At 45.6% G+C, this 143,413-nt stretch overlaps 5 protein-coding genes across 14 annotated transcripts in view; 4 read left to right on the top strand and 1 right to left on the bottom strand.

Annotated features, from left to right (window-relative positions):
* The window catches only part of si:ch73-211e3.1 (trithorax group protein osa), a 68,286-nt gene extending 22,674 nt beyond the window's left edge, over positions 1-45,612 (top strand). The window contains exons 2-5 of the mRNA XM_036547545.1: positions 16,500-18,152; positions 41,872-41,988; positions 42,372-42,444; positions 43,211-45,612. Coding sequence (XP_036403438.1) covers positions 16,500-18,152; positions 41,872-41,988; positions 42,372-42,444; positions 43,211-44,259 — 2,892 coding nt within the window. The 3' untranslated portion in view covers positions 44,260-45,612. The remainder of the gene's footprint in view (positions 1-16,499; positions 18,153-41,871; positions 41,989-42,371; positions 42,445-43,210) is intronic.
* A 3,522-nt stretch (positions 45,613-49,134) lies between these two features.
* On the top strand, positions 49,135-71,593 carry mtm1 (myotubularin 1). Of its 2 annotated transcripts, XM_036547553.1 has the most exons (15): positions 49,136-49,204; positions 51,125-51,217; positions 56,253-56,325; positions 58,041-58,135; positions 60,149-60,259; positions 60,537-60,638; positions 61,481-61,564; positions 63,681-63,830; positions 64,338-64,526; positions 65,030-65,215; positions 65,695-65,898; positions 66,392-66,484; positions 67,411-67,524; positions 68,350-68,526; positions 69,920-71,593. In XM_036547553.1, the coding sequence occupies exons 3-15, from the start codon at positions 56,274-56,276 to the stop codon at positions 70,091-70,093; spliced, it is 1,731 nt and encodes a 576-aa protein (XP_036403446.1). In that variant the 5' UTR covers positions 49,136-49,204; positions 51,125-51,217; positions 56,253-56,273; the 3' UTR covers positions 70,094-71,593. The 2 variants fall into 2 exon arrangements, with proteins under 2 accessions (XP_036403447.1, XP_036403446.1); XM_036547554.1 differs by lacking the exon at positions 51,125-51,217 and having other exon boundaries at positions 49,135-49,204.
* A 1,488-nt stretch (positions 71,594-73,081) lies between these two features.
* On the top strand, positions 73,082-93,327 carry mtmr1a (myotubularin related protein 1a). 7 transcript variants are annotated; one of them, XM_036547546.1, is made up of 18 exons: positions 73,082-73,476; positions 74,881-74,986; positions 75,840-75,863; positions 76,943-76,966; positions 79,185-79,250; positions 82,485-82,560; positions 83,822-83,916; positions 84,336-84,443; positions 85,581-85,682; positions 85,816-85,899; positions 86,494-86,643; positions 86,787-86,975; positions 87,863-88,048; positions 89,335-89,541; positions 90,068-90,160; positions 90,254-90,367; positions 90,572-90,748; positions 91,316-93,327. In XM_036547546.1, exons 1-18 carry the CDS (start codon positions 73,340-73,342, stop codon positions 91,481-91,483), a joined length of 2,106 nt encoding a protein of 701 aa, XP_036403439.1. In that variant the 5' UTR covers positions 73,082-73,339; the 3' UTR covers positions 91,484-93,327. The 7 variants fall into 7 exon arrangements, with proteins under 7 accessions (XP_036403439.1, XP_036403440.1, XP_036403442.1 ...); XM_036547547.1 differs by lacking the exon at positions 76,943-76,966; XM_036547549.1 differs by lacking the exon at positions 79,185-79,250.
* Positions 93,328-93,857: 530 nt separating this feature from the next.
* cd99l2 (CD99 molecule-like 2) lies at positions 93,858-117,008 on the bottom strand. Of its 3 annotated transcripts, none has more exons than XM_036547556.1 (11): positions 116,711-117,008; positions 109,674-109,733; positions 109,486-109,530; positions 109,280-109,384; positions 107,888-107,995; positions 103,853-103,930; positions 101,911-101,982; positions 101,450-101,491; positions 100,812-100,931; positions 99,253-99,318; positions 93,858-97,591 (listed from the first exon to the last, which is right to left on the bottom strand). In XM_036547556.1, the coding sequence occupies exons 1-11, from the start codon at positions 116,766-116,768 to the stop codon at positions 97,530-97,532; spliced, it is 816 nt and encodes a 271-aa protein (XP_036403449.1). In that variant the 5' UTR covers positions 116,769-117,008; the 3' UTR covers positions 93,858-97,529. The 3 variants fall into 3 exon arrangements, with proteins under 3 accessions (XP_036403449.1, XP_036403451.1, XP_036403452.1); XM_036547558.1 differs by having other exon boundaries at positions 100,812-100,928; XM_036547559.1 differs by lacking the exon at positions 107,888-107,995 and having other exon boundaries at positions 116,711-117,006.
* Positions 117,009-127,372: 10,364 nt separating this feature from the next.
* On the top strand, positions 127,373-134,196 carry hmgb3a (high mobility group box 3a). Its single transcript, XM_036547561.1, has 5 exons — positions 127,373-127,461; positions 129,996-130,239; positions 131,065-131,201; positions 131,336-131,510; positions 132,994-134,196. Exons 2-5 carry the CDS (start codon positions 130,090-130,092, stop codon positions 133,144-133,146), a joined length of 615 nt encoding a protein of 204 aa, XP_036403454.1. The 5' UTR covers positions 127,373-127,461; positions 129,996-130,089; the 3' UTR covers positions 133,147-134,196.
* The last annotated feature ends 9,217 nt before the right edge of the window (positions 134,197-143,413 follow it).

The following is a 143,413-nucleotide window of genomic DNA, read 5'->3' as shown; positions in this document are numbered from 1 at the left end:
TGGGGTCCTGGCCGGGTTGCCAGCACCAAGGGACCAAAACGAGGGGGTGGAGCTGGTGCCCGTGGGTGTGGCTAAGGCTGTGGGGGCGTGATTGGTTTAACTTGTGAGAGATACAAACAAACACCTGTCACTGTTCTAGACGGACTATAGCCTCAAGACACATCACGGCATCAATGTGAACTGTCATCTGTGGAGTTGTGCAAAATCTCATTGTCATGTTGTTTTATGTCATTGTCATGTTGCTTTTATGTTATGGTTTGGGTTAGCTTTCCCACACCATCGCCCAGGGTGTCCAGAGTGTAAACCCCCCCCCAAAAAAAAAGAGAGAGCACCTCTATGGCAGGCCATCCGGTCCAGGCACAGTCCCTCTGCTCTTGAGGGAGGCGGTGTCCCTGTGTCTGGGACAGCAGGAGGAGAGGAGAGGAAAGGAGAGGAAAGGAGAGGAAAGGAGAGGAGAGGAGAGGAGAGGAGAGGAGAGGAGAGGGCTGGGAGGAGCCGCCGCGAAAAAGAGCAGGGGAAGAACAGGCGGGACAGCTGCTCTCTCCACTCTCCGCGGCCTTCAGGCTGCAGGTGGGAGGCAGACAAAAGGGACTCGCTTCAGCTGTCTTGTCTTTTCTCCTCCCCCTTTAGGTGCTCAGCGGTGTCCCCCCCCCCCAATACCCCCCCCCCTCCCCCCAGCTGCAAGTTCATTTACGTTTCAGCCCCATGTGCCTTTTCTCAGAGATGGAAAGAGAGCTAGAGAGAGTGAGGGGGTAAGGCGGGGGCACGCCTGTGTGTGTGTGTGAGAGAGTGTGCACAAGTGTGAGTGTGTTGGAGCGTGTCCGGTGTTTGTGTGTGTGTGTGTGTGTTTGTGTATGTGTCTGTCTGTGCTTGAGTGTGTGTGTTTAAGGGAAGTACAGATATGGGCGAGTGCATCTGGTCTGCCTGCATTACAGTGCTTTTCAGTGAGCTGTTTGCAGGAGACGTGTGGACAGCTCCTGAGCATACACCAGCCCTGGAAGAGATAGCGGTGTCTGCCTGTGGACCGCTCGGCTTTGACCCCTGTGCCACCAGACAGCTCCCCTGTGTCCCATCAAAAAAAAGAGCAGTAGTCAAAACAGGAGGCGGAGTGAAAGGAGGGGTTACACGCGTACGAGTGCACTGATGTCAGTTCTGCTCCGCTATCATATTGGCAGCCTCCTTGATCTGATTAAGTAGGCTTTTACCCCAGGCTGGCCTAGGGCAGTGCACCCAGCCCAAGAGTCCAGGCCGAGTCCCACCTGGAAGTTAATCCTGCAGGGAGCGGGTCACTTTCGTAACCTCGCTTAAGCTGCAGCATCCTCTTTGCGGCCGCGCCAGCACCCGCCCAGGAATAGAAGTGGAGCATCTGGGCGGCTTCCCCCAACGTCAGACTGCCCTTTTAGGAAAGAGGTCACATGACTCTACGCTTTACACTCGACCACGTGGTGGCAGAGTCACAGCATCACGGTGCGGTGCAGTGGTAAAGGAACAGTTCCTGCAAACCAGAGGTTGCCAGTTCAAATCCGAAACGGGGGCACCACCGTCAGGCCCCCTTGAGCAAAGTGCTTGAGTGCGCCTCAGTAGATAGCCAGTTGCGTGAGGGGGCGATAATGTCAGCTATGACAGTCGCCCTGGATACAGGCATCTGCTAAGCAAAACACGGCGTTAATAGAGATGCGTTGTGCTCCGAGCCGCATTCCCTGCCGCTCATGGAATCCCGCGAGATAAGGCCGGGTGGTAACGTCTGAGTCACACGCGGCTCCTTCCCCCTGACAGATCTGTTTGTGTTTCTGCAGGCCACAGATGACACTGTGTACAGTCTCCCCATCCCCTGTGACCCATGCCATTTCCACAGGACTCAATTGGTTACTTATGGAGGGATTTTACCGGAGGCAGGGCAGGGGTGGGGGAAGTTTTGCTGTGGAATTATGGGATGTCCTCGACCTGCAGCGGTGATGAGAGGGTCCTCTGTTCTCTCAGTGTTTGTCTGGTTGGGGAGGGGCGGGGTTTGGCGGGGGGGAGGACAATGGCCGTTTAACGTCAGAAAACTTCCTCAAATCTGAACTCGCCCCGGCTCCAGAAAGCCACAACAATGTGCTCATTCATGTCGGATGGTTATTAAAGTTGTAATTCATACGTAATTATCGCTGCTTCCTGAGGTATTGCTTTACGTCTGGTGCTCTTTCAGTGTTGTATTCTTCCGAAGCGGCACTTATCCCGTAAGGTGCCGATGAGTCCAATCAATCTGTCGCACAAAGCATTTCAGATAAGAACGTCTGCTTGGGGGGGGTGACATTAGCAGTGAACAAAGGTTTATTTAAGCCTTTGTTGAACATGAGGAGTAGCGAGGTGTAGCGGGAGGGGCGAAGCGAGGAACTGCTGTTATGGGCTGGCGACTGTGTTTACGTGCGTGTTTGTGTGTCTTCGCGCGTGTGTTTCTCAATGACAAGCGGAGCTGTCTCCAGCGGTCCTGGCCGCTCCAGAAGGTAGCAGTTAATCTCCCAGGCTCTGGGGCCTCCTATCAGCTAATCTGTGACATGGCTGTCTCTATGGGGGAGGGGGGTGCGGGTGGCTGAGGTGCGCCTTTAAAAACTCATTTATTTTATTACAGTAACAATGGGGCTGCTGTGGCAGAGTAATCTCCCATTAAGCCATTACTGTGTGGAGGAGGAGAGCTGCAGTGGGGCTCCTTCCTTCCTGTGTCTTCAAGGCCCCTCGGCCTCCCCCAGGAAGCAGATTACTGCTCAACAGCTGGGCGCACACTTATACACACACACACTTATACATACACTCATACACACTGGATTACACACACACACGCACTTATATATATATATACTAATACGCACTCACACACACTCACAGACACGCATAAACACACACTTATACATACACTCATAAACATACTTACACACACACAAACACATACTTATACATACTCACACACACTTATACACACATACGACCACACACTCACTCACATGCTCACTCACTCGCACGCACACACATATGTATATATACACACACAGTTGTATACACACAGACACTATAATACACACTCTTGCACACACACGCACACACAGCTGTCCACTGTCCTGTGAGCGCCGAGCTCGGTGCAGCCTGGCCGTTGCTGTGGAGAGGTTGCTGGTTCCACTCCCGTCTCATTCGCTCATTAACCTTGTTCAGCTCACAGCTGTGGAGAGGCGGAGCCCGCATCACCTCTTGCCGCTTTTGAAGCGCAGAAAATGAGGCCTCATCCCCCAGCAGAAGCGGGCAGAGCGAGAACACCGCATGCGCTTGAGTCCACGAGGAATGGGCAGTTAGTCACAAACCAACGGCACGGCGACCGCCGCCGCTTTGAAGGCCCCAGTGGCCCAGTGCAGTCATCCCCAGCGTGTCATCGGCGAGGGCGTCGGCGTGTCGCGGGAGGAATGTGAGGCGTGACACGAGTGTGCGGGGTTGCACCATGATTCATCCGCGGCCTGTGTGTTGACCGCCAAATAAGGCGTGCTTGTGGAGGAGCGTCAGCATCGCTGATTTGCTCAACGAGTTTGGAAATCTGAGCCCAGAGAATGCGAGCTATCAGTGCGTCCAGCCGTGGCGTTTACATAATTGTCTGATGAAGTTACAGATGGATTTTGCCTACCCCCCAAAACACTGGTCTTGGATCAGTCTCCCCCTTTTTCACGTAATATATGTAATGAGGTTTAGGGTTTGGTAAACTGATCCCAGATCAGCTGAGAATGCACATAGCACACAGGGCACTGCCAGAGGCTTGTTACGTCCAGTCGCATGTTTTCTGGGAGTAAAGTTTGTTCAAAGCAAGGTGTCCTTTAATCCCAGCATCCTCTGGGCTAGAGCTGCCAGCAGTTGCGCCAGCAGGGGTGAGAGAGGGGTGAGTGTGAACCCAAAGGGATTCTGGGTCGGAGCCAGGCGTGGTGGCACGGGCGGCTTTGACGGTGCCCTCATTGTCCCACACGCGCGTGGCCCGCAGGGAAAGCAGCTCGCCCTGAACAGTACAACAGTCCCAGCTCTTCCGACCGCTGCCGCCCCCACCCTGTTAGTCTTCTCTGTCCCTCCTCCTCCCTCACTCCCTCCCTCCCTCACTCCCTCCTTTCATAATGGCTGGCTTTCTTCATTCAGTCCTTTATTTCCATTGATTCCCTTTTTGCAGCTGACAAGTGTGAAATGAATACAGCGTCTTTTCTCTCTCTCTCTCTCTCTCTCTCTCTTTCTCTCTCTCTGCTTCCCTCCCCCCTGCTCCCCCCTCCCCCTATCTCTCTCCCTCCCTCTCGCTCTCTGACTCTGCTTGCTCCAGTCAGGTTAAAAAAAATCCAGGTTTTCCTGGAGATCCTATCTGTGGAGATAAATCTCTCAAAGCCCATTCACATCTTGCCGATAAGCCCGCCTTTCTTCTGTGCCCTATGTGAACGCGAGTGAGAAAGAGGCCTTTCAGCCCCTCCCCCCCCACCCCCGGGTTGGATTGGATGTTCAGGTGGAGCCTGCAGCCTGGAGCTCCGCCCCCCTCCTGTGCTGGAGTCATAGACCGGGAGCTGGGAGGTGGGTCTCTGGCTCAGAAGGTCACAGGGTCAGCAGCACTGCCTCGGCCATGCGGAACGACCAGCAGAGAAAGCAGAGGTGGGCTGACCAAGAATAAAAGCCCCGGAGACCATGGGTTCCTCCGATTACCTTTATCCAGTTCCCGACCCCTACATTGTACATTCTCTCCAATGACTATCACAAATCTGAAAGTAAATATCAAAAATAGAGAGGCACAAACATGGAGTGGGTGATGAAGAGTTATTGATATAACTGTTGGCACAAAGCTAACAACTGCTTGTGTAGCTCTGAAACCAAACAGAACCACAGACCAAGCTTGTACCGAAAAGCACCCATTGTGTTTGATACGCTCAGGTGATCGACTGCTTTAGGCCAATGCAAAACTCTGTCAATGTTCACTCTTTGCAATTCAAATGTGGGTCCTTCCTCTTTTTGAAACTGACTTGACTGCCTTTTGAGCACATTTAGTTTTTTTTTTTGCTCTCCAGCAAATGTGATTTTCTGATATTCTGGCAAATGTCGGCAACCAGGCGAATCTAATTGGTCGTTTGTTTGATTGTGGAGTATGCTGTTGATTCCTTCCCTCGTTACTTGGGTGCGATTGCCCATTTTCTCTGGAGGCCTTCAGTTTTAGTAGAAGAACCTGGCACTGCTCTACCCTTACGCCATATCACTACCCACAATGCCCTTCTGATGCAGCCAGAAGGGCAGCAGGGCAGCAGGTCGGTCCAGGAAGGGGCTGTTAAATCAACCCGAGTCCCTGTAGCCTCTTTGTTTTGTGTGCGCGTGGCTGCACGTGTCCTGTACGTTTCAGTGCCTTAGTCATTATTTATTCATTTTTGTTATGAAAGCAAATGCCAATGTTAAAACCAGCAGATGCAGCTGGTGGTCAAGCAGACTAAAGAAAATAAATCAACTCGTAGCGTAGTATGCAACAAGGGATAAACAATGCAATTAACTCACAGACCCGTGAATGACTATTTCCATACCACTGTCCTGTGTTTCTGCTTTCCCTTTTACTTTCTCTCTCTCTCTCTCTCTCTCTCTCTCTGTCTGCCCCCTCTGTCTCTCTCTCTCCCTCTCTCTAATCAAATCACATTAGGTTTTATTGGCATGACAAGTTAAAATAAATATTGCCAAAGCAGTTACAGAACACACGACATGTGAAGCATAATGTTATTATTCAGATAATTATCCTATAATTGAAACCCCCAGTTCCTACTCCCCCCAAACACCCCCCCCCCCCCCCCCACACACACACACACACCCACACACACACACACACACACACACACACACACACACACACACACACACACACACACACACACACACACAGCCTTTGTAACTCTCGCTCTTCAGTTGCGGATCCCATTGTTTTTCCATTGTGTTTCCCCCGCTTCATTTTCATATGAACCTGTTTTGTACATGAATGTTTTTGCCACGATCCCCCTCCTCCAACATCTCCACATCCTCCTTTCACCCCCCCTTTCCTTCCTCTTTCTGCAAGCTCATTGACATTCTTTGAACACAGTGCTGAAAGATGCAGACCTCCCGGCTCTCTGCACTGTGTGTGAGTGTGGGTCGGCCTGGGCATGTGTGTGTGTGTGTGTGTGTGTGCGTGTGTGTGTGCGTGTGTGTGTGCGTGTGTGTGTGTGTGTGTGTGTGTGTGTGTGTGTGTGTATGTGTTTCTTTGTGTTCGTGTGTGTCTGTGTGTGTGAGTATCATGGCCAACTGCTCTGCGTGTGCACTCGTATAACTAACAGGTAATAAACACTGGGTCATTGCCTCTCAATGCTGTGAAAGTGGAGTGGTTTCCCTGTCTTTGGCTCACTGGTTAGTTAAGAACTAAAAACAGTTTGCACACAGCCCGCTTTGGTGATATAGCTGACCATAGCTGACCATGCTGGTACTCATATCCTATCAGCATTAATGCCATGAAGAGCATCCAGACCTTTCCCTATGTTAAACCATTCTGAACATGGCTGCTTGCCGTAACACTCTTCAGAGCTATAACAAATGTGAATGTTTGTGTCCGTGCGCGTGTTTGTGTGTGTGTGAGTGTTTACAGGGCATCCCCTAAACGGAACCCTCCTTCCTGTCTGCACTAGCTGTGTCATAGAATTTACAGAAATACGAGCGGCGAATGAGAAGCCGAAGACACCCCCGGACGCGAGGACTTGCCAGATGGTTTAGATAGCCAGTGTGGAAGAAGCGCTGACTCAGAGCGAAAGTCTCCACCGTAACCAGCCGTGGCGGCTCTACCTGTGAAAGGCGGCCTCCGCTCCGACGTCTTCCGGCTGCGCGGTAAACAAGAGGCAGGAGGGAGGCGCGGGGGGGGGGAGTGAGCTGGAGGAGCCCTGTTTTCACAGAAGGTCACACGGGGTTAGGGGAGAAGAGATTAAAATCGACAGTGCTGTTTGTTTGGAGAGCGGTTCGCCGTGCTGCACTGAGACCAGGTGCTTCTGCCCTAATCCCGCCTGAGTCATGCTTCTGCGCAGCACAGGAATAGCTCAGCGCGTTGCGACAGCGTGATGTGTCACCATCGGCCCCGGCGCTTATTCACGTTCAGAGCTGAGGTACCCTGGCGTCACTGCACTCCCAGCCTGCTCCTGTGAAGAGCTGGCTGGAAGACAGAAACGACCGGACACACCCAAAACCCACTCACACGACTCCCCACAACACCCCCCCCCCTCCAAAACCACCGCCAGCTGCGCCCTCATGGCTCAAAGTCACGGCAATTCAGAGATCATTCTGTCATAGGCCTCCTTAATGTATGAGTGTGGATCAAAACAGTCATTTTCGTATACAGTGCACTCATCTGTGGTGTAGAGAGGAGGCTAAAAAGCCTTCTAGAACCTTCCTGGAGGAGATTAGTGGCGAGGACGGAGGGGAAGCCGACCTTTCAGTCTCTCTCTCTCTCTCTCTGTCACTGTCTTACCAGCAGCAGTGGGAGGAAGGAGCAGGAATGAGCTCACAGCCCTGTTTATCCAAATATCATGATTGCGTGGCTGGTTGTGTGTTTTCTCTGCTGATTATGGCCATGTATCGCTGTAATCTTTGCAATTTCATGACGCAGGTCTGCTGAATCTAATGACGTCCCCCCGCTGTTTTTTTTTTCGGCTTTAACAGAGAGGGAAGTCAATTGGAAGGGCTTTTTTCTCCCCCTGCACAGTTCTTGCTTTTATGAACTTTTCAAAAGATGACCCTAAACATGCTTATCAAAAGGACACAACCTCACACTGACGGTCCCTAACGGCAACATCTGAGATGTGCAGGACCAGTTTTCTGTGTGCTTTTTTCCCATTGACTCATCAGGGCTGTACTTCACATTGAGGAAGTTCATTGTGGGAAGTTTGTACCGGCCAGTGTGAGGTCATCGCTGGAGGTTGTGCAGCACCTTGTGCAGTTGCCGGGAACCGAGACTGTGGTTGCCCTGGTAGCTGCCTCTTCTCCCACCCTGCCATGCTATGCTGTAACCATGGCACACTGCAGGCTTGGGATGTGCCTCAGGCCCGCATTAGCATCGCTCCTTGTGCCCTCTGCCAGCTCTACAGGGTATGAGGTCAGCCTGGCTCTTGCTCCCATAAGGCCCTGAGCCATGGGCCCTGTTTGGTTTTACTTCACATTACATTAGCTTAGCAGATGCTATTGTCTGTACTTGCTTTACATAGTTTACAATTTTTACTTGTTCATTTATACAGGTGAATATATACTGAAGCAAGTGGGGTTAAGTACCTTGCCCAAGGGTGCAACTGCCATGCCCTACTCGGGAATCCAACCAACAACCTCTGGAATACAAACTCTGCTCCTTACTGCTATATCACACTGCTGCCAATGGCTTTGCCCAAAAAGCAGGATCAAACTCTGTTCCCAGTGGCTCCCGCGCTCCCTCTGGAATGACCTCAACCAGAGAAACTCAAGCCTCAGAACCTACACTCCAGCAAGCAGTATCTAAGTCAGGCCCTGGTAGATCAGATAAGGGTCCTGACTTCAAAATCATATAGTTGCAGTGGTTTGCTTCTCGCAGTGATTTTTTTCCCCTGTTGTGCTTATATAGGCCTATGCTTGAGGAAGGGCCAGATTGTTTTTCCTGTATTTAATTGTATTGGCTGTTTTGGGAAAACTATACAACATTATACTTCAAACTTGTACACGCCTGCGTTCTGCTATGTAACAGAAGCATTCGGTATGACTGGGAGAAAGACACTTGGAATATTTGAATTGCTTCCAAGCCGAGGTTGTCCTTGATCCCCGATCTCCAAGTTACGGCCACTGGACGTGTCACAGTTGCACCGGTAAGCATGAATCCAGGAGATAGCTCAACAAAATCCCCCCCCCTGTTTCATAAGCCCGATTAGAACAGCCCAGCTCCCGCCGAGCCCAAGCAAATCTCCCTAAGCAGGTTGTGACATAATGGCCGCCCTCTGACGCTGCACTGCGTTTATAGCCACTGTGCCTGCGACGCGGTGACCGGCGTGCCTGTGTTACTTCCAGTTCCTCCACCCCACTGTCCTGTGTCCACAAGGCCTGTGCGTGGGGTATGAACACGATGGCGTTTTTTTACATTTACGTTTGTCTTAGTGTTTTTGTTTGTTAGCTCCACCCATGCAGGCCTCTCGCCAGGCTAAACTGAGAAATTCCTCGTGGTAACAGAGGTGACAGAGGTGCATTGGTTATTTCTCTGAGTGTGCGCCGCTGAAGCGGATTATAGCAGTGCTATGTGGGCACTGCCACAGCGCATTAGTGTCTTAATCGGCATTACTCCCGGATCTCTGTGTGTCAGCGCTGAGTACGGGGGGACAGGCCCAGCAGTTAATTGGCCTGCCCCTCACCGGGTCTCAGTGTGCTGGAAACAAGGCCGAACCATGCTGTCTGTGGTAGCGCGCCGTCTTTAGGTTTGCCGTGATTGGTGATCGCTGGCCGCAGAGTGGATTTGGCCCCAGCCAATCAGGTGCCGCCTTGAGCCTCAGAGAGGTCTTCCTGTGGCCAGATGTGTTTTTCTTTTTAGCCCCGTTCTGTCTGTCATCTGCCAATGCCCTCCTCCCGCTTGTGGTGACGCCGTGCCGGACTGTGTGCCACGCCCTGAGCCACCCGGCCAACAGCATCTGAGAGGGCAGCTAGCACAGCAGGAGGAATTAGAGATGAGAAGTGGCCTTCCTAATCTCCTTTATCCCGTCTGAGTCTGAGCCCACCTGTCAGGGCACCTCTGGATGAGGGATGGCCTCCCCTCAGCAATAAGACATTCAAATATTCAAATGCGCCCCCCCCCCAGCACACACAGCCCCCTGGTACACACATACACACACACCCAACACTGTCTGAAACCCCAGCTATCTCTGTTTAAATAATGACTTCCTGAGGAGAGATGTGCTTTCACTGGCACTTTTTGGGAAGGGAAATAAATGGAATGGATGGAGTGGGGGTGATTTCAGGCACCATTCTCTGCTTTGAGTCCCATACACAGACACTGAGGAAGGAGTGCAGGACACCAGGGTTTGGATCTGCTTTTTTCCATGTATGAATGCTTGTCTGAAGATAGCAAATTGTTTGAGAGGTCATACCCTCCACTTCCTTCATAGACTCGGGGGGGGGGGATTCTCCTTGGCCCTTGCCCCAGACTGTCCCCCGCTCCTCACTTTGCGGTCTGGCCTGGTCACGCAGCCCTCGCTTCGGCACAAGCAGACGCAGGGAACCAGGAGGAGTGCGCGGAAGCCTTGCCGCAGAGGAGACCCGGCCCCGTCGCCGCTGGAGCCCATCGATGGAGCAGCCGCGAGAACGCTCGCCCCAAGGCGCGCTTTGCAATGCAGCAGTTGTGAGACTTATTTTTGCTTCTGGTGTCTCCTGGGAGAGGCATAAATATAGGCCTAGCTTAAAGCCCCGCCCCTCACCCCCCCGTTTCTCCGGTGTCTGTGCTGCAGTGTGCCGTCATCGATCAGGCTCCTGTTTTTCCTTTCACAGCCAGGACATCTATTCACCTCCCTGCTGGTGGGGGTGGGGAATCTGCCCCCCCCCCCCGAGATCAGCTGATGCACTAAGGCCAGCCCACTTTCTAGGAAGTCCTCATCCCCACACAGTGATACCCAATCAGACTGTCCTAGTAGCACTATGTATGTGTGTGAGTAAATGCACATATATGTAGAGGTTCATTTTCAGCTGGTGAAGGCAGTAATGCAAATAAGCGCCAGTATGGGGCTTGCGCAGACTGCTCTGACATGTCGCTGCACAGAGATTTTGCTCTGTTGTGTCAGCCGTCGTTGATTTATTTGCATATGGGGATGGCAGTGACATAACGGCGGCAGTGGTAATTAAACGAATAACAATGGGAACAGTAATGATGATTGACAGCCTGCCACCCTACGCTCTCGCCCTGCGGGAGAGAGAGGGGAGATAGGCTGTCCTGATAGTGATAGCTCAGTGTCGCACGTGGCTATGTGTAAGGTTGTGAGGGACCCTTGGCGAGCTTCCTGAATACACTTAGCAGCTGGGGACGAGAGGGCTAGGTTACAGGGGTGTCCCCCCCCGGTGGGTTGGTGTCTCTCCCCGCTGAATGTCACTCTGGGAGATGTGAGCTCCGTCGCGGCTGCTCTTTGAGGTTTCAGAAGGCAGGTTGACAGTGAGTGTGGAAGGACTCGAGTATTGATTGCTTTTGTCTCAAGCCATTGCTCAAGATGTGTGACGGCAGAAGGAGATTTCAGATCGACTCTCTCTGCGGCGTTGCCTTGTCTGCTTCTTTGGAGGAGAGGCTATGGCCAGGCCTCTCTCTGCCTCTTCTCAGATGGAGGACACCTCTGTCCTTAGATCACTGCATCACCCTGCTGTCTTAATGCCAGATCACTGCATCGGAGCTGTGCGGAATTTGATTATCACTGTCTGGGGAGCCTGGAGTTGGAGAGGTGCCGCCGTCAGCCTCCAACAGTGCCATCCCCAGGAGAGCGCCTAGGCCTGTTCCACCAGAAAATAAAACCCAGGGAATGTGTTTAGTTGGCCGCTCAAGTCCTGCTTGTTTTGTGTAGTATGCCTGACTGAGTAGGAACTTACCCTGGGGTTTGTTCTCAAGTGCTTCTTTCAAGAAAACATGGAATTGATGGCCAGTTTCAGCCAGCTATGGGTGTTAAATTTTAACAGCAGGGTCAGCTGCTGATCATGTTGCAGTGGACATCCTTGAATGCCCTTCAGGGAGCTCTCAATGGTGAAGTGTGGCAGGGCACTCGTGCTCATTCCAATCACATTCCAGTCACCTGCTCCTCACAGCCGTTTCGTGACTCCTCTAAGCGAGCTGCTCTGAATTTAGTGTGGGCAGTAATTTAATGTCAGCCTTTCATATCAACCCCTTGTATCTAAGCCTGTATGTCGTTACCTAAATCTGGAGGGGGCAGGGCAGATGGAGCGAGCACAGTAGGTGGGATAGGTGAACCACGTCTCCACTGTCCCCGCCCCCTGCGGGCGTCACTTTCGGCAGCCGCGACCGGAATCCCCCTTGCACTGCAGTATGGGAATAATTAGCATGAGTACAATCAAAGCATCAAATCTCCTGCTGAGGCTGCCAGGGTGTGTGCACGCCTGTGTGTGTGTGTGTGTGTGTGTGTGTGTGTGTGTGTGTGTGTGTGTGTGTGTGAGCGTGTGAAAGCATGACAGCACGTGCACACCTATGTGTATGTGTGTGTGTGTGTGTGTGTGTGTGTGTGTGTGTGTGTGTGTGTGTGTGTGTGTGTGCGCGCGCGCACAGATCTTGTTTAATTCCCACTGTCTCAGTGCTCAGCCTGTGAACGTAAAAACTCATTAATAGGAAGTCTTCCACCTCAGCTCCCCCAAGACCTTTATACTTAAGTACTAACCGTTACAGCTGGTTTATCTATCAGTTGTTCCTGCTGCCTCTCACAGGTGTTGGCTGGGTTCTTAGCATAAATTTACTCAGCCACCATAAGTTAAGCCTACCATTCACTAAACCCCCCCGTCAACATAAAGACCCAGGAGGCCTGTCTTCTGGAGTCTGTCATGGAGAGAGGAACACCTGACCAGAGCTCAGATTTTTTTCAGTGATTTTAGTTTTCTCTTTTGCCGAAAAGGTGCTACTTAGATGAATGACACACTATGTTATTGGAAAATTGTATGTTCTTTGTTTGTGCTGTATAGATTAAGAATAAGATACCCTCTAACTGCTAAGTGAAGAATAAGAATGAGTGCTTATAATAATAATAGCAAACACGAATAATTTTTATTCGTGTTGATAATAGTATTCGGTGAGTGAGAATTTCTATAAATAAACCACTGCATGCCAGAAAATATTTACCATAGGCCTAACTTTTGACTAATTCAGAGTAGTAACTTAAAGATGAAGAATGCCGTGAAGTGCTCTATCAGTCTATGTGCTCACACGTTGGGAAATATGTTCCTGATGCAGCGGCATTTGGTCCCAGAGTTTCCCACCTAACTTCTGAAGCCCAGGTCCCCCTCTTTCCCCCAATCAATTCTCGCGTACGGATTTCTCCTGTTTCCATCAACACCTTATTAACACTCCTCCTCCTGTAGGAATCATCCAGCACAGTCCAACAGCTATAATTGCTGCAGGCCAGAGTGCTCGTGTAGGCTGCACCTCAGCTAGTCTCACCACACTTACAGTAAGATTACGGTATTTATTAATAAGAAAAATGTGTAATATTTTCAGGTTGTCATTAATAGCATTAATAGTAAAACCAAAAACAATAATACAAATAATAATGATTGTTATTACTGTAATTATGCCTGCAATTATGATACCAATAATTATTTCATATGATTATGATTGACATATATTATATATGATGTGATATTATTAATTGTTAATAATAATATGTCATATCAAAAAATATCAGTAATAATAATGGTAGTGGAGGTTATAATAATGGTAATGATATGCAGTGGATGCATGCTATGCTAAATTAAAGGAGTGCATAGGAGAGCCGCGCTGGCTGCTGTTGGTAGCGGTGACAGATGGTAATGCCAGTCATAACGCAGCAAATCGGATTGGTGCAGTATGAAAGACATCCCTCCGACGCCTCTCTGAGGGAGCGCGCCAGGCAATCGATTGCGCATATCGACGTGTTTACTCACCGCCAAATTGGCGTGCATTAGTGTGCGTAGGGTGTGTGTGTGTGTGTGTGTGTGTGTGTGGAGGGGGGCACTGCAAAGAGGACTGACTGGGAGAAAAACACGCGCCAAGAGACACAGACACACTCTCTCACGCACAGGCACACAGTGACTATGCTGCACTGTGGAAGACTGGCAAACTGCAGGGCAGACAGACAGGCTGGCAGAGCAGGGGAAGGTGTGTCGAGGGAGCCCTATTGTTCCAGACGGAGGGTTGGAGCAGAGGGGGGGTGGGGGGGGGGGGGGGGGGGGTGGGAGAGGGAAAGAGAGAGAGAGAGAGAGAGAGAGGGGGAGAGAGAGAGAGAGAGAGAGAGAGGGGGAGAGAGGAGAGAGAGAGAGGGGGAGAGAGGAGAGAGAGAGAGAGGGGGAGAGAGAGAGAGGGGGAGAGAGAGAGATAGATTAGGATGTTGACTGTGGCGTCCGTGCTCTTCTCGCCCTGGGCCGGGAGGGTGTGTGCCTGGATCGAAGCTGACAGCCCTCGCTGGTTTTTTAACCATTAAAAAGGCCAGTAGGGCCGCTGCTGTCTGATTTACATAGTGCATAGCACTGTACAACCCCATAAGCACCTGGGCTGTGATGTACAACAATGACCAGTTTCACGGCTGCCAGCGTTTGTTTGCTGTGGTGGACAGCTCCGTGTGAGATTAAGAATTGAATTGGGCACAAAGAAAAGAGGCTCAGCGGGTCCTGTTTTAACCTTTAGACGAGTCTTAGCTGCGATTTAGAGTGGATCCACTCTGACCCAAGACCTGTGTGTTTTGTAACATTTGATATAGCACACACACAGACGCACAGACAGACACACACACACACACACACACACACCCTCTCTGGTGTTTTAGTACAGTGCCTTACAGTACACACACACACACATACACACACATACTGTTCAGTCACAGAGTTCAGCTGCAGATACTCTTTGTACATTTAGCAGTCTTGCAGGTCACACACTACTTAAAACAGCGAGAGGAGGAGAGTGGGAGAAAGGGAGTCAGAGGGAGAGACAGAGGGGGAGAGACAGGGGGAGAGAGAGGCAGGCCAGCACATTTTTACAGCAGGAATGTTATTGTAAATTATTCATGCCATCAAGTATGCATTCCGTAAGGGTTTTTTTTTTTTTTTGAGTCTAAGCAGAGTGGATTGTGAAGAATTTTCAGCGGCTTTAAAATTGCTCAGAGTTCCAAACTTCCAAACACCTCCCCCCTCCCCCCGCCCCCCTTTGTCTGTCCCTCACTTCTGAGTCTGTTATGATACTGAGGGAAATGTCTGAGTTCTGCTGTCTGCGCGTGTGTGTGTGTGTGTGTGTGTGCGTGTATGTGTATGTGGTGGGGAGGATATGTGTCATCATGTGCATATATGGTCAGACTACATAATTCTCCCTAGGTTTTTCTAAAGGGAGATACAAGGTATGCTTAGAGATGTGAAACTGAACGCCGGTTCTGAAAGGCAGTCGGGCGTCAGTGGTGGCTTCCATGGGGACACACGAACAAACAGCACTGGGATTACAGTATTAGAGTGGCAGAATGTTCTCACCATGGCGGAGAGGATTCCATCATGAGAAATGTGACATAACTGTGCGTGTGTATGTATGTATGTATGTATGTATGTATGTGTGTGTGTGTGTGTGTGTGTGTGTGTGTGTGTGTGTGTGTGTGTGTGTGTGTTTGTGTGTGTGTGTGAGTGGGGCATTGACATACTACCTACTGCATTTCTCCCCTATACTGCCTCCATTTGTCCTGAGATCACTTATCTAAATTAACATAAATAGGGGATTAGTGCTTATTAGGGTTTGAGAGAATGTCCGGTTAAGAGTCCTAGAGCAGATAATCCCTGGTGATGCTCTATCGGTTGTGTCATTACAGTGAGGGTCCTCCATGTCCTGAAATTCCAAGTAGGACAGCACGTTTTCCCCCAGAGGCAAAATATTATTGGTGCCAGCTGCAATTTTTTTATGGATGGTGCATCACTTGATATGCCACTTGTTTATGTCAATGGTGAAAATCCAAGCTTCTCTGTGAACCCTTCCTGGATTATGACCTTTGAGATTCAGCTGTAGTAACATTTTTCATCTCTGTTTCACTGTTAAACTGAGCATTTCAGCTGTGCAGCGTTATATAAAAATCAGTTTATGGTATTTATTATTCTTGATTTGGTACTATTTAGAGATTAGGCCCACAGATGTGCTCCCAAGGCTGGCCGCCCTTTTCAACTTCTTCTCATCTTTTTGTTCTTTGCTTTTTGGCAATGTTGGGTTTATGGGAACAGCTGTCGTGTGAGCCACGTGTAGCTTCCTTTGAGAGACAGGTCTTGGTCCATGTCAAAGCGATCCTACAGTTCTCTAATGGACACTGAATATCACTGGCTTGACTTCTGGTTCTGTGGAGGGGTTTTCTGTCAGAAATCCAAGCTGTACTGGAAGTGCATATATGGCTATATGCGCTGGATGGCGATATCCAGAACAGATCGTAAATGTAATGTCACGTGGAACGGAGTAATACAAACAAGCTGGTGAGTGATCCCACTTCTGGCACCAGTGCGCAGGGCGTGTGGAGAGGACTAGAGCTGAATGCAGAAACCAGGCCATTCACGGGGCCCTGAGATCTCAATAGACCAGTGGTGCATTGCGAGGACCTGCTCAAACCGTTCTGCCACGTCCGCACACACACAAGCCGCAGCAGAAGCATTAGGGTTTGAGACAAAGTTACTAGCGTGGCATGCTTGTCCAAAGCAGGAGATATCATGTGTCGTGATTGTCTCAAATTGCTTTAGCTGTCAGGGGGATGGCATTAACACTGTGTTTCTCCCCGCAGCTGCCTGGATCGGTGAAGAGGAAGCTGGCTTCGGCCGAGAACTCGGGAGAGGTGAACGGCGTCTCCGACGGCCCCATGATCCAGGGAAACGGCAAGCGCCTCTGTCTGGAGGACGTCACTCTGGCCATGGGGCCCGGCTTCCAGCACCCGCCCTACTCCTCGGGGCCGGGGGTGGGAGGCCACGGGGGCGTTCTGGAGGGCAACGGTCTGAATAACAACGGCCTGGGGTCCCCGTATGCCATGCCCCCCAAAGCAAGCCCTGGCTCAGCCACAGGAGGTGGAGGAGGACCCCCACATGGGGGCATGATGCCCTCATTCAACCCCAATGGGAACAGCTCTGCTCCATCGGTGGAGCAGGAGCTGCAGGACATCCTGGACGAGCTTACCAAGAACCCCGACCCGTCCCTCTCTGAGCTGGACATTGAGAAGATCCTCGGGAACAAGGGTGACGAGCAGACAGGCGGTGGGGGCGGGTTCATGCACCCAGAGGGCAGTGGCACGCCGAAGCGCTCCCCGCAGAGGCCATCCCACCTGGAGAGCCACCTCACCCGCTCCCCAGGCTTCACACAGGCCCCAGCCGCCGGCTCCCCTCAGGTAGGCCCCAGTCCAGTGGGAGCCCCCTACTCTGCACCCCACCCTGCCAAACCCGTGCCGTCCCCCCTCTCGGCCTCCCCCCTGTCCTCCTCCGCCCAGAGCCAGAACCAGGCCCGCTCCCCTATGCTGTCGGCGGCACTGTCCAACCGGGCCGGCTCCACCTGGCACGAGGTGTCCCGGGCCCAGCAGCTGCAGCAGATGGCGTCCAACAGCAAGCACCTGTCCTCTGGCGCAGCCCCACCCCCGCCCGGGGCCTCCCCGTGGGCCGGCCCCTCCCCGCCGTACCGGCCCAATGAGAAGCTGCCCAGCTCTTCCCCCCATCAGCAGCCCTTCAGCCCCGCTGGCAGCATCCAGAGCCCCCAGAGCTCGCTCATCTCCAGCATGGCCCCCGCTCCGTCCGCTGGCCCATCCCCACCCTACCGCCCGGAAAAGCTGGCCAGCCCCGCCCTGGCCCAGCCCCCCTTCAGCCCCCAGAGCACCCTGCTGCCTAGCAACGCCCCTACGGGTGGAGGAGGCGGTGGCAGCGCAGGGGGTGGCGGCACCGGCCAGAGCTCCCAGGCCAGCTTCCTTCCCAGCATGCCGCCCGCATCGGGGACCACGCGGCCCTCGCCCCCTTACAGGACGGACAAGCACTCCAGCCCCACAGTCCAGCAGCAGCAACCGCCACAGCAGCTGAATGGGTCGGGCAACATGGCCAGCCAGCTGTTCAAGGCCATGACTTCCAGCCAGCCCAGCAGCCTCAAGCTCCTCATGCAGCAGCAGCAGCAAGGACAGCCGACTGCGCAGTCGCAGCCGCCGGCGCAGCTGCCCCCCGCCCCTCATCAGGGCCAGGACCCCTACTCCTTCAATAACACCAAGCCCCTGCGGCACTTCGACCCCGAGCCACCCACTCAGAAACTGGGCCCCCTGGCCCCGCCGGGGCAGGGCTCCCTGAGTCACTACCCGGGGCCAAGCATGCAGCCGGCGCCCCCTGTTAGCAGCACGGCACACACGCAGCTCCTCCAGCAGCGCATGCAGAGGAACCTCCAACCGGGCGGGATGGCGCCCCACAGCCGAGCGGTGAGTACTGATAGACACCTGTCAATCAACCTGCCTCATCTGGAACCTCCCGTATGTAAACAGGACCGGACATGGCAACCCTCGTCACCGTCCAAACCTCCTTCTGCTTGTGGTTGCCAGATGGGGCAGAAATTGAGTGACATTTCCTCAATCTTTGTGGTCCGCCATGTTTTTTTGTGCGCCTTTTTCTGAATTGTTGTGGCCTGTTTGAGCACCTCAAAAGGGCCCCTGCGTTCTTATGCCATGAAAGCAGAGGCGCAGTTTTGTCACATTGTCCTTGAGAAAGGAGCTCTGTGGCAGAGCTGCATTTTGGACCAAATCCCAACGGCGGACGAAAGCCAACAAGAGAGGGCATTCTGGGTTCCTCCAGTATTCTCTTACTCTGTTCTTGGCTGGCGCTGGTGTTAGTGGGAACTTTGTAGTAGTCCCTGAGTGAAAGAGTGTGAGAAAGAGTGAGAGATGGAGGGGAGAGGGGAGGCAGGGGGAGGGGGAAAGCAAGGAGTGCACGCTGCAGGTCTTTAGGAAAGGGGAGTCGGGGGTTGGGAAGGTGGAGGTCAGAGAGTGTGGGGGCAGGGTCACTGTGGATGGAGATGAGAACACACTCACTCACACATGCAGACACACACACACACACACACACAAACACAGACAAGAACACCATTAGCAGCACTTCATAACATACATGCATGACCACATAGCTTAAAGCAGACCCTGTCATAAACATAGTGAAAAGAAATATGTATAAGCTTGTATAGTTATATGAAATATTAAAAAAACTGAGTGTATTAAACCAGGGGCAGCAATTATGATCATGGTGATAACAATGGAAAAAGCTATCTTTAGGGGACTTCTTTTCAACTGTTTGTTCACATTGCAAAAAGTAAAGCCAACATAACTATAGGAAAAGATCATCAAAATCCCCCAAGTTAAAATAACCCACTGAATATTATCTCCTTTTTTTGTGCAAGGCTTCTCTCCCTGTCTTCTCCCCCCCACCCCCCCACCCCCCCACCCCCGAGTGTGACTGACCTCACGGACATGGTTGTCATGGAGACGCCCTCCCCAAAACAATTGTGCAAGACACTGCAGTGCCAAAGTGCTCTCCTGACCCCAGGACACAGTTTGCTTATGTCCTCGCCAGTCACTCATTAAGGATAACACCAATCACAGTCACTCATTAATGACAACAGTGATGAGCATTAGCCTGGACCCTCGCCAGGAACCTGAGCTGTCAGCCTGCATGCTTTGTTCCTTTAAGAGGGAAAGTCTGTGTGTTTGTGAGCACTTACAAAAGAGGTGTGTGTGTGTGTGTGTGTGTATGTGTATGTGTGTAAGTATGTGATTGTTTGTATGTGTCCGTACATGTGTGTGTAATAGTGGGTCAGGATTTTCAGCTCCTGGGGGGGGGGGTGGTTGTGTGGGTTCAAATCCCAGGTGTAGAGGCTCTATTATACTGCTTTGCCCTGGAGCTGAGGTGTAACATTGAGACATTGAGAAGCCAAGCTTCCTGCTGCGGTTTGAGAAGCTGTGGTCGTAATGCCCCGTGGAATGATAGAAGTCCCAGCATGGAGCTGGACCAGGGAGGCCCGGTTCAGAGCCGCACGTGGGGACCCAGTTCAGAGCTTCGTGAGGGGGCCCAGTGCAAAAGCAGTGCTGGGGTAGAGGCCCTCTGTGGAGCTGTGTTGGGGGGCCTGGGAGCAGGTCTCTACACTGTCGCTCACTCAGTGCTCCAGAAGGGCCTCTTAATGAAAGTATAGGGAGCTACTGAGAATTCCTGAGAGAGGGGTTTTACAAGAGTGTGTGTTGCAGGGCTGGAGGGGCCTGAAGCATTCCAATTAATGGAGGAATTCTCATTTTCCACCTCCACCCTCCACCATACTACCCCCTACCCCCCACCCCCAACCCACTCCTGCCGCAAACCAAAAGTACGTCTTTATGTGTTGTTTGGTAATGCCCAATTTAAAATACTTTTATACTTTCATTCGCTGTGTATACTTTTTATTTGTGTATGTGAGAGAGAGAGGGAGAGAGAGAGAGAGAGAGAGGGAGTGAGAGAGAGGCAGAGAGAGAGAGAGAGAGAGAGGGAGAGAGAGAGACAGAGTGAGGGTTTGGTTTCAAAGCACCGCGGCAGCGTTCCCTCCTGTCGGTGCGTTTGAAGGCAGGGACCACCCCTTTCAGCCAGCAGCTCTCTTTCATCAGCCCAATAAAGGATAATGAATTTGGGTGGGGGGTTGGGGGGTGGTTGGTTTGGCCTCTTGGCAGTAGTGACTGAAGGCTAAAGGGGCCCCTCAGTTTACACCCTCCCCACCTCACTCTCCATCATCCCTCCATCTCCCTCTCTTCCCCTCCTCCCCCCGCCCCTGGAGTCTACCGATTCCCTCCCCCATCTAACAGAGAGGTGGGGCTCTGCTGAACTTACAAGTTTCTTTGCCTTTCGGTTATTTCAGATGGGACCTACCTCCTCCATTTGTGTGTAACAGTGGCTGCATGTTTTTTTTTTACGTCAGTCAGTGTGTGTCTGCACATATGCACCACTTTACTTGCGTGTATGCAAATTCCGGGATTGCTACACAGAAGCGTTTTGTCTCCAATGGCCTACAAAAGCAAACATCGCCAGGTTGAGGGGTTTGTGTTGGAGAGAAAGCAATAAGGTTGGTAGGCCTCAATCCTGATTTGAAGTAAACAGGAAGCGATTCGCCCCCGAGTGACTAAAAGAAGCCCTTCAAGTAGCGCATTTGCATGCGTTTGAACGCCGAAGCTTCACGGTTGGAGAGCGGCAAAAAGGGGAAACCAAGTTTTTTTAACGTTTCACTTCTTTCTTTCTTTCTCCTGCAATAAATAGCAGAGTCATTGTGGTTCACCCTTTGACCCGTGTTCACGCTCATCCGGGGGGCCTCCTGCCTCTCTTGCAGAAATGGCAAACTGGCAGAAGCTTGGTGAAAACCAGACTCTGCATTAGAGGAATATGTTGTAGAGTGTGCACCAGAGAGGGCGCACACTCTGCCCTCGAGACACCAGAGAGAGTGAGAAAGCCGGTCCGTTATTAACTTAGCCATTTTTGGTAATATGATGTTTTAGATTTGGATTATTGTTCTGAATTTTACAAAGGCGCTGTGGTTACACTGTTGCTTACAGCACCTTGCCAACCTGGCAGACAATTACAAACATCGGGCTTGTCTCTAAAGGCTGGTGGAGCCTTTTGGATTTTGAAACCGAGAAAACTAATTTCGCTTCAGAGGAAAGCCACAACCTCCCGTTTTCGCATAACGGAAGGAGCGCTCATCGTTCTGTGGAAGCAATCCTCAGTGAAAGCGTGAGCAGGGCAAGCAAAGCAAAGTCAGTAAACAGGAGTGTTGTGTGTGTGTGTTTTTCTTGTTTGAGCTCCGTTATCTGGTTCTGCCTTCCTGGCAGCAGTCTGTCTTCGTTGATGGTTTGACACAGAGCGGGAATCCCCCCCTCTCGAGTGGAAATGCCTTTTCGTTTGCCCACGCAAGGCCGTCTGGTTCCTCACACGCTCTGACTCTGCTTGTTTTCTGTGTGCTCCAGCCTCTCTCTCTCTCTCTCTCTCTCTCTCTCTCTCTCTCTCTCCCTCTCCCTCTCTCCCTCTCTCCCTCTCTCTCTCTGTCTCTGTCTCTCTGTCTCTCACGCTGGTATTCACCAGTGGTGCTTCTGCAGTTGTCTGTGCCCCAGAGCATAACGACCTGCTCCTCCCGTGTGTTAGATTGGGATCTTGTGCCAGCGGAGGGCGAAGTTCCGACATAGAGGTTTTGCAAATACCATCGCTCCTGAGTTCAGGTCAAGGGCCTGCCGCTTACGCTTACTCTCACTTTCCCACTCTTAACTCTCTCAGTGCTTTCATATGTTCCCTTGCTCTCTCACTCTCACTCTCCCCCTGTCTCTCAGTGCTTTCATGTGTTCCCTTGCTCTCTCACTCTCACTCCCTCCTCCCTCTCTCTTTCTCTCCTCTTTCTTGTTGTGACGAGTCAGTGTGTTTCCTCCAAGCTGAGAAGGAGGGGTGGTAATGGTGGCCATGTTTGGAGGGGGTGAGGTACAGTCAGGAGGTTGTGCAGCTGTGAAAAGAGGAGCACACACACACTCACAAACATACATGCCCCCACTGTCTCTGTTACACACACACACACACACACACACACACACACACACACACACACAATCTCTCTCTTTCTGTAACAAACATGGACACACAAACACACTCTCTCTCTGTTACATAGACTCTCTCTCTCTCTCTCTCTCTCTCTCTCTCTCTCTCTCTCTCCCTTTCTTTCTTTCTTTCTTTCTGTTACACAGACATACACACACACACACGGGTGCGCACGCGCGCACACACACACACACACACACACACACACACACACACACACACACACACTCACTCTCTCTCTTTCTCTTTCTGTTACACAGACATAGACACAAACACATACCAGCACACAGGCATGCACACTTGAGCATACTCTAACACATACACAGAAAGTAAAGCGTGCTTGGCTCCTGCTTGCCTTGCAGGGAGACACAGGCTCACCTCTGTGTGGGAGTTTTACAACCCTGGTGAAGTCCACGGGCCCTTGGCTTGTGCACCACTGGAGGAACGTGTCAGCAAGGCGGAGTATTTTGAGAGTTGTCGTGGCGACAGCCATGTGTTTTTCTGTGTACACAGCATATGCGAGTCAGCATGTATGCGGCTGGGAGCGGGGGGTGAAGTTTAACTTTCCAGGCCATCCTATTGGGGGGCATTCAAGGGTGGCTGCAGCGCCAACCCCAGGGGGCGAACACGCACACACACACCACACACGCAACACGCTGTCGAGTCTCTGACTCTGTCTCCCCACATACATCCTCCCTCTATCTCTCTCCCTCTCCGTCTCTGTCTGCTGCTCTGTCCTTCCTCCAAGGCTGAAAGGAGGGAATGGGAAAAAAGGGGGGGGGGTTTGAATCTGCTGCAACACCCCCCCATTGTGACTTGCAGCCAGAATCCTTCACAGTGGGGAGTGCAGGAGTAACCTTGTTTCCATTTCGTCCTCAGCTGAACCACTTCTGATTTTAACATTTTACATTTCCCCCTAAGTGGGTCAGCCTTCCCCGATATATCTGTACACGCGTGTGTCCACGTCAGTGTGTGTGATTGTGTACGTGTTCTTCTATGGTCCTGTGCACGTGTGCATGTGTTTATGGTCCCTGTTTTGGGGCATCATGCCATGCAGAATTCCACCCCAGGTCTACTGGTCTTTGCAGAGTGTGGATTGGCTGAAATGGCTGCTCTGAAACAGGGTGAGCCAATCAGATGACTTCAGACTGGGTGAAATCTTCCCAGCTCAACACCCTTAAACACAGCCTAGGAGTTCAGGTGCAATTTTTTTAGAATGGACCCATGTACACTGTGATTTTAAGGCAGTGTTTGTATCCTTTCAATTTCTGAATTGATTCTTTCAGAATCAGTTATTGCAGTGCAAGTCGGTTTACCTTGACTCATTAGATTTAGGGTTAGGGTTAGGGTTAGGGTTAGGGGAGTTAGCGTTAGGCTTATAACTTGTGAAGTAAACACATGGTTTTAGTCCGAGCTGTGAATCAGGGCCCTAAGGTGCGGTACTGAGGGAAAGACAGCACTCATAGCCAGGAGCCTCATGCCTGCCTGCTTTACACTGCACCCCATCACAGAGCACATTAAGAGCAGCACCCTGTTCAGCGTGCCCCAGGGGACAAGCAAGACGAGATGAGCAAGCAAGATACTGCAGCACCACTCCTAACATGGCTTCCAATCCACAGGCTGCCTGCCGAGGTTTGTTCGTGATAGCTGCAAATTTCTCATCGTGGCTTGATTTAGGATTGTGTAAAGTGATATTCCAGGACGGGCCTGTGGGTTGGTCTGCATAGCTACAGGTGGCATCCCTACCCTAGTTGGGTACAACTCAGCATGCAGGAGAATTCTGCCCAACATGGGTGATCTTTGAGCAGGCAAAAGCCGCATAGTAACAGTAAATATATAATGTGGAACAGGAATGGCATTGACCGTAACGGAACGCGGTTTTGTTTGTTCTGTGAAGCCCAGAGCAAACCGTGTGGAGCGGGATGACCTGCCGGTGACCATCTCCGGCATTGCGGTGGTCGGTCCCGGTGGGAACTCTGGTTCCAATCCGGCGCCGCCCCCCCCGGGTCGCCTTCCCCTCCAGCCCCCGTCCTCTCCGCTGGAGAGTGCTGCCCTCCTGCAGGTCACCCGTAAACCTGCAGCCAGACGGACCGCCCCCGCCCGGCAGGCTCGGAAAAGTTCGCCTCCGCTCGGTCTGGCGGGGGGCGGGGGGGACACGTGGAAAATCAGGATGCGCTCCTGCCAAGGGCCCGGGAGCACAGTGAGCCCCTTTGAGTGCGATAAACGGACCGGTTGTTAGGGAGTTCCCCTGAGGGACGCATCGGAGGGGAGGCGCGGGGGTAGTCTGGAGCCTCCTGCGGGCCTCCCGGTCTCTCTGTCTGGGTCTGACGCGCGGCCGGTCGTGTGGAGGGCTCTTGTGCTGGGAGGAGGTGCAGCTCTCAGCGCGTTCCCCCTCCTCTGTGATACTGTGCCTGTTTGAAGTGTCGGCAGCAGGCTTCTGCCGAGCTCCACACTGTCATATGGGGACAGAGAACAGAGCTGAGGGCGAAGCAGCTGGGTGTGTGTGTGTGTGAGTGTGTGTGTTCTTACAGAGCTGATTCTTTCGGTCTGTGAGGTGGGGAACAGAGTTCAGGGTGGTGTATGTGTGGGGGGAATGCTGAGTTCAGTGTATACAGTATAGAGCAGTGTTCAGGCTAGTGTTGAGTCCTGTATGTGTGTGGGAGTATTGTGTTTGGTATATGAGGTGTGGAGCAGTGTTCAATGTGGAATTGTTTATTTGTGTGTGAATATTGTAATATGTAAGGTGCAGGGCAGTGTTAAGGGTGGAGTAGTGTATGTCTGTGGGAATTATGTGTCTACTGTGTGAGGTGGACAGCGGTGTTCAGGGTGGAGTATGTGTTGCTCAGGACAGGAGAGGAGCCCGTGTCAGCAGCTTTCTTTAGCTCCCTGAGCTTTTATTTGCAGAGGAAGAGAGAAGGGGGCGGGGCAGGGGGGTGGGATGGGGGGGGGGGGGGGTACTGGTGCAGGCAGATTCTTAACACAAATCCCGCCAGCGTTTTCATAAGGAGGGTGAGACGACTACTGCACTACTTCCTGTGGGAACTGGAACCCTACAAACACACATTGATACACAAATATCGACAGATATGCGTACGTCTATAACGTAGTACACACATTGCCATAGACCACGCGCAGACACACATGCGCGCGCACACACGCTCCTGAGGGACGTGTGTAGTTTTGTTTCTGAAAGTCCTCAATCATTGCTGTCGAGCCAACAGCACAATAGATTACATATACCTGCACCGAGAATTCACTGACCACCATTGACTGGATCCTCCTCCCTCTTTCATTTCTGTCCTTTTGTCTCTCTCTCTCTCTCTCTCTCTCTCTCTCTCTCTCTCTCTCTCTCTCTCTCTCTCTCTCTCTCTCTCTCTCTCTCTCTCTCTCTCTCTCTCTCTCTCTCCCTTTCTTTCCTCTGCCTCTGCTCCTTTGTCCTTTCTTTCTCTCTTGAACTCCAGGCTCCCTGATTACTGAAGGCAGCTCATATTTAATTCTGTCACTTTATTTCTCAGCCTTTGCAGAGGAAGAGAGGGAAGGGGAGGGGGACTGGGAGAGAGGGAAATGGAGAGAGAGGGAGAGAAAGGGGGGGCAGTGGAGAGACAGAGACAGAAAGGAGGCAGACAGACTCAGACAGGCAGTCTTGGCGACGGAATTCTGGGAGCAGCGGACGGGGGGGGGGGGTACACACACACACACACACACACACACACACAGGCTGTGTGTCAGACACACACATAGGCACACAAACAACACACCCTCACACACACACATACAGTCTCTATAATAGACACACAAGTAGGTAGTCACGAACAAACACACTCGCACGTACTGACCGACTGATATGAAAAGACAGCCACACTAACTTACACAAAGAGACACACACACAATCCCACTAGCTCTGATCACGTATTGGAATTAGGAGTTAGAGGTCACTGGCTTTGTTCCAGGGATGAGGGCAAAAAAATAAAAACATGATTTTTTTTTGACGGCAATAGGAGTCGCATAGCAAACATTACTTGGATTTCCTGTGGTCGAGGGAGGCTTTCCAAATGAGAGAAAAAGAAAACAAAAAAACAAAACAAAAGCCCTGGTCTCCCTGCCGGTCCAATCCCTCACTGACCTGCTTATGTAACTTGCTATCCTGAAGAGAGAGGGGAACAGCAGCAAGTTGGTAATGCTGAAATATTTGGCCACACCCTTCAATTTTATCACTCCTACTTATGTTGTGTGAAAATTGTCATATTTGGTCTAAATTGTATGCTTTGCTGTGTAATTACAGTTCATATGTGCTTGGTATCTGTGGCAAACAAAGAAATACTACGATGCATTAAGTCATCTCTCAGTTTCGGAAGAGCGTGCCTTTTCAAGCATGAAATACCAAAAGTGCTACTGTGGAAAAGCAAGAGGCGAGGTTCATGGTATTTGTTAACATATTCGATTACTTCTGCCTAACATTGCAAAATGAAGGCATGGCAAGGAAGCATGGTGTTTACCACCTTGGGAAAGAGGTGAGAAATTAAACCAAAAAGAGGACAATGACTAGAAGAGAGTAGAAAAGCTCATTTAAATTTCTCATGATTAGTTATGTACAGGATGCTGACACTTACTTGTGAAGCAGACAACACCTGTGAACCACTTTTTTTTGGCTCATGTGAGGGGAAACAATGCATATTGTAATGTTTTCAGTAATTATACCATTTGCAAAAAATCATATCTTTATTAATACAGTTCTGAGTATTTTAGCCTCCAGTTACAGTATGATGAATACAGTTCTTTTTGCAAGCCATTTGATTTTATCGCCTCGTTCATAACTATCACTGGATCAATATTTTACTCCTCATTCTGTGGCTTGTAAGTGTTCAATAAATATTCAGTCAGTTATTAAATTGTTTATGTAGTACCATGGATTTATGATGATATTAATGTAGCAGTATCCTTTGTCTTTGAGTAAATTGACACAGCTATAAATAGTTCAACATTGATTTTTTTTGTGCTATTTGATGGGATCTCTTTCTTTACTTTGCATTTGAGTTATCTCAGCATATGGTATATGGAGGTTCAACTGTTGAAGCTGTTTTACAAATGATATGCCTTCACATATGTGAGACTTTAATTTGCTGAACAGTCTTTTTAAACCAAAGTCATCACATCACCCCAAACATTAAAAAACATAAAACTTGTCATAGAAATGCTCTCAGAAATGTTCAGTACTCATACTGACAAAAGCTGCCTGATCTCACTGATTATAGTTTTTGAAGTAATTGCATTCAAATAAATGCGCTCAACCATGCTCCTTTATAGGGCAAAAAAATGACAGTTTTCTTGGAAGGCAACCTCACCAACGTGGAACCCAGAGCACGGGAACTACGCAACACCATCTGATTGGCTCAAACTGATAATTCTACTGTTTATGTGACCTATAATTGGCTCAAACCCTCTTAAGATTCTGTTGTGTATGTGATGTTTGGTGTTGGTCTCTGCTCTTTAAATCCTTATACGTGATTGCAGACACAGCACGCAGGGGTTTGTCGTAGACTCAGGGTGGCGGGCGCCGCGAGTGTCCTTGGCAAGCGCAGGTCCATCCATTACGTTTGCAGCCGCTGCCCCCGCGCCGCCCCCACCGCCATTTGTCCCGCTCCGAGTTGCTCCCCCACAGCGGCCCGCCATCCTCCCCGGAGCCTGCCCCCACCCCTTCACGCAGAAACGGCTCCCCAGTGCTGAATTGGACCTTTCCCTGGCGAAGGTGGTTAATATACCCACACAGGTTTGCTTTTACACTCCTTCCAATGCATTCACCATGACAGACGCAGAAGGCAATTTGTTGTCTTTTGTCAGCTTGCTTCTGAAGCCCTGAAGCCCGGGGGGGGGGGGGGGGGGGGGTAGCTGTCTTGCTCTCCTCAGGGCAGTCTTCCCATCCTCGATACAGGAAGAAGACAGAGAGCAACCTGCAGAGTGCCATACCGAATAGGGAAGTGTTGTCTTAAGCAAATAGATAATGATATTGATCGTGCAAAAGCTGCAGTGAAGTTGCCCCACCTGGGACTTGTACCCGCAGTGCAATCCGATCAGCAGCCCGGGGTCTTGGCCGCTGTGTACTTATTTGCCCGAGCAGCTAAGGTCTCCCTCGCACAAGCTCCCCCAGCAGAGTGTTTGTTTTGGTGGGGGCGCCAACCGCAGGTTGTTCCTGGCACAGCCAAACTGGAGGCAGGGAAGCACTGTGGTGCTGAGAGGCTTCGGACAGGACACAGCACTTCTGTCTGCGCTGCAGTGCTGGGCAGAGTCACAAAGAAAGGGGGTGATAATTTGGCATTTTGCTGATTGGAGCAGTGGAAGTCCTTTTTTTAACGGCAGCTTTTGGCTGTCTGAGAGTCTAGCTCGCGAGGGTCAAGTTTCAGTTATTGGCACAGTTACGCAAGTAAAAGGCCTCAAGCGGGCTTAAATACTGTTTCTATAAAATCAGGTTAGACGCAGGTGCGTGTGTGCGTGCGTGTGTATGAGCATGCTTGTGTGCGTGTTCATGTGTGTTTGTCTGTTTTGGGGCATAGATTTGGAGACCTGGTATCACCACACCTACACACACAGACACACATATACGTACAAACAGTGACACACACGCACACGCACAAGCTTACACAGGCACTTACATGCTTGTCACTTTAAAAAGCTACAAGCATGTAAACACTCATGCAAAATATTTCGGAACAGAGCAGTTCTGACAGGAAGGGCTAAGGATCCATCGAGGCAGAACTCAGCGTTTTAAAAGAGGGAAAACAAGGAAAAATACGTGGAAAACAAACTAGTTTCAACAGCTCCTTAAAGACTAGCCATAACAATGTGGTTTTGTGTTTGGAAGTCATTTGTCTGACAGCGCTGGGCGTGTGCGTGTCAGTGGAGCCCTGCGATTGGCTGGATGTGATGCAAGAGGGTGTTGACTTCTCCCGTCAGTAAGCTAGCAGTGCGGTGTGAAGGTTAGTGCACCGGACCCTTGGGTAAAGAGCGGGGCTGGGCGCTGCTCCTGTGTACTTGGGCAACACACAATGTGTTCACTGCACCAGTTAAGAGAAGTGAACTGACTAAGTGTCTCGTACGTAAATCTGCAAGGCAAATTTGATGTGTCATAGTATGTGTTTGCGTTCACATTGCACTCGAAGTCACTCTGCAATGCATACAGCAAACAGGCTGGCAGCACCTGGCGTGTAACAGCAGCTGTTTGCGTTGGTTTGATCTTTTTTCTCTGTCTGAATAAAGATAACACGGAGCATTCGTCATATTTTCTCTGAAGTCTCGTCTGAATGATGAGTCTCTCACTTTTGGGAAAAAAAAAGCAATTATCAGGTCTGAGAGAGGCCATCAACAAATAATGACAGAAAAATACTAGGAATAATTACTTTTAACGTCTTTGTGAGTGACATCAGGACAGTCATTACAGATGTCTCTATTTTGGTAGTTTTTGTACGCAGTTTCTAGTTGGTAATTATCAACGCTAAAGGGTTGGGAGTATCGCCTTGAAAGCAGAATAATAAAAATGGATTAACGCACGGCGTGGATGTTTAATCGCTACGTATCCTTGCTTTACCCTCATGATCCACAGAAGTGACACGTATGACAGAGGGTGAGGAAAACACCAAATCGGTTTCATAAAGGACGACATGTGCCGGGGGGGGGGGTCTCAAACGGACAGCCAGCGTTTGCCTGTAAACAACATTACGTGATTAGACGGTGGAATGTAAACATATTGTTTGTTCCGAGGAATCCGCGGCATTAACCTAATTCAGCCAGGATTACCATGTGTTGCCGGGGGGCATATGGGAGTGAGGTAGCCACGGCAGAAGCGATGGAGGAGCGCAGCAGAGAGGGGATTAGGACCTGACGTTTCGGCTTCGGCCTAGGGGCAGATGATAGCCTTTTTAAGTGGAGGCCTTTCAATTTCCTCCCTTTCCGTGAGTGTAATTTCTGCGTCTAGGCCAGTTAAGCAGAGGCACTGTGCTTCAGACATTACTTCAGACATGCTTCAGAAAATGAAGGCTTTGTGCATCGAAATAATAGATAGATCTCTGAATTTGGCAAGACAGTCATCAAGTTCTACCGTGCTCCTTAGAAGTGATTAAAAAAAGCAATCAAAAGTGGTTTAAATTTATTTTTATCAATGGTAAATGTATTTATCATGGTTTGTTTTGTTCACAGATAGCGGTTATAATATCCTGGCATTGCAAACCCCATGTCTTTTTGTGGATATATCCAGTTCCTTATGTCCTCTGGGTGTCCCACTGCATCGTGTGTAAGACACATCGCTGTCACAATATGCCACTCACAGTGACGTGTGTTTTAATAGGGTTGTTCTGTGCACAACGGGTGGTCGACCTTACTTCAGGGAAACATAGACGATATCGAGGTGTCTCTCAATCACCAGCAACAGAACAGCTTGACTGCATGCAGGTTGGTGTAAAAGACTGAACCAGGTCTGTGACTGTGGCTCTGGGACTGCCTTAGGTTTAATACGTTGGATCAGCATCCAGGGCCTAGCCTGGTCCTCCAGGTGAAGCCGCAGGGGAGTAAACTCGGGGTTCCATTCCTTGACGCTCAACCTGGCGGGGGTCAGGTGGCATCGAGAGTGAGGGTGGGGCCTGGATGAATAATGAAAGAAGGGAGCCTCTTTGGATGCTTGCGTGGCGGAGACTCTGGGGGAGGGAGGGTGTCGCCACTCAGATGGATCTCGGCTCAGCCCAACTCTCTGTACTCCCCCGCTCTGTGGCCAGGAAGTGCTGGAGCTTTGCTCCACGGCAACCATTCCAGAGGATACTTTGAAGGGGGAGGGACAGAGGGATGTGGTTGGGGCGGGGGGTGGGGGGGAGAGTGTCAGGTTTAGAGCATCTCTGCTTGATTTCTCAGACCCCCTGGGCCCTCCGAGAAGGTGTTCACGGTAATGGGGTTTCTTATTCCTTCCCTCTCTCCTTCTCTCTCCCCGTTTTTCTCTCTCTCTCTCTCTCTCTCTCTCTCTCTCTCTCTCTCTCTCTCTCAGTGACCTCTGTCTAAATTGAGGATGAATAATTAATACAGCCCAGCCTTTCTCTAATGGTTTTCGCACAATGAGAGCAGTGTTTGGGAGCGGGCACTTGTATACTCACGCGTGCATCCACATTCCTCCTCTCTGCCGGGACCCTTTCCCTCGCCACCCTGGCCACAGCTCAGGCGCTGACGAGAACAGCATTCTTCCCCTCGCTCTCATCAGTGCAACCGTGATCACCATTACCGCCATTATTATTGCCATTGACAGTCCCGCTATTCATTTTAACGCTATACTTGTTGTAAATGGTTAGGAACCTTGTAGTTGTGATGGTGAGCCACAATAGTTGACGGAGAGAGCAGAGTAGGAATGTATAGCTGCAATGTCATGCCGGAAGCCTCTGTGGGAATAATTCTGACAGGAGACAGAGGAGGAAGTGGGCGGGTGCCCACTCAAAGTGCAGAGGTGTTTTTATTTTTAATCTGAGCTCCTGGGGAAGCCTCTTTTTCAGCAGGGGACTTTTGTTCCACACCAAGTCCAAGATCGACAAATTTGTGCCAGTGGCTTCCTGTGCGGATTGTAATCTCTTTCTCGCACCTGCGGCAGGACTCCGGGCAGTGACCCTCGTTCCCACTCGAGAGGGGGAAATGCCTGGGCCTAACAGCCCTTTAGATAAACAAGCAGGAGAGGAGGAATGCAGCTCATCTCCCCTCTCACACAGATCCATACCGGACACAGCTCTCAGGCTGCTCCCGGGCAGCCAAGGTACAGCCCGGATTTGATCTCGCATTGCCAGGGTTTTTGGGATGCCCCCATGCTTAAGTGGCAGTACTCAAACAAGTCAGAAACACTGGGGTTTGAACCCACAACCAACTGGGGTTGGAGTATTCTAAATCACTGAAGCTTTTTCAGGATTAAAATGGACATGCATCTCAGGCACGTTAGAAAGAGAAAATCTAATTCAATAAGGTTAACTTAATGCATGTTGTGTATTTCAACTGTCAATAACAGTCTGGAGTTAAATTGTATTCATATGCGTTAAATGTATTTTCTCTGGTCCAGTTCCCTTAATGCTTTTGTAATTTAGCTGAATAAACCTTGGAGTTGTTTCATTGTAGAGGCACACTGTAGCCCACTGAACCATACCTCCACCCCCCCCCCCCTCCCTCCACGCAACAAGAATGTTCTTTGAATATTCAGTGGCTCCCTTGACACTGTGAGAATGCAAACATCCTTTGTGTTGATGAATATGTGCGAAGACAGAGTGTGTGTGTGAGCGCGTGCATTTGTGCATGTGTGTGTGCGTGTCTGCATGAACGTGCGTGCATGTGTGTGTGTGTGTGTGTGTGTGTGGGTGAGAGAGAGAGAGAGAGCGAGAGAGGGAGAGAGAGAAGGGAGGCAGCTGGGGTGGGGGGTGAATATCTGCCTTTTGGTGTTTTCTGAATTGTATAATTGGATCAGTTTTAAAGTGGAGCTTTTTTTCCTCTCTTCTTTCTCTCTCTCTCTCCCTCCCTAGAGGAGTTCACCAAGCAACAAAGAAAGAGGTTCTTTCTCCCCTTTGAAACAACAGCTGTTGACAATGGTAGAGAGAGAGGGAGGGAGGGAGAGAGAGAGAGAGAGAGAGAGAATAGCAGTGCCAGCAATTTCTGTCTCTACCTTTTCTCCTCTGTGTCCTTCTGTCACCTTCCTCTCTATTACTGCCCCTCTCTCTCCATCTTTACCCCCTCCCAACACACACGCATGTCTGCCTCCATTGGCCATTAGAGAGTGCCCTACCCAAACATACCTAAACCGCTATGAGATACCAAAACCTCTGAAGAGTTTGAGAAAATTTCCAACAATTCAAACATTAAACCATTACATAAAGGCAGACAAAATAAACGCATGCTTGCGTTTGTGTCTTTGGTTATATAGTAGAAGGCAGCTTGAGCCCATGGCGCATAAAAAGCCTTGAAAGTCAAAAACAAGCATTCATCAACTGGGTCATGTGACCTGTCCAAAGCGGTGAGATGGGTGAGCGTGTGAAGCTGTGAGGCATCACAGCAGTAATCGACCATTGATTTTGGCCTTTGTATCCGTACTCGGGTAGCCAGGTAAACAGGTAGCCAGTTACTGAGGTACTCAGGTACTCAGCAGTTGTTGTTAACATACCAAATGATCAGTTAACGTGGGCAAACCGTTAAAGTGAACCCTTTTGACACCCTTGGTGACAGGTGTTTATCGAGGTGCGTGCTCCACAATGCTTAAACGCTCCTTGGCGGAAAACGCAGACGGCTGTTAGCATGCCTGTGAGATGTACGGCGTGGCGACGTTGCCGTGACGAGGCCCGGGGGGGGGGGGCGGGCATCACATCTCTCACGCCAAGAGCGGTCCCACGCCGTTGGAAGCTGGACATGCTTTCTTTTGTCAGAGCGGAGAGGCTGAGCTCGTCCCAAGTGACCTTGCCCAAAGGAAGAGCAGGGAGAGAGAGGAGGGAGGGGAGTGGGAGGGGAGTGGGGGGGGGGGGGGGGGGGGGGGGTTCACAGATGGCAGGAGATATCAGTCCGGGGTGATATGGAAGACACTGCTTAGGAAGAGCAGAAACACATTAACCTCTGCTCTCGTGGAAACAACTGCCCTGCACTTTATTGGGGGGGGCAAATGAGAAAAATCTGTCAGATAAGCACAGGCGTAGACAGAGAGATGGCGGGGGTTGGGTGGTGGATATCCACACGCCATCGCCAGAATAATCATTTTGTTCCATTCGGTCTCATTGAGAGCTGCAATCAGCTCTAATTAAAATGACCCGCGTAGCGGGGCCTTATCCGAGAGAACGCCGCTTGCTCCATATCGGTGACGTGACCGGGCTCGCCGGCACGATCAACATCTGAATTCCATTGGATAGGATGCAAACACACGCAGCCAGAACTACACCAAGCCACCAACACCCACCAATCTCCCATTACCCCTGGTCAGAGCAAAGCTCGTGCTGGACATGAGGATTAGCAGTCCTGACAATTGGAGCATATTGTGACAATCACTGTAATTTTTCAGAATAGTCCTACTGCTGGCAGACCATGCAGAGTAGTAAAAGTTTTACCATAATCCTGTTGTGTTTGTAAAGGAGAAGAGCAGGATGGAAAGCCCAGAGGTGGAGTGCAGAGATGTGTAGCAAGGCCCCGGCACTCACTTGCTGAGAGTGCAGACGAAAGGTGATAATCTGAGAATGATCTGAGATCGGCTGCTGAGGCTCCTTCCTGCGGCTCGGTCGCCTCTCAGGGACTGCCCAGTCTCACCAACCTGCAGCACGCCTGTGCCAAGACATTCTTTTCATCAGCGGTGAGCTGAAACCAAGCGCTGTGTGTGCATGTGTATGTGTGTGTGTGTACCTGTGGGGGTATTTTTGTATTAGTGTGTGTGTGTGTGTGTGTGTGTGTGTGTGTGTCTGGCCCGCAGTGGAAGAGTGCAATGGATTAGGGGTGGGGGTGCATATGCCAGTAACAGTGCGGGAATTCAGAGCGGTGTTTCAAAGGATCCCAGGATAGTTTACAGGCTTCAAAGAGGCGAGGGCTGGAGGGAAGAGGCAGGCGAGGGCTGGAGGGAAGAGGCAGGCGAGGGAGCCTCTGCCTCCCCTCCTTTGCACTGCACTGTCGGGAGCCAGCCGGACTGCAAGCACTCTGCTCTTACCTCCTTATTTCCCTGTATTGCAATGCAAGTCTGTCTCTCTACCTGTCTGTCTCTGTCAAACTTCATCTTTCTCTGTCTACCTTTGATTGTCTCTGTAAAACTGTATGTCTTTCTCTGTCTGTCTTTGTCTGTTAAACTGTATATCTGTCCCTCTCTGTCCATCTGTCAATGTCCACCTACAGTATCTGTCTCCCTGTCTGTTTGTCCCGGGTCTTTTGCCTGAGCCAGTGTGGCTGGGACTCTGAAGGAGAGTGGGGGGGCCGCTGTGATGTCACCTCGCCAGGAGCCATGGTTACAGTTGCCCCGTTGCCGAGTGGCTACCAGTGTCCCGGGCACTGCCATCCGGTCAGGGCTGGAGTGGTGGAGCGGCTCCAGTCCCTGCACGGCCCAGCACCCGTCCACTGCTCTGGAAATAGGTCAGGCGTCACATACATTATCGTCCCCCACCCCCCTAACCAAGCCCCCCCCCCCCCCCCCCCCCGCGCCCCACGTCGTGCCCCCTGCTGGCGCCAAAGTGGTCGCCTCATCGCACAGACATCACCGCTGAACTCGTCTGCGTCACATCAGGTGGAGCCACCCCATCCAGGACGAGAACGATGGATGCCCCCCCAAATCTCAGAACGTCACTGTGGCATCACAGGCAATCCACTGCAAGCACTATACGTTGGCTGCGTGCTTAGTTACTTCAGAAGAATTGTGCTTGTCAAGCTCTTCTACCCTGATGGATAATGTAGCCTTTTTCACATCACTCCACAACAATTTTGCCCTACTACAAAACGTGCACATAAAGTTACAGAATACAGCTCGAGACAACTGTCCTTAAAGAATAAAAGGACTAGACCTTACTTTGCTCTTGTGAGCTGTGCTTGGAATGTGCATGTGTGCAGCGCTACGGCAGGAATGGAAATGGGACAGCGGCGATCAGATGCTAATGCTCTGCCACTTCCCTGGATCCACTCCAGCTCTCCGAAACCTGTTTGCAGAGCACCCCCTTCTGTGTCCCAGTTTTTTTTCCCTGGCGCTGAGCTCGAAGCAAGGTCACACAGAGTAACATAGCAAAAACGCCGAGCTGTACTCACCAACTGGGCTGCCGTTTGGGCCCCTGTCCTAGCATGCCCCTCCCGCTCTCCCTCTCTCTCTATCGCTCTCCTCCCCTCTCTCTCTCTCTCTCTCTATCGCTCTCCTCCCCTCTCACTCTCTCTCTCTAGCTCCATCTCTCCCTCTCTCTCTCTCTCTCTCTCTCTCTCTCTCTCTCTCTGTAGTTGCAGTTTCCCATGGCAATTAAACTTCCAAGCTGGTGAAAGGAGTTGACTATATATAAGCCGTTCCTGTTTACGGAAATGCTGTGAGGACAGTGCAGTGAGACCACAGGCGCCTCAGCCCTCATTACTGGAACACCAATGAGGGGCCCCATCAGCATCTATGCGAAACAGCACAGATGGAGAAAAAAATAATAATTGCAGACCCTAACATTGACCGGGCCAAACAGTTTACTATGGGGTCTCCGACCTATCAGAGGTCCTGTTCCTTGAATGCCAGTGCGGGTCACCGTTTTCGTTACGACTTTGCACCGTAATTGTTTTGGATAGGAAGTCAAATGACTGGTTGGCCTGCTAATTGTCCAATACTTGATGTAAAAGCTGCACTTGTCAGGCCCTTGTGGCCACAGATGCATTTTCTGGTGATTTACCCACCTGATGCAGTGAGGGAGGGTTAGCCCGCCATGTGTGGAGGAAAGTCAGCATTTCACCTGTACCAGCTTCTGCCTGTGGGCAATTATCCTCCCATCACTGGTTTTATCACCACTTCCCAGGCCTTGCCTTGAGTGACCCCATGCAGGCTGGTAATAAGTGAGAGGTACGGTGTTTTCGTTGGTCATAGCGTGAGACCTGCGGCTGAAGAATGGTCGCTTTGCCCTTTTTACAAGTGAACCAGTCTTGAAAGTCACGTGTCCCTAATGATGGTAATTATCGCAAGGCCACCGTTGAGCACGACAAACAGCTGAATCACGCTGCGGAAAAGGTTGTAAATGTAACTGTGTGGGCAAGGTGTGTCTGTGGTGGGCTTGCAACAAGCGCACTTTGTGTGGCTCTTGAAAACACCAATTGCAAGTCACAAATATAAAGCTACACTTCCTTATAAAAAGGGGTGCCCTGGTGGAAGATAGTATTCAGTGCACGCGTCTGTCTTCAAAATCCATAAAACGCCCTTTAATTTTTAAGAAACTGAAAAACAGACGCAGCCGTTTGTAATCCTGATCACCTACTCCGTAGCCGAAATCCATTCGCAACAAAGGCAGACGCCCAGTGGCAAAAGCACAACAGAAGCTTGGCGTAACACGAAGCGGTCGCGGCAGCGGCTATCTCCCGGGAGCAGGATTGACGCGGACAGACATCGACTTGCGTTCGTGCGCGTGTTACCACTTCTCATTAAATCCCGGCGTCGGAGGGAATGGAAAATGAGGGAAGGAGCGCACGTACGCACCAGAAAGCAAATTAGCGACGGCTACCCTTCGTAATGAGGAGTTCGCACTGAGATCATTATTTGTGTCTCCGTAGCACACCTCAGATTCCAAAAATGTATCAAGAATAAATCATTTATAGACGTATAGTTAAAAAATATAAACAATGCCCTTTGCACCTGAGTGATCATCGCGTGCGCGGGAAAGTTCAGCACAACAGTATTGTGTGTGTGTGTGTGTGTGTGGAAAGTGCCCCGGCAGTCATGAGATGGAAAGACTTCTGTTGAAGCGAGACGGCATGTTGTGAGAGGTTTGAAGTGGTTACTCATTTATGAAAGTGGCACTCTTTATTGTTGAATGTTTACAGTAGCTAAACAGACAAGTGCGCAGTAACGTTCTCTCTGGGGAACCTTTCGGAAAGGGGTATTTTCGTTTTCTTGGTTTGTGCTTGGTGGACTGCAGAATTTTGAGTTTTTGAGTTTGTTTGAACGTACGCCAAAATACAGCCTGAATATAATAAAATATAGCCAACACATCGCTAAAACCTTCACAAACAACCGGTTTTTGCGTTTCATTTCACGCATTCATATCAAGTTAGAGGGAGAACCCCTCGTACCGAGAGCCAGACCTATAAAAGCTTACAAATTCTTGTAAGATTAGAACATGCACAGCCTCACGGGGAAGACATGCGTGCGTTACTTGAAAAGGAGGGAACAATACCAAGTATTCGCTGTGCTGCCGTGAGAAGGTAGCGGGGCGTGTAGTTTAGCTGGCTTTCGAAAGGGGAAAAAAGGAAAAGCTGCTTCATCAACAGATCTGGCGCTGCTGCTTACTTTGGCACGTCATTGAGCTCACTGCAATGTATGTCCTCTGATCAGGGAGGTCCTTGGAAGCTGGGAACACTTCAATGGAATGTCCAAGCATTCTGCACTCACACAATTTGAAATACACCAAGAGATACGCTTACATGTTCGTGGTCATTTTTATTAGGCTACGATGCGCGTTCTTTCCATTGTCTCCCGTCTGCGCTTGTGTGAAAATAGGAGGAGACGGGGATTCTAATGGAACAACACCTAGTTTAATTTGGAGGCTTGTGTACTGAAGGGAGGGTGACAGGCTGTCCGTGCGTGACAGGAGCAGACGCTGGAATTCACCCACGTCGAATAGATAAGCGCTGCTCTTGCCGCTGGCCGCACACGATGCGTGCCTTCCCACTCCCCGTACAAATGAGAACGCATTGCGCGAGCTGGCGAACGGAAGAGGGGGTCCAGGGGCGCCATCTAACGATAATGATGGGAAATTACACTCCAGGGCTCGAAGAAGAAAAGGGTGTCGCGCTAAAAACAAAGCCTGCATTTAGCGTTAACAGTAGCCAATTGTACGGATGATGAAGCAGTCCTGGTGCTTTTCCATGCTTAGTAAGACATATCTGGGAACCGGATTAGGCAGGCTTTGTGAAATACACGCGTTGTATAAATGGGTGTGGGTTTGACAAGATGCCAATCGTCTCAGTGTACTGATGGAAACAGCGTAGGGGGAGTAGGCAAAAAATTGTAAGACGCCCAAATCTGGAGGAAACTAGCCACTGATTCTATCTTTCTGTCTGTCCACTTTCAACTCTAACTTGATGCGGGGGTGAGGGCAGCGGTGATAATTAATGTAAGATTAACATTTTAAGGTTTAAACAGGAGAATGGGAGCCAACTTTCTCAATACAGCTTAATTGAATGGCACCGCAGGCTAGTCTAATGGAGCAGATACTCAGCTGTGGCTGCAGCACAGCGTGCGATATTCATGGAGATAATTTTACCTTTCATACTGGGCTCTTGAGCGCCGACTGTATATGTATGACTGGTGCTTTATAGCCTCCAAACGCCTTGTCTGGTGAGCACTAGCGGTGGAGTCTGTCTTGATTGATCGTAACGTTTGGTTAAAGCAGAGAGAAATTAAAAAAGAAAGAACGATCTTGCTTAAGAAGAGGCTAGTCGAGATTAATATGTCCATTTTTGCCTGTGGAGAGGGAGGGCCCGAATTATCTCTTAATTTCAACGGTGCACCTCTTTGGCAATGTAGACCTGCAGGTCCAGGAAATTTACCTCCGGCTTCGGTCCAACTTTGAGACGTAATACAAAGTCTGTATTCACAGAGTAAGACTATATTTTTCAATGTAAACACTATGTACTATCATTAGTACACACAACATAATAAATGTAATAAATAATACAGACTTATCCAAATTTCATGAATGCATGAATTAAAGGTTATTCCTTTATGAAGACAATACGGCGCATTGAAGGATGGCAGGACAGGCTATTTGTCGTGAATGTTGATTTATTATGTATTTAATGTGATTTCCTTTAATATGTAATGTAGCGGGTGTATTACAATGTAACACAGACAGAGGCTCCAAGATTCCAGCTAAACAATTTCAGTGTGCAGTATGTAAGGGGAATTCCATGTCCCCCAGCCGTGTTCTCTTTCCTACCTCCTACTTTATACTCGGCACGATTCTTTTGTATTGTTGTTTTAGTGACCCCGTTCGGGAGAGATTTATGATCGGAAGAAAAGCTTCCAATGTCGGATGTTGCAGTGACAACAGCCCGCGGGCACAACATCAGAACAATTAGTCATATTATTATGAAGCTCCGCGCCGCTTCACCAGACAACCACCCGCGTGCCCACGCGGACACGCAAAGCTAAGGAGGACGGCGCGCTTTTGCGTGCCGTAGGTTTTGTACGTGAGACATGCATCCTTGTGTCAAAAACGGAGAGACCGTACATCCAGGGCGCAGTAGTGTCATGTGGTGTCATATCGTGGAGAGTGCCTGGGGTCAGGCATAGCGGTGGGAGGCAACAATATGAGCGGTGTGTTGGATCCCAAATGAACTCATATCTCCATGTGCTTTCTGCCATTATTTCTCATGCTGCGTGAAAGATGGATGCTATAGTATGGTGTGCACTGAAATGGCGGAAAGAGCCAGTCTTACACAGCAGACAGGTTTAAGCTCAGAATACACAAACACACACCCTCCCGCCTCTCCAGTGCTTTTCCAATTCTGCCAGGCCAGGGAGAGGATCAATAGCCATTACCAACACTAGTGCTGACAAGTCATTCATTTCCACTGCAGTGAGCAGCAATACTCCCAGTGGGATGTCATTCTGTGGCCATGGCCATTCGCGCATAATGACACCCAGTACATACGGAAATTTGTGTAAGAGCATCAAGGCTTGTGGACAGCTAAGGGTTCAAAACTCCATCGAAAATCCAGGATTTGTAGTGGACGCGAGTATGTCATCATGCTCAAATCAGCATTCTCATGTGCATAACGCAAAAAAATATGTATATTGATTGCCAAGGCAGAAGACCATCGATCAGAGCAGGTCTAATCTATGTTTCATGTAAAAGCCTTGAAAAATTCCTCAGAGCCCTCTATCCTCCACCTTTTTTCATTTGAGAAATAGTTTTTTTTTTCCATTTTACCTTTTATTTTTAGCTTGCAGTTGTATAACCAGGCTAGGTGACCCATGAATTATGTACCCGCAGTGAGACAACAACGGTTTGTAAGCAGAAGAGGATTGTGGGGGTTCAGGAAGAGGGAGGAAGTATTCTCCATGTGAGAATGCCTGATGGAGCAGCCTCCCCGGAGCCAACACAAACAAATGCTAGCGGCTCTGGGAACCTGCCCGGCACAGTTATTTACAGCCTGCTCTCGGGGAAGGAAGCCTGGCTGGGTCACAAAGGGCAAAGGCATTTTGTTTTGGTCCACTCTGAGATTTGGGGAATTCAGCTCGAACTGATTCACCTTACCAGAAGTGTTGACTCGAGCTTGCTCGAGGTCCTTGGGTGCTTCATTCAGCAGTGCTCAATCTTTGAAGTTTCTGGTTCTTGCCATCAAAACTGGGCTTTAACACTAAAATGTAATTGCTCCTGTCACAATCCTGTTTTTTTATTAACATTTCCTGTGTTTTGGCCATATTCTGCCACCATGTCTTTCTATTAGGGCTATTCCGATTCCTTTTGGTCATCATTCTTTATCGTTCTGTCCTATTATCTCCAGTAACATGGAGCAATCTATTATACTCTGTCAGGATTTATGTATATTTATTGTCATTGCAGCCACTTCTCTGAACAGTGCTGTCGAAGTTCTCTGCCAGGATGCAGTTTTAGTGATCAATGTATTGGCAGCAGTGTGTGAGGACTGCTCTTGTGCCCTTGGGCAAGGTGCTTAACCTGAATTGACTTAGTAAATATCCGGCTGTATAAATAGATAACATGTAAAAATTGTAAGTCCCTGGATAAGAGCGTCTGTTGAGTGACTGTAATGTAATGTATTGGTTTGTTAATGGACCTGCCCATCAATTGTTCAGAGCGGTGATACATTGCTCTTTACTGATCCCTTCTGACCTGTCTCTGTTTGCCTCAGGATCAGAGTCCCGGGATGGTGCCGCGACTCCAGGATCCCTCCACTGTGCCCCGCCCCGCCCAGGGCAACAGCTACAACCTGCTGAAGAACCAGCTGATCAGGAAACAGCTCCTACAGGTCAGTCGGGCACTGGCTGTCTGTGTGTGAGCCTGGCGATCAGCCAGTATGGTCACCTCTGTAATCTGTTCTCTTTCTGAAAAGTTTGCCTTTGTCAATGTCCTCACATTGAATGATAATGCATGACAATGTGTGTGTGTGTGTGTGTGTGTGCGAGTGTGTGTGTGTGTGTGTGTGTGTGTGTGTGTGTGTGTGTGTGTGTCTGTGTGTGCGCATGCGAACCCGTGTGTGTGTGTTGTATGTCTCATTGTTGATTCAAATAAAGCAGTCAAACGTGTGTGCGCAGCAGTGTGGCCTAGTTAGCCCTGCAGTGAGTGACAGCGCGGGTGAGTGAGTGCGACTGTGACGAGCAACAGCGTGACACTTGTCTGCGCATCTTGCAGGAGAAGCAGAGGCAGATGGAGCAAATGAACGGTGGCCAGATGTCGGACTGCCAGCAGGTGGCGCCATTCCAAGGTGAGAGCGGCGCAGGGCTCTGCATAGTGGTGGCAGGGATGAGAGGAGGGCTCAGCGACCCACACACAAAATAGCATCTGCACATTTTCCATGTAGTTCCTGATGAATAATGACTGTGGACCTCGACTTATCAGAGACATCTGTACAGGCGTGGCTGAATACTGATCCAAATGGCAGAGGTCCGAGCCTGTAAAGGAAATGGTTTCAAAGGATGTGTGTTAGGTGTTTACACTAAAACTGTGTGAACGATGCAAAAATTATAGATCCAAGCCGGACACTGGTATGTTTCTGCTGACTGAGGAAGGAACTGGCTTGGAATACATCCTCCAGAGATAATATTCTGTGTATAATATGATTCAGCCTTTCCGTTGCAGACAACTTACCTGCTCAGTTTAGGGAACTCCATACCTGAGATTTCTTTGTGTTGTGAAAATACTGTACTCTCTTGTCATAACACAATCATCTGTTATGCTGAATTTCACATTCAGAGTAACGCTGAAGCTCTGTAACATGTTGTGAGCACCAAGTGAAAATGTTTCTGAGTGAGTCAGCTTCGAATGGGAGCCAGTTCAAATGGACAGAGCAGTGTCCCTGTGCCCCTCCCTCTGTCTGAAACAGCTGCTTGTTTCTCTGTTTTTGTAGCGTCTCAGATCTCCGATTCCCGTAAGCAAACCACAGTCCTTTCATCTGTAGCCTGGAATTACCCCTCAGAGGCCTCTGACGCACTCAGTCATGACGCCGTGTTTGTCTGTCTCCTCTGCTGTAGGTGTGGGCCGGCCGGTCCCCCCAGAGTGCGGCTACCCCATGGGGAACCCCCCAGCCAGCCCAGCCATGATGTCCCACACACCCATGCTGTCCAACCGAATGGGCATGCCCCCGGGGCCCCTGAACCAGGCCGTGCGCGCCTCCGGGGCCTTCATGGGCAACGCGGGCCCCAAGCAGGCCCTTTACCACCCGCCTCAGCAGTTCGGGATGCCACTGCAGCCGGGGCAGGGGATGATGGGAATGGGCACACCACCCCGGCAGCCCACCCACCACGGCCAGACACCAGCACGGTCGGGGATGCCAGGGCCATCGTTCGGAGGCGGGCCCCTGCAGCCCCAGCACCTCAGACACGCCCTCCACCAGGGCTCCGCACTCCCGCGCATGCCATTCAACCCCCAGCAGCCGTCACAACCGCAGTCGCAGCTGTGGCAGCAGCAGCAGCAGCAGCAGCAGGGCCTCCCACGCATGGGCTGCGACAGCCACATGGACCCAGCACTCCACCAGCACGCTTTCCCGGGCCGCGGCGCGGGCGGAGGACCTCCTCCATTCTCCCAGCAGCCCCTCCGCTCTGGCATGCCCGGAAATTTCACACCCCACCAGACTGGCGCCCCGCCCCCTAACCAGGTGGCCCCCAACTTGCCCGGCAGACACATGCAGAAGCTGCCGCCCGGGCACCCCCTCCCCCCCATGGCCCAGCAGGCCCTGCGGCCGCGGGGGCCTCTGTCTGCCATGGCTGGGATGAAGCCGGTCCCCCTCGGCATGGTGCCCCCAGCCCACGGGATCGCCCCACCCAGCTACCACTCCTCCTCCGGCAAGCACATGCCGGGGTTGGGCTACGGCAACGGCAACAGTAACGGCAACCCCGGACACAAACTGCCTGCATACGACTTCAGCCAGCACCAGAGCAACGGGGGCATGCCAGGAGGGCCAGGTGGGGGCGGTGGAGGTGGGCCCGGTGAGGTGGACTTCATAGACACGCTGGTGAACTCCAACGAGGACTGGCTCAACAACCTCACCATGATCGACGAGTACCTGGAACAGAACTCGTAGTGAGAGGGGGGGAGACCCCCTGTGGACTGCCTGTTTGTTTGGGGCCCCGGGTGGGGCGGGGCTTGGTGGGGTTTCCAGGGGCGGGGCCCTGTTACTGGAATGCTCAGAGCCATACATGACTGGATCTCGTGTGAATAAAGTTAGGAGCGATGCACTGCAGTCCCCGCCCTCCCTCCACCAGCCAGTCCCTGCCAAGAAATGACATCACACACAGAAACACATGGAAGTGCACCAGCTGGAACTCCAGGAGCTGTCGTCTCACCTCAAGAAGCCATCGAGATGAACTTCCTCATTTCTGCGTTTTTTTATTTTATTTGATTTTTTTGCAATGTGTTTTGCAAAGGCAGGGATTGCAGAGCCATAAACCTGGTCTGTGTCAGTGACGCCATGAGGAAGCACCACAAGTCCCAGAAGTCCTTGCCCATAAGTGAGTGCTTTCTGTTCAGCCATTACATCAGGTACAGTGCAGACACTGTGATCAGCAGTGGTGAGATCCATGTACGTGTCCACCTCTGATGCAATTGGCAGGCAACACTGATTCCCATGGCTGCCTTTGTTTCACAGCAGATCAGATGAAATCACCCAAGGCAGTCTAATTAATCACGCTGGGCGGACCTGACGTGCTTCTCTCTACAGAGTATTGCACAGACGTCTTTCCAAACATCTTTGAGAGTCAAGGGCAGCCATAACAGTATGAAATCAATTCACTTTAATTTTCTTGCATCCATTTAATGAATTCATTAAAGCTAAATATCCTGTATACAGATATACAACCATCCCCAAAAATAAATGTGTGGAGTATGGGTATCTGTAGATAAAACATGGTATGGAAAAAAAAATTAGTTTAATAACTTTCTTCTATAGAGGAAGCAGCCATAAACGCTACTGTATCTGCTTGCTCTGTGATTTTACCATTGTCAGTCAGTTACAAACTCTTCATTCTAAAAAGATCCAAATTACAAACTACTCTGCTTTCTGTTTCTCCACCAGTACAAAATTTGAAAACTGGGAGCAGGTGAAAAAGCATCAGCATGCATTTCTCACTTGACCCAAGGACACAGTAAACCACAATTCTGATTGGACAGCTACCCAGACGCCCTTGCAAATAATGCACACTTGACTCTGAATGGGCCAGAGTTGCCATTATGATGCCTATGAGCCAATCATATCTGGGAAACAGAAGCGACTTATACATGCAGAGAAAAGCTGTTACCCTGTAATGGTGTCACTTTTCACTGATTGCATAAAGGAAAGGGAGGGAAAAGGATGGCTGCTTCTATGGTAACGGCAGTCGGAGGTCTCTGTTTTGTTTTTACTTTGTTTTCATTGTGAATTGAGGGAAGTTAATCTACAAGGGGCTTGTACATAGTAAACTATTTTGTAAATTATGTTTTCTCAATCTATGACATATTAAAAGAAGTACACATATTTATACTTCTTTTTGTGCAAATGAATTCAGAAGATTTCTTTTGTAAATAGAAATGAAAATGGAAAAACAACAAAAAAATAGTGATGTAAAAAAACATTGATATTATAGCTTACAATGAAATCTGTTTTACAATAGGAGAATCCTTTATTTTAATTTGTTTTGAATATGCAGACAATACAGTTAGTTTTTTCAGTAATACTGTGTATTACAATGTTGAAATATTTGTTATGTTTTTGACATAACACCGCTCCTGGTACTCTGGTCTGCTCCAGGGTTCTGGATTGTGATGGATTGGATTTCGAGGGTGCAGGTTTCACACAGAACCCTAGCCACTCTGCGCCCCTCCTCCACTCTCTCTCTCTCTCTCTCTCTCTGTTAGTTCTCCAAACATATTAGTACAGTTAGAGAACATGGGTCAGCTGGGTTACCCTATCGCAGTGTCTAATGTCCTTTTTATCACTCCAGCTCCACCCACACCACTGTCTGGGTCTTTCATACAAACCAGCAAGTCAAAACACACACACACCACACCCATGCAGCGAAGTGAATGGTCAAGAAGTTTAGCAGACCTGGATGCTACCTGTCTCTTAAGAACTGAAGACACCCCAAAGGGCACCTTAAATGGGGAAGATGGTCTGAAGGCTGTCTGCATTTTACAGAATGACCAAGAGCACCTGGATGATAGATGCAGACAGTGCAGGATCACTGCCTATTGTGGCTGAGCGTGTAGCAGCAATGGATGGCCTCTAGGGGGTGTGGTAGCTAACAGGGGACAGCAATGAAACGGGGGCTTTAATGGGTTTCAGCTTGGCATGCAGAACAAAACGTGTTGATATTGGTAGAGCCCTTCGCACACTGCGTCCATTGTGTTAACATTGTTAACTGTCAGTCAAAAATAATAATAAAAACCTGCGTTCTGTGTTGCATCTGGCATACAGTGTCTATAATTGTTGTACAAAACTGCACAGACAGTTCTCAGATCGATGCAATCCGAATCTCAGACACATGGGCAACAGTAATGCTTTGGATGCAGTGCGCCAGAGCGCTGTTTGCAGGAGAAGTTGCTGGCAGTTCTGGGAGGGGGGACGGGACGGGGACTGCCGTGCCAATTTCCCACAATCCTTTTGTGCAGTTCACCCGAGCTCTGGGTGTCCTCATCTCTTTGGGTTCTGTAAACCGAGGAGATCACTATAAGCCATTACAGTTTGTGAATATCTGTGATTTATTTTTATTTTTGTCTTGATATTTTTTAGATTTAAAAAATAAAACTGTATAAATGGAAAGAAAATGTCTGTGTCTCATTTTTGGGGTCGATCGCCATAGTCCTGTCCGGTTTCCATGCTCTCTTACCCCCTTAAAGCAAAGGCCTGGTCATATGAAACAATGCTTCTGCTGCAGCTTCCTCTCTGTTCACTCTATTCATCGCATAAACACACACATTTGTACCTCCTAGTGATCGCATACCCCCTGCTGTTAATTTTCATAACTGCACTACACAAATCATTTCTCCTCCTTGATCCTTTGGCGGCTTGGGTGGCTTACACAGCACATGTTAGACAAATGACTCATTTTTAAAGCAAGGAGTTTAAAGTTTAAAGTTTTTTTCTGTCTAAATAAATTCAGGTTAGATACTGTAATGTCTCGTAGTTTAAAGGTGTATGATTCTGTAGTCAGGTGCCCAGTGCTTTTCCACTGCTGCCAAATACATCTGCACCAACAGAGTGATTGTCTAACTTCGGTTAACACCTAATATCCCTCCCACACATCTACCTAAGAGAGAAATTGTGTGTGTACGCGTACAATTACATTTATTGGTGGATCTGCAGCGGAAGAGTGCTGAATGGACGCAAACACCGCCAGGTTGTAACCCCTTCCCCTCCTGCTGATGGCTGCGGCCATCTATGGGATACTGTAACCCATACTTTAGACTTCCATTTATATATGTTTTGATATTTTGGTTCTTTGAGCTTTAACTTCCTGTTTAAGCAGACAGATGTTATTGGTGTACAGGAAGTATTATCGGTTTTGTCCCCAGGGGCAGACAGACATGACTGCTCACTTGCTGAATCGCTGTACCACTGAAGTTAAATAAATATAGCCGATGATAAAAATAGTATACAGGAGTCACATGGAAATTGGAGCTTAGAAACACTCTCCACATTAAATCTTTTGATTTTTTCTTCTGGGGGCTGTAGGCTTAGACCATTATTGAGCCATTGTTGAACCCCCTCCACCACCCCCTTAAACACAATCCAAGCATACAGGTAGGGTACAGTATGTCCTCTCCTGTAAAGAAGAAAGCTGGCTGTGATGTATGTACCTGTATGAGTGTGATGCGTCTACCTGAAGTGCTACCTGAAGACCAGCTCCGCCTACTTCATGGAGTCAGTCATCATGTAACTTGATACTCTTTTCTTCTTAACAGTATCATGATTCAGATCTGTGTGCGCGTTCCCTATCCCCGTTCTGGTACCCTACTTGATTACTCTTTCCAGTGCAGCATGACTTACCACCATTCCTACCACCTAAGCATTATTCGAAGCACGTCTGCCATGTCAGTGGGGTTCCGTGCAAACGTACTGTGTTCTAGAAATTGTTGCAGTCAACGTGGCTATTGTGTCAATAAGAGCTCTGCGACACATAATTTTGTTTCAGAGGTCTGGAGTGAATGCACTGAACCCAAATGGCTGACCAAAACCCACCTGCAGTGTTTGTTTTCTTTAAAAAAGGTCATTTGAAACTCAGCAGTGCATTGAACTGACCGCTCAAACCACTCTCGTGGATGTAACCTGAATACACCAGGATCACTGCATACACAGGATCATCACCACAGACTCACCCAACAGCAAATATATGACTGTAAAAATGAATTAAAGGCATCTCAAACTGTGGGAGCAAGATTTATTTTAATTATTTAATTATTTTATTTAATTTTGATTTGCAAAATGGAGGAACTGGAGTTTCAAAACTGATTTATTTATTTATGACACAAATTATGCACAAAGATTTGATTTTTTTGTGGTTATACCTACTAATAAGTTTGAGGCATTTATCGGTGAGAATTAAAGAACAATGAACTGAACATTTAAGTATTTATTTGTGAAGTGGCTACATCTTAAAGTAGTTCAATGCTGCATATTCCATTCGTGGTTATACCGTTCTTTCAGTTTTATGATAGGCTACTAGAAAGCTCAACAGCATTTAAAAATTTGTGAATTGTTTTTTAGAAAGCTATCACCACATGTGTCTTGACACTTGACAAATGGTGAAAACAAATGGTGCGATATAAATGAATAATCCTGAAAGACAGTAGCATAATAATAATAATAATAAATCAGCAGCAGTAGTAAAGTCGGTTTTAAATAAAAAAATACAATTCCCAAGAACACTTGTAGGACAGGACATTATCCAATCCGCGTGATGGAGCCTGTCACATGACTTTGAGTCTGCTCTCCCAACACCCGTGCAAAACACACGAAGAAAATCAGGAACAGAAGATTGAATCGCAGTTTCTAGGTGAGTACTGCAAGGAAATTTGCGGGTTATTACCTATCACGAATGCATCTTTAGTCCTCAAGACCGGCGACTGGCGGAAGTTGTTTTCCATCGGTAAAAGAGGCACATGAAAATTATGGATCACTGTTTCGGGCCTGAAATATTTCCTGGTCCTCATTGCTTGCCTTAATGAGTGAGTGCGACTGGACGGGATGCGATGAAGTTGTAAACTAAACTTATTTTTGCATATTTTTGCTAGCTTTGTTGTTAGCTACCGAGGTTATTCATAGTTCTGTTAGAATTTCTTAAACTAAAGTAATAGTTATAATTATCTTTTTATGTATAGACCTGTATATGTTTTTCCCCATTTCCACTAAGTTAATACCATCTTGCTAGCTAACTAGTTAGCTGGCTACCAAGAGCGGATAGCTCGCAATTTTCGATACAGTGTGGGGTATTTCACACACCCGATTTAGCACTGATCTGTCAGTAAAGCGCACATTAAAACAGGGAGACTGGGCAAAACTGTGATGCAGCCTGACTTTTTTAAATCAGTACTCTGTTAGCGAAACAACTCAGAAAGGGAGACCCTCCGTCCACCTTCCAAAACAGATATAAATAAGTAGTCCGAAGTACCTGCTATGTAGTTGGGTAGCCATGCAAGCAAAGGTCGTTATGGAAAGTACCCAGCTGCTTGCCAAAAGCCAGCCAACCGTCTTCTTCAGACGCTGTGGACGTCCAATGATGTTTTTAAAAAGCATTTTCGGTGTAATAAATGTAACCACCTATGACTTGGTGGAATTTCTTCCCTCAGATTACAGTTTCCAATCCAAAAATTTAATAATTTAACCACCAGTTTACTAATTCTAACCCTCGGTTTACCAAATTAGTCAAATCAGACGTCCTATTAACAAATAGTACGACCGATTTAAGCAGCTGAGAGCCAAAAACAGTGAAACGAGGGTATTTTAGGTGTTGTTATTGCGTGTTATGTTGTGTCAGGCCAGGATGGTCAAATGTGCACAGGGAAAAGTTCTACAAGCTCAAACTGAGCAGACGCAAACCAGCGTGACTGCGCAACGTTCTTATAGGGAGTTGTGAGCTCTGACTTCTGACTCTCAGTTATTATGACATTTATTTTCATTTTCTGCTCTGTCCGAGGCTAGGATACTCTGATTTCCATCTGTTGAAATGTTACACTTGGTTGACTAATTTAAATTCAACTGTTGGGTAGTGGCGAGGTTCCAATGCATCACCAACTCATAAACTCAAATTCAGAATTGCGCCCCAAAACAAATATGCTCTCCAAGGAAGACGTTGTAAGTTGCTTACAAATCGGGTAATAATAGTGATGATTTGATGCTGCTCTTATCTCAAATACTTTTCCTAACCAGTGCTTTGTTGAGCTTTCAGTTTTTTCATGAACAGCAAACCTGTGGTCGGATATGGCCGACAAGTTTTAGACACATTTTCACTAGTGTGCACATTTCAGGTTTGGAACCTAACTCTCGTCATATAGAATGGACTTGCACAGTGCCGCATATGCGGTGATACTGCTTGATTTCTGCGTGATGGAGATGGCTTTATTTGCCTGTGATATGCATGCTGAAACAATAACATTGATATATATATTCACGTCACACCCAAGCTAGGTATGCGATTTTTAACATGTAGTACTGGTTTTACACATAACCAAGGACATAACCACATTTACAGATAACCAAAGCAAGAAATAGCTCTGTCTCTCCGTGCAGCGTTACGTGTTAGTGCCTGGCCGTGATGGTAAACCTGCCGATGTTTTACGTTTATGTTGAGACACGCTGTGCTTTTGATAGGGGAGCGTACACTGAAGAGTTACTGCATCATTTTTGAGCTTTCGATTGTGCTAAATATAGTTAAACTGGTGTCTCGAAACTTGAACTGTCTTTTTTTTCCACTCAGTGTGATCACCCGCTGACCTGATCGACCGGAAACCCCCACCAGTTCTTTTTTAGGCCCTGTTTGTGGTTACAGCTTACGTAGAGCACGCAGAAGGTATGAATCTAACGGTAGCTCCTCGTCCATCCACTGCTGTCAGTTATGTCCAGTAAGTGAAGCGCTAATGTAGCCTGCAGCTGCTGTCGGTGCTTGGCCTCTGTGCAGTAGTCTCTCTATGTCCGTCAGTCTCGTGTCATATGTTAAATAGACTTCAGTTCTGAAGGATGTAGCTGAAATTTGTTGAGCATATATCGTCAGAGTTTATTGGGGTATATCTTCATGATGACGTCTCGCAAAATCTTAGGAACGTTTGATTATGAAAACCCGACAAAAAAGCTACTGAGAACCTAGCGATAATGTTGCAGGAGTACATAGTCATTCCATCATTCCATCGTTAATTAGAGCTTGCACTGTAAACAGTATAATGCGTGGATGCAAGGAAAGCAATCAAAACAACCTTATGGACACTTTATTTTAGCACAAGATGTTAAAATTTAATTTAATTAAATTTTAATTTGTTTCAGTCGTAGCTACCACATAACAGAGCAGAACTGAGAACGACCAAGAAGCATGATAATTTGATAATTGAATCAAGCGAGCTATCTGTTTTAAGAAAGCTAACAATAGATATATTTGTCATCTGTATGAATAGAATGACCCTTTCTAATCAAAACCTGAGGTAGTTGTATTAAGTTATTTTCTTTGGTTTTCCCTGTTAATACTCTTTGCTGGTTCTTATATTTGGCCACTGCTTTTTAGGATTACGTTAACTACCAGCTCCCTCTGTCTGGAATATAGCGCATAGTGTTTTGATGCACTTTACATTTCTAAACTCATTGCAGTTCTCGTTGCATTTCTCTTTTTGAGCCCAAAAATAAGACCTAACATGGAACATGCACATGTGCTTGCACTTACACACTTGCGCGCACACACACACACACACACACACACACACACACACACACTTTTTAGCATCCACATAAATTCTGGTAACCTATAGAGCATTTGGCTCTGTTCTCATGCCAGGGGCCTGTGTAAAACCTTTATCTGTTTGTCGCCTGCCTTCAGCCAGCTGGGCTGTGGACGATCGTTTCAGTTCTCTCATTCGGTTTTTATGTTTACCGCTCAAAGTGTGTCTCCATGGAGATGCTGAACATTTGTTTTGTTTCCTCAATAACCTACATTCTCAGGTTTGTAGAAGGGAAATATTGAACAAAGAAAAGCATTTTTTGCAAAGGTATCAACCTGCTTCTCCAAAAAATGCTTACTTTGGTGGAGGTATAGTAGAAGAGCATTTTTCTCTTCTGTATCTGTATTTACAGATGCTTCTGTAGCATCTGTAAATATTCAGCCATTTCCAAAAAAACCTGCAGAAAACTGTCAGTGAAATTAAAAGGAACTGTGCAATTGTCATATTGTCATATGACTCTCAAAGTTGCATGCTTGTGTGTGTCTACAGGGAGATGAATACATTTTCTCAGAAGTGCGTTTGTTTTGGCTTGATTAGCCAGTTACAGTATGTATAAATATAGGTCATCCGGCCAAGAACAAATTCTGTGTCCAAGTATTGATGTTTATACGTGTTGTCCATCAATTTAAATTTATTGTAATAACAGACCAATGCATGTTTCCAGGACCTATCATTAATTACCTTTGGTCACAGAGAAGTCTAAATGTTGCAACATCGTACAGCCTACTGTATGTCAGCTGACATAAACTATTGTCCTTGATTAGGTAGCTAAGGTAAAGCTAAGTGAATGATTTCCATCCACAACCTGAGAGATTGTGGTGTACTCAGCTAAATTAGCAAACAGTCTTTGCTTTGATTGCAGATAATAACACCCATGTCTGTAAAGTGAAGTGCTCCTTTAACTCATTGTTTGCTTTTATTAATACAAATTTATTCAATTATTTTTTTAGTTATTCTGCAGTGGTATGGCCATGCATTAACTTCACTGTCCATTTCATTTCTGTGTAGTGTTTTGTCCTGTGTGTGTACTGTTCACTTTAAGACAGTATAAAATCAACTGTCCTTTTAAAAGGAGTTAACTGTGTCTGGGTGCCTAATGTTCCCCTTTATGTGGATTGGCAGTTTACTAAGAATTTTTCATCAACCTGTTTATTGTTGTATCTTGAAACAAGTGCAAAGGCTTTGTGATAGGAAATGAATGGATCACAACCTTTTCTTTATAATTTATGGCCAGTCTGTTGAAAGGTAAGTAAAGACAAAGTTGATTGAGAAATTAATCCTTTGTAGCCTAAATCCAGTGAACTTTGATGCACTCATCTGAAGAGTGACAGGTACGCCACATACAACAATAAACCTGCACCCATCCAGAGAGTGACACCGGTTCGGGCTGCTGCTGGGCACACCTGCTGCACAGACCTCAGCAGAGCGTGCACACTTCCTGTACATGTCCAGCTGAAATGCAGGAAACAGGAAGTGACTTCCACTGCTTTGTTATGTTAGCCAGTTCACCTGAGAAGGTACAGGTAATCGGGTCAGAGTGAGTGATGCTTGGCTACTTTCCAGTAAAGTGCATTTGCAGAGCTGGAAGGGACTTTTGTCAGACATGTCCGGTCAGGGTCATATTGCTCGGAGGGACTTTCTGTGTGGCGTCCGGCGCAGGTTTTCTCTTTGTGTTGAGGAAACACACTGCATGTGTGCCACTGTCTCCGTTGGGCAGCTTGTGGAGCTTGATAAAGGGTGGAGAAATACAAGGCCCAATAGATGAAGTCGTGGTCACAATTATCTTCCTTGATTCTCTGCTGGCCTTTCAGATGCAGTTGCAGTTAAAATGCTATTTCTATCTCTGCTCGTGGCCCACTTCCTCTAAAGTAGGACTTAATTTAAAATGTACTGTGTGCACCTACGCGGTGCTGATATTATACGTGCTAAAGAACGTGCTACTGGTATTGCAGGAAAGATGGTCATAATCAAAACCTGGTTTTGCTTTAAGATATCTTAGGTTATGCAGTGAGCCTACATTTTTTCCATTTCACAGTGCATCATAGTCAGTTGTTACCACAACCAGTCCAAGCTCTCAGTTTGATATGTAGGTCTGAAATTTTATCACGCAAAAGACTTTTTTGTATGCTTGTGTGTGTCTGTACAGGGAGATGAAGACATTTTCTCAGAAGTACATTTGTTTTGGCTTGATTAGCCAGTTGCAGTATGTATAAATATAGGTCATTGGAGTAATGAACAAAATTTCTGGCAGAAAGCAGGGAAACCCCCCCCCCCCCCCATCACCCCTCTTCCTTACTAAATATAGTGTCCCTCAGTGAAGCCTGCATACTGGGATGATACTGTTTGCTGTGGAAGAGTAAATGACTACATTTCCCATCCTCCTCTCTAGCTCTGCTCCTTCGGCAGCGTCTGTAGGAAGCACACACAGTGCTGCGGCCTTAGATCCAACCCTTCAGAAAATGGCTCCGGTCAGAGTAGAAGTGGGACATTCACTCCCTATGTATTATTTACCACCCTCCTGCGAACAGCGAAGTGCTGACGGACGCAGGGGGCCAATGCAGGCCATGTACGTAGCACAGAATGGACCTCGGACAAAAGCTGGACACACAGGAAAATAAAAAATGCCATTGTGTGTTGTGTTAGCGTTGCGAGGCTCAACCTGGAAGGTGTACTAGTTTCATTTGGCCCCAGTCTAGTCATCATTCTTTTTACTGCGGTTGTAAATTAATGGGGCTTTTTTCCTATGTGGAGAGGTCAAATCTCTAACTATGAATAAGTGATGAAACTACATTGAGATACAAGAGACATTTTTGACCATTGTGTCGTGGTGCTGAAAGCTGCCATACAGGGGCACTGAAAGAATTGTCTCTGTCCGCCATTGTGGTTTCTTATTGATTTCTAGTCCTGCTGCCACACACAGGACCTCCCAGTCTGTTGGAGAGGGTTGCCTTCAGGTGGAGGGGGAGGTCTCTTTGAAGCATAGATATAGAATTACCAGATCAGACATAGTATTGAAAACTAAGATCAAATGCCTTCAAACTGGGTGGCTATGCTGGATCTGAGTCATCTGCTGAATCTGTGGCGGCAGCTGCTTTTATGTCACTGAGGCCTTCGGAACATCAGGTTTCTTCTGTGCATCTGTTACAGATGGTATATTGGGACAGGACTTTGAAACCAGGGAACGCAGTCTCTGATCTAGTAATTCTGTATCTGAGCCTACATGGCTGTTTCCTGTGAGCAGGCTCATTTAGTTGCGGAACGGTTATTTAGTTTAGTTTCCACCATTTCACCAGAAATCTCTCCCCTTTTCTGAAAAGTAAGTGTGTTTGTGGAGGAGATTTCCCAGTCTCGCCATCTGTGCAGGCAGCATTTTGTCAGGGCAGTGCACTGGCTTCTCCGTATCTAAGCTGAGTCACAGAGAAGGCCTCACTCTGGTCACTGATGCTCTGTATCCTGGGGCCTTTTACAAAAAGGGCGTGCACTCTAGCTCTCTCTCTCCCCCTCCATTTATCCTTTCCCTCAGATTCACATCCTGTGTAAATCCATTGCTAATGCCTGCAAACAGACGCAGGTCTTTCTCCACTGTCTTGTCCTCCCTGGGGGAGCCATCAGCCGTCATGAAAGTCCAGGACCAAACCATTACCCACAAGCCCCTGCTCAGTCCTGCCCTGTAGCCACTCAGCTGCAGCTTGCTGTGCGCTCCCCTCCACATTCCGGTTCACCGACCTTTTAGCTGTGAGCAGGAAAATCGCCCAGGGATGGTCAATCTGGATATGGGCAGCATGCTGTTAGACAAGCTGAATAGAAACTGGTTCTCTCTCTGCCTATCTTATCTCTTCCTCCCTCCCCCCCTCTCTCTCCCTCCCTCCCTCCCTCCATCTCTGTCTCTAAACAGAGGTGTAAAGGTGTATTTACTCAGTCCCACACTCCTGTTGTTAGCCCTGAGTGACTTTCTGTTTGCTGTCATAACTGACAGGCCAGTCGCACCAGTTTCAGGTTGCGACTGAACTGCTGTTGTGTGTCTTGACGGAGCTGGGCTGTGTATGGGGTTGTGTGCGATCGAGGCTGGCCATTCTTCCGTGGGTCCGTGTTAATCGCCTCTTTGCTCTCTCGTGTCGGCAGGCGTCCAGGGAGAGCCTGAAGATGGACCCGCTCGCAGAAGTGCCTTTGCTGCCCGGCGAGGAGAGAGTGACAGGTGAGCCGTCAGCGCCGTCATTGCCGCCATCATCGCTGTCATCACTCTTTACGCTCTATTAGAGGCGGGCAGGGAAGAACGGTCAAGGACGGCCTGCGAGGCGATGCAGCGCGCTCTCCCCCAAAAGGCAGCTCATTACAAAGTGCGGAGTATTTGCGTGGCCGCCGGTCCATCTGTCTGTGTTTGCATACATCCGTCCGTACAAGTTCGCAAAAGCCAATACAGGATTCGTAATAAGGGATGCTTGAGGTAAAATGATCTAGGATCAGAAACACTCCGCTGGTCCTTTTGTGGTCAAACAAATGTTTAAAATGAAGCTTGTTGTGTAGTGAAAATCGTGCTGTTCTGTAAGTGTTATTTCTGTGAAGGTGGTCAGGTTTTGTTAGTTTTGCACCCCTCACAATTTGCCCCCAGGATGCAATAGTTGATGTCCAGTGAGAATAAAAAAACCCATGAAAATCCAAAGATGGGAAAAACTGAAAACTGAAAAAAACTGAAAAAATCATCCGTCCAGGTTTGGGACAAATCTGTGTTTACGTTTGTTGGGATTTTTTTTATTCCTTTTCATATCACTCTTTTTAAAGATGTATTGCTGTGGAGCTTGGAGAATCACTCCAAAATGCCAGACCAACAGAAATACCAATAGAGACCATGCGTTTCAATGTATTTGAAAACACATATGAAAAACAACACATGAATCCCGCATGAATGAAGTGCACAGACTAGGAATTGTCTTTCCACTTGAGTTTGGTAGTGCTTCATTTTCTTTGAGTACCATTAAGCTAACATAACTGTTGCAGCGTAAATAAACATAACATATAAAATAAAAGGTCTGAGAATTTACTGCACGCTCCCCTGTTGGGGCTCCTGTCAGACGCTAATTTTAGAAAGTGGCTTTGCTGTAGAGTTGCATTGCCTCGCCCCAGCGCATTTCCCACTCTGTCTCTCTCAGGAGCGTCCGCCAGCTGTAATCAAAGTGCAGAAGATGGCAGAGAAACAGAGGACAGAAGGGGAACTCTTTTTGTTCCGCATCGTCTCTTTCACAGAGAGAGTAGTGAAAGCACATACTCATCACGCTAGCTCCAACTCACTGCCCAGCCCCCACTCCCAGCCCGCTGCTGTGAATTATCAACATGTGTAGGGACAAATGGATACTTTAGCCTGTGTATTGTCTGCGAGAGAGTTGATTTTATGTAGTGTCTGTGAAAGACATTTTGGTGCATGAAAGTATCTGTGAAAGATTATTCCATGTATGTGGTGTCTGAAGGATTGGGGTGTTTGTGTTGTCTGTGAAAGTATCTTCAGTATGTGTGATTTCTCAAGGAAGGTGCAGGGTGTTTCTTGTCTGAGGAAGTTCTTTTTTTAGAATGTCCAACTTGTGTGGTTTCTGTTGCGGACATCACAGTTTGCACTGTTCCTGTGAAGGATATTCAACTTGTGTAGAGTCTTTGAAGGATGTCCAGCTTATGTAGTGTGGGGTAAGGGCATCTCAGTTTGCACTGTACCTATGAAGGAATTTCAGCCCTTCATAGGAAGGAATTTAGTGTCTGTTAAGCACACTAGGATGTTCCAGCTTGTGCAGTGTTTATGAAGGAGATCTCAGTTTGTGCTGCTCCTGTGAAGGGTGCTCATTGTGTATGAGATCTGTGGATGGAGGGGTGAGAAGGTATGTTCACTGCATGTTGACCTCAGTATCCTGCTTTGTGTCTCTGCAGACAAAGACCTCATCTACATGTGTCCTTTCAGCGGAGCAGTGAAAGGCAAAGTTTTCATCACCAACTACAGACTCTTCTTCAAGAGCACGGACGTGGTAAGGCCCTGTGGGCGGAGCCGGTCGCCAAAAGCAGGGAGAGGAGGTGTTTTACGAGGAAGCAGGGGGAGTTTTTCTGAGTCGACTTGGCTTGCAGTGGTGGCGCGTGTGGTGAGCTGATCAAAACTGTGACACTCCCAGTAATTACAAAAGAGAAAAAAGCTGGGGTTTATGATAGCTTTTCAGCTTTTCTGTCGAAATGGCTGTTTGATCCACCCAGAACTCAGCCTGCTATTTCAGCAGTCACTTATTGTGCAGTGTCAACAGTGTGGCTGGCAAGGGGTCTCTAATGAATTTAATCTGGACTGTGAGAGATTAAGGTCCTCAGGGTAGCATTACAATCCCTCCCAGCCCCCTTGGCAGCACTGAGCTTTGGTCAGTGCTGAGAAAGTGAGTGCTTTACTTTACTACTGGGCACTGATCCATTGTTGCTGTCTCGTGGTAGGAAATGTGACCTGTGGGCCCATGGCACAGCTTTTACATGTTATCCATTTATACACCTGGGTATTTACTGAGGCAATTGTGCCACCGAGGCAAAAGTACCCTGCCCAAGGGTACAGAAGCAGTGCCTCACTCGGGAATCAAACCAGCAACCTTCTGGTTATGAGCCCTGCTCGTTACCACTATGCTGCATTGCGACTCCTGTGTCACATTACTGGGTGTAAGAGTGGTGTTGTGTGGACTCCTGGACCGAAGTTGGATTGATTGGAACATCATCAAAGTTTGCACTGAAGAGTATGAATACACTTGGCAAAGGCTGACTCCTGTACACACTTCCATCTTGCAAATCCAGGAAAGTTTACTGAGAGTGAAATTTATGTCTCATTACCTTCATCAGGCATTCCTGCTTTAAGAACAGAGGCAGCTATTTGTTATCGAAACGCAGGCCCACAGCCTGTGCAAAAGGCTCTGACCATTTCTCACTGGCTGTTGTCGGGAGAGAGAACACCTGAGGCCGTAATCGGGTTTCTTCGGCGAATTGTTCTCCTGACACGAGAAAACACGTTCCTCTGGCAGCACTGTGGAGAGGCAGGCGAGGGGGAGGGGGGTGGCGAGGCTGGGGGGTGGGGGTGCAGATACCCGAAATCCACCCATCAGAACCTTTTCATCTCCTTCCTGGCGCCATCTGGGCTGGCAGGAACCCACGGGCACCTCGGCGGCAGTCTCGGGTTCGTTTGAGCGTCGCTCAGCCCGTTGCCATGGCAGCGCCGGGACCCCAGACGGGGGGAAAAGTGTGCTCGTGGACGTAGGGGCTCGAGGGAGTAAACCATCTCAAAAGGGCCTCGAGTGAAGTTCGGTGCCCTCGAGACGGTGTTTGTGCAAGTGTGTGAAATCGTGATTTACAGCGAGCTCTTTGTCTCGCAGAGGCCTTTTTAAAGTGCGCGTGCACTCTGATGAACACAGCCCACAGTGTGCTGTCGGGCCCCAGTGCGCTGTGCCAGGGACAAAGTCTGCTAAAAGGGATTGCTGCCGTGCTCTGGAGGAGGCACTGCTCCATATGGGTTATTAAAAACTGAAGGCACTTTCCTGCAGGAAACACAGATTTCCAACGACAGAATGTAGAGAGCGGTTATAGTCAGGAACTCTTTTGGCAGAGCAACATCAAGGACCCCATAATTAAAACAGTGTCCAAACAGTAACAGTGTCCAAACAAGACAGGTTGTGGACATCTCGTTATTGATGGGGCCTGCGAAGTATAGAAGGTTAAAATTGCAGACATTTCAGGCAGCGCTGACTTTCCTTCACCAGTCTTTATAGTGCCTGCAAGTGACACTGTAAGTGCTCTGGCCAGTTCAGCCCTAATGGAGTCACAGCAAAGACTTTATAATTGTGATGGCTAAATCAATGGCCCTGTGTCTGAGTGCACTTCAGTTAAGGAGACATATTTGTTACTTAGACTTAGTCCTGCTAATTGGTGCTGAACATACCCATGTAGGGCATGGTTTCCACTATACACCACGTATATTGCTGTAAATATATGTGTGTATAACGTAATACTTTTTTTTGTTGGAGGACCCTGCTGTTACCCTTGATGTCCCCCTGGGGGCTGTCAGTCGAGTGGAGAAAATGGGCGGGGCCACCAGTCGGGGGGAGAACTCCTACGGACTCGACATCACCTGCAAGGTGAGCGTGTTGCTGTGCTGTTCAGTTTGGGGTGGGGAGAGTTCATTCCGTTGTGGGAGCGGGTTGAGGGACAGGAGTTATTGAAAGGTTTGACATCAAAAATAACACAGGCAGAAATAAACAGTTTCAGTCTCCCCCTCTGTGCGGTGCAGATGTTATTGACAAGCTGTGTGTGTGTGTGTGTGTGTGTGTGTGTGTGTGTGTGTGTGTGTGTGTGTGTGTGTGTGCACGTGTGTGTGTGCGCGCGCGCGTGTGTGTGTTTGTGTGTTTCTTACAGGACATGAGGAACCTGCGGTTCGCACTGAAGCAGGAGGGCCACAGCAGGAGGGACATTTTCGAGATTCTCTTCCGATACGCCTTCCCTCTCTCACACGCCATGGTGAGCTGAGCTCTCCGCAGAGAGAAACACTACATCTACACCACTAAAACTGCATCCCCATCGGTACACCCCCATTACAACGTCTCCATCACTACATCCTCTTCCCTACATCTGTATGACTACATCTGCATAAGTACATCTCCACCATAACAACCTCATCACTGCATCTGTATGACTACATCTCCATGACTACATCCTCATCACTGCATCTGTATGACTGCATCTCCATGACTACATCCTCATCACTACATCTGTATGACTGCATCCTAATCACTGTATCTCCATGACTATATCCTTATCACTGAATCTTCATTACTACATACTCATCCATTAGATCCATGTGTTCTCTGTCCATTTTACCAGACAGCATCTGTGACTCCTGGTGTAAACCGGAATGTAAATGTTGCTGGTGTCCTCCAGCTACAAAATTGCGGCTTTGTCCTTGATCCTCGGTCAGAGCCCCGCCTTCCCTCTGCGGAATGTCAGATGGGTCATGGCTCAGCGCTGATTGGGCTGCGAGTTGACAGCTGCTGACCTGGCTCATGAATATTTAATCACCCCCCTCAGCTCGTACCTGTGCATTAAGGGATTGATTTGCATGTCCTCAGATTTAATCTGCATGCATTTAGATATTTAGCACAATGGGCATATTGTGGGATGCCCCCCCACAGGCACACACCAAATCCACTATATTGGTGTAGTCACTTTTCTGACCTTTGCACCTGATCCTGGATCTGAATGAAAATTGTACACTTAAATGGGTGGGGGTTAGTGTTGTTAATGAGCAAGTGATCTCAGATCACTGTGTGGCTGGTTGATGTGACTCCTCTTACTGTCTGCAGCCTCTGTTTGCCTTCCTGAGCCAGGAGAAATTTGAGGAGAATGGCTGGAGTGTCTACAGCCCCATGCAGGAGTTCAGGCGGCAGGTAAGAGACCGAGGGCAGAAAGAAGAGCAGCTTCTGCACTTCAGCCGCGCTTAACAGGATTAATACACCGTATGCCCGCCAGCATTATTGCTGTGGTGAGAATTACAGTCCAGTTAAAGGCCACCTAGAGCAGTTTTCCTGTATGTCATTTAACGCACTGATGTCTACAAAGTATGAATAAAAAGAATGCACTTTATATCAAGGAATGAAACACACATCAGGTAAACAACCTTTATAAATGAACTTTCTAAATGCGTGTCTAAATGTGTTCAGTAAGACATTTTTCCTGGGTTTGGATAAACCCTGAGTGCATTTCAAGTAGAAACCTTATATAAGCATTTCTATGTTTCTTGCGGCATTGATTACTGGTAAATCGGTCTGCAGGTTTAATGAAATAAAATCAAACAATCCAGTAAGATTTATCTTTCTTTTTAACGCGTAAAACGGAGTGCTTTTTCTCAGATGTACCCTGGTGGGTGGGAATAAAGAGATAAAGCAGAAAGAAGGATAAACTGTAAAGACTGAAACTATAAAGACTCCAGATTGAGGAATTCCAAACACTTGCGGCGTTTATTCTAAAGCTCAGTACACACGTTACAATTCTTGAAAATCACAAGTGGGTGTACTAGGAATGGTTTGCTGTGGTTCCGCCGAAAAACACTCAAGAGCTCAGAGAAAAATCACTGTTTTTTTGTGCTGACACATTGTCATCAAGTGCTTATTTTTCATTGGGTGCTGGCATCTCTCACTGCTCATGAAAACCAACACAAGTACTTGTTATCCCCTCATGGCTCATAATGTGCTTAAAAGATCAATTATCATCGCTAGTAGGAACTCACAAACTATATGATTTAAATGTGACTGAGGTGCAAGTTCAGCATACACCAAAATGTGACAACTAAGAGACTATTAGTAATTTATTAATAAACTCACAAGGGCAACTAAAAGACCTAAATTGAAGGTAACACCACAATGTGTGTACAGTAAGCAGTAACATGTAGGTATAAATGTCTTCCTCTGGCAGCTGCCATTGCTGATTAACTAATTCCTTTAAGATACTCTGTCTGTGCATTGTGGAGTTTTGTAAGTGTTAAAAAGCCAAACAAACCCAGAAGTCTGCTATTTTGGCTAATATTAGCTTAATCTTCCTGTAAACTGGAATTCTTGTAATGTTCTATTATTGTTTGTTACGTAAAGTTATCATCATACTTTTTCACACCGTAATATTTAAGTCTGAGACAAAAATTTGTCTTGAGACTTTTTTCTTTGCTCTGAGCAGAATAAGGAGAGCAGGTGTAGGAGGCTCAGGATCACGACAGATTGATAAACCTGTTAATGACTGAAGCGTAAGTAGATTTTAAGGGGGTTTAAGTTGCCCTCACTTCTCGAGGCAGTGAGGGGAGAACAGAGTATATCCTGTTCTGTGTGTGTGTGTATGCATTTACCCAATCTGCTTTATCCAATCGGCTTGGCTTGCCATCCCGGCAGAGTCGGTCGGTCTGGACCTCCTTAGGCGCGCCGTTACGCTTCGCTGATAAATGGAAATGCAAATTTGTTCCTTTTATACTCTCAGTCCCCCACATCGCATCTTTCTCTACCCAGCCAGCCTCTTCTTCCTCCTCTTCATCTCTTAATCTCCCTCCTCTCATCCACCTTTTTACCATAATATCAGCAGAGGCTCTACCTGATTTTCGTTTGACACGGGCATGTCACACCAAACTGAAACATGTTCAAGCATTTATGGAACGCATTACATAACATTACAGATGACCTTATCCAGAGTGACTTTCATAGCTTACAGTTTTTGTAGAAGTTATTTATTGATACAGCTGGATGTTTAGTGAGGCAGTTCAGGTTAAGTACCTCAACCAAGTGTTCAACTGCAGTGCCTCGCCAGAGAATCAAACAGGCAACCACTGGGTTACAAGCTGTGCTCCTTATCACTATAAGACACTGCTGCAAACAGTCTGAGGGTTTGTTTATTGACTTGTCGTGTAACCATGATGTAGTTGTCCCACTTTATTAATGCAGTCTGTGTTAGTCTCTTTCCCTGGTCTTCCTCCTTCCTGGTCCCCCTCTCAGTTGTGCCCTGTATGTTGTGCCCCTCCCCCTCCAGGGCTTGCCCAATGACAAGTGGAGGATCACCTTCCTGAACCAGAGCTACGAGCTGTGTGACACGTACCCCACCGTCCTCGTGGTGCCATACAAGGCCACCGAGGAGGACCTGCGCAAGGTGGCCGCCTTCCGCTCCCGCGGCCGCATCCCTGTGAGTCTCGCTGAAGGCAGGGCAGCACCTACGCCACGTCTGTTTTTATTGTGAACAACACAGTGTTAATGCCTGCTGAAGTCTTCCTTTCTTGTGGGGTGTCCCTCTGTCTGCCTTAAGGCCCAAATGCAGCAAGTTGAGTTTTTAGGAGCAAGTTTTTGCGTGACAGAAATAAACAAACAGGTACACAAGTTTTCTGTAACCCTTTGCACACACAGTGCAACACTATTGTATGATGCTGGTGCGCAAGACACGGAACTGGAACTCAGTTGGTTTTATTGCAGTTTTGTTTTGTGCATCAGCTGAAAATGAACTCTTTACGTGTTTCATCAGCCGGAGCTGCTGCTTCAGGCGCACTTCACTCGTTCCCATTTTTGTAATTCCCACACAAAGTCATCTTCAGTCGGGATGACCTTCACAGGACAATGGGTGGTAAAAAAAAAAATGCCACAGGCTTGGTGCATGCTGGGCCCTCACCCTTCCTGTACTGCTTCCCCCGGTTGCCAGGTGTTGTCGTGGATCCACCCGGAGAACCAGGCGGTGATCGCGCGCTGCAGTCAGCCCCTGGTGGGCATGAGTGGCAAGCGCAACCGCGACGATGAGCGCTACCTCGACATCATCCGCGAGGCCAACGGGACCACCAACAAGCTGACCATCTTCGACGCCCGGCCCAACGTCAACGCCGTGGCTAACAAGGTCGGGTCTGCGGGGGAGCGGGAAGGGGGAGGGGGCGGGGGATTGGGGTTGGGGTGGGGCTGAGGGCGTAGTCAGCAGGAGGGAAAAGGGATCTGTTTAATTAATTAACACAATGGACCACTCTTCTCTGTCGTCCATTGTAGATGGGTGTTAAATGTCTGCTTGATTGGTTAATGATGCTGTCCACAGAAGTAACTGAGGTAGAGTGAAGAGGAGGAGGACAGGGTAGCGTCTGTGTGGTGCTAGCACTGATAGCATGGATTGCAGTGGAATGGAATTGGATGGACTAATACACAGTGGAGTATGGTGGACTGATATTGAACACAGTAGGGTTGATCCTAGTGAGTGTGAGTGCCGTGATTGATTCGGTGACCCCTGCGGCATCGACTTTGTCGGCTGCATGTCTCCGTGGAGAAAATGTGTTTTTTGCGCATGCGTGCATGGCCTGGGTTTCCAGCCACGAAGTCTGTCTGACCTAGACGTTCTGTCGTCAATGGCAACAGGCTACCGGCGGCGGGTATGAGGGGGAAGATGCCTACCAGAACGCCGAGCTGGTGTTCCTGGACATCCACAACATCCACGTAATGAGGGAGTCGCTGAAGAAGCTGAAGGACATCGTGTACCCCAACGTGGAGGAGTCACACTGGCTCTCCAGTCTGGAATCCACACACTGGCTGGAGCACATCAAGGTAACCACAGTATTTCCCCTCTCAGTTCTGTCACGCAAGACAGAGGGTCACCGTTCCCTCTCAGCTACAACATATCAGGTATTACGATGCATATTGCTCCCCCTCAGGTATATTGCAGGAGGCAGAGAAACAATTGCTGCTCCGCCTCAGTTACATCACAAAGGACAGTTACTGCTCCCCCTCAGTTGCATCACAAAAAACAGAGTCACTCCTGTTGCTCTTATTTCTCCTCGTTGCGTCACAGTGTGCAGAGATACAGTGACTGCCTGTGCTTTACTTACTTCTTTGCCCTAGGGTGTTACTTCATTCATTTTACAGTGAGGGAAGCTGACAGTTACCTTAATTACGAGGGATCGTGTCACTTTTGCATCAGTGCGTCCTTTGAGTGACACAGAGCTCGTCTCATGATCAGTGTTTCTTCAGTACAGTTCAGCGCTGATCTCCACCCCTCCTTCTCCTTTCCCCTCTGCCTGCCCTAGCTGGTGCTGGCGGGGGCGATCCAGGTCGCGGACAAGATCTCGTCGGGCAACTCTGTGGTGGTGCACTGCAGCGACGGCTGGGACCGCACAGCCCAGCTGACCTCGCTGGCCATGCTGATGCTGGACAGCTACTACCGCACACTGAAGGGCTTCCAGGTGCTGGTGGAGAAGGAGTGGATTAGCTTCGGCCACAAGTTTGCCTCGGTGAGCCCCGCCGCACCACTGCTGCTTGTGATTTCTTGGCGTTAGCATTCTTTCATTGTCGCTGTCGGGTCTGGCTTTTCACCTACATTCTTGGACCTCATTGCAGTGACCCTTTATTTAATGTTCAGTTCCACTTGGCATTGTGGTCTCAGTGCTGTTGCAGGTGTATCACATAAATAATCTGTTGTTCATTGTGATATCACTAACATAAGTGCACATGAAGAACTGTAAATGTTTTCTGTTATTGTTATGTGCATGTAGGCACCAGTGTGCAGGTAACTAGTTTTGCGTAAGTAAGAGTTAAAACAAACCATCAGTAGTGTGAAGTAATCCCTAAGAAGCAGTTCTATCTCATGACCAGATTGCAGTTACACTGTAATTACATGTGTTGGGTCCATTTCACGTAAAATGGGAACCTAAAGTTATGCAATTGATTGTGACTTCTTTTTTGTGTGCTTTTTGTGTGCGCGTGTGTGTGCGTGCATGCTTGTAGAGGATCGGTCATGGGGATAAGAACCACGCGGATGCGGACCGGTCCCCCATCTTTGTGCAGTTCATTGACTGTGTCTGGCAGATGACCAAGCAGGTGGGTGCACTTCAGACCTGGCCTGAGCTGCATGTTGAGAATTACACCCCTGTGCGTGTGTTAATTCTGTTGTATTTAGTGGCATGGACCCTGCTGTATACTGACTGTGTTATATTTTCATGGCCTGAACTGTATTGTAAATAAAATCTGCTGTATCTTCATGCCATGGGATTGGATGTAAATTTTCATGTGCTTGGTGTTCCACATGGATCTCCATTTCCATTGGATAATTTTAATGGCATTACCTCCCTTGCGTATAAATAAATATATTTCTAATTTTAATGATTTCTTGATTTAAAGTGGATCCAATCAATCATCTCCCATTAGCTTTTGTTGATGAAGTTTTATTAATGGGCTGCTGCTGTTTGTGATGTGTAATCATTACTCCTGCGGTGCTGCATCAGTTAATATTGTGGTGGGGGAGGAGCCTTGTGCCTGGTTGCAGCACTGAGCAGAAATTAATCTTACCAGTTAACGTGATCTAAAAGTCAATACCCCGCAATTTAATTTGCATTCAAAATTGAAATTAATAACGGTAAACAAAAGTACTAACGGCGGTTTTGTAATCCAATAAGAAAATTATTTGAATGAATGATCTTTTTAAATCATTACATTACATTTCATCTAGAGTGACTTACTTAGCTCTCACATTTACCCAGGTGGGGGGGGGGGTTTGGTACCTCACTGAAAGGGGAAACCTGTAATAACCCACCTGAGAATCAAACCATCAACCTTCCGGTTGTAAGCCCAGCTCCAGTACCATGCTACCACTTTTCGAGGGGAGAGATAGCGCCGTTGGAAAGAAACCGTGTGGAGCAGTAAATGTACTCTGTGACCTGGTTTACGTGTTGGTTGTGTTACTGCACTGAGACTGTAAAGTAACTGTGTTTCACTTTGCCCACCCCCTCCCCCACCCCTTGCCCCAGTTCCCCACAGCCTTCGAGTTCAGCGAGCGCCTCCTGGTGACCGTCCTGGACCACCTCTACAGCTGCCGTTTCGGCACCTTCCTGTACAACTGCGAGAGCGTCCGCGACACCAACGTGAGGAGCCGGCCGTTGTCGCTAGGACTCCCCCCTCCTCCCTCTGTCTGTAACACTTCTGCTAGCACCGAAGCCCTCGTGGTCTGTCAGTCGAAGTGCATCCATGGCTCCGAATAGCTAATGACCTGAAACGTGGAGGGATTGAGGGGGGGTGGGGGCTGGTTGGGGTTAAGTGGTGTGCGTGTGTGCGCGTGTGTGCGCGAGTGTATGTGGGAGGGTTAGGATGTAGGTGGTATATGTGTGTATTTATGTGTGTGTGAGAGTGAGTATTTGTGTGCGTGTGTGTGCGCTAGGGGGTTGGAGTGTAAGTGGTGTGTGTGTGTGTGTGTGTGTGTGTGTGTGTGTTTGTTTGTGTGTATATGTGTGTGTGCTGGGGGGTTGGAATGTAAGTGGTGCGTGTGCGTGTGTGTGTGCGTGTGCGGGAGCGTGTCTGTGGGACGCCCTTCGTGCTTCTCTGTGACTCGTCTCTTTCCTCGCTGCCGCCATCTGAACTGGAGCGGAAGAGAAACGCATCACTGAGCTGGAGCATGATGCACTTTGGGGGGCTGAAATATTCACTCTCCAGCGGCGTGCAGATTGCAGGCTGGCAAACGCCACCACCACAGCCGCATGCTGCTGTGTGTGTATGTGTATGTGTGTGTATGTTTGTGCGTATCTGAATCAGCTTGTGCTTATGTTTCGTATACTTAGGTTAGTGTGCTTGCGTGTATGTCTGTGCATGTGCATGTGCATGTCTCTGTTTTTCTGTTGTATGTGTTTGCGTGTGTGCATGCACGCATGTTTGCATTTGTGTGTTTCTCTCACCCCGTATCATGCAATTTTCAGGAGGTCAGGACGAAGACTGTGTCACTATGGTCCCTGATCAACAGCGACCAGGCATCCTACATCAACCCCTTCTATGCCACTGAGTCCACCCGTGTACTCTACCCTGTAGCCAGTATGCGCCACCTAGAGTTGTGGGTGACTTACTACATCCGGTGGAATCCCCGGATTCGACAGCAGGTAAAGACCAAGGTGGCACCCCAGTCTTTCCTCCCCCATCTTCTTCATTGGAGGGCTCCATGTGCCATTTTTCTGCCTCTGCATCTGAACAGTAGGGGGAGAAATTATGAGCTTTCAACTCTTCACTTTGGGACATTCCTCCTCAGAATTTTTTGAAAAATTAAGCATTCAAAAACTGGCAAGTTATCCACAAATGAAGATATAATCGATCAAGGTTTTATAGCTAGCTAATAATTATATATTAGCTAGGTAGCTAGATAAGCAGGTAGCTTGCTAACATTGCTGATGAATGTTGTAAGCTCATTTAGACTTGGTTGATAAATAAGTCTATATCATACATTCTGTATTTAATCTATAACAGTGACAGAAAACATTAATAGCCCATGTGCTGCTTTTGACATTCACGTGAGTCAGTATCTGCAATGTTTTTGTCTTGAGTTCCTCCCTTTAAGCCACTGACCACAGATCAGTTGTTTGATGTGCCCCCCCCCCCCCCGTACTGCAAGGAGTTACAAGTGATGTACATCATCTACTCTGTTGCATTCTGCCGATGTGGGGTAGTGCGATTTGAGTGATCAAAAGGTTATTGTGAGCACATGCTATGCCAGTGTGAAGTTGGAGATAGAACCCATTCATGCTCTGGCCCCGTCCAAATGACCAGCCACTGTATCTCTGGAGGAGATGGTGCAGTGTGGCGCACTGTACTCAGATCAGTTTGCGCGGCGCTCCCGTGACTCCAGAGCCGGACGGCTCTAATCTGCAGGGAGTTGATGTGTGGAGCTGCTGATCCCCTGCCCTTGCGCTCGGTCCCAATTCACTGGAGCAGAAAATCCTCTTTTCCCAGCTTTAATTACAGATGCACAACAACAGGCCGCTGCTTGGAGCCGAGCACCCCCCCTCCCCTTATCGCCACAGCAGACTTGCAGAAAGGCCTCTGCCCTCAGCAGGAAATCAAAAATTCACATTTTTTCCTGAAAGGAGTGAGATTTGAGGAAGTGCTCACCTAGGTTCCCGTACCGCTGCTTTCCGAGCCTGTTGTGACAGACCCTCAGTTGTTTCTCATCTCTTGTCTGGCTCCAGCCTGCCTTCCTCCGGCTCAGCAAAATGCATTCGCCCGTAACTTTGCAATTAAAAGAAACATATGAATGGATATTTCAGTGTATTATCACCAGCCATTGTGTAGGTAACACTGGCACATTTGAGGGTCATGGTTTATTGGGTTGCATTGTGTTAGTGAGAAACTCAAATTTACCTTTGCCCACAGTGAAGTGAGACTTGTTTAGGGACTTTTGGGTAAATTTGGTAGGCACAACAGGTGAATTTGGGCACACCCCTTATCAGGACGTATGATCTCTCACCATGCGTGTCTCTCCCCCCCTCCCCACCATAACAGCAGCAGAGTCCGGTGGAGCAGAGGTACAAGGAGCTGCTCGCCCTGAGGGACCAGTACCTGAAGAAGCTGGAGGAGCTGCAGCTGTCTGACTCCGCCCCCCACCTGCCTAACAGCACCGCCCCCTCCCCGGCCTCGCCCACACAGCGGGTCACACACCTACACACGCCCTTCTGATCACAGGCGCCCCACACGCACACGCAGATTGTACATAATGATAACTTTAATAATAATAGTAATAATAATTACGATAGGAATTGTACTACTCATAATAACAGTAATTCAACAATGATGCAATAAAATCACAGTACAGCCTTCACATTTTAAACAGTGCAAGCAGCAGAGGAGCCTTAAAACTATGACATGTGTGTACATGTACTTGACGAAACGTCTTTCCTCCAGGACATCTTGATGGGGGGGAAAGAAACTCATCGTTCTTCTTAAGCACGCTGAGCAGTTGCTGTCTCTGGTTCTCAACACAGTCGTCTGCAGCGTGGCGACATTTCTTCCCAGAGCCAAAGAGGGGGATTGCAAAACCATTCTGACAGAGGGACTTTAGCTCAGCTGAGGGTTAAGCCTGGATATGTGCTTAATATAACCTTATAAACAGTATTTACTGTTGCCTCTACTGAGACTCCACTAGCACGGCCTGGTCGCTGGGTATTGATAATTCAAGTTAAACGGCACTCGCTGTGGTGGATTCAATTTGAGGCTCCCCTAGTTCGATTTCACTTTAATTTAGACGTGTCTAGGGGGAAGAATCAGAACTATATCAGGAATATAAATCCCTCAGCTACTGTACATGGGAAATGGCTTCACTGTGAGTTTGGTTCATTGAAGGAGTTATTTTTTTTCCCCTGTCAGTAATTATTACTTGTTGGTCTTTGGGAAGTGTGTGCTGTGAATCAGAGTATAAGAAGGGCCTTCAGTTTTCATTCTTAAGATGTCGGACTGCAACCAGAAGTCCACAACCCCTGGTCCTGGACAGCTTTGATCAGCGGTGTTTCACAGTTTTACCCAGAACGGCCAATGCCCCTTGTTTGGCTGAATCTTAATCAGAATAAATGAATTCCAGTTGTCTCGTTTGCAGAAAATGAGCATTGTGTTTGTGGCAGGTTTGAAGTTTGTGCTATTCAAATCTAGTCAGGATCCAAAGGCTCTGAACAGAACCATGGGTAACCAGTCTGCAGCTCTGCTGCAAAGAATGCTTGATAGGTTGGGTAAGTGTGAAACGCCAGGATCGCTGCAGTTTCAGGACCAGGGAAGGGGCGATGGATTGAGACTGGTCCTGTGCCTTGAACGTCTGAAGTCTGTCCTCAGACGCACGGTTTGTGTTGAATTATTGTTTTCCCGAGAGCAGCTTCGGCGGCAGAGAGGGCTGTCTCCTGTTTCTTATTCTCTGTCATGTGGCGGGGGGCTGCTCCCTGTGGTCTCCCAGGTCTCCTGGCCTTCCAAGGTCTCACGCTTCCCTTTCAATTAACCGCATGGACCAGGGACAGTAAAAAGTTATGACACCTTGGACAAGTGACAAATTCACAACAGCATTCAGCCTGAGCTGGAAGTAACATGCAGTCTTCTACAGCTTTGGAGGGTTGGAGCTGCCTGCCTCCTGCCCAGGAGAGAGACGCTTAAGCGTTTGAAGACTTTGGCCTCAATGAGGAGATGGTGTTTAACAATAGGGAGTTTAAAAGAAAACAGATGCAAAATGCTTGTTTGTTGTGATGACTTAGAGAAAACAAAATCTATTTTGTTTATTTTTTACTTTGTACAAGTACAGTAACTATGTAATTACCTCACAAAAGACTGTTTTACTGTTTAAAGTTCTATTGTAAAATGTAAAATTTTATTTAGTGTAAAGATTGACAGTTTTATAAAAAGGAAAGCGACAAGAAAAAACATGTTTTTTTGTTTGATGAATTGTAGGTTGTAGCTTCCTGCCAATTGTTTCCTTTCAGTCTCAGCTTTCATTTACTTTGTGGGTGTTTTTGTTTGCTTGCTTCCTTACATGACAAAGGGAAGAGGGCCGCAATGTGTCACATTTTACTAGGTTCTGTGACGAATGGAACCGCTCTGTCTCCAATCCCACAATGCTTTGCTGAACGTGTGTATTTGTGAGCAGAGGGGGCAGTGACCCACCCTCTCATGCTTTTATTAATGTTTATTCATTAAGGCCCCTTGGTTGAAAGGGAAATATTTTCTGTCAGATGTTTCACAGTTTGTTGGCAAGCTCCTGTTTTGTAAATAATGCTAATTAAATTAATTTAAAGATTTTGCACGTGATGGGTGAGTTTTGTATGCGACCAGATAGCATCTTTACCCTGTTGATGTTATTGTTTGGAATCATCATTTATATGTCATACACTTCAGATATGTTATGATTGAAGTTTTCACATGGTAAGTGTCCAGTTGAACCGTGTGATCCACAAGGAGTATTACTGTGAAATCTCCTAATTTGGCAGGGTCTACACAGACAGACAGACAGACACAAAACGTTCATGAAAAATGAAAATTATTCCACATTTTTTCTATAAAGATTCCCCTGGTAAGCCTTGCTGAAAATGATTACTAGAAAGAGCTTTTCGTTACGCCAAGGTATCAGTTTCTGCAAGTAAAAATATCTGAAATAAACGGACTGGGCACAAATACTGACACCTGAGCCCCCTCCGAATAATGAATAACGCTATGTGTATAAAATACGGTCTCGGTGATGTGTACTGGATATAATATCAACGCTTCCCAGGGGTAGCTTGCAGGATGACGGGTTGGTCCACGGGGGCGCTGTTTATTAAATTATGGCAGTTTAGATGTCCAGTATAGACTAATGCTGTGCATCCAGGGATGCAAAACATCTTCACAGTTGAACCTTTACAAGACACTAGAGTCACAGTTGTCTTTTGTTGGTCTGTAAAGGAATGCAAACATGTACAAAATTATTCCAAAATCTAGTTGACATTCTTCATCAGTTCGCGATTTTAACTAGATACTTCTCAGTACCACTCGTACCACTTTGCACCCTGTTGACCAGCATAGCCATTCGTTATCGTGACAATAATGTGTATTTATTATAAGCCTATATGGTTTATTTTCAGACGGATACTGAGACCCCTACCCCGCCTGCTGACAGCTCTGCGGTGCATGCCGGGTAATGGCAGCAGCCTGCCTGCAGAGAGTGCGCAGAATGGCCGCTGATATCAGTGCGCGGTGGCGTTTGGTGTCAGAGGCTGAGTAGAGTGACAAACACAGGAAGCGGCAATATTCTCTGCCAAAAAAACTACCGTTACCTACTTTGGGTGGAGGAGGGGGGAAAGAGAGAGCGAGCACTTCCTGAAAACGACAATTGTGTTGGGGCGAACTGGGATTTATCGTAAAAGGAAGGGAAGGAAAACAAACAAAACATTTAGAGGAAGGAAACGGGGGGAAAAAATGGAAAAACAGCCGAGCGCAGGCGGCTACGGAGCCGACGGTCTTGCACAGCCGCCAGTGCCGAGCAGAAAGCCTCCACGAACCCTAGGAAGTAACGTTAGTGGATCTAGACAGCCGAGCGTTGAAACTTTGGACAGGTGAATATACCCAGGTTTTCAAGCTATTAAACTGCTTTCTGGGGAACGCGTATGCTTCATAGCAGTGGATCCATAACACATGGAGCATGAGCAGTAATGCGTTGTAGACGATCTATTTCACATGTAGTTTGGTAGCTCGCTAAAATTACAACCAAGCTGTGCATACTATGCACGCACCAACAATACAGGTCTATATGTGACACGTACTACGTTGTTAATTTAGGAATTCATGTATGTAGTTATTTGGTTATCTGCCTATGTTATTGTTTGTCCATCTGTCAGATTTGTCTATCCAAGGTTTAAACCCAGTCAGCTAGCTGGTTACCACCGAATTGACCACAATATACTGTATTTATTCTGTGAAATTCTGAAGGACATGGAAACTGGTGATGTCAGTTTTTATAGCTATATGATTATGAGAGTATTTCATGTCTCTTCTCCACCAGACTGAAGTTATTATTGCCAAATATTGCGTCTCCCTTGGGTGCAACTTTTGGGACCTCAGTTTGAAATAAAAAAGTTATTTCAAATACTACCTTTGATTTTCCTTACTGACAAGGGTTCTGACTGTTGTTTGTAGCAGTCGAGGACCTTTAGTTGATTCTGAGATATGTCCAGATACCTCTCAATACCAGTGTCTCTCTCCTGTGATGGAAAAGTGCTGTTGCTAATGCCAGACAAAATCATTCGGGAACTTATTTTGGCATCACGATCAACAGAGTCCAGATTCAGCTGGTATTAGATTCATCCACCTTCCCTGAAAAGTGATCTGTGGCAGCCAAAGCGGAACATAACAATATTTCTTGCATCGTAATAGAAAAACAAAACAAAAAATGTGGTAGTTTATCAGAGTTTACCATTCTGCTACTTATCAATGTATCTCTTAAAAAAATTGTCCTTGGAAAAACATTTTTGCATCCACCTCAACACAGAAGTTTGGTCATATTTCCTCTGTTGCATTGAAACTATGTTAAAACATTAAGACATGTCTCTGCAGGAATCGTCAAAATTCGGGGGTTCTGCCTCAGAATAAATCTGTACAAACTACAGATATCAGTTTAGCCTATGAAATGTCCAAGACAATGCTATAACAAGAAAGCAGGACCTCTTGGAACCATATTTACGGAGGTGAACATGACCCTTCTGTTCTTCTCAATCAGTATGGGATGATATAGGCCTGTACATTACATTACATTACATTACATTATTCTGTAGGTATGACACTTGTTAAACTGGGATGAGTTCACTTAGCAGAACAGCCTTTCCCAGCCTAACGGACCGTGATGTTATTGGGCGATCTGTGGAGGTGGTAATGTGATACCCAGTCGGGGTTAAAATGTTAGATCCCCACCGCATGGACTTTAAAGCTGCATGACTGCATTTGACGCAGGCTCTCTCCCACAGTCCCACAGGGTCGCACGTGGAGTGGTGCAAACAGCTTATCGCCGCCACCATCTCCAGCCAGATCTCTGGCACTGTCCCCCAGGACCCCGTCTCCCGCGACTTCAAGGTAGGAATCTGCCCAGAACGGATTTACGGCCAGTCGGGCTCCGTGTATGAAGCAGTGCACTTAACATTGCCACAAATTTGTGCTGTGCACTTTGGTGTGTGACACACAGTCAGTGGCTGACTGTGTCCTTCAGTGAGTGTAAGACTTCAGTCAGGGGCTGTTCACTGCTGCAGGTTCTGTTCCTGTGTTGGCTTAACACTCAAGACAATATATTAAACAAAAAAGCCATTTGGCCCCTAGAGTGGTATGCATCATTACTGATGCTGCAAAGGATTCTGGGAGCAGTGTCAGGTGGCTGCCCGATTGCATACATTACATTATAGTTTCTTAATAGATGGTGTTATCCAGAGCAACTTCCATAACTTACGGTTTTATGTGTTTTCCATATATACAGCTAAATATTAATTGAGACAGTTTGGGTTAAGTACCTTGTGCCCCACTAAGCAATTGCACCAGCAGCCTTTGGGTTATGAGTCCTGCTTCTTACCACTGTACCACACTGCTTTTCTGTCTTTTTTGATGTCTGAGTTGAGAGACATAGTAGACAGCAACAGTTAGTATTACATGTCAGTAATTATGATGTAGTAATTGTGATGTATAACTGAGTAATTGTTCATGCAGGTACCTACCTAAAGTATGTTATTATCGTATTGGCAACATTGCATATTATTGCAAAGTGAACCACAGTTTGTAATACTCTCTTCCTGTTTAGGTGGAAAGCATCAATATTGCACTTTTATCAGGAACACATGGTACATTGTAATTGGGCACACCTGCTACAAAGTGTTCATACACACAGTGCTGGCTGATGGTGGGTGTATGGTAATGGTGTTGTTGTGTTTCTGACTGACAGGTTGGAAGGAGGACAGATCTAAGGGTAAGGACAGTCGCAGGGGTGTGTGTGGCTCTGTGTGTGTGTATACGCTTGCCTGTGTATGTAATCATCAGTGTGGGGACTTAACCTAGCCACTGCTTTGTCCTGTGTTGATTTGCACTTAAATGAAGTAATAGAGTTTATGAGAGTTAATAGGAAGTTCCTTCAGTGGTAGTGATACAAACTTTTGTCGGTGTGTGGGTGCGTGCTGTACCTCTTCCTCTGTCCTCTCATTTGTCCAACCGTGGCCGGTTCCTGTTTCTCTTTGAACTCAAGTGACCGAGATAAAGACTGCACCATGTAGTGCCTCTCCCTCAAATTTGGGCTATTTTTTTGGAAGTTGCCAACATGCATTGAATAGTTTTTTTCAGGTTTTTACAAGCTAGATGTTCAGGTTAAATGATGTTTGTATTCCATCTTCAGTCTTACTGCAATATCCTGCTAATCCTTAAAGGTGAAAGATTGTGTCCTTTCAGCTTTCCTCCAGAATGCTTAGTATCTTTTTTGGGTATTCCCATTTAGTGTGTTTAGATTTGTGCCCTTCCAAATGAGTGAAAACTCAACCACTATATCTGGCTTTGGACTCCAGATCTGTAGACCCCAGACCTGTGCCATTACAGTAATAGAGCCATATCCCCACATATATGCTTAAACTTGATTCTTAGATTCATCCCAGACCTTTATAAATTGTAGCTGTGAAACCTGATTGATGTAGTTAGCTGGTGTCTGATCTTCCATTACACCTGTCTGCAGAGTTATAATTTGCTGCAGGTCTGGTGCACGAGTGTCCAAGGGAGTGGATTGACGCAAAGTGTAGCTGATGAGGAGTTGTGTACTTCATTGTTAAATGAAGGAGACACCTTGGGTTTATTGCCCACCGCAGGAGTTTATTAGGTCTGTCTGCTTGCAGTAAACTAGAGTAAGGTTTTCCCCTGGCTTTTGTGGTTTTATTATTGCCGCTGCTCTTGGGGGCCAGACTGATTCGGTCCTATGTTAACGCGTCCAGTCACCCCGCCTCACCCTCCAGTTTTACACCAGAGCGTTAACCCTCCGTTTGTCTGGTTTGTGTCCATGACCTACAGGTTTCCAAGAGGCCAGATCTGAAGGTAAGGTCAGAGTCCGTGCTGTTGGCTTCTTTCTGTCTCAGCCTCCCAGTCCTGTGTTCAGCCACGTGTTTGGAAGCCCAGAGTGGGCAGGAAGCTGCTTTGGTGCTCTGTGCTGAAAGGGTAGAACAGTCTCACAGTGGGTCACTGAGATCAACTGTTTTAAACGCCATTTATCTTTCAAATGACTGATCATCTGAATAATGCTAATCACAGTGATAGGCAGAAGGTGTGTCGTTTATGCCTTTCACACTGCAGGTGGCAGTTGGTTCAAGAGTCTTAGTTAAGACAGCCACCATAGAGATCGATGTATGAGACAGTGTTCTCCCTCTCCCACTCTGTGCAGTGTGTTTAGAATGCCACTACAGATGCTACGCTGTGATGGTCAATGCTAGCCATTCTCCCAGTACACACAAACACACAGCCACAGATGGCAGTATGCACAGAGCCCCACACAGACACAGACAGGCACACGTACAGAGAGACACTCTCACAGACTCACACACCCACTCGAAGCCGCCCACACAGACACAGACAGGCACACGTACAGAGAGACACTCTCACAGACTCACACACCCACTCGAAGCTGCCCACACAGACACAGACAGGCACACGTACAGAGAGACACTCTCACAGACTCACACACCCACTCGAAGCCGCCCACACAGACACAGACAGGCACACGTACAGAGAGACACTCTCACAGACTCACACACCCACTCGAAGCCGCCCACACAGACACAGACAGGCACACGTACAGAGAGACACTCTCACAGACTCACACACCCACTCGAAGCCGCCCACACAGACACAGACAGGCACACGTACAGAGAGACACTCTCACAGACTCACACACCCACTCGAAGCCGCCCACACAGACACAGACAGGCACACGTACAGAGAGACACTCTCACAGACTCACACACCCACTCGAAGCCGCCCACACAGACACAGACAGGCACACGTACAGAGAGACACTCTCACAGACTCACACACCCACTCGAAGCCGCCCACACAGACACAGACAGGCACACGTACAGAGAGACACTCTCACAGACTCACACACCCACTCGAAGCCGCCCACACAGACACAGACAGGCACACGTACAGAGAGACACTCTCACAGACTCACACACCCACTCGAAGCCGCCCACACAGACACAGACAGGCACACGTACAGAGAGACACTCTCACAGACTCACACACCCACTCGAAGCCGCCCACACAGACACAGAGACGCACACGCAGCACTGCAGTGGTGGCTCACTGTCGCAGCAGGGCATGCCTGACAGCAGTGGAAAGTGAGATTTGGGAGTGGGCTTTGCACAGGACTCAAAGCTGCCCTGTTGTCTGGCCATTCCTTTTCACACCCCAGTTTATAAAAGCGCTGCTTTTTTGGCCAGGAGGGTTGTTGTGATTCCTTGGAAGCCAAACAAAGAGAGTACTGTAGTCTGGGAAAACTCAGCAGGTACTGTGCTCTGTGTTGTTTCTGTTTGCCGCTGTGTTCAGTTGCGCTGAAGTGCTTAGGGGTGTCAGTGTGTTACAGCAATATTTTGTAGCCTTGTGCTTTCAGCTTTACTGGTTAAAGGTGAAAAGGCTTGGGAGGTATTGAGTCGCACGTGTGTGTATGTATGTATGTATGTATGTGTGTGTGTGTGTGTGTGTGTGTGTGTGTGTGTGTGTGTGTGTGAGTGAGAGAGACACTGCTCCCTGTCTTGCGGGATTGGCCCACAGTTTTTGAAAAATGCTGAACCGGGGCCAGGAGGCTGTTGTAGTAAATTAGACTCCTTTTAGATCATCTCTAATAACCTTCAACAGTTCAGTCCTTTTCAGATCATCAGGAGAAATAAAGAAGGAATGTGCCTCATGAGTGCCATTCTCCTCTGAAATCTTAAGTGTTCTGTTTGCTGCTGAAATCTTCCTGCTTCCTATCTGCAATACAGACTATTAATGCTTGCCTGATTTCAGTTGCAGTACTCTCACCTGCATGCCTGTTTTCTTATTGTTGGCTGTGAGATTATAATGCTAATGCTATGCTAACGCTAACCCTTTCTCATCCACTGCAGAGCCAAGTTCTTCAGTTTTCGCATCCCCTTTGTCTGTGGTGGAATGGCCTTTCTGGTTAATGCCCTGCTGCCTGTTTTCTCGTCTTGCCTTTCTCACTCTCTTGCGCTGTCTCTCTCTTTCTCTCGCCCTGGCTTGCTTGCTCTCTCGGTCCCAGGATTCTGGTGACGACGCGAATGGCTACCACTCCGACAGCGAAAACGAACGCGCTCCTCACACTTTGGCAAGTCTCTGTGTGTGTCCTGTCCTGTCCTGGAGTGACCTGGTCTGGTCTGCCCTGATCTGGTGTGATCTGGCCTGGCCTGGCCTGGCCTGGCCTGGCCTGGTCTGGTCTGGTCTGGTCTGGTCTGGTCTGGTCTCGTCTGGCCCGGCCCGGCCCGGCCTGTCATCTCCTCTTTTGCCCCGTCTCCTCTGCAGAGCTGCACAGATCTTAACCAGCAATGCATGCTCGTTCACACATACTGTATCCCAGATGGCACAGGGTTAACACAGCAGGAGCAGACCAAAACCATATGCACAAGAAACCACCCTTCATTCAGTAAGGTTTCTCATGCCTAATGACACATCTAATCTGTTGTATCTTACATCTTATGTCTGGAAACTCCCTGAACTGTGCAGTCTTTGTAAAAACAAGCATGAAGGCCGTTCCTGCCTCTTACTTGATGTGAGGCGGTTTGGCTGCGTGGCTGAGACCAGACTCGCACAGCTGGCCATGTGCAGCTGGCTGTTTTCCTCTTTATTGGGATTGCTCCAAAGTGGTGATGTCACATTGGGCCGGGCGCTTTCCCTCCAGCACCACCACAAGCAGCTGGGGTGTGGCAAGTCCTCAGAATGTTCCAAATCGTTTCGCAGCGGTGCTGATGTGAGATCAGAGCTTGACTTTGACTTTTTTTTTTGTGCTAGCTCCAGGGCTCTCCAGGTGTCCTCTGATCACTCAATAAAGCCGCCTCACCTGTCTAAGCGGTCAGCGGTGAATAGCCCTGCAGGTACCCCCCCATTGCTGCCCAAGCTACAGTGACCCAGCCCTGCTGTGTTGGCTTTGTGCAGCTCCCAGCTGGACACCTTGCCTGCTTTTGATTGATTTAAATGTCATATGAAGTGATGCATACATAATGAGCATGTCACATTGTGTGTCTGACAAGTGTCTTGGGGGTCTCTCTTCCCCTGTATTGTGGAGAGGGAATTCTGGGAGACACCCTCTCTAATTCAAACATAGACCCTTCCCTTTTCTCTGGGGAAGTCGAGGTGAACCTCACCTTGGGTCTGGGGTCCCCCTACCCCGAGTTACCATATACCTTATGTGCACAGGTAGATTATTACTTTAATCTACTTTTGCATATTCATCACTCTCTGTGACTTCCTGTCCCTAAAGGCAGCGGCCTCCCTCTTAATCACACTACAGGAGATTAGTCTCCCTTTTTCAGGACCGGATGTTTCAAAAAGCCTCACACTAACAAAGTAAGCGTGTCCCAGGCTATAATTTTGTTTTTTTAGTAATTGCCTATGGTGTGCAATTATTTCCTCTTTTAATGAGTGGTTTAGTCTGTTGGCATTTTATTGTTTGGGTTCTTTTTTTGTTTTGTTTTTGCTTTGTTTGGGAGGGATCAAAAGAGGCAGATCAGGCCCAGGGAGGATTAGACTGGCGAGTGAATTATAGAATCCCAGCCTGCTGTTCCCCAGTGGATGTGCTGATTGTGTATTTTATGTGTGCTGTTCCAGTATGTGCTCTGTTCATATAGCAGTGTCCTACATGTGCGTATCAAAGTGCAGAATCTCCTGTTTGTGTGTGTGTGTGTGTGTGTGTGTGTGTGTGTGTGTGTGTGTGTGTGCGTGTGTGCGTGTGTGTGTGTGTGCGTGCGTGCGTGCTTGAGTGCGCTGAGTGTGTGTGTGTTCTGCTACCAGAGCATAGTAGCTACACATCCTTAGGATGAACAGGGTTCCTCCTGTCACAATCTGCCTGCTGTCCTGTGTCCTGCTGCCCCTGCTGTGACTCTGCTGGGACACCTGACCACGGTGTCCCAGGACGGTCTTGCTTACACCGCCCGCATGTCCGGTTTTTCCTGAGAGGCCAATCGTTCTCGCGTAGTGAAGGGAAGATGGGGCTTGGGCGGCTGTGACTGGGTCACTGGATCTCTGAAACCCAGTAGGATTTTTCTGAAGGCCAAGTGCACCTGTCATGCTGTTCACTTTAGTTGCCACGGAGTCACTCCACATTTAACACATTTTAGTCCTCACCGTATCCGTGCACTGTAGCGTGTGGGCTGGCAGAATTCGACGTTTGTTTTCATCACTAATTCTTGGCTTTAAAGTGTGATAGCGTTAGTGCAATTGATACTGTTAAATTCTGTTGATGAATTTGTGACTGTGTGGCTAAACCTTCTGTATTGCCACTAGGGCTGCATGATATAGCCGTCGCAATATTTTGAATAGCTATTTTTAGCACAATAACAGCTATCCCCAGTATGTGGCGTTAGGTTTCTTCCCATATTTTTTTCCCTTTAGTCATACCTGATGTGGGAGTACACCTCCAAAGTTCAGTGAAATGCTTCTGGGGCAGAAAAATATCACTTGTATCTATATGTAGGTTAACTTACCTATTAGCTTTGAAAAACACATAGCATATGTTTTCACTCTTTATCTTTGTAGCCATGTGTTTCTATCTACCACATGGAAGCAGCATAGTGCTGTTACTGTGATATCAACATTGAATAGATACGAGTGGCGTTTTTTTCCCCCTGGAAGCATTTCACATGACCTCGGAAAACCGGAGGTATGCTCCGGCATCAGATATGACTAAAGGGAAAAAAATATGCGAAGAATCCTAACGCCACATACCAGGGATAGCTGTTATTGCACTAAAAATAGCTATTCGATATATCATGACGGCTATATCGTGCAGCCCTAATTGTCACACCTTATAATAATTTGGGGTGAAATGTCCTCAGCAGTGCACAGCTGCAGTTATGAGTTTAGATTACTGTCTTTGCAGTTTATGAGGAAAAAATCAAGCTCTCAAACAACTATGCAGATGCCAAAGTGAAAGTGTTCTTGACAGCTTAGGTGACCACAGAGATTTAATTGAATTCATTAAGAATCCAAATGAATCCAGTAAGGTTTCAGCCTACTGTGGTGGGGCAAACAGCAGGGGAACCTCCCACATCACGTCCCATGATCAAAACTAAATGTCGAATCCTGGCAAAAGTACCTATAGAATATCACATAGAGTAGTATAATACGTGTTCCCATCTAGTGTGTATTGGTGAGCTGTCAGACTAACTTGATGTTTCACTGGTGCCCCATGGGTCAGAATTGGAGACCTCTCTACATAGCACAGCCAATAGGCTCGCAGGCGCTCCAATGTGAGCTCGTGCTGGGGCTATTGGCAGTGCTTTAAGGGGCACGAGAGCGAGTGCCAGTTCTGACCTGTTGGGCTCTGGGGGTCTGGGTTCTGTGGCAGGCGCTGAGAGACGGGAATAAGCAGGCCCAGATGGAGGAGGCCCCGCGGGTCCCGGGGGAGTCCATTAAAGCAATCGGTGAGTGTCCCATTCAGGCCAGGAGTCTTCAGCCGCTGCTCTGTGAGCAAAGGCCAATACAGTATTTCTGAAACCGCTTTATCCATTGCTGATTTTTCAAAACTGCAAAAGCTTCATGTTCAATTTCCCAATTTAAGTTTACTGTAAATCTGATTTGGTGAGGCTGCCTCATGCTGTTTTTGTGGCTTTACACACAAGATGGTTATCAATCAATCAATATTTACCCAGAAAGTATCAAATTACAGAGAAAGGTCATTGATTTACAGTAAAGCATGATTTGCAGATATGGTGTAAAGTAGAGCAGTAGCATATAAGCTATGAATTGTCCTTGAGAGAGACCTCAGCATGCCTGAGAGCAAGCCAGTCATCTCTTCCACCCTTGAAAAGGTCTTAATACTGTATTTTTGAAAATCCGTTTGTCAGTCATCTGTTGATGTTCCATTGACCCAAAGGTTTTGGCTCAGTTTCATTCTACCATGAAAAAATGAATGGCAATGTTTTTAATTTGATGTGCGGACATCATTACATTTTTCCTTGTACTTAGCTATGTGTTTCACTCCCAGCATTTGAACCTGAAGCCTTATATATAAGCTTCCCAGCCACTGCTGCTATACACACTATATGTGAAGTATGGCATGCCCCAATGTTAACACTACACCCTGGCTTTAACACCACGTGCATCTACCTCAAACTTTGTGAAGTGTATAGTTTCTTCATAAACGTGTAGCCTTGGTGCCAGCCTGCTTTGTTACAGGAATCAAGCTTGTTCACCTGTGAGCATTCGCCAAGATTTTGTGCAAGAGACCTGATTGGATGCTGATAAAAAATCAGGCACTTTTTGTGAGTGTGCCATGAAATACAGCCTGTCTGGTGTCCCAAGGCAGTAAAACGAGCCAATGATGCAGCCAGATAATACAGACTGTGCTGCTGCTTCTGCTTCAGGCAATTTCAGCTGCGTTTCTCCTCTGAAAGATGAGCAGCTGGGGACAATGAAGGCATTTCCAGCACATGTCCTCACCCTCCTGCCCACAGGATTTGTGGGGTAGGGTGGGGTGGGTAATTACAGCCCAAATGCATTATAAACTTGATCGTAAATTGTTAGCTTGTGGCTCGGGTCCAGACTGCCCGGCATTCACCCTGACAGCTAATGTTAGCTAGCAGACTGGCACCCACACTTGTATGTAAGGGCTGATTCAGGTCATTTTGTTTCCTTGGAGGTCCCAGAGAGAAAAAGGACGGGTTTTGTCATTTGTTTCCGCAGCCAAAGATGTGATGTACATCTGTCCATTCACTGGGGCAGTAAGTGGCACTCTGACGGTCACAGACTACAAGCTCTACTTCAAGAGCCTTGAACGGGTAAGGGTTAAAACTCTTACAAAACCCTGTCTCCCCCCACTATAGGTGGTTACTGTTGCTACGGGCCCTCACAGTGCTTTCTTGGAACAGAAATTCTACACTTAGCAATTTATTAAAAAGCATAAGCTATTATGCTATCTCAGAAACTGTGTAAGCTGTGTAAGTTTTTAATGTACAGCAATACGATTGTTTTTTTGGCACACTGCATGTGAAAGGTAAATTTGTGAAATGCATTTTAAGGGATATGTTGCACCACAAGAGGTGCTGTGATCGTGGGTAGAGTAGTGAGTAGTGGTAGAGGACAATCGTAATGATGTGTGTGTGTGTGTGTGTGTGTGTGTGTGTACGTGTGTGTACATGTGTGTGTGTATGCACATGTGCGCGCGTGTGTGTGTGTGTGTGTCTGCGGCCTTCCCTAGGACCCACCCTTTGTCCTGGATGTGAACCTGGGTGCGATCAGCCGCCTGGAGACCATCGGGGTGCAGAGCCACGGGGAGAACACAAGAGGCTTGGAGATCGTGTGCAAGGTGAGGGAGCCGTACACACGCAGACACACACATACATACTAACATATAGATGCATACATACACATAGATCGGCACACAAGCATACACACACACACATATACAGACACACATGCATATGCATATATACACACACGGGCGCGAACATAAACACACACATGCACATTATATTCACATAAATTCACAGTTACGCTTGCATGCACATGCACATGTAAATGTACACATGAACAAATGAGCACATGCACACACTCATGTATGCATTCATACATAAACACACATACTTACTCTCATACTGGTCATAGCTGGTCATAGTAATATTAACAGTTAAAATGGATAACCCATCATACTGTAGATCTGTTCTAAATAACATCCAGCTTAAAATAATACAGCAAGTACACTTGGCCTAAGAATTCCAGGGTAGCTCTGTAAAAACCTCTTCCCAGTCGGTGTGGTTTTGTTCATAAATCACCCTAGAATAACATGTATATTCCCTAAATTGCATGTTCACAAAACACCATATGAGCATTACCTCCTACAGATCCCATCTTAATCATGTGTTTTATAAACTCCTCCTGAACCCTCAGTGATGGGTGTGGAGAGTCTTTGTAGCTACATGACCATTATATTAATATACAGTATAAGCTATACATAGATCTAATGTCTGTGTGTGGGGCTTTCTCCATACATTCATATGGAGGTAATAAATCCATGTAGCTTGTATCTGGTTTGTGCAGTCTGGTCCCTGGAGGACAGCAGTTGAAGAGGTTTCTTTGGTAATGACAGCACTTGATTTGACAGTGCCTTAATGGAGTTGTCTTGACATTCCAGAGTAAAGTACTGTTAAATGAGCTGGGAGACCTGGTGCACTGCTGCCCTCCAGGAGTGATGTTGATATGTGTTGAAGTATAGCCAGTGTATGGGTGTTATGTCTGAAAATGAATGTGTTACATCACTATGGAAGTGTAGTCTGTAAATGTCTGTATACATGTCTATATGGATGTTTCTAACTGTGTTGCCTGTCTGTACAGTCTTTAGGTGAATATGTGATTTATTTGCATTGTCTCTGTGTGTAATGGTATGTGTCTGTATAAATGTAAAGTCATGGTGGTACAGGCCAGTAAGTGCTTCCTCTCCACACAGGACATGAGGAACCCCAGGTTTGCCTACAAGACAGAGGAGCAGAGCAAACTGGAGATCTTAGAGATGCTGACCAAGCATGCCTTCCCCCTCTCCAATGACCTGGTGAGTCCCGTCACTTGCTCAGAATTCCAGGGACGTGATTAGTGAGTCCTGTCACTCTCTCAGATTTCCAGGGATCTGATTGGTCTCTGGAGCACCACTCACTCTCAGCGGGGGGCACCCCCTTCTGTTTCAGCCACTGTTTGCGTTCCTGTACAAGGAGACGTTCCCAGAGGACGGGTGGAAAGTGTACGACCCTGTGGCAGAGTACAAGAGACAGGTGAGAGTCACAGAACTTCCTGTGGCTTTCTGTTCAATGAGCTCCACTCATTTGAAAGTCAGAGAATTTCCTGTGCAGTCATAAACCACTTAGCTAGTTCTATGGTGATATATTCAGTGTAGATACAGCTATGTGGAGTAGTTTTTTGGTACTGTACTCAGAAAGTAGATACAACTACATGGAGTAGTTTGGTAGTATGGCCAGTGAGTAGCTACGGATATGTGGAGTATTTTTACAGTACTATATTCACAGAGTAGATACAGCCATGTGGAATGGGTTAATAGTTGTATACATAGAGAGTAAACAGTTATGTAGAGTAGTTATGTTGCTAACGGCATAGAATGAAAACATCTGTGTGCAGTAGTTATGTTACTTTGTGTAGAGAGTAGGTACAGATATGTGGAGTAGTTATGTTCGATATTCACAGAGAGTGTGAGAGACAAGTGAGAGTCAGGGGGTATGACATGGTGTTTTCTGTTCCTCCTCCATACAAAACTGCAATTTCTGTTCCTCATCCTTACATACGATTTCAGTGTTTATACAGCCATGTCATTACATCTGCAGCACGTGTCCATCTTCCTCTCCACTGTCCAGGGCCTGCCCAATGAAAGCTGGAACATCAGTAAGATCAACAGCAGTTATGAGCTGTGTGACACCTACCCCGCCCTGCTGGTCGTGCCCACCAGCATCAAGGACGACGAGCTGAAGAGGGTGGCCTCCTTCCGAGCTAAGCACCGCATACCTGTGAGTACCCATGAGCAAATGAACACATGATGAGAGTGCGTGACATGTGGAGCGCACGTGTGTGTGTGTTACCCATGTGAGTGAGGTGGATGTCAGCAGCAGAGAGCAGGGCTGCCTGGGACACGTCCCCCTGTCCTCCCCAGGTGCTGTCCTGGATCCACCCGGAGACCCAGGCCACCATCGTGCGCTGCAGCCAGCCGCTGGTGGGCCCGTCCGACCGCCGCTGCAAGGAGGACGAGCGCTACCTCCAGACCATCATGGATGCCAACGCTCAGTCACACAAACTCACCATCTTTGATGCGCGGCAGAGCAGCGTGGCTGAGTCTAACAAGGTACAGGGCTGGAGATGACCAGGCTGACTTCATACAGCCGAGTGGAGATGTTTTATGCTACTATACTCAGACTAGATACAGTTGTGTGGAGTAGTTTTATGGTACTATACCCCGACTAGATACAGTTGTGTGGAGTAGTTTTATGCTACCATACTCAGACTAGATACAGCTGTGTGGAGTAGTTTTGTTGTACTCTACTCAGAGTAAATAGATTTGTGTGGAGTAGTTTTATGGTACTATACTCAGAAAGTAAATGGTGCCATATTGAGTGGTCTAATGGTTCTGTAACCTGGGAGGAAATACTGTGTGGAGTTTTGTTGAAATATCCTAAGTTGATGCAGCTGTGTGGAGTAGTTTTACAATAATGTGCTGTACTCAAGTTAGAAGGTTCAAATTCCGAGTTGCTCTCTGCTGTTGCATCTTATTGCAGCATTGTAATAGGGTTATAATATGCAACACTGTGACTTATCAGTGTTTATGTAAGCAAGCTGGAGTAACACAGTGACTAACAGCAAAGTAATTGGTTAAGTAACTGCATTAACAGCACTGTAATTGCACTTTATAGGGTTCAACAAGTTAGTCATGGACTTTAAATTTTGCAGCGAGAGAAACTACAATGTGATTGTCAGTTACAGTGTAACTGCGTCAGTATTGTGTAATTTAATGTAATGTATAACCAAAGTGGGTAATGTAACAACATTGAGACCATGTTCTTCATTTTGGAAATACCTGAGTTTGACCATGCCTGTGCTGAAGTGTAGGTAGATTTAGCACAGTGCAGGGTGCTTTCTGCTTGCTGCGTTCTACATTAGCAACATTTTATCCAGACCGCCCATGGCAGCAGTGTAAGCCACACCACACACTCAGTGACTCACACTGTCCCGCAGGCGAAGGACGGGGGCTACGAGATCGAGAGCTTTTACCCCAACGTGGAGCTCAACTTCCTGGAGATCCCCAACATCCATGTGATGCGGGAGTCCCTGCGCAAGCTGAAGGAGGTGGTGTACCCCACCATCGACGAGGCACGCTGGCTCTCCTCTGTGGACTCCACACACTGGCTGGAGTACATCCGGGTGAGGAGTATACATATACACACACACACACACACACACACATACATACACATACAAACACACACACACTCACACACAGATACACACACATATACATACACACACGTGCACATACATACACATGCATGCACACAGATACAGACATACACACGCTAACATATACATTTACACACACTAACATGTCCGCTCACACAAACACATATAACTCACACATACTCAAACAGACATGTATACGAATGCATTTACACACATTCACGCATAGATATAAGTGCACACACTTACACATATGTACACACTAATACATATACTCACATGCACTCAGACTAACCCCTCTGTCTCAGTATGCAGTCCTCTGGCTGGCACTACTTCTCTTAATGAAGACACTCCATTGTTCATCCCCCCTTCCTCTCTTCTCTCTCTCTTGTCTCCTCTCTCCCTTTTCTCCTTTTGGCAACAAAGCTTTCTTTGTCTTTTTAATCTAAAAGCATCTTCTATCTGAGGCTGTACCACATCATGAATTAATCAGGCCACTTTGTCAACGCTTTGATCGACAATCGCTTTTTCCCCCAGATGGGCAGCGCTTCATGTATAATGCTCTTTATGAGATGAGTTTGTGTAAATGTCTCCCGCAAGCCATAGTCTCCCCACATCTTTTACGCCAGCCATTCCCCACCACACATTTGAGTGTGCACCTAAGCCCCTCCCCTAAGTGACACACCACCAGTAGCAGTGATATACCCCTGCCCACTGTGGACTTTAGCTGAGAGAGTGTAGAAAGCCAAGATACTCAGACTGTTGTTGGGTGAGTTCAACACCCGTACCTTCCATGACATGCTTTTCAGCAGCTGGAGGTCCTGAAAGCTGGGGAATGAGACAGTGTCAGGGACTAAATAGACTGACTTTTTCTTGTTACAATCGCTTTTTCTTGTATGTTTTGTTGTGTTTTAGCCGATAAATGCAGAGAATTGCACCTGTCTGTAGGAGTGTTTCTTAATATATGGAAATACTGCTTTTTATCAAAGGTCCAAGGCACCTGCTTCTTTATTTATCAGTTTAGAATTTGTAAGCAGTATGACTGCAGAAGGACAGAATGCCGACCTAATTGAATTAAAATTTTTCGTATTAACCTGATGACATTTCTAAATGCCCAATTAATCAACAGATTAATCAGCTAATGGAAAAAATAATGACGGTCTTTGTTTTTAATCACTTGACAGGCCCACTTCTACTTCTCCTAATAAAGTGTGACATCCCCTCCCCTCTCTGTCCTGTCGCTCCCCTCCCAGCTCCTCCTGGCCGGGGCGGTGCGCATCGCCGATAAGCTGGAGTCGGGGAAGACGTCAGTGGTGGTGCACTGCAGCGACGGCTGGGACCGCACGGCCCAGCTGACCTCGCTGGCCATGCTGATGCTGGACAGCTACTACCGCACACTGAGGGGCTTCCAGGTGCTGGTGGAGAAGGAGTGGATCAGCTTCGGCCACAAGTTCGCCGCGGTGAGGGGAGGGGAGGGGAGGGGGTGGGCGCTGCAGCGGTCTGGCTGTTTGTGTGCATGATGAGTTTGGTGTTTGTGCAGTGTGTTGTGTTGGGTGCGGTTCTGTGTTTTCGTGCGACGTGCAGTGTTTGTGTTCACACGTGTGCTCTGTTATGTACAGGTGTGTGGGGAAGCTGTTAGTGGGCCATGTGCTCTGTGAGTATGTGTGTGTGTGTGTGTGTATGTGTGTGTGAGAGAGACAGAGATACGTGTTGCAGGTGTGTGATGGTGTGTGTGAGTGTGATATGTGTTTTGATTACTTTGGTTGTAGGCGCACCTGTGCGTGTACAATGACTTGCATTGTGGATTTGTGAGTGTGATGTATGTTGTGTGTATGTGCTTGTGTGTGATATGTATTGCAGGTGTTTGTTGATTTAAGTTACAGGCATGCTTGCATGTGTACAGTGACCTTCGTTGTGGGTTTGTATAAGGGTGTGTGCGTATGAGGGTTTCGTAAGAGAGACAATGAACCTGATTGTGTTTGGCAGCGTGTGGGGCACGGGGATGAGAACCATGCCAACTCGGAGCGCTCTCCCCTCTTCGTGCAGTTCATCGACTGCGTCTGGCAGATGATGAGACAGGTGAGTGGTTCAGTGGGGGGTTCATTTCACCTCAAACCAATGCACACATTTATCTGCTGCTTGTTACTCTCTGCTTCTCTCTCTCTCATACAGTTTCCTGCTGCTTTTGAGTTCAACGAGCTATTTCTCATCACCATCCTGGATCACCTCTACAGTTGCCTTTTTGGTACATTCCTGTACAACAGTGAGCAGGAGCGAGTCAACCAGGCATGAACCGTTTTTGGTATTCGATGGGGGGTGTTTGTAATTTGTGTAATTTTTAACCTACAGTACAAGTTTTTCTAACTTCTAGACAGTTTGAGTAACAGCAGACTTCAGTTGTGTTTAGAAAACAACCCACAGTCCTGTCATTTCCTACCAAGGGCGTTCCTACTAACGTCTGCTCGTTTTCCTGTCTGCATGTGTCTCCAGGAGGTGCAGAGCAAGACGGTCTCCCTGTGGTCATACATCAACAGCCAGGCGGAGGACTTCACAAACCCCTTCTACGTCAACTATGAGAACCACGTGCTGTACCCTGTGGCCAGCCTGCGGCACCTGGAGCTGTGGGTCAGCTACTACGTGCGCTGGAACCCGCGCATGAGGCCGCAGGTCAGAGCCTTCACCTGAAGGGGGCGACCAGGGACCCGACCTGGGACCTGTCTCTTCCATATCGCTGTTCTGCTTCCCTCCTTTCCGGTCAGAGTGAGCTTTCCTGAAGTTGAGAGATGTGCTAAAACAGGGGCTGTAGATTTTTGACAAAAAGAAATTGTTTTGAATTAAGTTAATATGAAATGTTGACATTTGTTCTAATAACTGTTGTTTAATAATTGATTTATTGTATGGTAGTACATTAAATAGGGCTAGTACACATCTTATGGCACATTGATGCTCTATTATGTAATTATGGTTTAAAATATGGCTCTCCACCCCAACCTTACAGATCTTAGATACAGCAGTTACCTTGTTTAACATTCACAAAATGAAGTCTGTTCCATCTTATTACCTCAAGTCTACTTTGCAAAACAGCTAAACAAAACTGTCAGTCAACTAATGCTCAAAAATTCAAACAAAAATGTTGTCAGCTGACACATGCTGAACCAGTCTTTTCGTTGCAGAGAGTAAAGCATTCTGAGTGGTCCAGCCATGTTCACTTAGGGCAGAGTGTCTCTCCCACAGATGCCAGTGCACCAGAACCTGAAGGAGATGCTGGTCCTTCGGGCAGAGCTGCAGAGGAGGGTGGAGGAACTCCAGAGGGAGGCCTCTTCGTCGCGCTCCATCTCCTCTTCCTCGGAGCACGCCTCGTCACCCTCACACACAGGCACACCCTTGCACACCACTGTGTGAGCGTGCACTCGCACATACACATAAATGTAAACACATACACCTTACGTATGGTATGTGTTTATGGACACAAACGTGAACGTGAAAACACACTCAATGAACTCATATTGTACACAACTCAACATCGGGTAGGTGTCTAAAATTATAAAATTAAATGTTTAAATGTTTTTCTCAAGTGAAGATTGAGTGACTTACAGCAAGATGTACTGATATAATATTCCTATAGGATAGGTAAAAAGTTATAGGTAATACTTACAGTCAATGGTAAATTCGGAGAAAACCACTTCAATTTGTTATTTAACACACTCATTCTGACTTGTAAATATGGATAGAGTAGATTAATATATTTGTACTTATATTGACAAAATTATCTGTATGAGAAATTAATTGCAATGATATGCATACTTACACATTGGAGTGTTAAAAGCCATCCAATTCTGGACAAGGGATTTCAAAGATTCTATTTTTTTCCATTGTGGAGAGATATGTAGACGGTTTGCAATAACACTGTCATTTAAGCACATTCAAACAGCAGGCAGATCATTAAGAGGATTCAAGATAAACGCAAACACACACACACACACACACACACACACACACACACACACACACACACACACAAATGTTGTACAAAACACTGACATCAGCCTGCACGCATACACCGGTATTCTCTCACACACTCCGCTGGGTGTTGGTCCTGAGTGGATCTTTTGTTTGGACTGGATTAGCACTCTGACAGGCTGCTCACAGCAGGGGAGTGGGGTGAAGGACAGATTTTGTGGGGGGTGGGGTCCTGGAGAAGGTACCCAGATTAATCCTTCCAACCACACACCAATCTGCCCTTTAGTTTACCCCAGACAAACACACACACAAATCTCTGCTCTAGGACAGGATGTACTTCAGCACACATGCTTTAGTGTATTAGAGTCTACTGCCACTGCAGTGAGTGCACTAAATCTCCACTCTAGTGACTGATCGTGCATTCTCTGTACTAAACGTTCACTCTAGTGAGTAGGCACTTTACTTGGAGCTACAGTTTTCTGCTATAGTGTTTAAGCTCAGACATTCGTGTTATGTGTTTTGTTTTGTTTTGTTTATGGTACTTCAGAAGGAAATCAATTATGTAGATCTGGGTCAGTCGTCACTCACGTTAGTATTCTCTCTTAAATTTATGAAGTTTGTAGCAATTTGTGTTCTGTGCTAATGCCAGTTTTCCAGTTATGTAGCTATTGTCAGTGTAACTGGATAAGTTACCCTTCATAGAACGCTCAGATCCAATTAAATGATTGAACAGTGTCAGTATAAGGCCAGTTTACAAGGAAGTCTGGGAGTGTCTCATAGAGATCCTGATCAAAGTTGCTGTCTTCATTGTTACGGTTTGTTGCCAATGTCACTGTCTTGTGAGAAGTCCTCTGCCTTCCACTGCCATTGCCAATAATTAATGTGTGCCTGGAGCGCCCCCTGGTGGTTGTTAGTAGTAATAATCAATGGATACTCATGTTCTTATAACTGAACATAACCATGAATTGTGAGAGGTGTGTTTACACAGTAACAGTTGACGTTTTACATACATTTATGTATTTTTTCAGGGTTACATGTGTGATGTCATTCTTTGTTTTTACTCACATAAGGCAGATTCAGAACAGATTCTGTTCAGAAGTGACTGAAATCGTTTGTGTTTTGGCCTCTCTAAGCTCAGTTTAGATGCATGTTGTGCTTGGTTCACCCACCCTTTACAGATACAGAAGACATAAGTTAGTATTAACACTGTATTATCTGAATAGATGGGAATCTGTTTGTTATGTTTCATTAAGAATTGGTATTTGTAAATAATCTGTAAATGTTCACCCGATAAGCATCTCTTAATTTACTTCCATTTTAATAGGTGATATATTTTAATTAGGCCTTTTATTGGGTCATTTATCTTCATCTAAAATAATGGTCACCCATTTTTGTATACTGCAGTACATTAAGAACTGGAATCTGAAAACATCCCAACACATACCATATGGATGTGTCTTCTGATAGGTATTCAATTTTAATTAGGTGTTAATTAGGCTGGTGTCCTCCTTTCAAGTGATTGTCATGCAGTATATGGGATTTGCAAACAGTATATGTGCACAACGCACCCAATGTGCGGTTAAACTTTTTAAGTGTGTCTGCATAAATGTGATTTCGACGTTGTGAGGTTTTTTTTTTATTTTTATTTTTTGACTGAACTGGTTACTTTTTTTCTTTTATGGATGTTGTCCCTGGTGTGTTTGTGGTGTAAATCAAAGCCCTCATGTGCCATAACTTTTACACATTTTTTGTTGAAAACTTCAAACATTCCACGAACAAAAATAAAAACTCAAAACATGAGCGAGTCTCCAGAATTCATTTTTTTTTATCATTTTATTGGGTTTAATTGTATTCACTGCTCTCCTCAAATATAACACCAGTGAGTTACAGTACCAGGATTGATAACAGACATTCAGACCATCAGGAACAGCAAGCCTTCTGTTAGTGCCGACCACTAACAGCCCCTCTCAAACACCACCCATCGTTCCCTGATGTTAAAAATCGTCCAAGATTCGGAGAGGTTTGCCTCTGAGGATCGTGTTTTGTTCTCGTGAGGAAGTCCACACTTGGGTTATCAGGCACTGACAGGTGAAGCTGTGAGGGTTTTTCAATTTTTTTTCATAAAGGCAACAGGAGGAATCCTTCAAGCAGCGAAGCGAGAGCCTCGTATTGATCTAAGGGTTCATAGTGATTGCGGTGAAGTTGACGAGGTTACTTAAGCAAAAGTACAGATCCAGGAACGGTGACTTGAGGTGATGGCGGTGAGGTTACAAGATTAGGCTACTTCAGCATTAGCTCAGGTCCGGGATTAGGGACCTGCCTCCTTCAGGGGAAGGAACTCCTTCCTTCAGGTCCAAACTGCAACTCGGTTACACATCAGCTTCAACAGCAACCCAAACAGTGAGAGAAAATCTCCAACGGTATTTTCCCCATCCAACGCATCTTACTACTCTACACAGGAAAACCCTCGGTCATACAGGCTCACGACGGCCGACAAAACGGCCGGCAGGCCAGCTTCCATTTGGTCCTCATTAAAAAAAACGGAGCTCAGTACACGCCAACCATCGAGCGCAACTTCAGACTTGTCCACAACGCACGCACTCACAGACGACCTCAGCCGACCTTACCGCAACTGAGGGAGGACAGAACGGTTCAGAGCCTACACAACACTGTTCCCTCTGCATCCAATCGCTATTAGTACACAAACATGGAACACCTTTACTCTTTACACACACACCTACAGCCCCCCCCCTCCTCCACACAACCCTTCCTCTGTTACGAGTTATATCCATACAATGTCCATGTGCGGGTCTGTGTAGCCAGTGGATTCATGACCATCCATTTAGACACTAAGCCACAGATAAAATCATCCATCCCACATCAAAAATGCCAGTTCTACTAATCCGACATGCCATTTCCTGTAGGTTGAAATGACTGGCTGTTTTAAGATGCAGACGCGCTGGAGACACCTGCAGGCAGGTGAGCGTGAAACGTTTCAAAGGACCTCCTCCCGTTAACGGCTCAAACAACTAAACTGAGGTTATATGTATAGAACGGATGTAAAGAGATATGGTTTAAGCCAGTGATTCCCAAATCTTTTACCAAGTACTAAGTAAACCTTTTACCATATAGACTAATGCCACTCCTTCTGCCCCTAATAGTGTAATATAATCAGCTTGATTCAATAACTGCATGCCAACTGGATGCAAACTGCTTTCTTGCACTTAATATCTTACTTTTTTATTTTTCTATTATTATACAGATAATATATGTGTATAATTTCCAGTTACTATAGCCTACACATAGTATATGTGTATAATAATAAAAAAATGTAGTTTAAAACAGTGATCAGCACACTGTAAGAACAGGTTTCGAAAAAAAATAATTAATAGTTATTAATTGATGTAACTATGAAAGCATGCATTGTTATAAAGACCCACCCTTACAGTTTTTGTGTACTAGTTCATGAGTTTGGGAACCACTGGTCTTAAATGAAAACACTGAATTCGATTGTTGTAAACGTGCACTTAAAGCTGTACTTTAAGGGTAAAATGACTTTTTGGCAATGCCAAAACAACTTCACATTACAACTGTCTCTCGGTAGTTTCGAAGCTACATCTCAGTTAGATCTAGTACCAGTAAAACATTTCACGGACACAAAGCAACGCACAAGAAGATGCAAAAACGATCCCTCGCTGCAACATCTTTGGTGTTAAATGCTTCGTTACAAGCAGCTTCAAATCCTTCCTGTGACTGCGGGACAATGGTGCGTGAAAACGAGTAGGCCTACATTCGGTAAAAAATTTGGTGAATGCGTCTTCGACCGGCTTCCCTCCCCCCGTGGTGATTTCGTGCCATAGCCAGCATGACAGAAACGTTACGCTGAAAAGGAGGCACGACAGCGGTAGTGTAGTAACTGCAGTAACTGTGGCTGCCAGGAGTCGCGTAGGAAGCAATGCGCTGAGACGTCTTCAAAAGGGATCGCGGTTCGGCCACAAATCAAAGGCTACGACAAGCGAAATAAAATTCGAATGTATAATTATTATCTCGAAGAAAACACTTCGAAAAAATACCATCAACACTGCAACTACTTATAAGTGAAATGGCTAGGACCGACTCGATATCACAAATGCCCATATTCAGCTATAAAGAGGGGAACGACACAGCTGCATACATACATAGAAAAAGAGAGTATAAGAACATGTTCACGAAGCTAGTCATGTAAAAACACAAACTTTCTAAAGCGGCAATGTACAAGCATCGATCGCAAATACATTAAACAACCCACTCACAATAAAGCAACTTACAATCTCATATTATTAGCCTGGTTGCATGAGAGGTTACCATTCAAGAATATAAAAAACAAATCTAAGCTAACACAGAACTACTTAAGTATGTCAACAGATACTTCATGTCTCCGCTACATTGTTATCTAACACTTCAGCTACACATTCAACTGACTTTCCTTCTCAACACTGGAATTCTAAAACTGGTATTCCAACAACAATAATGTACAGACCGAGAAGATATACGTTTCCCGTTACAATCACATTTTAAGACACACAGTATAATCTTCTCTCCAGTTAGTGGCTAAACAGCTTTAGTTGTATGTCTTTTAAATTAGTCTTTTTTAGTTTCCAAACGTCAATACCACAAAGGCTAGGCACACAAACCTAGCTATTAGAGTACAATGCCTTTCAAGAACACAAAAACATCCTTACAAAAGAACATAATATCAAATCAAATAGCTTATGTGGCCTAATAAAAGTTACAAAAAAGAACATCTGGCCTAACTATCCAAGGACCCCTGAGCTATCCTATGCTTAGCCAGATAAAAAGGCCTGATATTCTTGGGGCTAGACTTACAAAGGGGTAATACATTTATCAAAGCATGGATGAGCAGCAATTTAGAGAGAGCTGGAAGTGGACCTCAGAACTCTCATTTCATCAACAGCCACAGGGCAAAGGCTTCCACCTTCTCCGTGTCCGCCCATGGAAGTGGAGTCCTAGGCCCCGCCCTCTTGAGTGTCAATCCGCTGGGTGCTGCGATTGATTGACAAGGCTCTAAAGACCCCGTCTTGATTATCTCCTAAAAAAAAGGAGGGGAAAAAACATGGGGGGAGGGAAGAAAGGGATTGGACACATCCCAGAGCGTCCACAGGAAGGAGACATGACTCCCCGGTCCAAAGCGGTGCACGTGAGAGACTTCAGTCAGGCGGTTTCTTTCAGTACAGTGTAAACAGGAGTATGATTGGTGTTGAACAGTCAAATAAATCTGCTGATGTGCACAGTTCGTGAGGGGACGGGGGCTGGCTGGATCTTCGGTGGAGAGGGGCAGGGGGCGCTGTGTAGTGGAGGGGGGTGAGGGTGGGGTGTCTGCCCTGTGGGACGATGCAGGGGTATCCTGCCCTCTTCACCAGGGGTGGGGGCAGGGTGAGGGTGGGGTGAAAGGAGAGGTGCAGGGGGGTGGGGGGGCAGGAGTGGGGGTTTACAGTGTGTTTTCGTTGTTGGGAGGTTCCGCATTTGCGGGCTGGAGAAGAGTCTGCTGGGCTGAGACAGAGAGAACACAGGAACAGAGTCATCATCTGAGAAACTTTTTTATTACAAACATTACCAGAAAGACCAGAACCAGAGCTACAAAGCAGACAACAGGGCTACAATCTAACCAGTTAACTGAACTCTGCCACCCCCTCTCTGGGCAGGAAGTCAGTAATTAAACAGTTTCTGTGGATCGCCCAATTTTCCCACTCATATCACATAGGGCAAACGCAGTGTGCATTTTAGAAGAAAAAAATGTAATTTTAAGGTATAAATGTACTGTGTCCAGCACTAAGTGAAAAGGCACTTAAAAGGTGTGGTGAAGGGGTGACTACTGGCTAGCCTGCCAGACTGCACAGGAGCACAGTAATACTGGCTGAATTATTGAAGGCACTTAGTGAAACTCGCCAGTGCATGAAACACACTCACTCTGCTGTGACAGGACTAGATGCCACATTTGACGCCTTTGAGCCAATCCCAGACAAGTGCCGGGTTTAACAGGCCACACCTTAGAAGGCAGTCCCACTCCTGTCAACAGCATCCCCGTGTACTACTGACATGGAGGACTGAAAACTGCTACTGGGTACTCCCAAAAGCAATAGGACAACCCTGTCTACCGCTGCGTTTGCCCCTTGTTGTACTATTTAAAGCTCCTACAGCAAAAGTACAAATCTTTAGAAAGATCACAGTTTTGTGGTAGCAATATTATTAGCATGGTTATTATCCCAGAATGCCCCCTCTACTTTTTCAGGGGGTTTAAAAGTGAGAACAGGGTGTCAGAGTATGCTTTCAGGAGCAAAGACAACCATCTGTCAAACCAAATTGGTTTTCTCCAGTAATAAAGCCACAGTATAAAATTACCCACAAACCCACTGTGCAACAGGGACCTTTCCAATGCCCTTATCCCCAGGACGCCACTCAGATATTATACTTTGTGGTGAAGGGTTAAACCAACCAGATTTACAATGACATGTGCTATTGACTGAGTGTTGTCTAGGCCTCCTGAAATTGCTCTTTAAGTTATAAACCCTGTATACTGAGGGACAAAAAATAAATGGGAAACGTAACAGGGCCAGTCTTCTACACAACAGGGACCATTTACAATGGGATTTTAAAAACTCCTGCGGGACACTGGTGTGGCCAGGCAGCTTTGAGTCCTGAAGAGCCAGGGTAGCAAATCCAACCCTATAACAACTAGGAAATAATCACAGCCATAGGAAACAGGCACTAGATGGCTCTACAGGAGGGGAGTTGCCTACCTCTGTTCAGCTACCTATTAATCCAAAGAGCTATCATTACTTACACCTCCTTGCTTAATTTACAGAATACCTCACTCCTTCATGGGTTAGCGCTTGCACACTTCACGAAGAAGAAGATTTTATTCACATCATCAATTACACAGAAAAAGCATTTTCTCCAAATACCACTTTCTCTCGCAAGTCGTTGACATGGCTTCAAAGACGAACTCGTTCACTCCCGACTGCCATTACAAAATGAGGGGTGCTCATTCGGGTGATTGTCAGGAGCCATCGTTGCTTGTTTAAGAAACCCTGCCCTTTGTTCCTGGTTCCTTTGGCAGCTCTGATCTCTGATCAGTGCTTGTGCAGATTAATGAGCACAGGTTTTGGTGAGGGGGATGGGGTGCTGTGGAGGAGCATGTTACAGGCCGTTACCTTGGGGTTCCTGGGAAACAACGGCTTCTGGGTTCTCGCCCTTCTCCGCCTCCGCGTTCAGACCCTCTGTGCCGGGGAGAGAGAGGGAGTGAGGGACACAGAGTAATGGCAAGTTCATATCAGCACACCCTGAAACTTGCAGCCCTCCTGCAACTGCCTTGCCTTGTGTACCTGTGTGTAGAGTGTGGCTGTGTGTATGCAGACACATGGAATTATTTGCATTTTCACTGTGTGGACCAGATAGATGTCATCACCCTGAGACAAATCAGGTAACTGGGGGAGGTTTCAAAGCATTACATTAAATGGTCATCTCAAAACCAGGGGGATAGGGGAGGTTTCAAAACAATCCTGAAGGACAGGCCTTTACATTTAAAGTATTTATTTGTTTCAAAGACTTAAGTTTTACTTAAAGCTGCCTGCTCCTCGGACATTACATGCTCTCTTTCACTTCCTCTCACAAGTACAAGTCCCCTCCATGGGGATTACAGCGTGTGAGTGTGTCCCCATTTCATCATTTTAAATGCGCTCAAAGCCTGAAAATGCTTTCCACGTGCTTCCCGAATTACTGGGGATGAAAGGGACTGCATTAGGAGCAGAAGGTGAGCAGTCATTCGGCAGCATGTTTGAGCCAGGACAGGGCATGCCGGCACTATTACTAACAGCTTCAGTGTCTCTGCGGACAGTGCATCGTTAAACACCAGGGGGCGCTACTCCTACCTGTGTAATTCATGCAAAAATGGCATTTGTTTTCCTCTCATAAAGCGCCCTGTTCCACCCATTTTTCATGCAGATGAGATGGGGATTCCTCGCAATGTATAAAATACTGCACCATTACACCTTCAGCGAACAGGAGTAAATTACATATCTGTTAGCAAACAGATTACTGTCGCAATGCACTGTGTGAAGGAATACCCTTCACTTTAGAGCAGAAATACTGGATGTAAGTGAATTCAGAAATGTGTAATTTGTTTCAGGTGGTAGTGAGTTTGAGTGGTAGTGAAAAATGACATTTAAGTGTTTGCTTTGAGAATCCTTAGTTTCCATGAGCAAACGTAGATCTCTGTTGTATCATCTTCAGTCTGACTGGAAAACTGGCAACCAGCCACTTCATAACAAGTTAAGTTCGCAGTGTTTAAATACAGGTGTGTGGCTGATGAAGACGGCAGAGATTTGCTGTTGCATGTGACTCTGGTAGTTTCCTAATTTGTGTTGGAGTTATTAATTAAATAATTTGCACTTGTGAAGCACCATCCTTCCCTGGGATTGTGTCCATGGTGAAGCTGGTATACCCTTCTTTTTTGGTAGACCCAAGTGCTTATGGGGTAAAACATTTGTTTTCAGACCCATATTTAATGACTCTGAACATGACACCGTTGTTGTCACATGTATTAGCGCCCCATGAAGACATGACTACCCAGCATGCACCTCACAGGAGTGCACCACACTAAGCTGTTCTGCTCTCTGATACACTGCAGTATGTGCTCAGTATTTAAACTGTGTTTCTACAATGACAATGCAGTGCTGTGGCCTGGTTATGACTGTAGTGTCTCTGGACTTACGCTGTATGCTGAAGCAGAGCTTCTTCTTCTGGTAGGTGATGTAGCTGCTGACCGCGCCCACCAGTGCCATGGCGACGGCGCTGACGATGCCAGCGATGGTGCCAGTCTCAGTCATGTCTGCTGGGGAGAGGAGGCAGAGAGGTCAGAGGTCAGAGGTACAATGAAAGGCCACACCTACAGCAGGGCTCTTTAGACCACACCCTCACCGGCTCTTCATGACTGGTTCCCCTTTTTGTACCTGTTATTATTTACTGGTGTGTGTGGGGTCTCTGATTGTGTGAGAGAGGAAATGTGTGTTTATGTGAATGAGTTAAGGGAGATTTTGGGAGTGCAATTCTATGCGTGTTTGTCAGACACCACCAGGCCTGTACCTCTAGCCCACATGAACAGCAGTAAAGAAAAGTGAATCCATGACAATATTCACAATGACTGTAAGATAACATTTCCTTTGCCTTCAGCGGTCCCTGCTGGCTGTCCTCCGAGTCTTTCAGTTTTATTGTTTGGTGTTCAAGCACTGTAGGCATAATAACTATGTGGATTGCTAATTATTTATCTACACAAATAATGCCGAAAGCCATTCCAATATTTAGCTGTCACAGCAGATGTGAAAAACTTGATTTTTGTCCTGTGGTGCTTACCAGAGCCACCATCGTCTGAGTCTGATCCTCCCCCTCGGCCTCCTTCAGGGATAATGAAACATAGTCAGGGTGCCATGACAACTACCGCTCCATGCTCGGAACAAAGTGTTTTTTCTGGACACTTGCGTGTAAATGTCCACATATGAATATACGTTTCCATTTAATCACTTGGCAGACACTCTCATTGCAAAGTAAGGTAGATTAGCGGATATAATGAAGCCACATGAGCAAAAGTATAAATAAACACCATGCTACAATGACTGATGCATGTGGCATACAATACCATACGTGACATTATAATGTCCAACAATTTGGAAATATTCCCTTGATCAGATCTTATCAATGACATGTATGCATAAACACAAGCACACAAACACACCTGTGTGTGGTCATGCTACACAGGTAGCACAGAAACACTCCTGCCTAAACACATGCCAGTGAATCGTGTCAAGGGACACTACCTTTTCCTTTGTCAGGATTGTAGGCGTCATCGTCTGCCACGCCAGCGAGGTCAGAGTCTGAGAACTGCCCGTCTGGGGGAGAGAAAGGGACAGTGAGAGGGGGTGCTGACAGAGGGTGTCGAGCGGCGACGTCATCTGAGAGCTCCCCCAGAGGGGAGGAGCCTGCTCGTCCGAGAGCATGCAAGAGAGATAGAGGCGGCCTAGGATCAGGGCCTGGAAGAGAACGGGTTAGCCGCTAATGCCATCTGGTGGGAGTTACACTAACTATCCCCATGCTGCAGTCCACTATGAAACTGCCAGGGAAGAGTATCACAGAAATGCTTGGGTGGCGGTTAGTTCGTTGACGAGGGACATGGCTTGGCAGCCTCTGAGGCTTCTTCCCTTCCATCTCCAGTGTGATCCCAGCAGCAGTCCATAACCAGATCAGAACATCTCCTCACAGGAAATTACAAAGGGTCAGAGGGCGGAAGGTGGGTCTTGTTAATGGTGAGACAGGTACTGGTTAAAAGTAAATGCAGGTGGAAGTTATTTTTTTAATCCAGTAGGAGCAGAAACGGAGGGGAGAGAGGACAGCCAGCCGCCATGGCGGTGCAGGCAGGTGGGGTTTCTTACCACTGTTACCTCCTCGGTTGTTGGGTCTCCCGTCGCCCCTGCCCCCGCTCCCGAAGCCTTTATCTGACAAGCACACGACATCCCATCAGCCACGCCCCCAAATCAAGCACACTGGAACCGCGGTCCCATGTCCAGTCACCCCAGCGGAGGGGGGGAGTGGTGACACGTCTCTGCTGCTCGACAGCACACCAGTGCTGAGCGATATGCGTGGAGTACATGGCACTACAACGGCACAGTTGGAACGCAGTGGTTGAACCACTGAACCAGGTGAGAAACCTGACCCACATAAGGTACTACTCCTACTACTGCGATGGCGACGTTGGGACAGAGTGGTAGAACCGCTGAGCTGAGGTGATGTTCCTCAACTGCCATGGGATGACCCCTGCCCCATCAGCAGGTTACAGAATGCATGTAAAAATGCAAACATGCTGTCAGGAAATGCTGAACAATGTCACAGGGGTCACAGTGTTAGTGTTCATTAGTTCATTAGTAGCATGATGTCTTCACTGTCCAATTAAAAATGAGAGGCGTGATCCAACGTATGAAAATTATGCATAATCATCCCAATATAAAATATTATCACCATGGAGCTGCATTACAGGCCCCTTAATAATACACTTTTCTTCCAGTTACATTTTTGGAACGAATATGAAAGTTTCTGGAGTTGTACGATAAGTAGCCCTAAAAAGATCTTGTGGTCTGCTACTACTGAAAACTCCAGCCATTGGAAATTTCCCCCAACTGCAGGGTGAGTTGGTTCATATCAGAGCATTACTCTGAACCTAACAGTGACTGTTCCCAATTAATGTCTGTCTCCAACACAAATTCCTGAGGGTGTCTTTTATGCGTATGAGATATAAGTACATCCAGTGCAATACAATAGTTATAAGTCACTATTATGTGCCTTGTCATTGTTTACTCTTGGAAGGCTCAACATGTTTTTGTACAAATTATATAGCAATCAGACTTGATAATACAGTGTAATGAAGTTGTTTTCACCATTTACAGGATTTTTTTCAGCAGTAGCCAGTGATGATGCTGTAATTGTAGACCAACGGATCTGGAGGATCATTTTTTTCCTGGGTCTGCTACTCTAATCACAGCCTGTTGTTGATAACCTCCACCACCAGATGGCAGTGGACTGTGGCAGAGATCACAGCCAACACATACTGTACGTGCCCATGCAAACACACAAACAGCCACTTCATTTCATCTTGAGAAATGTGGGCTCAACAGCCCAGTCTCTGGTCTGGAAAATATTCATGGATCGAGCTCTTATCACAGTACGTGTCAATATCTCACAGCCCCCAAGCCTTAGAAGTACACTAACCTCCTTTGCCGTTCTTGTCCTTCCCTCCAATATCGTTGTTTGTGTCCAGAGCGTCAGACAGGTCAAGTTCATCCCCACCTGAGTGGGAGTTGGGAGAGGTTAGCCAGTGTTGGCAAACACATTCTTCTTTGTGGCTCTGATCACAAAATCAAGAAGATTAGATCAGAGCTGAGTGCCGACAAAATGACATCTGCAATGCCAATGCGGAATGATCAAAGAAACATCACCTCTCTCTTCCATACTAGAATGAGTAAAATTCCATAAGTTCCACCTGCGTATCAGCTGCTTCCTGCATTTTAGTTACCAGGGGGATTTTCAGAAAATAGCTTTATATGCCAGAATTTACAGTAATCCAATCAGTCAACAGTTCTCTTCCAAGGTTCTCTTATTGTGAGCAGTTAGGCACACATACTGAGACATAGGAGAGCACTTAAGCTTTGAAAATGCATTCTAAAAATAAATAAAACTTAAAAATACCAATAAAACGTTGCCTGTTCATTGTTGTCAAATCAGACTAATCCAGTGTTGTGTGTGTAAAGGTGTTTAAGCACATTTACACACACCGATTAATCTCCAATCAAACATGCAGGATCAAAGATAAGGATAAGGTTAATTCAGCTTGTGTCAGTTGCCTCCTTCAGTTGTTTCAGAGAAGCCTACTAATGAGATCTGAGCAACTACTGGAGAAATTGTGATGTCATACACACACAATGGACAGAGACTAAACATGACCAATGGGAGGAGCTTTATCCTCTGTATCTGGACAAGATGGCAGTGAAACATCTGTACTTTTGAAAACCCGGAGCTTTGCATTCCCGATCAACACAGAGAATGCAACTACGTACCACATGCAAACAATGTTGCATGCTTTCCTTTAAGACAGTGACAACATATTCAGGATTTACAGAGAAAACATATAGTATATTCCAGAATATATTTTAATATTTTCCAGAATTTGCATTTGAAATTCAGCCTCAGATTTTTAAAATCTGTTAAGGGTTTGTGGGTGCCCAGTTTGGGTGGAGGCAATGGCAGAACATCGCTTCTTTGAGAAAAAAAGTCAAAACATTTGCATCTCTGTAAATGCAAAGGAACTACAGTGCAAATATTATGTAAACACACATTACTTCAGCAGCTTATGTAACATATACATAGTCTTAGTAGGATTCACGGTTTATTTTGGTCATGTGATGTTCCCTTGATTCAAACTAGATGCACCGTCCAAACACTTGCTAATTTGTGTGGAACTCCTTTTACAAGCTGAAACCTACCTCAATTAAACTTAATTCTGAATACGAATTAAAGTGCATCTCTCAACCATCAAAATTACTTTCACTGTATTTTGTGGGGAATATGGAGAAAAACACTTATATTCCTCAGACTAACAGAAGGTAACCTCAAGTGGTCATATCTGCAGCTGTGCATTGCTGAAGACATTTTTCCTGAAATAACTGCAAGGTCCAACAACACAGAGCATTTCAGAAATTAAATGAAAGCATATTGGTGGGTGTGACATTACAGAGGAGTCAAACAATATCACTGTGATTAGAAAGCAGTTTCACCCAACAGGTGAGTCCTGGTGATGAAAACACACTTTGAGTGCCGTTGGCCTCACGTTTGTAGAGGATCACAAGTTCAGGTTAGTCTAAAGATTTGGCATATAACAAGGAAATCAAATGAAGAAATCCCCCCAGACCCAGCTGCATTTGTACAACAACTGAACACAGCATAGTTACAGTGTAATTACACAACGTAATATGCCCATTTAAAGCGAGGTCCTTCCATTTTGTGGTCTGATTCAGTAACCCCCCTCCGTTTTCCCCAATTCTGGTCATGCCACTGGCACAAGACACCAGGACACTTGTGATTACTATGGAACAGCTTGGACCTCTAACAGTGATAGCACCACGTTTCACATGCAGACAGGGACAGTGTGTTTTCACACGCTTGGGTTCCATACACAGATAACTGGAGCATGACCACAGTTTCTGCAGCCTCATCATCCACAGCTGCAAGAGCAACTACAAATCATCTTTTTCTTTTAAGTTCACAAAGGAAAAGTGGCCTCTTGGTCAACTGCAACCAAAGGCCTAAGAGACAGCAGTATTAGTATCAGCAGTAGGAGTGGTAACAGTAGCGCCTGATATGAGAGTTTTTAGAGATGAATCTCTTTAAAGTAGGGACCATCAGAAGGTGTTAATGCCAATGCGGAATGATCAAAGAAACATCACCTCTCTCTTCCATACTAGAATGAGTAAAATTCCATAAGTTCCACCTGCGTATCAGCTGCTTCCTGCATTTTAGTTACCAGGGGGATTTTCAGAAAATAGCTTTATATGCCAGAATTTACAGTAATCCAATCAGTCAACAGTTCTCTTCCAAGGTTCTCTTATTGTGAGCAGTTAGGCACACATACTGAGACATAGGAGAGCACTTAAGCTTTGAAAATGCATTCTAAAAATAAATAAAACTTAAAAATACCAATAAAACGTTGCCTGTTCATTGTTGTCAAATCAGACTAATCCAGTGTTGTGTGTGTAAAGGTGTTTAAGCACATTTACACACACTGATTAATCTCCAATCAAACATGCAGGATCAAAGACAAGGATAAGGTTAATTCAGTTTGTGTCAGTTGTTTCAGAGAAGCCACTACTGGAGAAATTGTGATGTCATACAAACACAACGGACAGAGACCAAACATGACCAATGGGAGGAGCTTTATCTTCTGTATCTAGACAGGATGGCAGTGAAACACAGTATGTGAAGTGAGGACTACACATACACATATTAGGGTTCTGCGGTGACGTGACAGGCACACCAGTGGCATCCGCCATGGACAAGAATGAATGCATATAATAACTTCAGTTTTTAAAAAAAGTATGCAGTGTGAAACATTCCTGATTTTGGTTTGTTTACGGAGGACCCCTGGAATTGCTTTTACATATGTGTATTTAGTGTATGTGTGCGTGCGTGTGTGCACAAAGAACCCTAAGTCATGAAACCAGGCATCAGACGTGGCTTTATGCTTGTTCATTGTTTTCTACAACAATGTGGCACTTAAAAGGAATTTCTCATTTTCCCATTAACCTCATTCACACGTCTGTGAAGTGTCACCATGTATACTTAACCCAATACTGAATACAGAATACAGAATCTTGTAGATACTATGAACATAAACATCAAAGGTGGAGTCAAAACCAAGTCAAATTAAGAATAATGGATTCACTGTTCTTGTTTACTATTCATCCCTTTCTATTTTCAGCCAGGTTTTTTTCATTACTCCAGTAGTTTTGTTATTTTGTTATTCTCATCAGTCCGAGCATGGCTAATGCGTGCTGACTGTGTTACACTCTCACGCCCATGTGTCACATGCTAACGCTAATATGCTATCTGTGTGTCAACTAAATCTCTGATGTCCTTCTTTATGGCTCCTTGGATGTTAGGTACACCGTGGCTACCATGTGATTGATGTAATGAAGTTTTTAAAAGAGCAAACAACCACAAATGGTTAACTTGGAGGCTTGTAAGTTACATACTTAATAGCTCTGCCAGCACAAAATGCCATTAACATTCACTGACTACTGGTGAAGTTGTGTTCAGTTGACTAATCTTACAATAGTACACTGAGTGTAATGAGGGAAATATCACTAGCTAGCTAACATTGGTGAATGCACACTACAGAACCCAAAAACAGGAGTCATCAGGTAGTAACCAGACTGCACAGCACAGCACAGCTGAGAGATCCACAGATTTTTTTCTCAAAAGAAATGGATAGAATTATATGCTTATCTGCTTATAACTGCTTATCTGCACACCAGACTATAAAACAGTGAATTATGATTTTACTGTTCATCATTGATTTTTGCAACCCTTTTCATAGATATTTGACTCATTTTATTTGGTCCACTCAATGAACAGCAGCAGCCTTTCTTTGTTGCAGTGCAGCACGGTGGAGGCAGGTGCTGTGACGTCACATGCAGAGCCCTAATATGAGGGGGGTGATCCACACCGGGACAGAACTGAATCGGTACCGACCAGGTTGGGGCCTAGAGGGCCGGCGCGTGGGTCTGGGCGCTCTGGTTGTGGTGCGGGGCAGTAGGCCCGGCCGGACCGTGGGTGCAAAGAAATCTTTCTCGTGGAGATCTGTCAGCGAGCGCTAACTGGTTAGACAGGTCTGGCAAGTCATCAAACAGTCTCAACACTCTACTGCTGGAGAGGGGTCCGGTTGCAGGGGGCACACTGAGGCCACCGGCTGGAGGTCTCACAGTCTTAATGCTAAATGTCGAGATTGTGTTCAGACCTGATAAAGATCTTGTAACCTTATCCCTAACCTTAAACGTTTTCCCCCTTTATATGAACCTGATCTGGTCTGAACACAATAATGGCATTACAAAAGCTGTGAATATCATATCCTGTGGCTGTAGGCAGCTACAAAGCAAGCTCAATCTTTCAAGTCAGCAGCCCAATATACTGGCACTGCTGAACCAGCTTTATCCTGCTTCTGGAATACACTTTTCTTCACACCAACACTTACGGGGTTGCACTACCAGAGTTAGGCCTTGTGGACATACATACATAGCCTTGGTTATGTTCAGCAGGCAACTCTCTAGGCAAAAATTCATATGTGGTTGACAGAATCTAAGGTCTAGATAAATTTTAAACATGCTCCGTTAACTTTCGGCTTCAAACTCCTCTAACGCTAGATCTTCCCATTAGCACCATTGCAAAACATTTTGTGAAATTTTTTGCCAGTGCTTCACAAGATCGACAATTTAAATTTTTACATCCAGCCCCGGGGGTGTGTTCTCTTCGGCAGACAATCAACAGACGTACGACATAAGAGAGTTAAACAAGAGTATCACACTCAATGTTTAATGTTAGAAGAACAACATTGTGAATAACATTGTGACTCCACCCCTACTCTGAAATGGCACTACTAGATGGATTATTGGGTACCAGCACACAGAATGTTAATAGTGAGCCAGAAAACCAGAACATTTACAGCTTCAACATAGGAAGAGACACAACTTTTAAGGTGAAGCACAGGGAGCTGGGGATTTGGTCCACATATAAATCTTGGTGGTTCCAGTTTTCGGAATGTAACATGCAAAGATGACTTGCAGTTTTTTGTTTTCGTTTTTTTTTTTGTTGTTGTATTTTCATGCTTCTTCCAGCCTGCTTTTGGTAGTTGCCATTTATGCATTTAGCTCGTCACCTCTGTAGCAGCACTGACTAAGCCTACATAAGAGCATGGGACAGGCACATGCAAATCTCTGATACAGTCACAGCTACCGTGACCATTTCTCACACCACAACCTACAGGCTCCTGAGTTGCTGCCTATCCATTGACTAAGCACTGCAGCGTCCTATCTGGGGAACCCAAAGACCCCTTCCATATTCGGGGTGCACAGTCACCTTCCCGCTTACCTGGCTGGGGTTTGGGCTTGACTGACTCTTTGGTGGTGGGAACCGGGACCGGAGCCTTGGTTGTGGGATTCTCAGCTGGACCTAATGCTTTGCTTAAATCAAAATCTGCAGGGACAGTAATGTCATTTGATTAAGTGTCATTCAATAATCACACATTTCAAATGCCTGCTTGAGGGGAGAAGACAAAGAAGAAAGAGAAGGCTTACCATCGTCATCATCGCCTGCCGGGTCAGGATTGGGCTGGGGAGTTGCTGTTACAGAGAGGAAACGCATTATTAAGCATCTCAGAAACCCCTGAGTAATATTTCTGTGCTCCATAGAGTGGCATGTATAATATTCCACACACACTGCCCCTGCCAAAGGTGGCTACACCCCCTTGCTCCATCTTACGTACGTGGTGGGGTTGGCTGGGAATCATCAAGGGCATCTAACAGAGACAAATCCTGGGACAGGGCTGCAAATGCAAGAACAAAGAAGTTAAGCATCTCTCCAAAAAACCCCAATATTAGCAGACTGAATGCCATGTCTTTTTAATCAGTATTCTCCCTCTAAATCCATGGGGTCAGTGGCCGGTGGTCCACCTGGCCTTGAAAAGTGCCAGACCTATAAGCTCATTAGAAAAAAACACATTTTCAGGGGAATCCTTATGATTATGTCTGGTGTGAGCACCAAGTCAGCTCCCACATAAAAACATCAGCTTCGCGTAACACAGACTGCACTGGCCTGATCCACTCACGTTGCCATGGGAACAGCGTATTTGGGGGGGCGTGGTCATACAGCCATGCGAAGAACTAAAGCTTCAGATCCAGACAGATTCCAATCTTTCCAGTGACAATTAGGTGAACAAGCACACACTGTTATATGTCTCCTCTAATTGAATCATGGCTTTCAAACGTAGGTACTTAGACTCATAAATACACAAAAAGAATATTCCGTCTGCAGTAAGATGATATCCAGAATAAACTGTATGGAAATCGTAGAAGCATATCAGAAATTTAGGCTAAATTAAAGGTAACTACTTTGAAGGTATACAACTGAAAGCCTAAATAGGAACAAATTAAACTGCAGGCATTGAAGACTGGCACAATGCATGAAGGTGGTAGGTAGTTCTTGAAGACCATAGCTTTCAGAATGCCTTTCAGATGTTCCAGTGATATGGATGCTGTCCACAGCAATAAGCCCAAATGCTAACTGAAGGGACTTCTGATCTCACAGTTTATACAGTAATCACAGCTTCTGAATACCAAGCCAGCCAGCTCACTAAACTGTGGTTCAATCATTTGAGGCGTTTTGTTTGTTGAATAGCTAACCTCAGTAGCCCAGGCGGGACAGCTATGTAGCTAGCTAGCTAATTGTAATGTTAAACTCTTTACTCTGCTTTTCACTCTTCTGTGCTACTCAGAGAGGAGTGTAAAAAAGTAAGAACAGTGCACATGTTCTAAGAACTTCCTGGGAGGATTTCCTGTGTGGCTGAATTACTCTAGCTCAGCTTTTTCATTTTGCACGTCCCCCACAGGTGTTGACTTCAAGAAAGCTTGAGGATTTTTGTTGGCAGCGTCTTATTTGCAGTTCATTTTCACAAAGTCACAGGTTGCTAGTATATCCTGAATAAGATGTTGCCTGGTTTTTCACATCTGATCTCAGTCTAGACAGCACCAGATTACATCATGATGCATTGCGATGTCAGTCCATATATTTCATAACACTAAGCATTGTGACATAATTACTTTATAATGATATCATCTGTGTCGCATGTCATTGTCTAGAATCTGGGAGTGGCCCAGAGCAGAGCTGAGCACGGCAGCTGATGGCAAGAGTCCACAGAAAATGGCACAGATGCAGTTCAGGAGGGAAGCATCTGATCCATTTTAATTAATTTACTTAGCTTAACCCTCCTTCAGCCTCCCAAGATGATCTTGAAGCGCTACATTTGTCGCTAGGTGCTTTCAGACAAAAAAAAGGTACACACAGGGTCTGAGGAAACACAACAAAGAATACTCCACAATACAGACCTCATTTTTCTTCACATACAGATTGATCTTGGAGCGGTACTAGTTCACTTACTCAATTGAATAGGGAGTGTCTTTGTTTTTTAAAATCTTCTAGAAAAAAGAGCTGGTACAATCACTTTACTTTAATTTCACTTCACTCTTTAAACGAAATGCCCATTCAGTTTCTCTCTGCCGTTTACTGCTCCTCTAATCCATTTTCTTTGATTTACCAGCTAGTTTTTAACCTACTTTTTTAACCCTCAAAGGGTAATAACTGTGTTTAAGTGGATAAGTGAAACACAATACTCTTCACTCTTTTAAACAATTTTTTACTGCAGTAGTCGCAGGTCCCAAGTCAATCAGTCATAAAGATGATAAGTCACACCTCTAGGTATGTAGCTGTAGGTATGTAGCTCAAGGTAGTACAGCCAGCAACCTAAATGACCACCTTTAGTGCAATCAAGCCATGTTCTCCATGACAGACCAAAGTTTTTTTGAGGCACTACGGATGGTGTTCAGTTCTAGATGTCCTGTTTTCCAATACACACATCTTAATTTAAATTAGAGTGACACTCGCTAAACACCAGCACATCTGATAAAAAACTGTCAGAATACAGCTACACCGCACCTTGGCCTAAGCTTAGCTTTCATCCAGTGGCTCCATTCTCCTTTTTCCTTTTACAGTGCCTCTACAGAGGGCACGAGAGAAAGACAGAAAGGAAGTAGTGACTATAAGGAACATATGCATCCATACATAGGCAAATCATACTGATTTGACACCTGTCAGTTTGATTCATCTTATTATTTCTGATGATGCCATATCTTTGGCAGCGTGGTAGAAGGGCTGGGTGTTTCCTCCACCCAGCATAATCGAAGCAGAGCTAATGGACTAATGAGCATCTCTCCCATCCCTTTGCTCCCTACTTCTTCTGTGTACCCTGGAACACAGGCTGGAAAATGAAGTCAGTTCTCATGGGAAGAGCAGACGGACAGAGGCCCTCAGCACCAGCTGGGATTTAAATCGCCGGCCTTCTGATCAGTCCACATCCCTGTGTCCCTGATTACTACTGTAAACAACACCGCTTCCCTCCTCCAGCACTTGGCTGCTGTGCATCTCCATTTAGGTCACAGCCGGGATTAGAACTGCTGCTAAGAACACCGCGGTCTCTACCAGGAAAAGAGCAGAGCACCTCTGTCACATGACTCTTTACCCCCAACTTTGGGGTGCGTTTCACCGCTTCCACAGCGGCGCCACCCCATTTCCAACTGTGTTCGACCTTTTCTGCACCGCCTTCATTATCACCCAGCAATGCTCAGGTTGCCTAGGCAACTGAAACCCAGCCGACCAGCAGGACACTCCTTAAATAACTGGTTCAAGTGAAAAAAACTGTTCTGCTCGATGTGTTCTTGTTGACACCTGACACTGTGGACTCCTGTTGATGAGGCAGCATTGTAACAACATTTCACAATGCTAAAATACCCTCTTTATTCCTAGTGGTGAAAGGGACATGTATAATGTATTTTCTGATATGTTTTAGTATTTTTCATTATTACAAGAAAAATGAGAGAACTTTTGGTGCTACCCTTGGAAGTTTTACCACTACAGAGCACCCTTTCTGGTGAGTGAGAGTATAAACTGTCTTCAGATTTAGTGTAAGACATTTACTGATTTCAATTTTTTTAGAAAAACAATTGTTCCAATAAAACTCTAAAAAGTACACACACATTCATTGATTAAAAAAGGGTATAGATATTCTAAAACATAAGAATTTTCTAACTGTCATCCTGTGATGCTGATCGAGCCTGCTTACTAATTGGCTGAATACAGGTATCACAAATCCAAATACCAGAAAGCAAGATGCTTCACTGTTTTTACACACCCACCAAAACTAGCACCAAAGGACAGTTCAGCGACGTTGCCAACCGCTGCGCACAAGCCGCCAGCTGAAAAGCACAATCGCCTGTCGCATTGCATAACATTGCATAATGTTACAATCAATTGGACAAAGCACTAGTGTGTGCTAGAGAATGCAAGCGATCTAACCCACAGAAACTCACTGCCATTACAGACTGAGTTTGCTAAGTTTTTTAGCCCTGCTATCTCAGCAGGAAGGGCTCCCACGGTCCAGTGCTGCTTTTGACAGGAGGTGCTTCCAAACTGGCTTTTACAGAATGTCATTTGTGCCAGATCTCATTGTTTTTCATTGAAATCCCTGCTTGAAAACACAAAGCATCCACCATCTTGAAGCCAGACTTTACCTCGCTTTTGCGCATTGAAAAAAAAAGGCATTGAGTCTATATTGTGCCACACAACAGTGCATCGAACGCCACCAGAGAGATATCCCGGCTAAGCAAATCCATCAAAATATTGAACTTGTTTAGGGGGCAGGACACAGCGCCCGCGTGAAGACCCCCCAATCCATTGCATCCGCTTGCACAAGGCCAAAATTCTACTGTGGAAACACAATATCGCATCTCCCAAATCAAAGTTCACCTAGCCTCATAACTGTCAAACTGTGTTTCCACACACCAGAGCTAACGTCATTGTAGGGTGGATCTGCAAGGTAAGGAATGGATTCCTGCCAGGGTAGGGAAGAAATTACCAAACGGTAAAACAGCAACTGCACCAGCCTGAGCAATCATGCCACAGGAAAAATGGAGGCAACAGAGGGGGCATTGGCAAAGACACCACTGACTACAATGGAATGTCACTGATTGGAGTGGAGGGCATGTAATATTACTTACATTTTTTGATGTTAAGTGTTATATTCTTAATATTATTATTTTTGGAAATTGCTGAAATCATCTGAGTCTAAATATTATAAATACAGCTTATTACTTATTGCTTAATAACAAGTGTTGTTACACAACCCCCAACAGAGGAGAAAGTTTTAAAAAAAGCACAGTGATGAACAGCATGGACCACAGAATGTTAAGCCTGAAACTCTACCAACGATTGGATAAATCCATGAATGCTGAAAAATTAAAGCTGCTTATATTCTTGCTTTAAAACTCTAACCTGATTATTCATTCTGTTAGAACACACCCCTATCTCACTCTTCTTGTTTTGTGAAATTTGGATTTACAGTATTAATAATTCCTGCCACAAAAAAATACTGAACTGCACTGACAAGGGAGTCTAATATGGCATTTACCCAAAATGGCTACAGCCTTGACAGCTATTAGGGTCAGGATGTCGGAGCCATCTTGTCAAGCCAATCAAGGCAGTCAGGGCAATTTGACGGTAGTGTAACCTCTGCAGAGATGGTTGTCAAACTAGCACCATTGTATGCAAAGTCATAATCATGAAACAAAAGATACACACAGATTTAAATACAAAGGTTCTAAATATTTAAGACAATTAAAATCAGGACTGCATATCATTTTAAAACATTTTTGTTTGTGTGTGTTTAAATGATTATTTCATTATTCTTTGGCCTAAACAGCTCCACCAAATAATTTCATAGGTGCCACAATAAAGCCCATGTTCAGCTGACAGGTCAGTCATTTTTTATTTCGCAAAGAACTCACTGGAAACGAAAGGCAATAGTGGGTCTTCGGGGCTTGAGAATAAATAATCAATTATTGAGTTTATTTACGCTCGACACATGGCCTCTCCAATTGATCCAATTACATACAATTAAGGGTGTGGCTCAAAGAAAAAACACAAGCGTCTCCTCACTCCTGAGTCATGTGTCAGTTAAATCCATTTTAAACCCCCCCCCCCCCCCAACCACAGGGCTTCTTAAAGTGGATACAGTGGGAGGAGCTGTGAAGACTATCTAACTTCCTGGCCCATTCACTTCAATTCATTAGGTATTCCCTGACTTCCCATTTATCTCCTCTCTTTGGTCAGGGCCTGAACTGTCCATAAACACAAGTTAGATACCAGGGCCCCTCTCAGCCTCAGAGAGTCAGGTACACACACTGCTGTCCTGGACCTGCTTACCTCTAATACCTGATAATTCTGCAAACCTCTGTACATGTGCTACAGCCTAGCTTCCCCTCTAGTTAGCTTAATTACATTACTTACTCAAATGGATAAAGTAGATTTGCTCTTAAAGTTTTACCTTCGGTTGACGCTGGGTAACTGAGAGGGACATTCTTCAATTTTATTCATCACAAACACTTAAGTTAATTGTATGCGTGTGTGCGGGTTTTCATTTTGAGTAAATTGTTAACATTTTTAAAATAATGTTTTTTTAATTTAACATGTTTGTGTAGGCTAACTCACTGATTGTTCAAATGGAATGCAATCTGTGACTGTGATGTATGGTAATTCTTTAAGAGGGCTATGTGAAACACATTTTCAGTGACTAATTGATTGATTTGTTGATTGACTGATTGTTAATATTATTTTTGAATTATTTACTGAAGATGAAAATCCAACCTTAATTGTCTCTGAATTTATTTTTCCATAAATGTAAGGAGATCTGAGGATTTATGAAAATCAAATAAGACGTTTTTGGTTAATTTTAAATAAATGTTACAGGTTTGAACAGCTTTTCAACTGAGGACATCTTTAACTTCAATTCTCTACAGCCTGGTGTAGATTAATACAGGGGGGCTGGGGTTGTGGATATACCATTTGGCAATCAGCAATAGCAAAAATGCATATTTTTAGTATTTTAGTGCAGATTTTTGTCGTTACCTATCCAAATTTTTTCGTTATGTTTAATTAAATAATCCCAATATTTCACAGCAATGACACAGTTTTGTGTTTTCAATGTTTTTTTAAGTCACGGCTGCAAAATGTGAATTGAATATGAGTATCTATGGATTTTGAGAAAGATGAGCGAGACATATATTTAACAAATTACTTACTAATTATTTAAACTGCAGAATGCATATTACTCTTGGGGTATCTCGTTTTTTTGTCGGTGTCGTTTTATTCTGCAAAATAATCTGTTCAAACACAATTACTTCATGGAGACAACGTCGTTCTCTTTTAAATGCACAAATAGGATTACTGCGTTCTTTCTGGGAAAACTTTCGCATTCGACCAGTATGCGACCTGTCGTTAATAATCAAAGGCGTCTCCGCCTCTTTTCAACCAATTTTGCCCTTTTTACATTGTACCGTTGCCTCCCCTGGAATGCTATACAAATAGAAATCAAGAATCAAGTCGACGGCTTTAAAAATGCACGACAACAACATTTATGTTAAAAATGAGCATTCAAACTCATGTAGACAAGACGTTCCCCACCTATTGTCTGTGTCTGTGGGGGAAAAAAATGCACAGCATATGGATGCGTTCAATGTGCTGCAGCACTAGCTATAATATCTTAACTACAATATTATGTAATGCTGATTTGTATTACAGTTAGTCTACAATTAGTTTTTAAATACCGGTCTGAGACACAACGTAAGAACAGACCCCACATCAGAAAACTGGAGTGGGCTTGTCGCGGTCTCTAACAAAGAGGTGAAAAACGCTTACCTTTCAGTGCCAGGAAAGAAAAGATTGCAAGAAGAGACCATGCTCGATATTTTGCCATAGTTCTGAGTCCAAACTGAGAACACAATCTCTAACACGGAAAAATGATGCAGTGACAGTCGACTGTAATTAATATGTTTTCCGCCGGGCCCAGATGCTGCAAAAGTAGAGGTTTAAAATCTATTTGAAATAGCCCAATGGTAGAGCGACAGTCACACTCTGTACCAGCACAGTCTGCAGCACGCATGTAACGCACGAGAAGAAATGAAAAAACGGCAACATCGAAATCACGCTGGCGCAACGCAGGGCGGATCCTTCCTCACCAGCCCTGCTTCTTTATGGAGGACCGAGGCTTGGTACTCTGTGTGCCTACACTGTGTTTAGCCACTGCGATTGTCTTTTGAGTGTTTTTGCTCACAGTTTTTAAACCTGTAGATAGTTTTTTTCTCTCCTCGCAATTACATGCCGCACTTTTTAAAGGGGCGGCGGTGCCAAAAGTTGCTCGCTGCATATGCTAATGATGATGTGCATGAGATAGCGGAAACTGACGGAGTTAGAACAAGGGGCCTCATTGATTTAATGGTGGTGATATGCACACTACGGTGTGTTAATAGCGTACTTTAACAAGACGTCGACAGAGAATGGAGGCATTAGTCGTAGAGACGTGCTCCACGGCACTGACCACGTTTCTCCTAGAATCCATACATTTTGGCAGACCTGCTGTCCCTTTGTGTCACCCTTGTTGGTATAATTCATCCTTTAAAAATCCCCTTAGATTCTCTATTAAAGTAGCAGTAGCAGAAACGAGTCAATCGCAGTGTGATCAGGTTTCCGTTCAAATGCCATGTCCGAATGAAAAAAAAAAAAAAAGATTAATTCATTATTGTTTGGGAATAACACAACTATGCCACATGCTCTGCTGTTTCAGAAATAAGATTTATCAGAATCTGAGTTCTGTTTTGTTTTGTCACAGTACATTTAATAAATCTGTGTAAATGTGTTTTTAGGTTAGGAGTCTCTTGGAGGAGGGAGAGTCTTTTATAAGTAATGCAAGTCTGAGCGGCGAGGTTTCAGACATGGTGCCCACCCGGCAGCTGCAGCACTGGGACAAATCACTCCTCAAAGACACCCTCTGGCACAAGGCCAGCCATCAGTCTGCAGTGACAAGATGACTGCCTCAAAAGACAATGCCATGATATCTCTCCTCAGCGAATCTGGAGCTGGGCCAAAGCCAGTCCCCAACTCCTGTGTCCTGCTCCTATTAGTTTGTGTATCAGATGCTCTCTCACTAGATGACTTGCACAATTTATACATTATCAGTTTATACAGCCCAATGTGTCCTGAAGCAATTCAGTGCAAGTGTCTTCACTTACAGATATGACAGCACCTGGTAAGTTCACACTAGGGACCTCTGGATCGTTAAGGCCTGCTTCTTGCCACTACACTTCCCAGCTGCTGTCCCCTGATTAGTTTTGACATCTCCACAGCAGGAGTGTGGGTATTCCACTATCAATTCGGGCTTTATGTGCTATATACTCATCTTATGGGCCAGTGGTTTTCCATTGTTTAGGCCACCCTAGATAATCATATGGATTACTCACAGGCGTGTAGCATGACCTGCGGTCATCTGACTTTTTCTCACTGTGAGCAGCATTTGTTTTACCCATGTTATGGAACCCGATGGCTTCCCACACTAGGACAAAATCACTGTTTTTTATTGTTGCCAGAATGATAGTCTTTGGGTAAAAGGGGAGGGTTTAGCATGTGACTAGCAACATTCACAGCTAGCCAGTTTCTCAGGAGAGTGTGAAAGTGTTCAAGCGTGTCTTCCTGTGTGCCTTGACAAGATTTATGGTAAATTAAAATTACTAATTTGAAAACATCATAGGTGAGGTTCATTCCAGAAGTCAATTCACACTGGAATGACACATTTGCTGTGCTGTAGAAGGCCCTAATTTGTCCTCCACTGATGAAAACAGGGGGTGGGGTGTGTGTGTGTGTGTGTGTGTGTGGAGGGGAGGGGGGGGGGCATTTCCCAGGAGGTTGCTGTGAAGATTTGAGGTCCCTCATTGTAAGTATAATGACTCCACGGAGTGGACACATGTTCTGCACAGAGTGCATTCCAGCTCAGGACCAAACTCCCGAGGTCACACCTCAGTCCTTTCCCTGTAATCTCTCATGTTGACCACTCCCAGACTGCCTGGAACATCAGAGTCCTGTCTGGTTTCATGTTCATTAAATTCATTTTGAAGTCACTCCTCACTAAAAAGACCTGTTTTTCAAGACGTACTGTATGTGGCCACAATTTTCACTTCTTTTTTTAAACAGTTCATGGGAAGATGACAATTTGTGGAGATGCAAATGAGAGTTGTGACGAGATTCTTAAAAAAAGGAAACACAAATTTATTAACAGCAAGTACAGATCAGTGATTCCCGCGCAAAACCTCCCAACCTCACAATGTTTGTACAGTTCACAGTTCTAAAACTCACTGTAAAAGATAACACCAGCTGAATACATTATGCTGTTTGTGGCATGATGCAGGAAAACAAGATGGCTTTATCACCTAGGCTTCCTGTGTCTGGAGCATGGATTTTCAGTCTATCACACAGTAAATAAGCCAATAGAAGGAGGTAGGAAATGGTAAATATTTATGCTGTATTGGTATGGGGTATCCCTGCCATGCAGGGAGATTCCCTTTTCGGCTGGTGATATATCTTTTTTTTCACAAATGTCTAAATTGCTTTATTAATTTTATGAACTATAAAAATGTAATATTCTACCCTGACAACTGAAAATATCAAACCGGAACAGATGAGATGAACATTCTTAATTTTCATCAAAAATGATTTCACACTCTAAAACTGGAATTGTACCCCACATTTCCTAAATTATCACAGAATAAATCTATTGCTAACTATTAACTGACATTATACGTATGCCATTAAAATAATGTTTCACATTTTAACAGAATTACTGCAGTGCTCATGCAGTACTCACTCTTTTTGTTTTTCATTTTAATGAAATTCTTGCAGTTGAAAATGGCTCTTGCTCAGTGTATATGCTATGCTACACATCAACAACAATGATAGTAATAGTAATAAGCAAAATATCCAAATACCGACCAGTTAACTTGACATACAGGTATGAAAAATGTCCTATTCTCTCATTTGAACAGTTTTTATGTAGTTCCTGTTTTTTCACTGTTTTCTTAATCATCAATTGGATATCAGACACATCACATCATGGCATTCTCTGAACAAATGTAATCCTCCAATATACTCCCTGTTTCAAGACCTCTCCTTCAGCCTAGACTCGACAAGCCTTATCACCATTAGCACTAAAAGCACGTAAAAGCGTTGGTGTAATACCTGATAACCAACTGTCCTCCTCTCAGTGGTGAGTTGGGCTTGCAGATTCTTTTTGAACAACATCCAAAGGATCCACCCCTACATCACCACGTATTCAACACAGCTCCTAGCTCAGGCCCTGGTCCTCTCACGCCTGGACCACTATAACTCCCTCTTTGCTTGTCTTCCTGCCTGTGCCATCAAACCCCTACAACTAATCCAGAATACAGCTGCATGACTTGTCTACAATCTCCCTAAATGTCATCAAGTTAATCCCCTCCTCACCTCATTTCATTGGCTTCCTATTATCGCTCTCATCGAGTTCAGAACCTTGGTGCTGGCAGACAGGACAGTGAATGGGACAGCACCCTCATACCTACGATCGGTCTTCAAACCCTATGTTCCATTAAGATCGCTACGCTCTGCAACTATGGGGCTACTGACTGTCCCATCATGATCCCTGTCTGTACCGGTCCCTTAGTGGTGGAATGAGCTCCCCATGGACGTTAAGACATTACTGGCCATCTTCTGATGCAGACTGAAGACCCACCTCTTCAGACTGCATCTTGGTTCCACCTCAATCCCCACCCCTAACACCTACTACCTCTAGTATTTGATGTTTATTTTACGTGTAGTATGTGATGTATTTTGGATTCTGTGTTCTAGCGACTGATGTATCGTAGTGTATTCGGCCTCCGTTGCCTAGTCAGATTGCACAAGTTAACTTGTGGTAGGGTTTGAATAGTGTTATGCTCACACTCAATGGTCTGGGAGCGTTGTTAGTTTGGTCTGACACTGTTGCTCATTTAACTTGAATGGATACACTTGTGTTCTATTGAACTGGAGGTAGCTCTGGATAAGAGTGTCTGCTAAATGCATGTAATGTAATGTACTCACACACCACCAACCTTTCAAAATACAAATCCCACAGTGCACCATAGGAGGCAATGCCAAACAGAGGAATGGCGGATTGCCCTGATGTTGTCTGAGCAGTTCATAAGTGCCTGCAAGTCACAAGGCCTCTGAGACCAGTGTGATGAAGCAGCTCCGGCCAATGAAACCCATCTACCCTGGCCACTTGTGTGCCGCCGCTCCAGTGTCCCGGTTATTTCTGGGGAATGACTCAGCTCAGGCACTGAACCCCAGTCTGTTGGGCTCATTCTGCACTCAGAATGAATGCCTGGGCCATGCAGGAGCCCAACTAAGTAGTTTTTCTAAAAGAATTGAGCACCAAAAAAGGATCATGTATTTTTCATGCTTTATGGCAGTGGTTAGAGTTAGGATTAGGGATAGCGTGAGGGGTGTGGCTATGCCAAGAGTTGTGCTTTGCTAATTGCACCTCTGATTTCTGGCAGTAATGTAATATGCGGTTTTGAGTGGGACGTGTCTAGATTCTACTCAATGCATTTTCCACTGCCTTCATTTGGAACTTCCAGCTATTTATATTTGTATATAGGCTGTTAATGTCTATATTGAAAACAAAGGCTTGTTCTGGAATTCTGAGATTTTCCAGAGTCTTCCAATGACATTATATACATCTTAAAGGTAACTTGGATATAGTTGTGACATTACAAATTGTGGATTTAAAAAACAGTCTAGGTAGTGGGGAATATTTTAGGTTTCACTATTGCTATCAGAAATAGTTGGTTGTCCCTTGGGATCTCATGAAGAACCATCAATGCCTGGGGGTCTTTGTGAATTTTCTAAAGAGCATAATACTGTCTAGGCATGGCATATCAGAATCCATTAAATAGCTCTTATCACACAAATATTTGAGTATAGTCTGCAGCTGTATTTGAGCGTCCTTCTGTGATGAATGCATAAGTGATGCATAATGTTGTGTATTGTTCAGCTGTCTCATTGTTTCATGAATGACCTGCTGTTCAGCTATTCCTGAGCCTCGATCAACTGATTTTACAATGGTCACTTCATTGTCTCACAGTGATTGAATCAATGTCTTGATCTCTGTGCTAATTATGTGGAAAAGTGCTTAAACCTGTATTGTTGAATTAGATCAATTGTTGTATTTCAGTATGTAATGTATCCATCTGGGGTTCTATATTAGATGATGCAATACATGGAAGTCTTTTTTATAAATTCAAAATAATGTAATAACTTCACTAATAGTAGGCATGATTGCCTCTCCTGAGCTCCCCCATGTCTGATAACCTCCTCTTGGTGTTGGGAAAAAGGTCAGGTCCGTCTTCTGTAACTCAAACTCCAACTCGGAATGCTGAAACGTTTCAAATAATATGTGTGCAATGCACCTTTCCAAGTAATAGTTTTGTTTTAGTTTCATATTCTCAGCTATCATGATTTTTTAGATGGGAATATCATGGACATTTATGGAAAAAGTAACTTATAGTGGGAGCCCCCCACACACACTCTGGAGCTAACAACACATAGTCTGTTAGTTTTGCAAGCTTGGCCATAATGAGTTTTGATTCATACATATCATACATACTGTATGTCTAAGGGAGGAGTGACTGACTGAGGACTAATACGTTCTAGGGGATTTCTTTGGCCTAAATTCCAGCTATGGGACCAGTTGGTCATACTGGTATATGGTTCTCTGGGTAAATAATCACAGATGAGGCTTAATAATGGGTGAACAATAATGGGTCATTGGTAAGGGTGAGGTTTTAGGGTTACTGTTAGTTACTGTCATGCAATATTTTGGCACCAGAACGTATGCATTAGGCTTGTCTTTTTCCAAAGTGGCAGTTTGGTTGCAATAGGAAGACCAGGATTTGAATCTACTTCAGGCACATAAGCTCATGACCTCTTCATAACCCTCCCTCATTACATTGGTGCCAGAAGTGGGGATATGACCGAGTCAGGAAAGTAAGGACATGCTCAGCTAAGGGGGGCAGTGTAGCTATCACACCTGTCAGGCAGATCTCAGCAGCAGTATATTCCACCCTTGCTGTTGGCAATGCTGCTGTTCTGAGGTGTGGAGGCCTGGGGTGCATTTACCAACTCAGACAAATTAGGCTCTTCACTTCACAGGTTCTTCTCCTCAATGCATCACTTGCATTGATACTATTAACCTCTTAACACAATCTTCACCTGATGTACACTCAGGCAGGCATGTCAGCAAAGGCCAGTGAATGAGGGTTCTCATGCAAATCCAGCACAGCCATCAGGCAAATGCGTCTCAGTTCTCACTCAGCCTAACGGTTGAGTCAGATCTGAGTCTGATGAATTTGTTTTTGCAATACAGTGAAATGAGTCTTTTTAAGGAATCAGCAGGTGGTGCGTGACTCCATGATAGGTCAGGGTGTGTCTCTATCCACCAAAGACCACTTTTTTAAGATGTAATTGTACAGAACCACCTATATCACATCACTATTTTCAATATTTTTACCAGTTCTAAATGGTCAAAATGTCTCAATAGGAATTCAATGTGTCTGCACTGTTTTCTAAATCTTGCAAGTTATCTTCCAGTCAGAAATGCGGCTAGTTGATTCCAATACATTCAGCTTCTCTTGTGATGTATTTTTTTGATGTTTCAGCATCTGTCACTGCCATCTGTTCCCATCTCAAACAGAGTCATAACAAACGTAGTGAGGCATAAGTCGTCTAAAGGGTGGCTTTATTTTTTGTAAGAGAATACTAAAATCCAAGCAGTATCAAGAAAGATAGGGGGTATAAATAGGGCTGGGGTGATGAGGCAATGGGATGCAGGAGAGCAGGCAGGCAGGTGGAGGTGATCTGGAAATCAGGTGGGCGGGGACAGGGCGGAGAACAGGGCAGGGCTGAAATACATGGGAAAACAAAAGCACATGGACCACATTGACAGGCAGGGAGAACACAAAAACAACAGATAGGGGCTGAAGTACTGACATATGAACTGCCATCAGCAACTGGTGGAGGAAGACAAGGAGAGGTGTAGTTTAAGGGTATTTTGGGACAAAGAATACCAGACAAGTCCCAGAGCTTAGGGTGAGTAATGATGGCGTTGGCAGGGGCACTAGCCAAAAGGGAGTTGTAGTAGTCCATTCTTCACTGCCTCAGGACCTGGTCCAATAACAGAGTGCAGTAGGTTCTGACAAACAGGCAGACTCCTCTTACGGTTTATACACATTTTGATGGCCAGTGGAAAGGAAGTCTATGGCTGAATGGTCTGAGAGGGGTTAAAGATGGTTTTATCAGAGATATATGCCTCTTAGCAGGTTTAAAATTCTATGGACAGTCAGCATGGGTAAGCTCCCATATTGGATTTCTGCATGTCTGAAAAGCAATGGACCTATCTAGTTTGGAACACCTCTTGTGTCTCTCCGCCTTGCTAGTCCTGCAGCTGTATTCATTTATTCCTCAAGGCACCGATCCATTCCTGTAAAACTTGTTTAAAATTTGCCTTTTGAGCCCTATGTTATACAATCTATCCCTCATTATGAATTTCACATGCAGCACAGGAACAGATCGTAATTTGTAACAATTTTATCCCCTTCAATTATCATGCGTTCCACATAAGTCCTGAACAATCAGTGTCTTCCTTGATTTTGATTCAGATTTTGAATCGCTCTTTTTTTAAACCAAACATAATGTCTGCCTTGGAGCAAGATGTCAATCTGACAGAGTCGCAGCTGTGCATTGAATGTGTCCATTATTCTTCTCTGCCTACTCTACTTCAATTAAATCCCCCGCTAGCGTCTTTTCCCCAGCATGATGGAGATGTCACCAGGTTCCAGCCCAACTGTACCACATGGTATGCATTCCTGTAGCATTGACCCCCCCCCCTTCAGATCTTCCATTTTCTGATGCTGATTGTTACAGATTTGGTAGAACGACTAAACTTATATGTGGCAGATTGCAGTTTTAGTGGTATCCCAGAGGGACGTGTGGTGGCTGTCACCAATCTGATGCGCTAGTGTTAGTGCTCTTATTTGTGCCTTATCCATGTACAGGTAATTCCACTCTCTCCCACCTCCTCTTCTCTGAGTGAATGAGATTGTAAAGTGTGACATGTTAAGGTCCACCATATATATAAACTCAAAACAAGAATTTCAGGAGCAAAACTTTTGCAGTCTTTTCTTTATATGTGAATCTTTCCCTGAACATGGGCAAAGGATCCTGCTCTTTCTTTCTCCTTATGTTTTCTTTTTCTATCCTTTAAACTTAAATCAATTTATCATTTTCCATCCTTGAAGCATGTAACCAAAGTTTGGCTTTGTTGAGAGCAATTGAAGGGAAATTGAGAATGCTGGGGGGGAGGGGAGGGTGGGGGAGACCACTGTACCATTGTACCACGCTCCAACTGAAAACTCCATGGTTTCAAAGCCGTGGACAACACACAATATTAAAAATTGTATTTCATAGTGATGTTCACTTTTAACCTTGTTGGCTGATGAATGAGTAGTCAAAAGGAAAATATCATTCTCAAAACTTGAATATGAATGTTTTTTAAACATAAAATCAAAGTGGTGCAGGGTTAAAGCTGCTCAAACAGTACACTTGAAAAATCTAATATAAAATAACAAGGACCTTGTTAGGTTTAAACCTTTTGCATAACTCTGACTCAAACATTCTTCCCACTACACCTCTCAGGTGGAGCACTGCATGCAATTATACTTATCTTCCAGGGTCTTGTGGGGCCAAGCTTCCACAGAAAGTACAACCAAGTGAACTATGTAAACACTTGTGATCTTTGCTCAGTGTTTGACAATGACACATCCTTGAATATGGTTAGTACAGTCCTGTTGGTACAGTGCTTCTTGCCACTTTATTAAATTCACTTTGTACATGCGCATTGTAAGGTGCAGTGGATAAGATTGTTTGTCAAACAACGATAGTGCTATCCTGCACAGACTGGGAAAATTTAAACCACTCCCTCCATGGTGCCAATGCTCCTTCTGAAGCCAGGTGGAGCCCATATAACTGCAGGAGACATTGGTGAGTACTGAGCATGGAGAAGGGATGCCAGGCAGGACCTCTCCATTTGGGGTGTCAATCTGAGCTTGACTAAAGGGTCTGCATATCAAGCCAACAATTCCCAATTCTGGAGTCATTGGTATCTTACCAGGCAAAGTATAAGGAACCGAAGAGGAGGTGATGGGACTGGTCGTGTCAAGATTCTTGCCATGGAGACTCCCTAGTAGCTCAGACAGTAGAAGTGTTTGTTCCAAAAATAAAGCCCTATGGCCCAGGGTCAAAACTGATTGTGTCATTTGCGGTGACCAGGACTCGCTTGGGCACCTATATCTCCTTCCTGAATGATACTAAAATCATTTCCCCTGACAAGCAGAAAATGTGTTGCATTTTCACTTTTCCATTCATGTGCTAGACCCTTAAAGAGGAATGGAGGATCTGGGTTTCACTGTCCAGGTCTCCATCATCATGTTCAGGCTAATAATAACAGTTGTGGTTACAAAGCTATGGTTATGAGGCTAATTTTTTATCTTCTTTTCCAGAAGCCTGCTAAGATTAAATACAGCCTGGTAGATTTTAGTATGAAAAACGTACCAGTTTCAGCCTCTATAACCTTTCACTTTGCAAACTTCAAACCTCTTATGCACAAGTGAGGGTGGGTCATAAGCCTCTCTGCCTTAGTGGAATGTGGAGTATGGAATCCTGACATAGACAGTCAAATCATGGGTGGCACAAGCCATCTCGAGATTAAAGATGGAAAGTCAATTTTTGTTTTATATTGTCTGGATAAACTTCCAGTGCACAGCAGTGACAGCATATGCCCCATAAATGTAGATAAACCCATTTTTGCCACAAAGCATGGCTTTTAGAATCACACCCATGACCACTGTTGCTTGTGTAAGACAGTAGAGATACAGTTCTGTGTCCTTTGGATGTAGAAATAGACAGTTTATGAAATCATAAAACTGGAGTGGTTACATTTCAGCCTTGCACGAAAAGGTAAAAACATGTCTTTTCGTGTGAATAACAGGTATGTACAATGTCAGTGTTTAAGTACAATCTTTAGTTTTCAGTTTGTCATTGTTTTGCCATCTGTTTAGGTTTTGAACATACCTGTGATCCCAGTCAGAAAGTATCCTGTCTCAGATCACCTCTGAGGCGACTTCCAGTCATCCGAGAATAAAACGTGATGCTTCATAACTACTACACCCTCATATCTTGGCACACGCTGCAATACACTGCGCCCGTCTTCCCACAGACCTTTAAACTTTTGTCTATGTTATGGAGAAACTTTTTGCGCGGCTGCTCTTTTGAAAGGGGGCGATGACAGCGCTCTCGCTTACGCCAATGGGCGCTGAGATATCTCGGCGGTGTGTATCAGGCAGCCCAATCGACAGTTGCGGAGGTTGTTTCAAACCGGCGAGGCCGCTAGCCAATCAGGCCGGTCTCGTATTGAGCTAGCGCGAGGCTGTGTACATAGCTTTAAAAGAGGAGAGAAGCGAGAACGTAGGACTGCATACAGGCAAACAAGACAGGTAGGTCCAAGTGTCCGGGCTTTTGTTTTTAATTTGTCATAATTGTCAAAATTGAGGAAAAAGCATTAACTTTATTCAAGCGGTTTCTGTTTGATTGTTGTGTGATTAAATGTTTTAGATGGGTCTATACCTGCGATATTTAGCAAGTTGGCTAAATGTTTCCTCTTTTTTGTTTGATGACACAGTTAAATATTTTGAATATTTCTTATTCGTACATTAATGTATTGGGTACATATTAGGATATTTGCAGTATATTGAAAAAATATGTTATTACCCGTTAAACGTTTTAAGTTAATTTATTTTGGTTTCGTGGCGCATTTGAGATAGTATTGTAAAATGCTTAATGTAATCATGTTTTAATGTATTTTGCTGTTCATGAAAAATGTCATATTTGGAAGAAGGTAAAGTTATTAAACTGTAATTGGGAGCGCGTATTCTTCACACGCATCGCTGCTGTGTGTAACCCTGAATATGGCTGGCAATGCTCCGTGCGCGAACAAGACTGTTCTTTAAATAGAAACTAATATCGATAGCTTCTTGAATGTATTTAGAACAATTGTTGGAAAAATATGTTCGTTTTCCATCACACCATTTAGTCTTCATTGCTTTGTTGAAAAAAATCTAGGATCAAATCATTAGAAATGTCTGTTAGAAATTTTTACCTCTCTAGTTAAATGGTCGCGCTACCAATGCATTAAAATGGCTGGCGATTTAAACCATTGACAAGGAGCGGTTCTAACAGGCAGCCCGGACCTCCAAAATTTTGCTAAAAACAGTCTTCCAGTAGTCGTGAAAAGATCGAACATTTTCGTTTCCCTCTCAAATCGGCTATCTTTAACTTTATATTACAAAGAAATACATGTTTATGACCGCTCTCTCTTGTTTTTAACTTGTCTGTTTTCACAGAATGTCTTCGTATTAGAAATGGCTGGCGCATAGCCTTTGTTACAGACAGCATTGCACCAAGCGACAGTCCGAGATTCAACTTTGGAAAACAGTTAAATTCTGTAAAATCTGTGAGGAAAATGGGAAAAATATTCACGAAATTAAAAGAACGTCGTCTGTTTCAGCTGACAGTTGTGTTTAGTATGTTATTACAGTGAATCTTTTCTTGAGACGTCCTTTGTAATCCGAGGGGGGTGTGTGTGGCTTTGTTACATACCCAACCTAAGCCTTCCCTTCGCTCGTTTTGCAGAAGCCATTTTGATGAATGGGGAGCTATTGCAAAGAACAGCAGCCCTTCCTCGCGCTTTACAGTCAGCACCAATACTACATACTCATACTGGGAGGAAAGCTCGCCTCGCGAGGTGGATATTTTAGACGTGGAAAAACAATTAGTTTTTCAGAAAAGTAAGAACAATATGTGTAATATGGTTGAAATTAAGGGTCAGTTTCTTTCATGAGAAGGCATTTCACAAAATGGAAGATGAATAATTCGCGTTGATGACCTTTCATTTTCTCTATTGCGATGAAAAGACTGCCGTCGGACCGCAACATTGGTAGCGACTGGCATGATAGTAGCGGAGCTACTATATTAAAATAGAGACGGGTTACCGGTTTGTGATTGGGGAAAAATAAAAACATAATGAATATTGGGCGGGGGCCATGAGGGAATATGGCGGGGGTACCTATCATATCTACGCAGCCCCGGAAGGGATATGAAGGGGGGAAAAATCGATTGGTGAAAAAAAGATGTACTTTTGCGAGATCTCGAAAAACTTTTCCGAGATCTCGCAAAGGTTTTCGTTTAGGTCAATATACCTCCGGGACAGTTTGGCAACATGGAAAGCGCGCACACACACACCTATAGAGTAACGAGGTGACTACGTGACACTGGTATCGGAAGTAAAATTCATTTTGTCAGACTCTTTTTTTTTTTTTTAAAACGCACCTTTACTTCTAGTGATTTATGGCTTACCATCGATTTCCAGATTATATATTGCGATCCCATTGTGATTTTTTTTCCTCCATGTTCCTTCCGGGGCTCCGTACATATCAGCCTTTATTGCGTTTTATTTTTTAAAATACTGCTGCTCTGAAATAATTAGAAATTTAATAAACTTTAATTGAATTCGTAGGTTTTAAAAGCAAATTCATAAAAACACAACTTCAAATTATGAAATTATTTTATCCTATTTGACAACCTTTTTAATACAAATATTTTAATTGATACTTATACCTGATGCTTGATAGTGGATAATTCAAAGTATAATTCAGGGTAAATATGATTTCTCTGATATCAGAGTGCTTGTGACATTGATTTTGCTTAAGACGAACTTACAAGCATTTTTGTGCATTTTGCCTTCAGCGGCATGCAATTCATGTGTGACTGTCACCATAACATGTAAGTATTGACTTGCCAGGAGGAAAGGACCTTGTTTGATGAGGCCGATCTGGTTGATTGTATGACATGAAATTGTGCTGGTGGTGATAAGTTGAACAGCATCCACTGAGAGCCTTTTTGAATGTTGGCATTGAGTGTCAGCTTCTGCAAGGGGACTGTAATGGTTTTACCCTCTTCCCTTCTGTTGTAGGAGCTGGGAATAAACGTGTGCAAAAAGATAAAGGCTCGAGTGAGTAGAGTTTGCCTCGCGTAGCTCGAGTGAGTAAAGTCTGTGCATTGCTGCAATGGCCAAAGGCGACCCCAGGAAGCCCAAGGGCAAGATGTCTGCTTATGCCTACTTTGTCCAGACGTGCCGTGAGGAGCACAAGAAGAAGAGCCCAGAAATCCCAGTGAATTTTGCAGAATTCTCCAAAAAGTGCTCGGGCAGGTGGAAGGTGAGGTGTCCCTCTGTTGTCCCAGACCATCCAGTGGTCCACAGAAATGATCAGAATATGACAGTATTGTTTAGTTTTTACCTGGGACTGACATCTACCAAGACACATCATGCAGACTTTGCACAGCAGTTGACATTATAAGGACATCATATAGATCCAGAAGTTAATTTCACTGTGTTCATAACTTATTTGCATAACTATTTGACAGTGAACTCCAGGAAAGTGTTTGTTTGGACACAGTATGCACATAAGCTGATCCATTAAGAGGCCGATTTCTAAATGTTTAGGATGTTCAAGCAGGTTCCTTGGGTTGGTTATATTTTCCTGAAAGAAACAACATAGGTGATTTTAAGTATGTTTGCATAATTAGCTAGCTGGATTAAATGTGAATGGTTCTCCTCTACCAGGGATAATCTTGCCTGATCTTCATCTAGTGTTTGAGAATTTATTGTTTTTGGCTATTTCATTCATGTATGCTGCATACTGCAATGTTTGCCTGAATGCTGACTTAGAACCCCATGGAAACAGGGGTAATGTTACTGAGAAATAACATGCACAACCAGCATCTGGGTTTTAAAGTAATTACTTTGGGCTCTTGATTTTTTTTTTTTTTTTTTTTGTCTGATGTGTACATATAATGTTTATTTGTGAATCTGTGGCATGTATTGTGTGCAAGGAAGTAACAATGGTTTGAAATGCTGAGTTACATATGCACTCATACAGTTGGGTTCAACCGGGTGATAACTAAAAGAAGATTACATTTACTAAAATGGCAAATTCAAGTTTAGTTGTCAATCCTCACCCTTCACGGCACCCATTTTGCAGACGATGTCCGGGAAGGAGAAGGCTAAGTTTGAAGAAATGGCCAAGCAGGACAAGGTTCGCTATGATCAGGAGATGATGCACTACATGCCTGGCAAGAAGGGCAAGAAGAAGGACCCTGACGCACCAAAGAGGCCACCGTACGTTGCTTAAAGTTTAAAATGCAGCCAAAGTCTAAGAGATTTGCTTTCTAAGACTGCAGGTTCTCAAAATGTGGAAAGCTGGTTGTTGTAACCCATTGCTTTGATCGTAACTTTTTTTTTTTTTGTCACAGATCTGGCTTCTTCATATTTTGCTCTGAGCAGCGGCCTAAGATCAAGGCACAAAACCCCAGCCTGGGCATCGGAGACGTGGCCAAGAAGCTGGGAGAGATGTGGAACAATCTGAGCGACAGCAATAAGCAGCCCTACCTGATGAAGGCCAACAAGCTGAAGGACAAATACAAGAAGGTAACCGGCACTGTCCTGTATCGCCAACTTCATCTCTATCAAAACGGGTGCAATAAAGTTTTCTTTGGAAAAATCAGCGCTGCCAGCAAAATGACATAAAGTGCTCTATTGTCACTGGGAAAAAGCAGCCACCATCTGTCAAAATGTAGACATCTCTAACTGTTTTTCCCAGTATCAGCAGTTCTGATATTGAATTTGCATGTTTAATGGACATTTTGGAATAGGTCAAGAGCTTGCACTTAATAGTCTTAAAGGGCACTGCATTGGTCCTGAATTGTATTGATGATGTTCTTGCCCTAAAGTGCAAATTTACTTTAAGTGGTTACATTGTCTGGCACATTGTGTAGTGTACAGTCACTGTGATGAAACGGTTTGACACGGGATATCTTTTAATGTCAGTTAAAATCAGATTTACCCATGCTCACTTGCACATATTTTCACCAAAATTTAAGTTAGAAAAACTATAGAAAATTCTCTCATGCCATGTATAGGAACTTCATTACTATGAGTGTTGAATGTTACCATTAAGGCATGAATGTTACTGAGACAAACATTTTAAATTAATGCTCACTGAAGAACAGTATCCCTCCTTGGTTAGGGTGTTTTGGAAGGGCATGGAAGTTGTAGTGGCTTCTTGGGCACCTAACATCCTCTCAGACCTCTGTAGAAGTGCATACCTTTATCCTCAGTAGTTTGTTGATGGTCCTCCTATTTGTAGTGTCCAGCCAGTGTGAGTGGTGTGACAGCCACATACTGTGAAAACTCTACACAAACAGACTGACTGGAAAGAAAATCCCCACCCCAGTCCACACATACCCACCCACATCTGTTTTGAGGTTTCCATTTGCATATACTTGCCAAGTGTGAGAGAGGTGAACATGGATTATAGGGGTTAGGTTTATGCCCTCTCCTTCTATGAAATTCTGTGGTTATAATATGACTATAGCACTCCCGAGTGGCTCAGTCAGCAAAGGCACTCATTCCCAAGCACAGGCAGAGCCCTGCAGCCCAGGGCACTGCACACTCGGGTCTCGTCTGTGTCATTAGTTGACAGTACAGTGGAAGTCTGCAGCAGCAGAACATGACTGGACCCCTTGCACCAAAGCAGTGTGGCTATCATTAGCTAGCATCCCTTCGTCACACTGCTCATTAGCACCCTGTAGTCATTTGTCAGGTGCGTACTGTTACTCGGATGATGTCAGTAAGTGTTGCACTTGTCCTTGCAGTTGTCCTCAGTTTTGTACTGTTGTACTACACACTGGGACTTGCAGAGAGAAAACTAATTGGTAAATGTGAGTGTTATATGTGAGTGTATTGAAGGATTGCAGTTCTTGTGCTACAACACAGACGATCTGGCAGTGAGCCAAGCTTAAAGTGAAAAAAGGAAATAAGGGAATAACGTGTAAGAATAATTGAAGAATATGCATATGGCAATGTTCGGGCTGTAAATGATTTACTGGGTTTGTAAATGCCTATCTGACAGGACATGAGAGACTACAAATCAAAGGGTAAAGTTGGTGGCATGGGAATGGCCCCTAAACCCATGATGAAGGCTGTAGAAGAGGAGGATGAAGATGATGAGGAAGATGAAGAGGAAGAAGAGGAGGAGGAAGATGAAGAGGAAGATGATGAATAGGTTTTTTTTCTTCCTTTTGTGTGTGAAGTTAGTGTTTTCTTTACAGATGGATTGCAGGAGGGTCAGGGAAACACTCATTTTTTTTCTGTTTTGTTAGAGTTCTCATTTTGTCTTGTCCAATGCCTTTGTCATTAAATTTGTGCACCTGGTGCAACTGCTCTGAGTTCTCTGTGTACTGTGACCAGTTTTGAGGAGAAAAGACTGCAGCTGTGAGAACTCAAAGGCAACCCTTACACTATACTGTGTGTATGAGTGTGTGCATGTGGGCACGCACGCGCGTGTGTGTGTGTGTGTGCGCACGCGCTGATTGTCTGCCATGTGTCTGCTCACAATCGACGGTCCAGTGTGTTCCTGATCCCTGCATTTCCTCACTGGCTGTGTAACCGGAAGCATTTAAACAAGTGGTAGCATTGCAGTATATATATACATATATAATTTTTTTAAAGAAATATGTAAGGTGATGTGTAACTGTATATGGTTGACTTAGATTTTTGTTTTTTTTTTTTGTTTTTTTTGTTTTTTTTCTCGTGAGATGAAATTGCACATATCTTGGTTGTAGGTGTGTGAGTGCAGGGCACCAGTGTTGTAGCTAGCTCAATTAATTAATACACCACAGAGGCAGACACTGACTTGTGTGTGACATGGCTGGGATTGGTCAAGAGGTGTCATTACCACTACTTTGCATATCCCCAGATCAAATCATCTCTCTGTATATAGTGCCCTTGTGTCCCATTGAATTCTGGGTACAGAGAGAATGCCAGTGGTGTTAGTTTTTTTTTTTTTACTAAGTGCATTTTTATTTTAACTGTTGTGAAGTCCTTATTTTTATGAGAAATTGAAAGTGCAACTGTTAACTCTGTACTTTTGCACACATTTTTTTAATGTTTAGAATGCTGTTGGCAATTTAAAAATACATTTTTATATATGTGTAATTTTATTTAACTCCTTCTCTCTGAACCCCTCCCTTAACCAAATTTCAAAGCCACTTTGAAATATTGTCTTGGGTTGTTGTTTCCTGAGTTGTCTAAATATGAACAAATGGGATTTACAATAAAGAACCCTTCCTATACTGTTTGAGATCTCGCTGTATTTAAGTAAAAAAAAAAAAGCTGTCATCTCTGATCGTTGGCAATAATAACACTTTCAAAATCAAAATTATAGAAACCCAGTTGGAATTTGCATTCTGGACTGGTCTAACAGGATAACAGCATTACTTATCAAACTTTGGAGAACACATCTGTCTCCAAAGCACATTCATGCATGTCAAGTCTGCTTTGACAACATGAAGATCCCATGAGATCAGTATTATAAACATATTCATTGTAAATTCACTTAAGACAAAGGAATATACTGGAACGAATGGCTAGGATTGTTGTTTTTGTGGTGGGCTTCATATTCTGATACACTGTATGGACAAAAGTATTCGGACGCCTGACCATTACACCAACAGGGACTGTAATAACATTGTATTCAAATACATATACTTTAATATGGAGTTGGTCCCCCTTATGCAGCTATAACAGCTTCCACTCTTCTTGGAAGGCTTTCCACAAGATTTTGGAGTGTTTCTGTGGGAATTTGTGCCCATTCATTCTGTAGAGCATTTATGAGGTCAGGCACTGATGTTGGATGAAAAGGCCTGGCTTGCAATCTCCATTCCAGTTCATCCCAAAGGTGCTTGATGGGGTTGAGGTCAGGGCTCTGTGCGGGCCAGTCAAGTTTTTCCACACCGAACTCATCAAACCATGTCTTTATAGTCCTTGCTTTGTGCACTGGGGCACAGTCATGTTGTAATAGAAAAGGGCCTTCCCCAAACTGTTGCCACAAAGTTGGAAGCATAGCATTGTCCAAAATGTCTTGGTATGCGGAAGTATTAAGATTGCCCTTCACTGGAGATAAGGGGCCTAGCCCAAACCCTGAAAAACAGGTGTGGCCAAATACTTTTGTCCACATAGTGTACTTTGGGTCTGTTAAAATGTGGGGGAAATACAGTCAAACTTACAGAATGCTGACCCAACTGATTTACTGGGACGGTGACTATGAAATTGTACAGCTGCCCATCTTTGGATAATCTCGAGAGCATGCAATGAACCCTGTCTACCTTTTCTTTTAGAGTAACTTCGACATCAACCGTTCTGTTATTCTGCAACACAAACAGTGTTTACGAACTGTATTTCTCTGTGAGAACAAGCTTATGGGACCCTCTATGTTATTGATCACCCCAATTGACAATGGTTTGCCTTAACTTATCGCCGAAGGAAGGACTTGAATGCTGACGTGAATGCTGTCAAAGCAGTCGTGATACATATGAATGTGATTTGGAGCTACGTCCTACGCGTGCTGCAAAGTGAGACAGGAAGAAATAACGCTAGCTAGGATTTCCCCCGAATGAGCATATTTTCCTGAACGAAAAGCAACCGGATAAAATCCCACAACACGATGGAACGGTAACAATGACGTTTGTCCTAAGTGGCTACCAGTAGTGTTTGAAGGGAGTCGTTCTCAAGTGCGGGGGGTGTGGCAGTATCGTACGCGGACGTTGTGTTAGATTAATTGTCAAGCCACTGACAATTGCGGGTGAATTTAGTTATCGTTTGTCCTTTGCCTTGTTTAAGTATCTTTTTTTTTCAGAACAGACGATACAATGCGAGGTGCCTTCACGTGAGCAATGTGTGCCGAGTCCTTTAAAGCAGCTGAGATGCTACCGAAATCAGGCTGTCTGTTTGCAAACACGTATATAGTGCTGTCGCCACCGTGACTACCTGCGTTACTTATTGTCACCACGGCTTTCCACCAGGACCGCCAGAAGAGCCCTCGTCCGCCCTGGAGGGGCGACAACAAGACAGCACAGCAGGGCATAGCCTGAACGAGCCCCTTGTCTGTCCGACAGCCACTGAACAATTCATCCTTTCTCACAGATCTGTTTTAACGAGCTATATTCATTTTGCAGTGCGTGTGACAGCAGATGAAACCACACAGAATTTGTGCCCGCCTCGCTATATATATCCAGGACAATTTGGTTTTGCTAAGTGGCTTATTCCTGAAGGGTAAAATGACGTTTATGCTTTAAACGTTTTACCGTTATTTCTCCTTAGGTAAATTCCTCGGCCATGAAGCAAATTTGAATGTACATTCCTTTATAAAAATAAAATAAAGGTGTGATTCACTTAAATTATTTTGGAGTAGGCTATCACTAGGAGAAGTGTTGGCACTGTGTGTAGACTGTAGTGCCATAGAGCTGTTGATGTTAACTGAATGCTTTCATCCATAATATATTAATTTCACTCACGTTAAAAACAAACCGAATATATAGGAATATGAAGTGCCCTGCCCATGTGATATGCTGCTGATTCTTTTATCAGCAATTGTCACAAAATGGTGTGCGCTTTGTAAACGGAGTGCACTAGTGGTTATAAACGGTTATTTCTGTAGCATTCAGTACCACTGTATTCATATAAATGTGGTGCACACGGTCAACAAAATAGTCTAAATGCCATGTAAAATTTCTGCAATTACGCGAGTTAGTAACTTGTTTGATACCGCCACCATGTGTTCAGCGTTCAGGTACGTCCTTTCAGATCCTGACAGTGACTCATAAAGCTTTCTCTCATAGTGATTTTAAAGACCAATGAATTAAATAACCCCAGATTAAAATGCTCAGGGGTTGTGAAAAGCTAAATATAAATGAAGCAGCAGAGCGAATCAATACATTATTCATTTGCCCAACGCAATAAATGACGTTGTACTAACGGCAGATGAAATGATGCACTGCTACGTCTTGAGAATAAATGTCTCTTTAAATGTGGATATTGGAGCATAAAGCCTCAAAATGCTGAGGGACTTTTGGGACAACTGGCACTGACAAATATAAGTCCATGAATATAAACATCCTCTTGTAAGCTGAGAAATTTTATTTAAATGGGATTTGATTTTGTTTGTACATTACAGCGCCTTTTTTATCATTTGCATTTGCACTTGTACTGTAGCCTACCCTTTCTGTGACATATGTTAGTGATCACATCTTAAGATAAACCCATTAAACTAGCCGTGATATATGATAACGTGGTGGTGGTCTGTAAAAATCAATGCTGGAGTGGGATATGCTTGTCCCCTATTCATATTTATCATGTAGCTGTTGTTGGATGGTTTATTTGTAATGAACCTCACAAACGACAGTGACACTAGAAGGGTCTATTGGATGGCAAGTCATATTAAGCCAGTGAAATCCAGTCACTGTAAGTAACACGCTAGCCTCTCTCTATTAGGCTTCACAGACATGACAATTGTGTTTAATGCACTGTTGATGTATTAAATTATATGCAGATTGGCAAGGTAACTCTTTGAAAACATGACACTGAATACAAAAATGTTCCCAGCTTATTTCAGAATTATTTAAGTGGGTTTTTACAGACATTTTACTCAAGTTAGAATCTGAGCTGTGGTACATAATTCAGCTGAAATGTGAAGATTGAAACCTGGTCACATACTCTTACAATGAGGCAGGTGCAGAATCGGAGGAACACTTTCTGGAAATTTGACTTTGCACATGAAGCAAATGAGCAACCCGATTTATTCTGAACCTACATTTACCTGTGCGCTCCTCTGTCAGTTCATCTGTCAGTCCTTTTTTTTTTAACTTTGCAGTCTTGTCTTTTTTCTTTCTTATTTTTATGATAGTCTCGTCTCACTGTCACAGCCCCTGCAGTTGTACAGGAATGCTGAAGCGAGATGAAAGAAAGATGAATGAAATCCTCCAATATACTCACCTTAGGTCAACAGATATTTTTCACACTACAAGTCCCATGGTACACCATGGTAAAATGGCAACCAATTGGAGTTTTACTCCATTGACACCATTTGTCAACTCACAAGGCACCTGAGAGTGGTGAGACAAGCCCTGTTGAAAAACCCACACCTTCCCCAGCAGAAGCCAGCTTGTTCCACAGCTGGGGGCTCATTGTCAGCTGCTGAAACAGCTGGGATTGAACCCCAGCCATAGGGCTCAGCCCGCACTTGAGAAGAGCACCTTATCAAATGAGCCACTCAGAGACCTGCACTTTTCACTGCATACTGGTTAACATTCTTCTTGTGCCTCTCCTACGGTGTGACTTGCGATGGCCCAGGATGGGAGTGGTGTGCTACCTCTTCTGCAGGTGCTCATTCTTCTCCACGCTGAAACACTCCCAGAACGACCGGCAGCAGACACATAGAGATGCCCGACATTAGCCATTCCCAGCTACATCACAACCACCAAGCACCTGTAAATGACTGGAAGAACAGAGACATCTGCAGCATAAAAAATGTAAAAGCCAAGCTGTGTGGTTTTCATTTTGCTTGTTCCTATCTGCCTAATCCTTTTCTCTAAGACACTGAATCACAGCCATGCTCTGTAGGGGAGCAGACAGCAAGACTTCCTGAACTGTGCTCTTACGCAAGTGCCAGGACACACAGGGGTTATCTGGAGACACAAATTCAGCAGATGTGTGTAAACAGTGAGGCCGCGGAGTATAAATAGCTCTGTGAATGATTTCCTGCCTTGGCTGACCTCAGCCGGTTCGCATGAAGCCCCTTCCTCCACTGTGGTACCAGGGCACCTTGGGTACCCTGTCACAGAAGCGCAGAGGATCATGGGAGAATTTGTTCTCCTCTGTAGTTGGGCAGTGGCTTTTAAATGAGGACGGTGACCCAGCGACAGAGTGAGAGTGAAGCCAGGGAGTTCTTGGCTGTCAGCGTAAAGCCTTTTCTACCACTGGGCTGTGTCAGTCTGCCAGTTATGATCATGTCAGAGCTCTACAGCGCTGTGGAATAGCACACAGTCTATGAGACTAGGGTCTTGCAGGCAACTCAATGAAAAAAAAAATGGCAGTCTTAAAGGTTTGACAAGGCACCTCCCCAACACATTGATTCAAAAAAAGCTTCAATGGTTCCAAGAATGTTTTCAGGTTACAATGTTTCCACATTTTTTCTGACCACTTCTCCTGTGTAGTCTCTTGTTCAGCAATGGACCATTCTGTATCCCATCATTCTTTAGTCAATGGCTGTCAAGGCACACCTGCATCAGAACCTGCAACTTTTCACAAATCTCTGACCAACATTATTAAAGTGTAAAAGAACAAAGCTTGCCGGTGATGTAGTATGTAAAGCACTATTAACAATTTACAAACATCTGAGAAGCAGATTAACAGATGGGCAACACTGAATGTGAAATGGAACTGTTTCTTATCAAAAGGCAGCACTGGAACTCAGAAGTGAATTAACAGTGGGATGTTTGTAATTGAGCCCCCATCTTCTTAGATGATAGCCTACGAAGTCAGATTGAAAAAAAAATCATAGCACGTCATTTCGTAGGCATCTTAATTGCCAAGACATACCGTCTACTTTTATAGTGGAATGATGGGGAAATAGTGTACGGATTAAATTATCCGAAATTGGATTCTAGAAAATTGGTCAATTACGTTTAAATCTGTTTTGAATTTACGCATTTACACTATGGGAGGACTGCAGAAAAGCGGAAAAAGACCGCCGGGTCTCGGATAATCTGAACACAGATCTCTCTGGAACCCGACTTTCTTTCTTCAACTCCGCTCTTAACGCACCAGGGTCCATTTGTGAGGTGTACCCACTTTACTGTTAAATTGGTACTCTGTTTGTGAGATTCTAGCGCAGTGTTCCAGACTCCATATGCTTTAATGAGTGGTTAGATGTCATTCCACGAGATTAAAATTTTTCTAACGCCTTAAAACGTCGGAAGAGAACCCCCCCCCCCCCCCCCCCCCCCCCCCCCCCCCCTTGTGTAATGAATCGGACAGAATAGCAAAAACATGATTGGAGTTGACATTTAAATGTCCGCATTTTGATTGTACGAATCGTTAGAGCTCACCTTTGCGCAGCCATAGGATAGACACTTTTTGTTTATGACACTGCAGACTCTACGCAGACATTTATATTAACTAACAAATATGTGTTTGTGTATATGAATATGTGTGTGAATCGTTTTCTCTCTGTATATTTACCTTAAAGAAACATTTCCTGTAAATGTTTCTGAGACCCCCTTCATTCTGTTTCTAGGGGTGGGAGAGTTAGCTGACAACACGACCGACGAAATATCGACGTTCAGCATGATCTATGCATTAATAATGCTGTCCAAGACATGCAACCAATCTATGGAAACTCGCACTTCGCTTTACTTTCAGTCCGATATGGAAGAGCATCGTTAAAATGTGGACACACGTAAATGGAAGCTGGATGACGTCAGTGTATTTGTAATTTGATTTTAGCCTTCTATTTTCTATTTTTGGTAAGGGCGTGCTTATTTAAAAGCTTGAGAAAATGAGCGCATAGAAATCTAAGAGAGGATAAAATAGCCTAGGCCTACTTGGCGTCTGTCGTGGCATGTGTCAGACTCAAGATGGAGTAAATAACCTTTAACTTACCGCTTACGGTGATCTCTTGTAGATGTTTTGATGAGAGCAAGAGAAGGAGAGACAGTGAGATTAAAATTATGTTTAAATTTCTCCTCGGCTATCGTAGCTAACTGTAATTAGGCTTCCCCGATTTATCTGTGTCCTAGCTTTGTGAGGATAGATGTGTCGTTGTGGGTCTCACAAAATACTCTGGGGATAAAAAAAATAGAAATATAATTTCAAAGTTTCTATAAAAGTAAATTCAAGGCGTATATAGTTAAGCAGATGGAAATTTACCCGCTGTAAGCCGGTTCCGTGATTCTCAATGTAGCCTAAATGCTGTACAAATTGTAAGGTAAAATATTACACTTTTTCGGAGAGGTACCCGCACAGATTTTTCTTGGAGATCACGTCTTAATTTGTTTTCTGTATACCGCTAAAGATAAGACACCACCCATACTCTCGTTATATTTTTTGCATGTCTTGTTCGTTTTGAACAGGTGGAACATTGCTACCATACTGAATTAGCCATAGTTATGTAAAGTATGGGACGCGATGTCTCATCTCTGCCACCAGATGGCAAGAGAGAATGTAAAAAGGTTTTAAACTTCGATCAGTATAACCAATCGATGTGGTTAATGTCGCAGCAATCAAGCAAACATTAAAGTAATAACAATGTGAAAGCATGTTTTGCGCGGTTGTTACTGTCATTACAAACGGAAAGGCGAATGTGTGACTTTAAATAAGACAGGATGGTGGAAAAAAGTAACAAAAATGAAAAACTAATTCAAGGCTAGTGCACGGGCGGTGCACGGATTTCTGAATATTCAAACACATGTTTCAGTAATTTACGTATGAGTCTTTTGTTTCTCCAGGTGTCAGTCAACATCTTTCTGAAATGCGACTCTAAAACCCTGAACCGTGGAACAGGAGGGACACCTCTGTTTTAGGAATATACTCAAGAGAAAAAACTCTTGTGAAAAAAACTATTAACCTAAAAGGTAAAGGCTGAAAACCGAACTATAGCGATTTAAAGTGATTATTTTTATGGTAAACCTTAGTTTTTAAAACCATCAGGGGTTTAGGAAACATGCTTGTTTTGTCTTCACACGTTTTGGACATGCACATGGAATTGTTGTCTACAAAAACTGCAGCAGTCCTAGGTATTGTAATTATTTGAACTGAAATAATGCCAAAATCAAAGGAGCAAGGCAAGGGAAAGAGTCCTCTTGAGTAATGTAAGACCAAATGACTCTAATGACACATTAATCCCCAGGTAAATGAGAGTTTTTGATGGCAGTTCAGCCATCAGGAGGTGGCAAATTGCAAGGATCACAGCTGTGCTTCTAAGGACATGCCAGATGTGAAACAAATCACGTAAAGAATCAATCTTTTACTTAGATTCAATATGTTGCTCAAACATTGGTCAAATCATAGCACTGAGAAGGCAAGGAATTACACCAGAGGGCACTGTTACATATGAAAAAGGATTACTGTCATACTAGGAAAACCTGCAAACTGCTCTAATGCAGTTATATTCTCATGCTTTCGTAATTAATCCTTAAGAAATAACCAGAGGATCATCTGTATATTTCAGCGAGAGACAGGAGCCAGCCATGTGTGCCACCCCATGAAAGCAATTGCAGATACATATATTTGCTACTGAAGACCAATGCTACAGCACATGAAATAAATATTTGACTAAAGCCAGATCAATCTACAGATGTAAATTTGTAATCCCTTAAACCCATTATGTACATTTAAATACCAGTAGCCTCTCTGCAGAACTAAACTACTTTTAACAGAGATTATTTGAGGAAAACTGTGTTGAACATATGAAGCAAATTGGAAAACGACAGACTTCCTGGTTTTCATTTGATCTGGATGCATATGGATATGGTTACAGGTTGGGGTCATATCTTATATAAATATCTTATAAACCTATTATGGAAACCAGAGTGAAAGAATAGTAAATTTAACCAACTAAAACAGTAAAACTACTGTAATTTGTAGTTAAAATGTACTGCATTGGACAGTGTCCATTTGGTAATACCTTCAAATTGAATTACTTCCTTTTGTTTCCATATAGAGTTGTTTTATATCTTGCAGCTGTTGGTTTTACTTGCCCTGTGTGTATCTGATATTTGCAGGGTGTACTTATATGCTCAATTTATGTGGATAAAGGTGTCAGCAAAACTATTTTATGTCAGATGTTTTTTAAGTCACAATTACTAGGGCATGCATCTTCAAGCCATTTTGAGCCACTTTTCAATGGCTTCCATCACATCTGATGTCACTTGTTTAGAGCAATCACACGTGTCACGTGTACACTTTTAATATACATTCTCACACACACATTCATTTGTTACTTATAAATGCCAACTTCATGGTGAGCTATCCATGAAATATAGGTGAATTTGGTTACATATATCTACACATGCAAATTAGGCAGGACACACACAGCATGAACTGATCACATAATTTGAAGATGAAATATGGATTCAGAAAGGGATTTTGCTGTCCCAGCAACATTGAGAAGGAGAATTCAGTAAGGCTTCATCTGCATTACAAGTGCTCTTTATTTCTATATTTGTACACTGTGTACACTGTTAACTTTAACAGACAATTTAGGGAAAGTAGGGAGGAGAGCAACAAGTATAGTTCCAGGACTTAAAGAGATGACATATGAAGCACTGTGCAATGAGGTTGAACAGGATTTGATTAAAACATTGAAAAGGTGTTGCTAAAATGGTCCACAGAAAGAGGACATAATGCAGGTGACAATTAAAGTGAACGTCGCAAAGAAACTTCAAATAATTCCTTAACAGTTATAAATGGGTGAGATAAACTATCGGCATTCTCAC

Source organism: Megalops cyprinoides, chromosome 16 (genome assembly GCF_013368585.1).
Source record: "Megalops cyprinoides isolate fMegCyp1 chromosome 16, fMegCyp1.pri, whole genome shotgun sequence".
Lineage (NCBI taxonomy): Eukaryota > Metazoa > Chordata > Actinopteri > Elopiformes > Megalopidae > Megalops > Megalops cyprinoides.
The sequence above is the reverse complement of the archived record's forward strand: the minus strand, read 5'-3'. Positions and strand labels throughout refer to the sequence as shown.

Coding starts and splice junctions, on each gene's coding strand:
- mtm1 (XM_036547554.1), top strand. CDS start 56,274: ATGGACCCGCTCGCAGAAGTGCCTTTGCTGCCCGGCGAGGAGAGAGTG. Junction 58,136..60,148: donor TCTTCAAGAGCACGGACGTG/GTAAGGCCCTGT, acceptor TTTTTGTTGGAG/GACCCTGCTGTTACCCTTGA. Junction 64,527..65,029: donor TCAACGCCGTGGCTAACAAG/GTCGGGTCTGCG, acceptor CAATGGCAACAG/GCTACCGGCGGCGGGTATGA.
- mtmr1a (XM_036547546.1), top strand. CDS start 73,340: ATGGAAAAACAGCCGAGCGCAGGCGGCTACGGAGCCGACGGTCTTGCA. Junction 88,049..89,334: donor ACTGGCTGGAGTACATCCGG/GTGAGGAGTATA, acceptor CTCCCCTCCCAG/CTCCTCCTGGCCGGGGCGGT. Junction 89,542..90,067: donor TCGGCCACAAGTTCGCCGCG/GTGAGGGGAGGG, acceptor TGTGTTTGGCAG/CGTGTGGGGCACGGGGATGA.
- cd99l2 (XM_036547556.1), bottom strand. CDS start 116,768: ATGGCAAAATATCGAGCATGGTCTCTTCTTGCAATCTTTTCTTTCCTG. Junction 103,931..107,887: donor GCCCTCTAGGCCCCAACCTG/GTCGGTACCGAT, acceptor ACTCCCACTCAG/GTGGGGATGAACTTGACCTG. Junction 99,319..100,811: donor GCTCTGCTTCAGCATACAGC/GTAAGTCCAGAG, acceptor TCCCCGGCACAG/AGGGTCTGAACGCGGAGGCG.
- hmgb3a (XM_036547561.1), top strand. CDS start 130,090: ATGGCCAAAGGCGACCCCAGGAAGCCCAAGGGCAAGATGTCTGCTTAT. Junction 131,202..131,335: donor GACGCACCAAAGAGGCCACC/GTACGTTGCTTA, acceptor TTTTTGTCACAG/ATCTGGCTTCTTCATATTTT. Junction 131,511..132,993: donor TGAAGGACAAATACAAGAAG/GTAACCGGCACT, acceptor CCTATCTGACAG/GACATGAGAGACTACAAATC.